The sequence below is a fragment of the Vicugna pacos genome, chromosome 11 (assembly GCF_048564905.1).
Source record: "Vicugna pacos chromosome 11, VicPac4, whole genome shotgun sequence".
In the NCBI taxonomy this organism is placed as follows: Eukaryota; Metazoa; Chordata; class Mammalia; order Artiodactyla; family Camelidae; genus Vicugna; species Vicugna pacos.
Window position 1 is genome coordinate 24313869 of NC_132997.1, and position 125108 is coordinate 24438976.

The 125108-nt window shown below is 42.9% G+C and overlaps 2 protein-coding genes and 1 pseudogene across 5 annotated transcripts; 2 read left to right on the forward strand and 1 right to left on the reverse strand.

Moving 5' to 3' along the window:
- Positions 1 to 10309: 10309 nt before the first annotated feature.
- Positions 10310 to 11858, forward strand: LOC140699710 (OTU domain-containing protein 5 pseudogene; annotated as a pseudogene).
- Positions 11859 to 38383: 26525 nt separating this feature from the next.
- TARBP1 (tRNA guanosine 2 -O-methyltransferase TARBP1) lies at positions 38384 to 98928 on the forward strand. 2 transcript variants are annotated; one of them, XM_072970943.1, is made up of 30 exons: positions 38384 to 39378; positions 42450 to 42547; positions 43960 to 44029; positions 46212 to 46360; positions 47372 to 47424; positions 49059 to 49156; positions 51598 to 51733; positions 52521 to 52617; positions 54008 to 54097; positions 57080 to 57221; positions 59419 to 59518; positions 60463 to 60635; positions 65730 to 65827; positions 69193 to 69354; positions 71460 to 71647; positions 72222 to 72483; positions 72589 to 72777; positions 74133 to 74323; positions 74500 to 74571; positions 75984 to 76104; positions 79129 to 79239; positions 79817 to 79966; positions 84967 to 85053; positions 90212 to 90408; positions 91764 to 91845; positions 93819 to 93990; positions 96934 to 97125; positions 97309 to 97433; positions 97983 to 98119; positions 98458 to 98928. In XM_072970943.1, the coding sequence occupies exons 1-30, from the start codon at positions 38445 to 38447 to the stop codon at positions 98642 to 98644; spliced, it is 4863 nt and encodes a 1620-aa protein (XP_072827044.1). In that variant the 5' UTR covers positions 38384 to 38444; the 3' UTR covers positions 98645 to 98928. The 2 variants fall into 2 exon arrangements, with proteins under 2 accessions (XP_072827044.1, XP_072827045.1); XM_072970944.1 differs by lacking the exon at positions 74500 to 74571.
- A 3372-nt stretch (positions 98929 to 102300) lies between these two features.
- On the reverse strand, positions 102301 to 110382 carry COA6 (cytochrome c oxidase assembly factor 6). 3 transcript variants are annotated; one of them, XM_015246219.3, is made up of 3 exons: positions 110334 to 110382; positions 109451 to 109610; positions 102301 to 102546 (listed from the first exon to the last, which is right to left on the reverse strand). In XM_015246219.3, exons 2-3 carry the CDS (start codon positions 109592 to 109594, stop codon positions 102451 to 102453), a joined length of 240 nt encoding a protein of 79 aa, XP_015101705.1. In that variant the 5' UTR covers positions 109595 to 109610; positions 110334 to 110382; the 3' UTR covers positions 102301 to 102450. The 3 variants fall into 3 exon arrangements, with proteins under 3 accessions (XP_015101705.1, XP_006212417.1, XP_015101703.1); XM_006212355.4 differs by lacking the exon at positions 110334 to 110382 and adding an exon at positions 110144 to 110327; XM_015246217.3 differs by lacking the exon at positions 110334 to 110382 and adding an exon at positions 109885 to 110022.
- Between the last annotated feature and the right edge of the window lie 14726 nt (positions 110383 to 125108).

A 125108-nucleotide genomic window follows, 5' to 3' on the forward strand; every position in this document is an offset into this window, starting at 1 on the left:
CATCACTAAAATAAACCCTTTCAGGTCAGATCCACCAGGAAGTGTTTAACAGACAAACCGTTCCATCTGCCGCCTTGAAGGTGAAGGTTCTTCCCCAGGGCTGATGTCACTTGCATCTCTGTGATATTTCCTGAGCACCTGCTGTTTTCCCCTACGTTCCTACTCATCCAGGCACTGTTTCAGGTACTGCCTCGAAGAGACTACGTGCTTAGGCACCTCTTGAAATCCCACTAATGTGGAGAAATCTTTCCCTGTGATTTGGCACAGAAGCTGATGCTTCCTCTCCAAGGTGACAGCTCGGCAGTGAGAGAAATTTCAGGTGCCTTCCTGGAACAGTTATCTGATGTTTCTGAGTGTGATCACCAATGTTCCTAATAGGACCTTCCTATAAGCAGTTGGTTGAGCAGCTGTGTGTATGAGACAGGGAGAGAAAGAGGGAGATAATATAGTTGTCACTATTGTTTCTAAATGACAAGACTGGTTTTATTACTGTGGTACAATTATTAGTGCTGCATATCACCTCTGTATTAAAAAATTTTTTTTAACAAATCTTAGATTTGTATAGACACTTGCTAAATTCTGTTGAGCTGTAGCTCCATCCTAGATCATAATTGTGTTTGTCTTTTATTGCTGTGTAACAAATGATCACCAGTTTAGCAGCTTAAAAGCACATACACTTATCATCTCTTCCACAAGTCAGCTGTGTCTCTGCCCAGGGCCTCACAAGACTGGAGCTGGAGCCTCAGCTAAGCTCAGGGTTCTCTGCCAGGCTCACAGGGCAGAATTTATTGCTTTGAAGCTATAGATCTCCTGAAATTTTACTCCTTCAAGGCCAGCAAAAGAGAGAAAGAGAGAGACATGCTGCATTGAGTCTCTGACCTCTAAACCTTCTTTTAAAGGGCTCATCTGATTAGGTCAGACCCACCCAGGATAATCTGTCTTTTGATTAACTTCAAGCAACTGATTAGAGGTCTTAATTACATCTGCAAAAATCCCTTCACCTTTGCCAACTAATGTAATGAAATCAATGGGATGATATCCTATCACTTTTGCTGGATTCCATTGGCTAGAAGCAAGTTAAGGCTCTGCTGACATTCAGGGGGAGGAGATAACACAAGAACATCTCAGAATCTATTTGCCACCCTAGGCTCCTGGAGAACAGGGAGGTTGCCTTAGCTATCTGTTGATCTGTCGTTACACTTAGCAGAGCAATAGGCATCCCGTAGAGAAATAATTCACACACCCTGAGAATTCAGTGATGGGAAATAAAGTAGTATTTTGAAGACACAAACTTTCTTTCAGAGCAGTCTCTGAAAACAGGGTTGTTTTTTCCTCCCTCAATAAGTGTTTGTGGGTTGGGGTGGAGGGAAATGTTGATTGGTAACCATCTGAAGAGTATGTGGGCTGAAAAAAAGGACACATGGGCTGGGAGATGTAGGTTCCACTTCCGTTCCTCCTCTAAATCTATGTGAGGTCTGGAAAAAGCCTTCCTTTGCAGGCTTGGTGAGCAGGCAAAATGAGGCGATGGCTGAGAGGGCTTTCAAAGAACAAACTGTGGATACAAAGGTTTGATTGTCCTGACACCAATGGCTGAGGAGCTGGTGATAAATAATACACTATCTCACAAGGAGGGTGTATGACCACAGAACTGGGAGGTTTTGTTTGTTTGTTTTTCCCAGTGATCAGCAGCGAGGCACTCTTGAGAGATGTCCCAAGCATCTCCTGTAAACCAGGCAATGCCCTCTGTGTGCACATGTTAGAGACAAAGAGCCCCTGCTGAACTTCCTTCAAAGTTTTTCCCGAAGTTGAATTCTAGGTCTGTGATCTCTTATGCAGAGAGCCTCCCAGCCCCCTGGGGGTCTCTGCGAGGCCCACTAAGGACATAGTGGGGAGTCTGGGGCCAGAACCGACGCAGATACAGTCCGGGCTGGGGAGACAGCTTTGCCGAGTGTTGGCTCGCTGAGCTGGCATCCCTCCTGCAAGGCAAGAGTCGGCTGATAACGTGTTAAGATCAGATTAATGTAGGAAATAAACATGCAGTAAATAACAGTGTGATAATAGGGGTTGTCATTGCAGTGGTTGTATCCATTGGAAATATGAGATCTGGAGTATGGATTTCTTAGGCTAAATTTGCCCTGGTTTTAAAAGAAACTGACAGATGTACTTCATAAAACTGAGGACAATTTTAAAAGAGTTGAAGTACACCAGCTCATTTTCCTTGTTCAAACATTGCTTTCTTTTTTCTTATTGAAGTCCAATTGATTTACGTCATATTAATTTCTGGTGTACAGCATAGTGATTCAGTTATGCATATATGCCATCACCTTATTCTTTTGACTGAGAAAGGACAAGTACGTTTGGTTTTGAAAGAACTGGTATTTAGATTCCACCCTCCCCGCCTCCCACCCTCTCCTCAGTCCCCCAGAAGCCAAGCATTACAGACCTCAAACTCTCCAGGAAAAAATATGACTTAAACCTCCACCCAGGGCTGTGGTCATTCACATGAAAAAAATAAAGACAAAAACCAAAAACCTCAGGCATCTGTAATGGTCTGGAAGCCAGCTCAGCGTTTTCAGTTAATGGTAACATCCCGACAGTCCTACCTGGGTGTGGCGGCCCTGACTGGTCAGAAAAAACACGGGATAACCCAGGCTGCGACCCCTTCTGTGTCCTTGCTTTTATCAGGATGGACACACGTTCTAGAACGTGCAGCAGTGTGAGTGAGCCACCTTGCTTCTGCGTCACGCACTTCAGATATTTTTGATTACGAGATGCTGAAAGCACAGCTGACACATGACACGGGGACAGATACGAACATGGCCAAGTCAGAAACAGGAAGCGAACTATCTCATCCTAACTGCCTGGTCTTGGGCTGTGGACTTTCTTGGAATTGTCAAGTGAGGAGATCTTGTCGCTTTTGAAAGCCGTGTTGACAAACCAATACTATATTTTTCGCATGACTTGAATGGAAAAACATGAAAGATACGTGAACAATATATTTCCAAATATGTCACATATTTATAAAACATCCTAAATGTGTAACAGATTGAGAAGGATCTGTGGGGGAAATGACAGCTGTGGTAGACCCGATTTCTTAGCAAATTCATACACAACAAATGACATTCGCATCCTGTGTTTTGTAAAATCTATTTTTCTAAGCATTTTAGAAAAGGAGGGAAGGAATGAAAGCAAAAGTTTGCAAAAGAAAAACCACACGATGGATGTAATTTAAGTGATGTGTCATGTAATTATCATGGATAAAACCAGCTCTGAGGAGGTCACCCAGTCGCCCCCAGCACGCCGCCTTTTGATGGAAATGATAGTAAATGAAGCATTTCGGATTGGTCTACATTTTAAGGTGGGCTAACATGTCACAGGTGAGGGAAAGTGTATAAGGAGTTCCAGAATATAAAACAACCACTTTGGGTGCCAGTGCGGTGAAGCTCTACTTGGATGGAGTAGAGCTGGTGTCAGAGATCACAGCTGGTGGCACCAAAGACAAGATTGGGTTCTGGATCAGGAGAAGTCTGACCAGGGACACACGGATTTGAATAATGGGTCAAAAGGGCCCAGGGCAATTTCTAAAGCGCGGAATTAGCATCAGGAGCAGTGTGGGTTTTTGGAGGGGAGCGGGGGTTGGTTTGTTTTATTTTTTGTCTTGTTTATTTTTTTGGAGTAGGGTAGGTAATTAGGCTTATTTATTTACTTTTTAATGGAGGGGCTGGGATTGAACCCAGGACCTCGTGTTTGCTAAGCATGCGCTCTACGGCTGGGCTACCCCCTCCCCCGGAAGCAGTCTTGTTAAGCGGATAGTTTTGGCAGCTGTGCTTTCAAGGCTGGCAAAGCAGCCTCTCAGGGTAACAGTAGGAATTCCTTACAGTGATGCTGATACTGATCGACTGATCAATATTGATAAAATATACATAGATATTTGTGCTTCACAAAATGACTTTTCACATTTTCAAATCCATAACCTTATTTGAGCTGTGTAACACCTCTGGAAGATGTTCAGGAAAGATTTTATTATCCACATTTTCCTCCCAAAGAAGCCAAGAGTTTGTGACTTCAGGGTCATGGTTAGAAAGGGGAGGAGCTGCTCCTAACAGCCAGGGTATTTGTTCACTTAGGATCATATCTGGAGAGATGGGGTTACAGATATTTTTTTTCCTTCATCTTCTTTTTTTCCTTCCTCTGGTCCTTCCCTTGTAAGCAGTGCTGGAAAGGGGTGCTCCTGATGACGGACAGGCCACAGAAACTCACACAAGGGGCCGTCTGATCCCATGTCACAGTTAATAATAGACCAGGCTGCTTCACTGGCCTTGGGCAAGCCACTTAGCTGCTCAGTTTCCCACTTTCTCCACCTGTAAATAAATGGTCTCACTGGGCGGTGAGGGATGATTGAGATGGAATTTCTGAAGGATTTTTAACTCCTTAGAATTCACCAGTTTTTGTTTTTAATTGAAGTCTATTCAGTTTACAATGTTGCATCAATGACTGGTGTCCAGCATCATGTTTCAGTCATCCATATACATACATACATTCCTTTCCATATTCTTTTTCATTAGAGGTCACTATAGGGCATTGAACATGGTTCCCTGTGCTATACAGAAGAAACTTGTTATCTATTAGAATTCATCAGCTTTAACCTCTAAGGAGCTCTTGGACCTTTTTGAAAATCTAATGAAAGGTGGAAGCCCGTCTCCCAGAAAAATATGCACTTACCCCACATACCCACCATGTCTTCATATAAATTCATGTGGTTTATAGACACCCCAAAGCTTAAACTGCCTTTAAGCTGGGAAAAAAGCCCACTGCCTTAGCAGGAAAGTGTTATAAACATGTAAGAAAAGAATAATGTGTCATTTTTATCATGTCACTGCCATCCTTGTGGACTTTTTTAACTCATACGTCTAATGTGCTTTGTTATCCTCATTATCCTCATCTCATTAATATTAAATACAATTCTGCTGTCTCCACTGGTGTTCATTCTTCCCTCTCACCCCTCCACCCAATTATTTTTTTTTTTTGACTGTTGTCACTCTGAAGGTCTTGGAACAAAGGCTGTTGGTCTCCTGCATAAGACAGCATAGGTCCCTTCCAGCTCAGCACAATCTAGTAAAGAAAGGAGAACATGAAAAATTGAAGTGAGTTTTTAAAATGGGGTCTTCTTTATGGGCAGTTAAAACTGCCAGGACTGAGAGAGAAAATGCCAAGTGGCCCCTCAATACTTTAAGAGAGGACCCTCGACATAAGTGTTCAGTCCAAGATTGATTAAATTTGCATAATTCTTCTTATTATTTATTCTAAAATACCTGAAAAGCAGTCTTCTTGAAGATAGAAGTGTTAAAGAGAAGCAATATTTTATACACAGGTTGAAAAGGAATCAGCCCAGTTATTCGATAATGAAAAAAATCATTATTTTCCCCTCCCCACCTAATGTCTTCTGTTTCCTTCCATCCTCACTCAGCTCCACTGGGAATTAGGCATATTCCTTAGTCATGCTTTTGAAAAACAAAGCCTGCATCATGAAACAGCAGCGTCCCTTGCGGACACCAGGACTCCCTCCACAGAAAGACACCTGAGCATGTCTGGGCACCTCTCAGGCTTACAGGGGACCCTCCTGTCTTTTCCTTCCCCATTTTTGGCACAAGGTGTGGGTTTTCAGCACAGCAGAATCTGGACTCTCTCCCTGTCCCTGTGTACATATGTTTTCCTTTACTGTCTTCTATGAAAGGACCCTGCTACTGATTGCAGCTGACTGAGCCGCTCGAGTTGATGTCCCCGGAAGTCCTGTGTGCTTGGCTCAGTGCCTGGGTCGAAGCGGCAGGTACACCTCGGTCACTGCCTTTATCTTCCCGTATAGAACTTTTGGGGAGAATCCCGAGGCAGTGCAGAAGCGCAGACCTTTTGAGTTATCAGGTGGGCCTTCGTCGGCCATCAGTGTCTGGGCCTGGTGAGCAGGAAGGGCAGCAGGAGATGAGGAGACGGGGTGGTGGAAAGTAAACAGGTTACCTCCCCTTTGATGGAGCCGCAGATCAACATAAATCCCACATAAATGGTAGAGTTGGCTCGTCCCATATGGGGAGCCCCAAATTCTGCTTCCAGTGGCTTCCAAGCTCTAGCTGGAGGCACCTGGCTCCACCAGGCAGTCTAACCGTGGACAGGGCTGCAAGGAAAGGAGACCAAAGGAGCCCAAAAGTCAGATCGATACATGCTCATGGCGCACTGCAGTGTGGCCAGGGCTTGCCTGACCTCAGAGGAGTCGAGGAGGCGGTGTTTGTACTGTCCCCTTAGTCTGCTCCTGGCCAGGCTGAAGGACCTGCCTCAGGGTGAAGAGTGAGCAGCTGCTGAGAGGTAGGCCTGGCCTTGGCTCTCCATCCTCAAAGCATTCCTCCCTCACTGCACACACACTCACATGCAAGCAGAGTGCACATGCGGTGAGCAACCGCCGGGCGTGATCAGGCCAGGAGGACGCGGCGTCTGCACTAACTGTGGCCGCTCTGGGATCCACTGGCTCCAGCTCCCCAGGAGTCTTGAGTGTCCGGAGAGCTGACTGCAGAGGCGAGGTCTGGGCCTGCCACACGGAGCGTCAGAGAAACTGACCTCGTACCCAGAGCTGTCCTTTCCCCCAAAGGGACTGGGGCTGAGAGGCTGGGTCCAGGAGAAACTGGACCATCCTTCACTTTGTTCCCTGATGTCTCTCTGGCCATCCTGCCAAAGGACAGAGGGCTGATTCATCTCTTTCCATCAGAACCCGTCTTTCTCTCTCCAGCATTGGAATGAGTCACTTGGCAAATAGCTTCACGTGGAAATTACAAACTTCTCATATCACATATGGAAACCCTGGTCCTCAGAAACTGCAGTGAGGTTTCTGTTTGTTTTTGTTTGGTTTTTGCCGTTCTCCTCACTCCCACAGCAGGAGTGATGCGTGGGAGATCGCAGACCACGCACACACACGCGTGCACACACACGTGGTGCATCCAGTCCACAAGCAGAGGGACACGTCTTGTCCAGAGGGGCGGACCTTGCTGTCCTCTCTCCATGTTCTCTCCCAGCGTCTCTCCAGCCTTGTCTCCTGGGCCTCTGTCAATGCTTGGCCAGCCTTCCAGGATGAGCTGGGCTGCCCAGGGCTCAGAGGCACCTCTGCGCTTCCCGTGCGGCCAAGGGAAAGACTTCCCCTGGGAACCCTCGGAGCATGTTTTGAGGGGGAATGTTCCAGGTCTGGAGGGTTTCTTTCACTCTTTTGGGGCTAAAAATCATGACAGTAAAACCATAAAACTTTTCACACCCATGGTATCTATGCTCTTTTCATGGTTGATCCATTGACATTTGGGGGGAAGAACAAGAAATTAGCTCACGATTTTTAAACAGCAAACTTCTCTCCCCGTGGCTCCCACACATAGGAACGCAGTCACTCAGGAAGTGTTTTGTGAGTAACTTCTCCCTCCCAGGCACTGTTGAGGCTGCTGGGGACATAACTTTGTAACACGCAGATACACTTGTCTTCAGGAAGTTTATCTCCCAGTAAAGACTAAAAAGAAAAAAAAAACTGCATAGATATGCTGTAAACCAAAACCAGAATTAAGGTCCATACGTGAAGCCTCACTTGTTATTCATGTTTTTAAATACTGTTATCAAGTCATCTACCTGAATTTGAGGGTTTGGGCTGCATTTCTTTTCAGGAACCCTGAGTTCATCCTCCGACTTCACACACCTTTGCTCTGCACAGGTGTCTACCAGGCAGCTGGCAAACCGAGGCTGCGTCACAAAATCTATGGCTCTGAATTCTCCAATGGTGATTGCAAGACTCTGTCTATAGGGCTGGAAAGGCACCATCCAACCTATAAAAAAAATTAGGTTTAACTGAAGGTTTATCTTGGAAAAGGACTGATAAGTTAATATAATCAATGGTTCATTCATTTTTCTTCAGGGACATAGGAAACAACTATTTAAATAAACTGCTTACTGTGGGGAGGGTATAGCTCAGTGATGGAGCATGTGCTTAGCATGCACGAGGTCCAGGGTTCAATCCCCAGGACCTCTATTAAAAAATAAGTAAGTTAACCTAATTATCCCCCCAAATAAAATAGCTGCTTAGTAAACATTAAAAAAAGAAAAATATTTAAATAAATAAACTCAATTTGTAAGTCTGGCCTTTGCTGAGTTTAATTGGCAGCTCATCCATTTATTCATTTATCGAATGCCTGGCCCTGTGCACTGTGATAGAAATGCAAAGTTTAATAAGACGTGGTCCCTGCTCTCTGGAGCTTGTAATCCTGCAAGAGAAGTAGGCGTGGAGACAACCGGAGCGCCGTGGTGGGCGGTGAAGGCGGCGATGGGTTCCACCTGGCATGAGCGGCGGGGGGGGGGGGGGGGTCTTCAGAAGAAGACACCTGAACTGAGTCTTCAACACGAGTGGGAAGATACCTAAGTATCTCCTAAGAGCAGCGCCTTTCTTCCTCCTTTTTCTGACAGTTACCTACAGCCGCTGTCAGGAATTTGGCCGCTGGCAGTAATTTGACCACTGTATCCATCCACCAATAAACGACCACAGCCGCCCTCAATGGAAAAAGTGCTTAGTGTTCTACTTTGTGCAATCAGAGATTAGATTCCAAATTCATTGGCACAGAAGATCAAACAGCTAATCATATACAGTGATTGCATTTAAAATCCATGCCCTTGAATAACTGATGAACTCTTCTATTTTAAATGCTCCTGAAACTCGGCTGCAGAGAAGGGGCCTATCTTTTCAGTCATATACTGTGGGTAGAGGGTCACGCCTTTTCACCCATGTCCCTTCCTTGAATTCAGCCCATGCATTTGAAAGAATACTGCTGTCAGAAAAGAAGTAAAATTGTCTCTGCTTGCAGATGAGATGATAACTATATATAGAAAACCCTAAAGACTCCACCAAAAGTTGTTAGAAATAATAAATGAATTCAGTAAAGTTGCAGGAGACAAAATCAATATACAGAAATCAGTTGCATTTCTATACGATAACAACGATCTTTCAGAAAGAGAAACTGAGAAAACAATCCCACTTACAATAGCATCAGAAAGATAAAATCCATAGGGATACATTTAACCAAGGCAGTGAAAAAATCTGCATACTGAAACCCATCAAACAGTGATGAAAGAAACTGAGGAAGAGACAAATAAATGGACTAGAAGAATTAATATCGTTAAAATGTTCGTACCACTCAAGGGATCCACAGAGTCCATGCAATTCTTATCAAAATTCCAATGGCACTTTTCACATAAATAGAGCAAACAATCCTGAAATTTGCAAGGAATCACAAAACACCCCAAGGATCCAAAGCAGTATTTCGGGGGCGGGGCGGTAATTAGATGTACTTATTTATTTTAATGGAGAGGCTGGAGATTGAACCCAGGACCTCATGCACACGTACTCGGGCCACTGAGCTCTACCCTCCCCAGCCAAAACAATACTGAGAAAGAAGAACAAGAGTGGAGGCACCACACTTCCTGATTTCAAACTATAGGTGACTCGTGAACAACACACGGGATTAGGGGCCCTGACCCCTTACACGGTGGAAAATCTGCATGTAATTTTCCATGCAGGTGGTCCTCCTTTGTCTATATCCACAGTGCAGCGCCCTCAGATTGTGCAGCACTGCAACACACATCTGTGTTAAAAACCCGTGTACGTGGACCGATGCAGTTCAGACCTGTGTTGCTCAAGGGTCACCTGTATATTACAAAGCTACTGTGGGCGCCGGGTTTGCTGGGGGTTACTCGCTGCTGCTACAGTGACTATTCTCCCCCAAAGAAGCCGCCGCCACCGCCCGGGCCGCTGTCCCCAGCGCAGCTCTGCTGCGGGGATGTAGGCGTGGGCGGACGCTACCGCGACCATTACTCGGGCGCCGTGGGGGCCAGTCCCCGGGCCTCGCCACCGCCTCAGGGCCCGCTGCCGGGGCTGCTGCCCCGCTGGGCGCTGGCCGTGCCGTCCGGCCACAGCAGGCCTCTCCTCCCCCTGGCGGGGGCCCCGGCGGTCCCGGCGGCGGCCCGCGGGGGGGGTGGGGGGGGGGACGCGGTGGGTGCAGGGGCGGCGGGCGAGGGCGGCTGCTGCCGGGGCCTGGGCACAGCGGGCGGCGGCGGCGGCAAGCCCCTGGGGCGGGCGCAGCCGGCAGGGCAGTCCCGAGCATGAGGAGGCCGCCGCAGGTTCCCGCAGCGAGGACGGGTATGAAGCGGCTGCAGCGCGAGGCCACGGACCCCGCCCCCGGCGGAGCAGCAGGAGCACTGCTTTGAAAAGGCCCTGGGAGACAAGCAGGGCTTCATCATCAAGCAGATGAAGGAGGACGGCGCCTCTCTCTTCCTGGCCGTAGCCGACTAGGTTTATGGAGACCAGGACATGAACTGCGTGGACTCTCTGCTGAACAATGCTGACTCCTTCTCCAACTACGTCACAGAGGACTTCACCACCTACATCAACCGGAAGCTGAAGAACAACTGCCATGGCAACCACATTTAGATGCAGGCCACGGAAGAGATGTTCAGCCGGCCTGTGGAGGTGTACCAGTGCAGCCCAGAACTGATCAACACATTCCATGGCATCCAGCAAAATGCGGATGAACCCATCCGTGTCAGCTACCATGGGAATATCCACTACAACTCGGTGAATCCTAACAAGGCCACCGTTGGCATGGGACCGGGCCTGCCATCATTCAAACCAGGGTTTGCAGAGCAGTCCTTGATGAAGAATGCCATAAAAACATCGGAGGAGTCATGGATTGAACAGCAGATGCTGGAAGACAAGCAGCGGACCACAGACTGGGAGGCCACAAACGAGGCCATTGAGCAGCAGGTAGCTTGGGAGTCCTACCTGCAGTGGCTGAGGCATCAAGAGAAACAGGCCTGCCAAGTCCGTGGCCCCAGCCAGCCCCGGAAAACCAGTGCCACATGCAGTTCTGCCACCGCAGCAGCCTCCAGTGGCCTGGAGGAGTGACCCATCTGGTCCCCACGGCAGTGGAGTTCAGCCTCGTCTCCTGAGCACCCTGAGCTGATGCCGAGCTGGGCATCAGGCCCCTTCCCCGGGCACTGTCTTAGCTCTTGCCAAACCTCCTTCACCCTGTGCACCAGGTAGAAGCTGCCAGTTCTCAACAGAAGCCGACCGGGCTACTTCCCCCATCATGTCCCTCTACCCTGCTCTGGAGTTCCAGGCCCTCATTCAGCAGATGTCCCCTTCTGCCTACAGTCTGAGCGACTGGGTTGATGAGACCCTAGCTTCGGTGCTGGCAGTGTCCCAACGGGAATAACGTAGACAGTAGGAAGAGAAACAAAGTGCACAGAGACCCACCCCCAGACAAGAGTTGATGGAGACCCAGAGACTGGAGACTGTCTCCCAACCCCCACCACTCCTGCCCTCCAGTGCCACCCCACCTTCTTTGGCTTCCTTCCCCTTCGCCTTCTTCCTTGTTCCCTCTCTTCCCTCCTTTCCTTCCCTGCTTCCCTCTGGCTGGCCCACCCCCATGCACCCTTCATCGCTGCCACCACAACTACCACCTGTCTCTTCACCAGCTGATGTGCCCTCTTGCCCCCTGCACGGCACCATCCCTGCATTCCACAGGGGACTCAGGCAAGGGTGCTGAAGGTAGGTGAGAGGCACACAGAGACAAACCGACTGGCAGCCAGGCAGCCCCTGAGGAGAGACATTCAGGCAGAGGGAAGTTTCCCTGCCCTCAGTTCCTTCCAAGATCAGAAAACTGTCACCTCACCTCCACAGTGATGCCAGCGAGGTGGGAGGAAGAAGTGGGTATATCCCCTTCCCAGTACCCCCAAAAATGTCTGAGCCTTCAATGTTGAATTTTTCTTTATTAAAATGCACTTTTATCTTATAAAATCAACCAATCAAAAAGTGATGTAGACTATAACATTGGCTCTATGAAGGTGGCATCTCTTGGTTTGGGGGCATGAAGGCCATGGGGCACAGAGGGGGCACAAAGATGTGGTTGCTGTCCCTGGCCTCCAGCTCTGTGGAGGTGGGCAGGGTCTAGAGCATGAGCCAGGGACAGGGACAAGAGGGGGCAGGTGTCAAGTGGGCTTTTTGGACAATGAGACTGACCTCGCTGCATTCCTTATGGTTCCACCACCATCACTAGTCTTTTTGGGGTGGGGGCACCTTTAAGGATCATGGCCACCACCCAGGATTTGAGTGTGGGGAATGGAAGCAGCCTGAGCAGATGGGGCACTCGTGCCCTGCAGGTGTCAACAAAATCTGCCATCTGTAATGTCTTTGGCACAATAAAACCAAATGTCAGTTTCAAAAAACAAAGCTATTGTGATCAAAACAGTATGGTGTTGTCTGTTGACAGATGACTGGATAAAGAAGTTGTGGCATATATATATATACTTATTTATATATTTTTACATACATGCATATGCATGTATCAAATATATATATATATATATATATATATATATATATTTACAATGGAATACTACTCAGGCATAAAAAAGAATAAAATAATGCATTTGCAGCAACATGGATGGACCTAGATATCCTCATTCTAAGTGAAGTAAGCCAGAAAGAGAAAGAAAAATACCATATGATATCATTCATATGTCAAATCTTTTTTAAGAAGACACAAATGAACTTATTTACAAAAATACAGAAACAGAATCACAGACATAGCAAACAAACTCATGGTTACCAGGGGGAAATGGGGTGGGAAGGGATAAATTGGAAATTTGAAAATTGCACCTCTTGGGGAGTGATGGAACTGTTAGCTATCTCGATTGTGGTAATGGTTTCATTGGCATATACATCCATCAAAATTCATCAAAGTGTATATCTGAAATATGTGTAGTTTTCTGTATAGGAACCATACCACAATAAAGGTGTTAAAAAAAAGTATGGTATTGGCATTATAAACAGATATATAGATCAATGAAACAGAATAGAGTCCAGAAATAAACCCCTGCAAAGATGGCCAGTTAATTTTTGACAAAGGAGCCAAGAATCCACAGTGAGGAAAAGATAGCCTCTTCAATAAACAGTGCTGTGAAAACTGAATCTCCTAATGCAAAACATGGCACTGGACCCCTATTTTATACTGTATACAAAAACCAACTCAAAATGGATTAAAGGCTTGAATATAAGACCTGAAACCATAAAACTCCTAGAAGAAAATAAAGAATAAAAGCTCCTTGCTGTCAGTCTTGGCAATGATTTTTTTTTTATTTGACACCAAAAGCAAAGGCAATAAAGGCAAAAAAGAAATGAATGGGATGACATCAAACTAAAAACTTCTGCACAGCAAAGGAAACCACCAACAAAATGAAAAGATACATATAGAATGGGAGAAAATGTTTGCAAAACACATATCTAATAAGGGGCTAATGTCTAAAATATACAAGGAACTTACATAACTCAACAGCAAAAAACCCTCAAACCACCCAATTTTTAAAATGGGCAAAGGACCTGAATAGACATTTTCCAAAAGACATACAGGTGGCCAACAGGTACATGAAAAGATGCTCATCTCTAACCATCAGGGAAATGCAAGTCAGAACCACAATGAGATATCACCTCACACCTGTTAGGATATCCAGTATCAAAAATATAAGTGGTAACAAATGCTGATGAAGATGTGGAGCAAAGTGAACCCTTGTGCGCCTTTGGGGTAAACTGGTACAGCTGCTATCCAAAGCAGTATGGATATTCCACAGGAAATTAAAAATATAACTGCCAAATGGTCCAGTAATCCCACTCCTGGATATACATCCAAAAGAAACAAAATCATTATTTCAAAGAGAGATCTGTACACCTATATTCGTCACAGCATTATTCACAACAGCGAAGGCATGAAAACAACCTAAGTGTCCTTCGATGGGCAAATGGTTAAAGAAAATGTGGTGCGCACACACACACACACACACACACACACACACACACACACACAATGGAATATTATTCAGCCTTTAAAAAGAAGAAAATCCTGCCATTTGCAACAACATGGATGGACCTTGAAGGCATTATGCCAAGTGAAATCAACCAGACAGAGAAGACAAATACTGCATGGGATCACTGATATGTGGCATCTAAAGAAGAAAAAAATGTTGATTGCACAGAAGCAGACAGAGGAATGGTGGTCACCAGGGCTGGTGGGGGGGGGGAGGAAAATGGGGAGAAGATGGTCAAAGTGCACAGCCTTTCAATTTTAAGATGAGAAAGGTCTGAGGCACTAGTGTCGAATATTGTAACTATAGTCGATAATACTGTGTTGTATAATAGAAATTTGCTGAGAGGGTTCAAGTTAAGTTTTCTCACCAAAAAAAAAAAAAGAAGAAGAAGAGTAAAATATTTACGATGATGGATGAGTTAATCAACTCAATTGCAGAAATCCTTTCATAATGCATATACATGTATCAAATCATCACATTGTACATTTTAAATACGTTACTATTTTATTTGTACCTCAGGACCTCAGTAAAGCTGAAATAAAAAAAAACCCAGTTTTGTTACTGTCTCTCTCTGCCTCACAAATGTTCATGTGATTGAAGTCAATTAGAAAAAGTTACATATGGGTGGGGTGTGTATACGTATCTGTCAGGAAAGAAAGTTAGTGAGGCAAAGGAGAAAAATCACAGAAGAATTAGAAATAGTACGATAACCTTAATAATAAGATAGTGCCAGTATCTACAGTTAAGATAACCTGTAATATGTACCAAACATAGATTATAGTAAGATGACATGAATTGATAATAATTGTGTAATTACCTAATACCATGATAGCAAATTGTATTTATTTTTCAAGTTTCCTGTATAATAGTGGTTTATAATGTAAACATCTATAATTTATAGCATTTTAAATCTTTTAAATATATATTTAAGACTCTGCAGTATTTTAACTCATAGTCATTAAAGCGTATTCGGTCATGTATTAGAATTAAAATCCATCCTTCATTATAGACACCTGGGGAGGGCACAGGACACAGACTTTACCCAGTGCCTGTGCTTCGGGCAGGGCTTCTGCCGGGGGACTCAGTGCAGGATGTGGCTGTGTGTTTGGAGAACATTCAGTTTAGTTTCCTCTCAACTTTATTGTTTGTTGAGGCTTTTGGATTTGTTTCAGTTGGATAGAAAATGGAAGAAGTTATGTCAGATGAATCATTTCACTGTGTGTTGCTTTACAGAATCACTTCCCCTGAATAATTAATAAAAGATTGACAGGAAGAACTTCCCCGGAATAATTAGCAGGTAGTTTCAAAGTGGGAACTTTTCTTTTGCTTATTGTTCAGTCAAACTGAGCACCTAGTTTTTGCCCCTGGAGGATTCTGGACAGAGACGGAGGAAGCCTCAGAGCAACCGCAGAGCTGCTGAAAGTCAGAATAGGGCATGCGGATGCCCGGAGCAGCACCCCTGTACTCTTACCAGAGAGATCTCCTGAAATCAGCCGTGACCTTGGGAAGAGCCCTGCCTGCCCCTCAAGGCGACACCCCAGAATCGCCTGTCTCACACACTGCTTTCGGCATCTTGCGGCTCTGACTGGCATCTTTATAATGAGATGAAGTTTCTGGTTTCTAGGAAAAATAAGTCAGGCAGTGCACATTCAAGTGGCATAAGGGATCTTTTTTTTTCTGTTTTTATATAAGATGGTGCAAAAAATTTTCAGGGACTATACTAGGAATCCTGAGTCCTGTTTGGTCATGAAACACTCAGAGTTCACACTGCATCCAATTGCCCAGAACTCCACAAACGCATGGAGAACAAGAAATGCATTTGCTTTTCAGATCAAAGTGCTGACCTGACTGCAGCCCCTCTTTTGCCTTCCTGTGCCTTTTTAAATTTTGACTTTTAACCTGATTTTGTTCCTTCTGGGAGTTCCTCCTTCCATATCTGTTCTCCTTGAGCAGAATAATGTTTGCTGATTCAACTGTCATGCTGGCATCTGTTGCGACTTTATTAATCATCTTGATAATATGATTAATATTAAAAATACAACTTAGGCACTCCCTAGTTGCATGGCCTCATGCAAGTCACTTAACTGCTTTGACCTTCAGTTTTCCTGACTATAAAAGCTGGGGCTTAGGCTGGAATATTTCTAGTTCCTTTGGTATCCACACGCTATGATTCTGAAGGGCCTGGGGGGCTCGGGGCCGAACTGTTCAGTGTGATGGGGAGGTAACCCAGGGCTCCTTCAATACCACTCCGGAGATGCCGCCTCCACCTTTCTGTGCCCTCCTCTCTTGGCTCTCCCTGTAAACAATCTTTTTTTTTTTTTGGTCTTTCAGCCTGTGGTAGGGAGGGGAACAGTATGGGGGATGCTTTGGGGCACATGGGGTTTTTCATTTCTCCCAGGGCACCAGGTAAGAGGTTCAGACTTTTTGGATGGTCTGGACCACTCTGGGGGATTTGGACCCATCCCTGCTTGGGGCAGGTTTCTTCTTCAAACCTGGGACAAGGCGGGTATCCTGTTCGTATCCCCCACCCCCGCAGTGTTCATCCACTTTTTTCAGTGTTGTTGGAAATCTGGCTGTTTTGACAGCCAACAGAACTGTAACTTAGTGCTTCACAATTTCATGTACAGCTGATGGTTCTATCTCCTCTCTGTCGGGATTTTGTTTGTTTGGGGGAAGTGAGGGGCCCAGCCACCTCCTGCCAGGCCCCTGTGGGCTGCATGCTTGGTGTTTGCCCTCGGAGGGGACAGCATATGCCTCCAGGGCGGGAGCTGAGAGACTATCTCAGATGAAAGCCACTGTGCCTTAGCCAAACCCCATTACCCCTGAGCTGCTCATGAACAACTCAGTGCTAAAAAGGGACCCCCGCCTCCAGGGGGTGAGGGCCCCCTTGTAGTAGGGGGTAGGGAGGCAGGCCAGTCCTAAGTATTATTACAGTAATAGGAAGAGAGCCGCTGTTAGCGTTTTTAAGCCCCAGGGACACGTGAACATCAGAAGCTCACAGAGGTGCTGGTAACAGCAGCCCGAGGGCTGGGAGACTTGCTTATTTATGCACAATCCCCAGGCCACCTGCACTTAACTCCTCACTGCGCCAGTAATTTGGATGACATCAGTCTGAAAGGGGGCTGGGGATCTGGAAGGGATGGTAATTTTTAAAAAAAATCATTTTCTTCTGTGTTCATTTAATCAACACACATCAACTCAATGTCAAGATTTGCTCCTGGCAGGGGGCTGGGGACACCCTACTGCTCAGCCACTCCCCAGGGAGAGGGGAACAGTTCTGAGGTGGGTAGAGGTGATTCCCAAGTGACAGGATTCTGGGGCAGACAGATGGGCACAAGGGCTGGGGGCTCCCAGAGCCCTGGCACAGAGCCTGGTACCCTGGGGATGCCTCCCCCCCAAAATGATTGTGGAATAAATGGATACGTGAATTAAAGGAAACAACAGTCAGAAAACCCAGATCGGGGTGGGGGTGGGGTAATTCCAGTCACGTCAGAGGTGGCCAAGCCCAGAAGACATCACTGTGCGCCAGGCTGTGCGGCCTCAGAGGGACGGCACCATTGTGGCAACGGTCCCAGGCGCAGACCTGGGTTGATCACAAGAACCTAGGGTCGAAAAGGATGGGGAGACAAGCAGGTCCAGGTCCTGGGAAGTGAGCTGACCCAAGCAGCTCCTCTGAGCATCTGTGCGGAATCCTCTGGGCACCGGCCTTTACTCAGTCCACACACATGCCACACCCCAGAGCCCCACCTCCTCTCCTTGGGCTGGTGACTCCTAGCTTCCCCAGCAGCAGATTTGCTGACTCATCCTTCCATATCCATCCTTACTGTATATTTTTTCAATAATTTTTCATTTAATCCTTCCAGCCATGATTTGGTGCTTGGCATTGGCCCGGATTTTTAGAGGAGGAAGCTAGGCTCAGAGAGGTTAAGTAGCTTGTCCGAAGTCACACAGCCAGCCAAGGTGAGAGCTGGGAGTGGAAACCGGGCATAGGAACTGGATTTGTTCTCCTCACCAAGGCATTTCAGAGACTCAGAGTGTCTGCAAGCTGGGTGGGATCTCGGGGGTCACATAGAGGAATCCTCTGAATAATTAATTATTAATGCAGGAATCCTTTTCCAGCATTCTCCCTAAGTGGCTTATGCTCTTGCTTAGGGAAATTGCAAACAAAGATGAAAAGAAAGAGGAAGGGAAGGATGAAAGAAGGAAGAAATGAAACAAGGGAGGGAGAAAACAAAAGGTTAGCACCAGCGGACATATTTAGGATTTTATTGAGAAAAACCTTAGCCAGCAGCTATTTTAATTTCAGCATACCCGAGCATCTTTTATTTTAGGGTTAGTGTGGTTGCATCTGGAGACGTCCCCAGTGCCTTCTCTGGGTAGATAGTCTCTGAAAGTCTGGGCTGCTCAGCTGTGTCTGGGCCTCTTTCTCTAAGATGTGCCTTTCCGTCCCAGGCAAGACTTTGCCTGCTTTTGTCAAAGATCTCAATTTGTGGTACTTGTAAAGGAGCCTCCACTGCCACCTCCCCAAGTCTGACCCGATGTCAGTCTCCACCCAGGGGAGTACCCAGCCGGCCTGCCCAAGCTTCTGGAATGAGACTAAACTGCGGAGAAGGTAGGAAGCAGGCCGCAGGCACCCCGCCGGCTCAGGGAAGGGCTGGGGGCGCCGGGACCTCGGGAAGACAGAAACTCCTGGAGCAGAAACGAGCTGCAGGTAGGTGACCTGGTTACTTCCTGAGGTACATGGGGCAAGACAGCTCTCAGACCTAGAAGAGGAGCAAGTCTGTCTAAATCTCCTGGTTTATAGAAATACGGGCTTTCGTCCTGTTTACCCAGGAGCCTCTCTGAGGCTCCAGGTGAGTGGGGGACCACCTGCAGGCAGCACCTCTGCCTCCCGAATTGCTGACAAGGCTGTGACAGGTCAGGGCTGTCACCCAGCGCCACCTAGTGCCCGGAGGTGGGCTAAACAGCAGAGGGAATCTAAGACCCAGGGAGGCAGGCCCCCTGTCCACCCTCAGGATGATAAGAGTCTAGAGGAGGGTCCAGTTAGAGGAGAGTTCAGGGCTAAGCTATGTGCAAATAACTGCAAGGGTAAGAGGGGAGAGGCCAAGAGTTTTTTTTTTAAGGGGGTACTGGGGATTGAACCTAGGACCTCACCCATCCAGTGATCATGACTGTCCTGCAGGATTCGTCTCCTTACTCCCCCTTCTCAGGCCACTGAGGTCTCGGGAAAGGATGAGGCTCAAGGAAAAATTTGCCCCCCGTCATCAGCCAGTGAATAATTGAAACTTGACTCAAATTCATATCTGATTTCAAATTATAGGGGCTTCAACTGCCCCCCCAGGGCACCCCTCATTCTTTCAATCAGGCTGCTGTAACAAAGGGTCCACCCTGGGTGGCTTGGACCATGCAAACTTGTGTCTTGTGGTTCTGGAAGCTTGAAGCCTGGGATCCAGGTGTGGGTAGGGCTGGAGAGAGTCCTCGAGGTGTCTGCAGGGTTTCTTCTCCCTCTGTCCCGACCTGGCCTTCAGCCCTCTGTGTCTGTCTTGGGGGATCTTTCTTCTCCCCTTCTAAGGACACCAGTCCTACTGGATTAAAGGCACTTCTATAACCACATGACCACACTGTAACTTGATCACATCTGTGAAGACGCTTTCCAAATAAGGTCACATTCACAGGCACTGGGGATCGGGACCTCAACATATCCATCACCTTCAAGCTCTCCAGTGTCACTCTGGTCTCAAGAAAACAACATGACAACCAGAAAATGGCAAAGGAAAGTCTGAGAGAACATGGACTGTTAAGCTATCAGGGAGCAGAAAACCTGTATTTGGAGGAAGACCCCAGAAAGAGAAGGTGTGCAGTGCTACAACATTGCAGGTTGAGCACAAATCGTCAGCAATTAGGCACTTAAAACAAGACGTCTTCCCAGATCCCAGATTTTCTGTCCCTTTACATTTCTGACGCCAGTGCCCTCACCTCCTCGATCATCCTCCCGCGTGGCCCAGGGCTGCCCTGTGCCCCCTCCCCAGACCCCCCACCTGCTATACCTGGCATGTTCACAGCTCCCACCTTCCATCTGACCAGTGAGTACATAGGAGCTGATTTCAGTCCTGGCTGGTATGTTAGCGTGTTACACTTTCAGACATGTGACAGAACAGTTATCAATTTTCTCTTCCAATTTTGAGGACAGTAGGTATCCTTGTGAGTCTATGAGCATGTCTGGCATCACCCTTTCATGCCCCTCTCCCAGCTGACCCCTTGCATCAACCTATCCAAGCTCTGATCCCCAGACCTCGTCTCCTCTCTCTCATGACCTTAGTCCTAGGTGGGCTCAGGACCCAGAAGACAACCTCCTCTTTTCTCTAAACTTCTGCAACTTGCCACAGCCTCCAAAAGGGGCCCCTCTGAGGGCACAATGGTGCCACTTGTCTGGCCCCCTCTTTCCTCTTGAAACTACATGGACAGTGAGTGCCTGATCCAGGCCCCCGCCATGCTCCTGTGCCTCACTGGGTCCCTGCACTACAAGGTCTGTCCGTAGATGCTGGCAGCAGGTACCAACCCCAAGACATCAAGGGAGACGTCCACCTTTAGCCTCTCTCGCTGAATCCAGGTGCACCATCAATTAAAACCCAGGCCTGGGTAGTTCCTGTCCCGCAGGGAATGTACACACATACAGCCCCCAAGCCCTCTCGCCTGTGACCATAAGCATTGAAAGAGCATTTTAAAACTCTGAAAGGGGACAAATACGAGAAGAAGCTGAGCTTTTCAGTATTTTCTATAAGCAAGCTGCACCTTGAATGTTCAAAATACAGATCTCCCTGGACTTATGATGGGGTTACATCCCTAATAAACCCATCGTAAATTGAAAATATTCTAAGTAGAAAATGTATTTACACGTCTGACCTAGCGAACATCATAGCTTAGACCTACCCACCTTCAACGTGCTCAGAACACGTCCATTAGCCTACAGTTGGGCAAAATCATTTCGCACAAAGTCTGATTTATAAGAAAATGTTGACTATCTCATGTAATTTACTGAACACTGTACTGAAAGTGAAAAACAGAATGCTTGTCTGGGTCCAGAATGGTATGTGTATCGGTCGTTTCCCCCAGGATCACTGGGCTGACTGGGAGCCGAGGCTCACCGCCCAGCATCACAGCAGTGTCGAGGAAAGCACCCCATAGCGCTAGCCTGGGAGAAAAGACTGTAGTAGAGAACAAACCTGAGTCTATATTGGATCTGTTCCTTTAGTTTTAACCACTGTGCCGTGTTTTCCAGGCTCAGCCTTGCCAGCTCTGCCCCTTTTGTGAAACAACATTGCCTTTAGCCTGAAATAGACAGGAGAGCCTATACCTGGGGCTCTGACCTTTAACGATGTTAGCCCTTCTGCTTTTATGTGGAGATGGCAAGTTGCAAAATAGAGAAAACCTTTGTTTTGTTGGAAGTTTACAGGGACACCATGACCTGGCCCACGTGGACGGCTGCAAGAACAAAGAATGCCTGCAACAAGAAGTTTGCAACAACCAACCATACCCCCTCCCCATTTTTTTTTTTTTTGTATAAAAGAAGCCTATATTCTGCCTTTAGCAGGATGATTCTCCAAGACATTAGTTGGCCATCCTCTCGGTCTGCTGGCATTCCAAAAAAGTCGCTATTCCTTGCCCCAACACTTCATCTCCCAAGTTACTGGCCTGTCATGCAGCGAGCAGAATGAGTTTGGACTCGATAACAAGATCACAGTTCAGCATTGGAAGTACAGTTCCTACTGAATGCATATTGCTTTCAAACCATCACAAAGTCAAGAAACTGTTAAGTGGAACCATCGTAAGTGGGCACTGTTTCCTGCGCTCCTAGTCCCAGGACTAGGTATTGATCAAGACCTCCACCATCAAGGGAAGGAGAAAATTAGGAAACTACAGCCCATTTATTTTAAAGAGCTGCCCCTCACCAGAGCGCACATGTGAATAAGTAAGCCTCTCTCTAAAACAAAGATAATTTATATGACTATAAATTACATACACAAATTTATGCATATAACTGAATCACTTTGCTGTACACACGAAACTAACATCATAAATCAACTACACATCATTAAATTTTTTTACGTAAAAAATTTAAATATATTTTGGATCAAATAAAAAATCTATAATAGGTATCTTACATGTCTTATATACAATATATTTTATATATCATTTTATTTATAGATCTTAGATACAATTAAAATATAACATGTAAAAGTATGTATGTATTTTTACATATTACGATATATTTAATGTTTTAGGGGATATTAAGAGACAATTTTTCTCCTCTATTCCTTTTCCCCAGCCTCACGGATAATCAGGCCACCACTGCCAGCCAGCAAGGGGTGGGAGTTATTTCTATTTTACGTAATCATTTGAACTTGGATTCTTGCAAGATCTTTGGATGGTCTTTGAAGCTGGTTTCTTCAAAATTCCTCCAAGTCCCTTAATTAAACTGGATCATTTCAAGTTGATTGTACACAGCATCTCGATGGTTTACAACCAAGCCAAGCATCGCTACTTGGCCATGCCATTGCAAGGACATCTTCCTGTCCTCCCCCAGCAGCCCAGGGCAGGAGACGGCCCTTCTCTGGGGGCTGCACAGATGAGCCAGCCCAGCTGTCTGCTTGCAGGAGTTTCTAGTCAGTGGTTATGAAGTTCTAGAGAAACCCACATCATTTCTGAAAATGCTAAACCAAAAGACATTTCTCCAAAGGGCCTCAGTCCCGCCGGTATTTCACAGGAATTCCAACTCCAGCAGCTTCACACAGCCATTATCACTTAATTACCAATATAAATCTACCAGCAACTTCCATAACGTCGTTTGCAAATGAGTACGCACACCTCCTAAATCATCCCCTCCTTTTCTCTCTCTCCCTGACGGGGTGGGGGATACTCCACAGTGCTATGGCTGGTGGAGGCTCCTGGTGTCCCCATGTCATTCGAGGCCAGCGTGCACCTGGAACACGGTGACACTGAGCCTGCGGAATTGTACCTGGGGCCCGCTCAGACCCACAGATCCCTCCTGGCATCGCGGGGCAGGTGCCTGGCAGAAGCCGGCTCCACCTGCCTGGGAGGTTCACAGACTGCAGGGAACTTCTTAGTGACCTGAGGCCAAGTTTCCGGTACACGATGGAAACTGAAACCTGGGTTTGGGTTCCCTCACCAAATTCACACAGAGCTAGTCATGACCAGAGCCTGAATGTTTGGCTGCAAGGATGAGCAGCCCGGAGGCACAGCTCAGACACACAGGATTCAGTTCCATTTCCAGCTCTACCGCCAACTGGTCATGGGGCTGAGGCCGGTCACCCACCCTCACTCCACCTGGTCCACTGTCTCCGGTACTGAGAAAGGGCTTTCTACCAGAACTTATCTTTCCAGTCTGGGAAGGGGTTTTAAGGTAGTAGCATTCCTCTGAATCTCTTTTAATTACAGCACGCACACTGTATATATAAATAAATATATATTTCATTTTTAAATAAAATCAAAACAAAATCTATTACATTTATTTAGGCCCTCTGCCTTCATTCTGAATTCTTGTTCTTATTTCTTTCTAGGCCTTACATTTTGATTTCAGGCACATTTAGACTTACAACTTATGGAGAATGGTGGAAAAAAAGATTCCTGCATTATTTAGCGGGTTATTCTAAATGATCTCCCAGGTCTGTCCTAACATGGAAGTTCTGTGAGTCTAGAAAATGCCTTGGTGAAGGAGAACAAACCTAGGTTTTGAAGTCAGACATCCCTGGGCCCACCTCCTCACTTTCACACTTACCGGCTGTGTGACTTCAGGCAAACTGCTTAACCTCTCTGAGCTTAGACTGCTCAGCTGAAAATCTGGGCCAATGCCAACTGCTAAATTACTGTCAGGAGGGTTAAATAATAAAGGGCTTTTAAGAAATGGAGAAGAGTGCCTGGCAAGTAGTAGGTGCCAAAGTAGATATGAGAATTTGCTTTTCTTTATTCACACAAGTCTTCGATTGGGTCAAAAATGTAGGCCACAATATGCTGGAATATTGCTTCTGTCTTCCCTTCCAGGGCCCTACTTCAGACAGAGAAAGAAGGAAATGAACCGTAACTCTCCGAGGCCCTCTGAAAGCATCACCCGTCTATTGAAATGTTCTTTCCATTCAAAAACTAGCTTATTAATTATGGATTGCTATTGGAACTGAAAATCAGAACAGGGCTCACTGCTTAGGGCCCAGAGCTTGACAATTGTTGGATTGTGGTCATTTCCTGGTATCTACGTAATACATCCCAAATGTGAGGTCTGCAGTGTTGAGAGACCAGCAAACTTCAGATGAACGGCTGTGGGTAATATTTAGTACATGCCCTGAGATGGCTGCTCCCTTGACTTTCATTCCCACCCCAGGCAGTGCGTTTCTGGGGGATTATTTCACTTCACGGGTGGCCCGAGTCCCTTGGCCCTCGTCCCTCGTCCCTCAGCCTTCTGGCTCATTCCTCTGCTCCAGGTAAGCAATAACCACCCAAAAAGGTGGCCTTCTTCCCTGTGGCATGAGTAACATCATTAACTCCTCAGGGCTGAGGTTTGTGATTACGTAAAAATCTCACACCCCACTGCGTTCACTGTCAGAACGCCAGAGCAACAGGGTGTTTGCAGAGTCCGTGTTCTCTCCGGGAATGTGGTTGCCTGCCCGCATCAGCGAGCCTTGGGATGCTTTTTCCGAATGATGCTATTTCAGCAGGATTGTGGGTTTCAAGATGGAAGCTAAGTACTCCCGTCTTCCAGTTCCAGCGAGAGCAACTGTGCAAGAGACTGGGCTCTGAAACTCTTCAGACCCGGGGAAACGCTGCTGATGTGTGCCCCGGAGGGACGGAGGGACGGGACGGGAGGAGCACAGCTGTGCCGCATGGTGTTTCACATGCTCCTCTACACATGAGCTTTCTACAGTGCAAAAACGTTGCAGGGCCCTGGGCAGAGAAGACACGGTAACATATTTCCTCTCGGCCTCAGGCCAGCGCTAGGAGGAACCACAGGCTGGAGCTCCTGCACTGTGGGCTCCACGCGCCATCTGGTGACCTAGGGCTGACATTGCAAGCACCATGTTTTTTGTTTTTAAGATAAAATTCTAAATAATAAAACCAATGGATCATGCTTTGGAAACACTAGTGTGAGCAAAAAATGAAGCAGATATTCTAAGAATGTAAAGATGCCTGGGAGGCGAGCCTTGAGTAGTACAGAATTCAAATTTGTATCTTTTTTTAAAGTCACTTCCAGACAAATACAAATATCACTTACATGTGGAATCTTAAAGAAAAAAAAGACAAAATGAACTTATTTGCAAACCGGAAATAGACTCACAGACGTAGAAAACAAACTATGGTTACCAAAAGGGAAAAGTTGGGGAGGATAAATTAGGAGTTTGGGATTAACAGACACACATTACTTTATATAAAATAGATAAGCAACAAGGTCTTACTGTACACACAGGGAACTATATCAAATATCTGGTAATAATCTAAAATGCAAAAGCATATATATACACGTATATGTATAACTGAATCACTGCCGTACACCTGAAACGAACACCACATTGTAAATCAGCTACACTTCCATTAAAAAAAAAATTAAAAAAAAAAAGGTGCTCCAAGTATGGGAAACTCTGGATTACCCAAGTTAAAACAGACATCTCAAAAGTCTTGAATCCGAGGATGCTATTGAAGAAGGAGCTCTGGTTTGCTATAGTTCTAGACCTGTTTAACATCGAAATCTTTCTCCCGCCTCCACCTTCAAGCGCTTCTTGAGGACAGCGCATTTGGCAAAGTTCCTTTAGTAAGAAATTGGTCCATCCCACTCACTTGATCCATGATTAGATACTGTCTTTTCAAAAGGGAAAGACTTCAGTGGTAGTTGGTTTCAGCTGCCGATACCAAAGCACCGCACACTGGGGGCTTACACAACAGACATTTATTTTTCCACAATTTTTCTTCTGAGATTTCTTTCCTTGGCCTGTAGATAGCTGTCTCCTCCCGAGATGGTCACTTGGTCCTCTCCGTGTGTGGGTCTAGAGTCCAAATCTCCTTATCTTATAAGGACACCAGTCATGTTGGACTAGGGCCCTCCCTAATGGCCTCATTTTTTTAAGCACCTCTTCGAAGACTCTATATCCAAATACAGCCCATTCTGAGAGACTGGGTCTTAGGGCTACAATACAGGAATTTTGAAAGAGATGCAATTCAACTCATAAGAGAATCTTATTTTTGCATCTTTTGGAGAACATTTGTGCTTCCGTGGAAAACTACGCATTCTTTATAAAGTGGGGTCCGCAAACTACAGCCAGTAGTCTGGACATGGCCTGCCACCCAGGCTTATAAATAAAGTTTTATTGGCACAAGGCTACTCTCATTGCTTCACAGATTATCTATGGTATCTTTCTTATTGTTTGTTGTGACTATACTTCAATTTTTTAAAAAAGTAGACTTGAGTAGTTGTAACAGTGACTCTAACATGGCTGGCAAAACCTAAAATATTTACTCTCTGGCCCTTCATAGAAAAAGTTGGCCAACCCCTGGTCTAGAGCACAATTCCCCCTGGGTTACCTAGTTTTTCATTTTTTTAATTCTAATTTTTTAAAAAAAATTTTACACTTATCTTTTGGTGGGGGGTAATTAATGCTTTGTTTTTTTTTTAATGGAGGTACTGGGGATTGAACCCAGAACCTCGTGCATGCTGAGCACATGATCTACCACTGAGCTACCCCCTCCTCGCTGGGTTTTCTCATTCTGACTCTACAGGGCTCTGCACCTTCCGTTGCCTTTGAGCTATTGTACAGCCACCCAGTTGTAGGTGATGGCTAGTGATGCAGAATAATCCTTGCCCTGGGACATGAAGAACCCAGCCTGGCCTCCACTGGCTCCTTCCTTTCGAACCCAGCCTGGCCTCCACTGGCTCCTTCCTTTCAACCTTCCTCACTTACAAATGTGCCTGTTCTTTCTCTTCTGAACTGGTTGTGACATCTTAACAGGTCCCTCACTGATCACAACTTCAGTAAAACCTTAGACATGTGTTGACTTTATATTTGGATGAGTGTCATCATTTCACCTTTTTGAAAAGTTTTCTTTAACATTTCCATGTTATTCTCCTTGGGTGTGATGACAGCACTGGGCTGAGGAAGGACCGTGTCTTGGTCCTTAAAAGACACATAGTGAAGCATTTGGGATGAGGTAGTGATGCTTACACCTTATTTACAAATGGTTTGGCATATGTGTTTGTACATTCTAACACATATTATATGTACATACATGTGTGTATACATGAGAGAGAGAGAAAGAGAAAGCAGAGACAGTAAAATATTAATTAACCTGTGAATTTAGGTGACAGCTGTGCGATGTCCTTGAATGCTGCACCTCATTCCACTTTTCTGTAGGTCTGACAATCTTCAAAATTAGTGATTGGAGGGGTCAGCTTCTGCCATATTCCCAGCTCAGCCTGGAGCCAGCCCCTGTCCTCGACTTCTGGATGTTTCTCAGTACTTCTGAGAGTAGCCAGTTACAGACACTTGCCAGTCATCTGACTCTTCACGGTGGGTCCCACTAATATGAATGTGAGTCCTTGTTGTTTGTCTATTTTATATATAATATTTTTCAAAGATTTAATGGAGTGCCTGTTCTGGGCCAGATTTTATTCAAGTGCTTTATATTGGGTAATAAAACTAAGATCAGAAAAAGTGGAGCATAATTTTTTTTCCTGGAAAAATAAACACTGTCCTCAGACTATTTTTTAAGTTACAAGCAGTGAAATTCTATTTCACAATTACCATACAAATAATACTTCAGCTCCATGAAGTTAAAACCTTGGCAGTTAAAAAACTTAGGGCAGGGGGAGAAGAGAGAAGAAGTTATTAGAGACAGAGGCAAAGGGGGACTGCAGGAGAGAGGGGGGAAGAAAGAGAATATAGGAAAAGAGGAGAAACATGTTTAAAGGTGGGAGAAGGGAGAAAAGAAGAGAAAGAATCAAAAGGAGAAAACAGTGAAAAAACTGAAGAGCAAATACAAAGAGAAGATAAAGAAAACCCTAGCAAGATGATTTTTGCATCATGCTTTGCTATTCAGTTATGTTGTGCATGGACTTTAGGCCAAAATATCAAAGGATTACTTCCTTTTATGATGCTTAGTTAACTGTTGAATCATTGTTCACAGATCTGCAGTGTCTCTTATTATGTTTTTTTTAATTTTTTATATTTTTTTCTCCTTTTTCAGTTTTATTAGGTAGAATTATTACAGTTTGACTGCACATACACATTATATTGTATGTAAATACATATATACAATATACTGCACATTTTTAGTTTACATATATGTACTAATTATTGTTTCTAAGACCAGATTAGATCTTTAGCTTTTTAAACTTACATAGTTGTCAAAGGAATAAAGCCAACTACAAAATAAGAATCAACAGAATACAGTAATCCAATCATAAAGGACAGTCAAATGTGCTTACACATATTCAAGAAATCAAAATAATAATTAGTTCATTTGTGTTATTATTTGTTAGATTCCTCATATAAATGATGTCATATGGCATTATAGTAATCTGTATCTCTTCATCCCAAACTTCTAATCTATCCGTTCCTACCCCACTCCCCTCTGGTAACCACACTGTGTTAGACAAAGAACAAGGACCTATTGCACAGCACAAGGAACTATCTTCAGTTTCTTGTAATGAGCCTTAATGGAAAAGAAACTGAAAAAATATATGTGTATGTATGTATACATATAACTGAATCACTTCGCTGTACACCTGAAACTAACAGTGTAAATTGATGGCACATCAATAAAATATTAGAATTTAAAAAAAAAGAATAAGTAAGTGAAATGTCATATGGCTCAAAGTTTTTTTCTTTTAGCAGTCTTAATGGTACCAAGTGAACAACATAAAGTAGATTTTTTTAAACTAGATTTCTCATTCTCCTAAACAGTGTCATTTAGAAGAAATGAATCTTTTAAGATGTACCCAGTATCCTAGGACCACTTGGAGTACGTTCGTGTTCAAGCTTAGGGAGCTACTTTGAAGTTTGTATCAATCACTGCACAATCATTGCACAGCCTCCCCCCAGCTTGACACCACAGTCTTAATATAGTTTAGGGACCCCATGAATTGCAATTGTCTGCTGCTTGCGTTGGGACTGTTAAGATTGCGAGATTTTCACATCCTTCTATTACTGAGTCCAAGCTCATGCTGCTCACCACATGGCAGGCCAATAAATTGGGAGACGAGGTGTTGGGGCAAGGAATAGCGAATTTATTCGGAAAGAAAGCCGACCGAGAGGATGGCAGACTAATGTCTTGGAGAACCATCCTCCTCCAGTCAGAATACAGGCTCCTTTTATACGAAAAAACAGGAGAGGGGTTGTGTTTGGTTGTTGCAAACTTCTTGGTGCAGGAATTCTTTGTTCCTGCAGCCGTCCACGTGGGCCAGGTCATGGTGTCCCTGTAAACTTCCAACAAAACAAAGGTTATTCTCTCTTCTGCAACTTGTTACCTTTACGAGAGTGCAGAGCTAGCAAGACTAAGCCTAGGAAATAGGGCACAGCGGTCAAAGCCAAAGGAACTGACCTATTACAGAGTCTGATGTGTTCTCCTCTATTACACTTCAAGGGATGAATGGCAAGGAAATAATGAGGGAAAAGAGCAAGCCGGGCTCTCAGACACTGTGTCATTCAGGGTGAAGGTGTAGATTGAAATTTTCTTCCTGAAGGAAGCAGAAAAGATGAGGGTTTTTTTTTGCAGGATGCTGCTGTTTCTAAATCTAAAAGGCACACTAAAGATAGCTAAAGGGACGGAGCTGCCCAGAGGCTCCTCGAGGTGCCCAGTGGGGGTTCCTGCTTGGAGACTCTGCCCTTCAAAGCCGGGTTCCAAACAGCCCTGAGAAATGGTGCGCGCTCCTGGGCTGCCTTTCATCTGGTCCTGAGGAAGCAGGGGCTGGAGTAGATGGAGACGCTCCTTAATTGAAGGAAATCCCAGGGGAAGAGACTTTCTACCTCCCACAGAGGCCGATGGATCCTAAGAGAGAGGCCTCGTGTGGGTGGAGGCTAGCCACTCTGAGCTCAGCCGTGGACAAGTGGGCTTTGGCCACGACTGATGTGGCCTTTTTTCCATCCACACTGATACTGTGCTCGTGAAGGCCCTGTTTTTTTTCTTATCTAGGCTGATACCATAGCCTCCAACTTGGGCCCCCCATTTCCAGTCTTGCCCCCTTCAATTCACAGTACATATGGACTCCAGCATCATTTTTCTTTAGCTCAGTTCAGCTCTGGTTGTTCTATTTTTAATTTAATTTGACTTTTAACAAATAAAACAACCAATTAACCAAGAAGGTAAAAAAGCCCCCAAATCTGTCAGTGATGTTCTACCTTTTCTTGAATTAACTCAAACCCCTTAAACCAGTCCTGTCTTTCTAACTACGTCAGCCACCTCCCATTTACCTACCCCACCAACACTGCAGACAGAGGAGAGGTATTGTCTTGTCAACACTGGGATGGCCAAGACTGTGTCATATTCATTTTTTTAACCCTCATAGTATTTAGTGTAGTGTCATTCCTGAAAAGGGGGTTCAAGAAATGCCTCTGACGGTATATACTCAAAAGAATGAAAGCAGGGACTCAAAGAGCCGTTTGCACATCCATGTTCATAGCAGCGTTATTCACAGTAGCCAAGGGGTGGAAGCTACCCAGGTGTCCATCAATGAACACTTTTATTCTGTCCACACAAAGGAATATTATTCAGCCTTAAAAAGGAAGGAAATCCTGACATACTTTACAATATGGATGCAACGTGAGGACACTCTGCAAAGTGAAACGAGCCAGTCAGAGAAGGACAAGCACTGTATGATCCCTAGAGAGGTCAAGTTCACAGGGACAGAAAGGAGAATGCTGGTTCCCAGGGGTGGGGGACCAGCACCGCCTCCTTGGGCAGAAGCAGCAGAGGGAAAAATTCTGACAGCAACAGAAAGCTTAAGAATTCTGATTTTTGCCTCAGAAACAGACTGGATGAGTGGACTGAGTCCTGCCCCCTCCCCGCCTGCCAAACTCTTAAGGATCTGACTCGGGACCTTGGAACACAGACCCAGGATCCAGGTACGTCGTGGGTGGATCATGCCACCATTACTGTGCCAGGGACGCGCCCTCAGGCAGGACCCCTTTTGTTTGCAGAAAAACCGAGAAGGACAAGAAAGGAGCTAGTGGTGGGAGTAAGGATGATTGGTTTTTTTCTTTTTAAAAACTCTTAGGTTGTGTTTAAAAGATAAGCATGGCTGGGATGTTATGCTGTGGATCAAAAGTTAACACATTATAATGGACTAGACTTCAATTTTAAAAAGAAGCACGTAGAAATTAGATAAAAATAAAACAGTAAACATTTTTTAAAAAGATAAGCTGTGCCTCAATTTTTAAAATTAAAAAAAAAAAGATAGGCTGGTAGAAAATTGGCTGGTGTTCACGGTTTCCTTGGGGTCTCAGGAGAGACACGCACCCAGTTTCCGAGACTGTCCCTCCTGGGGATGGGAGGGATGGGGGTCCCACCCTTTCCCTCCCCGTAATACCTCTCCTTCTGTGCATCTTCCAAAGAGCAAGGCCACCCCAAGTGGAGATGACGGTATCTGTCTACAATTGGTTGATTTGCTGAGTACTGAAAGGATGGCTCGTCCCCAGATATGTAAGCTTTGTTCATCCCTTCCTCCCCGAATTTCTGTGCATGTCTACCACGAGAGCAATGACAGCAGTTCCCAAGCCTCTTGTGGAGTTTCTGAAAAAATACAGATGCTCGTGCCCTGCACTCAGAGTTTCTGGTTTCACTGGCCCAGGGTGAGGCCCAGACATTCTCCGTGAACATTCTGCTCCCAGGATTAAAGATTCCTGGTGATTCTACTCAGCAGAGATGAGAACCACTCGATTAGGCTGACATGACTAAAGATCTCATTTCCTGGAAGGGCAGCACTCACATGTGCGTATCCATGCAATGCTAATGACAGTATCTAAACACTTTACCTTGCCGGTCACTTGAGTAGAAGTTGAAGAAAAGGGACTGGGGACGTGGATGCCAGGGACAGTTGTGTGTTCTGCTCTTTTTGTATTGGGCCCTCCAGGACCAGCAGGGCTTGGCCCAGTGAATGTGTTGAGGCAGGAATGATGGTGGTAAGTGGTCAGAAAGTGGCCCCCAAGCTTGGAAAGAGTAAGATGCTCACACTGGGTTGAGCAAATACTATTACATAGAATACACCTGGGGAGGAGTTCTCATCCAGCAGGAATAGGTGGCCGCAAGTACAGAAAACTCTGCAAAAGATGCTTCAGCCAACAGGGGCCGATGTTCCTCCTAGAACCGTGAGCCCAGACACAGATTCTTGCGAGTGTTGGCTGAGCAGCTCCAAGGACCAGGCTGCTGCCCAGCCTTCTTCCCTGTTCCCTTTAATGAAGAGTTTGTCCTCTCCTGGGTTCAAGATGTTGAGCGCACTGTGTGTGGGGCAGTGAGGCCCTCTCCTTTCATCAGAAAGCAAACGCTTTCCCAGACATACCCCAGCTGACTTCTGCTTAAGTCCATTGTCCAGGACGGAGACACAAACCCGGCCCGCATTCCCTAACTAGAAGGAAGGCTGAAAAGTTGGGAACAGCATGGTCCTGCTGGCTGCCTGAGCGGGAGACGTTGCCCCAGGGGTCAACTTACTGCCAGCCTGGAGAAACCCAGGGTTTTGTGAGCCAGCGAGAAGGGAGGCTAGGTATTGGGTTAATAACCTGGGGTCTGACACAGGTCCCCACCGGGAATTTGACTTTTCTAGATGTCGTCCTCCACATAAACCGATTACTAATACTGTGACAGCAGTCATCACCGTGGAGATTCTCTGAGGACTTGTGTGGGAGACATCGCAAGGCCAGAATCTCAGATGGAGCCCTATCAGGCAGCTCCCCCCAGTTCTCAGACCCTCAGAGGTAACCTGCAGACTCCAGCTGAAATCTTGCTTTGTCACTGCTCCCCCCACCGACCCGACACTAAGTGGAAAGGCTGGAAAAAGCACACTGCGTTGACAACAGCACCATCTTCTGTCCAGCGAAACGTCAGCTTCTAAACAGAGCAGGGTGTTGGGCCACGCCACGGCCCACTCCTTCCACAGCATGAATGCATGTGAGACGCATGGAGAACTTCTCCCGTGGGATTTGAGCCCTGGGTGCCTGTCTCATGTCTGTGTGTCCATCATCAGCTGTTTTCTATGGATACCTCCTAGCCCTGCAGCACTCACACGGTGGTGACGCTCCGGTCCACTGCTTCCCTGGCAGTGCCGTGGAGACCGAGCCAAACGCCTGCAGGGCGCCTGGACAGCTGCGGACAGTGGGTTTATGCAAACACTCCTGTAGGAAGGAGACATGAGAGAGTGTTTCCTTGGACCACTTTCCCTCGCTCACACTTCCTCTTCCCCATTCACTCCTCTCCTCTCCCCTTCCTGAGCCCAAAGCAGAGTCCATTTTAAATTAGGAACATAAGGAGAGGCAGGATGAAAATTCAAAAGTGTTTCCCAGACACCGCATTTACGGGCGAAGGGAATCCAGGCTGCCCTCCTTTAGCGATCTCGTGGAAGGATGGAAGGTATACAGCATGGACAACTCACACCCAGACATCTGAGTTCTTCGTAGGTTGGAACCGGCACTGTGAGGGTCCAAGCAGGTGAGACGGTCGGCCAGCTGTGGGAGCCAGAGGTGAAGGAGTGAGCACACCCCTGGAAGGGGGTCCTCAGAGGCCACCGCTGGACATTCCCATCCACGAGACAAAGCACAGGCAGGGTTTCTTTCTCAGCACCACACGTGTGTTGCCTAGGAAACAGCATGGGGCCGGCGCTGGGGGTCAGGGGTGGCAGAGAGAATATATGAGCTAAAATAAAGTGGCTAAACAGAAGGTAGGAACAGCTCTAACAGTTGTCTACGATGACCTTTCTGGGGGGAGGGTGGGGAGGTAACTAGGTTTATTTATTTATTTTTAACGGAGGTACTGGGGATTGAACCTAGGACCTTGTGCATGCTAAGCACACGTTGTACCACTGAGCTGTATCTTCCCCACACCCCTACCCCTGGCAGCTGTTTTTGATGTTAGAGTAACAACTAGGCATAAACTTTAATTCGTGGATGGATGATACAGAAAAAATTGCAAGGAGTAGGGGGAGCAAGCCCTTCTCAACCCTCTTCACATACCCCTTGCAAAACCAGCCCTCATCTCCATGAGGATGAAGAGGGGTAGCTGGTTGTTCTCACACTGGGCCTCCTCGGTCCCTCAAAGCAGCAAACATGTTGACAAGGACTTGGAGCTTTCAAAGGCTCACGTTTCAAGACTAGTTATGTCACTGGAAATTCTCCAATTGATCCATTTATAACAGGCTCACTATACAATATTGAATTCATTTTCATCCAGTTTGAAATATTTATTGAGTAACTACCATGTTTCTGGTACGATGTTTGGTGTGGAGGAGACAAGGAATGAAAAGCAACATCCTATTTCTCAAGGAACTCATAAGCTGTGGCAGAAACACACATACTCTTTCATTCATACAGCAGTGATTTATTGAGGGCCTACTGTGTGCACTGGGAGTGCAGATTATGTAGGCAGGAAGCCTGACCTATTAATTGCATACTTTCCTTTCTCAGTGTTTTGGAGATAAAGCAGCAGAGGGCACAGCTGTGTGAGTGGGACAGCTCTGCGGCTTTCTTGTTGTGTGATGCTGAGGCAGGTTACCCTCTCCCATTCCCAACTTCCTCATCTGTAAAGTGAGAAAAATAACCACACCTCATTTATGAGTTGTTTCGAGGATTAAATGCAATAATATATATAGAGAGAGATCACTGTGTCTTATTTATAAGTATGATAAGTAACTGTAAACCATTATCGTTCCCACAATTGAAAGTTTGGGGAAGGCAGAAGAAGTATGATTAGGGCCATTGTGCGGAGCTTCTCAGAGATACCTGGTAATCTGGGTCTTCAGAGAGGAGAAGGAGGTAAGCATTTCTCGGGCATGCTATAGCTAGAGATGGCGGCCCTGGGATTAGTGTGATGAAAGACGTAACTCCATAAACCCTGCTCAGCCCTCAGACTGCCCATGGGAGGGGAGGGGTGGGGGCAGAGAAGTAAACCTGCAATTACAACACAGCCATGTTAGGGATATGCTAAGATGTTTGCGGAATCTGGGAGAGGGTGACCTCACTTCAGTAGGGTGGGTGGTGGTGAGAGGTGTAAGGTATTTAGAAATGACTTTCTGTAGAGATAATATTTGAACTGTGTCCTGAAAGGAAAAGAACCAGTCAGGTGGAGTGGAGGTAAGGGCTTTCCAGAAGATGGAAGGGCTCTTGAAAAAAACAAGTGAGAGCACATGGCATGTTATAGGGACTTCAGAATCCAGATGTATGAGCATGAGGAGAATGCGGCAGGAGAAGTCGGCAGGGCCACCTCAAGAGGCATCTCAGATGTTATGATAAGAAATTCAAACACTGTTCTGAGGGCTCTGGGCAGCCGTGGTTTAATTTTAGGAAGGCCATCCTGGTAGCAACATGGCACGGGTGTTGCAGGAGAGAGTGAATCAGGCAGGGGGTGACTGCCGTTATCCTAGCAAGAAATGAGGAGAGTCTAATACTAAGGTGTTATTGGGGGGCAGAGAGGTGGGGACGCTAAGAGGTTTAGAAAGTTTCTTGGATGGATTTGAGGAGCCACTGTAGGTGGGAATCACGGAAGAAAGTGGGAAGTCTGTTGGCTCCCAGGCTGTTTGACTTGGGCTCCTTAGCCATTGCCCTAAACAGGAAATACCTGGGAAGAAGTATAATCTCAGGGGGTGGGGGGTAATGATGATGGAGGTGAAGATAATGAGGTTACACTGGTAGAAGTGAAGATTGGGAATGAAGTAATATTCAGATGGAGATGTCTCTCAAATGGAGGCAGTAGGTACGTAGGTTGGGAGCTCAGGAGAAAGATCTCTGCTGGAGATACAGATTTCTTGCATCCTTAGCATGTAAATGGTAGCTGAATCTATAGTTTTAATGAAGTTTTTCAGGGAAAATTTATAGAGTTGAGAAGAACGGGGATCTGAAGATGTAACTCTGGAAACATCAATATGAACGGGTCAGGGAGAGAAAGAGGAGTCTTCCCGAAGAGACGGAGAAGAAACAGCTGGGGAATTAGGCAGAAGGAAAAGCAGGAAGAAGCTGTCTGATGAAAACCGGAGGAAGACAGGGTTTCAAGACGAGGACATTCTCAACAGTCAAGTGTGATGAAGACAAAAGAGGGCAGCTTTGCATTTAGGTGAGCACTGCCCAGCTTGGTGAGCCAGGAGAGGGTGTGGGAAATATTCAGGCAGAGAAAGTGACCAGTGCAAACATGTGGTGAGAAAAGAGTTCCATGTGGCTGGGACACAGGGCAGAGTAGGGGGAACTGGGTTATGAGGCTGGCTGGCTTTCACCAGATCCTGAAAAGCCTTCAGTGCACGCTCTACAGTGGGCTTTATCTTGTAGGTAACTGGGAACAAATGCGTAAGCCATAAGCCAACTTACTCTTTTTCACTGTCAATTTAAAAAAAAAATTAAGGTGAAACTTACACACCATGAAATGCATAGGTCTTAAGTGTTCCTTCAATTCAAGTTTTAACAAATGTGAAACCTGGCTAACCAGTACCTTAATCGAGATAAAATATTTCCATCACTTCTGAAAGTTCCCTTGTGCCATGTTTTGATCAGTCTCCACTCCCCATAGGCAACCACTGTTCTCATTTCTATCCATCAAATCACTTTTGTCCATTCTTGAATTTCACATAAATGGAATCATGCAGCGTGTTAACTTTGTGACTCTGGCTTCTTTTTTTCAACACAATGTTTTTGAGATTTATCCATATTGTTGTATGGATTAGTAATTCATTCTCTTATTGGTGAATAGTATCAATATATTAATAGATCACAATTTGCTTCTCCATTCGTCTATTGATGGACATTTAGGTTGTAACACACTTTTGGTTATGACTAATGTTGCCAAAAATATTCTGGTGCAAGCATTTTTGTTGTAATATGTTTATGTTTATTTTAGGCAAATATATAGAAGTGGAATTGCTGAATCATAAAGTAGATACATTTTAACTTTACTAAAAACAATCTTACAAAGTGATCATGCCAGTTACACACCCCCCAGTAACATAAGGAGTTTCAGTAGTTCCACCTCCTTGATCTTTGCCATTTCATATTTTCAATCATTTAAATTTTAGCTGTTCCAGTGGACATGAAGCAGTATCTCTTTGAGGGTTTAATTTGCATTTCTCCAATGACTAATGATACTGAACACCTTTTCAGATGCTTCTATTTTCATATCTTCATTTGTTAAGCGTCTGTTCAAGACTTTTACTCATTTTTGTTTGATAGATATGTGAAGGATATAAGTTGAAGGAAACAAATTTACTGGCACATTGCATGTTGAAGGCAATGGATGTTTACTGACACATCCTGAATGGGTTTACAGTTGAACTCTTTAATGCATTCTGTCAATGGAAATCTGAACGACTCTGAAATAGAAAAAAAAATCTTGCACATATGATGTCAAATAACTTTTAATTATATAAAATCAAACATACAAAATTTAAATAACTTTAAATTACATAAAATAACCTTAAATTTCAATAGATTTTAAACTACACTTTATCCATTATGATTACTACACAACCACTTTGAAGGTGCGATTATGACTTCTCCATTGACCAATGTAGAGATCTTTTTGGTTAGAAGGCAAAGAAAACTCACATCACTGATTCAGTTTGCCTAGGATTGAACCAGAAACCAAACCAGTGCCTTGTATGCTTAGGTGAGGTTTTCTGTTTCTGTGTTTAGCAGTAGATGCTGTCAGAAATACAGAAAATACAGACACGTGGACTATTTTGGGGACTGCACGTGGGAGCACAAGCATGTGTGTGAAGACCTGCGGCTAGAGTCACAGCTTGGGCATCTGACTGCAAGCGCTGGCGCGGGCATCCTGTTTTCAGCCCAACCCCTAGCTCATAGCTGCAGTACTTCCTATGGCCTCTAAATCATTTTTGGTTTCGCTATTTATTTTTTAGCAGATGTCGGGAACCCATTTCACACCCACTGTGTCAGTCTCTGTGGGTGGTGCCAGCCTGCACCTTTGTCAAAATGAGCTTCGAGGTGATCCTAAGCACAATTTACATACCTCCCTTTGGCCCATCCTCACAGGCACGCCTGATTTAGTGTCTTCTAGCAGGCCAACCGCCAATTAGGAATCGATGGAGTTAGTGTAGATTGTATATTAATTTAACGAGGGCCTCCTTTCTTCTTAAAAACGTAAGGAGCGGATCAGACTCCAGGTAGTGCTTGGTGGAATTTGTCAAAAGCGCGCAGAGGACCAAGACGGGAAGCCAAGCCCTCTACCTGCGGGCGCGCGCCCGGGCCAGCCGCGCACGCGCACGCACTCGCGCACGCCGGCTCCTTCCTTTGGGCGCCCGGCCTCGGCGGCGCGCGGGGCAAATGGAGTGGGTGCTCGCGGATGCGCTGCTCGCGCAGAGCCGGGACCCCCGGGCCCTGCTTGGGGCGCTGTGCCGCGGGGAGGCGTCCGCGGAGCGCGTGGAGACGCTGCGCTTTCTTCTGCAGCGACTCGAGGACCAGGAGGCGAGCGGGGGCGGCGGCGCGGGCGCGCTCCCGGAGGCGGCGCGCGAGGTCGCGGCCGGGTACCTGGTGCCGCTGCTGCGGAGCCTGCGCGGGCGCCCCGCGGGCGGCGCGGACCCCGGCTCCCCGGCCCGCCAGCGCCAACGCCTGCTGAGGGCGGCGGGCGCGGCCCTGCGCTCGTGCGCCCGCCTCGCCGGGGGCCCGCAGCTGGCGGCCGCGCTGGCCGAGGAGGCGCTGCGCGACTTAGTCGCCGTGGGGCCGGCGCCCGGCCTCGAGGGGGCCTCCGAGGCGGCCGTGGAGGTGCTGGCGGCCGTGGGGCCCTGCCTGCGGCCCCGCGAGGATGCGGCGCTGCTGGAGCGGGTGGCGCAGGCCGCCCTCGGCCTGGCGCTGGGCGGGGACGAGGCGGGGCCGGCCGAGGACGCGGCGGCGCTGGTGGCCGGGCGGCTGCTGCCGGCCCTGGGCCAGTGCGGCGGGGCGGCGCTGCGGGCCGTGTGGGGCGGGCTGGTCGCGCCCGGGGCGCCCTCGGGGCCGGGTCGCGTCGGGCCGCAGCTGCTGGTGCTCAGCGCCCTTGCCGAGAAGCTGCTGCCCGAGCCCGGCGTGGTGCGCGCCCTAGCCGCGCGCGAGGCCGGCCCGGACGCGCGGCGCTGCTGGCGCTTCTGGAGGACCGTGCAGGCTGGGCTGGCCCAGGCCGAGGACGCCCTGACGCGCAAGCGGGCGCGCTACCTGCTGCAGCGCGCGGTGGAGGTGTCGGCGGAGCTGGGGGCGGAGTGCGCGTGCGCCCCCCAGGAAGGAACTGGTACTTGCCCCTCCCCCCCACCCCAAGGGCCCATCCCTGCCTGACTTTCTGGGAGGGAGTTCCTCTGCTTCCGACAGTCAGCTCCAGGGGTCATCTCCGCGATCCATACAGAATTTGGTTATTCTCATGGTTCCCAGAAAGCCCGAAAAACCTGGGGAACCTCATCTCAATGTTGTTCTTTGAAGTGATAACAAATCACTGCAATAGTCTGCATTTCCTCACCTTTCTGACCCACAGCAGTGAGATACTGCATCAGTGGGGTAATATAGGAAGGGGACTGAGCCCCTGCAGGATTTTACAGACAAAATTGTTCCTATGTCGTGGTAGGTCCGTTCTAATGAAGGGCTAGAGCCCATCAGAGGGATAGGAAAACTATTTGCAAATACTGGTCGGTGAATTGACTCTTGAGTGTTAGAATTTTGTCCTGGAAACCATCACACTCTTGAAATTTCTCTTGGTAGTTCTCTAAACAGGATTTGTTCAGCATATGGGCCTTAAGTCGACCTTTTGAGGGTATTTTTGCAATTCATTGGAAAGAATGAAGTTTTAATTTTTTCTAACATTTTAAGCCTGTGTAGGAATAAATTCCCACCGCTTTATTGCAGAACAAGAGCAGATGAAATAGCAAGGCCTTTCAGTTTGGTTTGTTCGTTGAAATATGTGACAGTCATCTTAAGTTCATTTTGAGCTGTCAAAATCCAAAGTGGATTAAGTGATTCAAAACTGCCTCAGTAGACACAAAATTTCTACTTTTTCACCTGTAGCTGCCTACTTACTTATACTGGTAAAGGATTTTTGCTTGGCTGAAATTGTGAGATTAGATTTTTATGTAAGTTGAAAACATGAGATAGTAATATTTTAATGGTCCGTAAGTTGGTGATCATCCAATAAGAGTTGTCACTGGAAACATTTTTAAAATTACCAAAGTTAAACATGCGTTTATTTTAAAGAGTCAATCCTTCTGCAGATTTAAAGATAATGGTCTTTCCATGCTTGCCCCTCCCCCCTAGTTTCTTTCCTTTCAGAGAGATCAACCACTTTTACCTCTTTTAGCTGATTATTTTGGTATTTGCCCCTCTATCTTGAAATAATCTAGTTATATCATGAAATCCTTTGTCATACTTCTCATTTTGGTTAAGTGTGGGTTCAACATTTACAAAATTATGATCATGAAAATACTGTTCACAGGTGATGTATATAGTAAACTATGATGATTTTTTCCTTCCTGCAGGTTTTTCCTAGATTTGTGTCATTTTAAAATTTGTTTGGTTATCTCCATGCTTATCACTAATTCAGCCCCAAATTCTTAGTTGTCTAAATCTGCTGTACAAAGTCAGATCATCCGGCATTATAAGTTTTCCCAAAGTCTCTCCTAGTGTCCTCTTACAAGCTCAGCCTGGTGCACAGATGACATTCTTAGATCTGCCTTCACCATCATCCGGGGGATTCCCTTTACCTGAGTCCTGTGTTGGAGCTCTTGTTTCCTGGAGTTCATATCTTGTTTTTTGGTTTACTCATTTATTTTGTTGTACTTCATTTTCCATTAGTTTCCTAAGATAATTTTTTTCTGAGATAAAAAATTTTAAGACCTTGCATATCTGATAATTTTGTCAAAGGATCCTTAATTTCTGATGTTTTTATTTCTGCCCTTTCCATCTGACCCTTTTTTTTTTATAGTTTTCGTCTCCTGAAAGTCCCCATCTGTTCGTGCATGTTGTGTATCTTTTCTGCTAGATTCTTTAACGTACTAATAATCTTGATTATGTACAAGTTCTATACCTGGACCATCACTAAGCCTGGTATTGTTTTCTATTTTATCTCTTGGCATTAGGACCACTTGACCTTTGAAAACTTGTCAAAATTTTATTTGATTTCTTAACTGCTTTTTATTTTAGTGGCCATCGCTTCCTCTTCTGTTTGGCCAGAGGCAGAACAGTTTGTGTGTCCTGTCTATTCTTGGGAGGCGTCCTGCCCTTTGGAATTCACAACACCTGGTTGCACTGCAACCTCAGCTCTCTGACGGGCACCCCCAAAAGCTTAGGCTTCTGTAGATTATCCAGCCTTTTCTCTTCGTTGGTATGGCAGTCCTGTTCTCGTGTGGCTTTTTATGTCCCAAGTCGGGGCCAAGACCAAGCATGTCTAGAGCCTTTGTTTTGCTCTCACATTTGATCATTTGATCGAAGGCTTGATTGGGGTAGAGTTCTAGCTTGGAAAACATTTCTGTTCGAGATTTTAAAGGTGTTGATCTGTTGTCTTAGAAGCTAGAGCTTCAGATGTTACTGGGTAGAAGTCTGGAACCATCCTGAATCGTGTTTGTTTAGATGTGATGTTTTCTCAGTGGAGGCTGTGTCCCTGGGATTCCGCTGTTCCAGTTTTGGCATGGGCCTGTGTACATCCTTGTGCTGGGCACTTGGTGGACCTCTTTGATCTGGAAATCATGTCCTTTGGTTCTGGGAACTTTTCCCAAGTGACTTTGCTTTCCTTCCTCCCTGTTCACTTTCTGTTCTCTTTTTGAATATTGGACCACCTGGACTGGTCTTCAAGGCATCTTTTCTCTCCGATTTTCTATGGTTCTGTCGTTTTGCTCCACTTCCTGGGTGATTGCCTCAACTTTATTTCCAGTCCTTTCTTTTGAGTTTCTTGTTTTTGCTATCAGTTTGTGTTCTCATGTGATCTTTTTCATTCTTGGATTCTCCTCTTTTTAATAGTGTCTTTTCTTATGTCATAACTGCACTGTTTTCTCTTACCTCTCCTTAAAATATTCGTGAAAGTTTTTTTCTTGTTTAGGTTTTCTTTTTCCTGCATAGTTTTGTTTTTTCTGGATTTCCTTGTTTGTTTGTTTTAGTCTCAATCTTTGGAGGCTTCTCTGGATGTCTGGTGACCCTTAGATACTTGCTCATATTTAAGAATGTAGAACCAAAAGTCATGTTTAAAGCTCTCCATTGTTAGAGAATGCAGTATTTGGTAATAGTGGTGTAATTTTAAGAACTACTGTCATTTAGAAACTTAATGAAGTTTTCTACTTTAGGAACTAAGTCTTGGAACTAATATTCTTTTTTAAACCATATTAGGCCCAAGTCTGTTTTGGTGGTCTGAGAAGAAAAAAGATGAGCTGCTAAAGTTTTGGGAAAACTATATTTTAATTATGGAAACTCTTGAAGGAAATCAGGTAAGTGTTTTCCTATATTAACAATCTTATGTAGATGCGGGTTTTTTATTTTGTTTTCTTCAAACATTCTGTAAAATTAAATAAGACAAAAAGACCAGTCTGGATATAGCATAATAGAATACAAGTGTACTTTGTTTCCTCATAGATACAATTTGAAATTGAATATAAGCTCAGGAAATTAAAGAATACTTTCAGTTGACTAAAATTATTATTCAGAGAATTTGGTGTATTCAATCTTCTCTGACATTTACTTCTTAAGTGTTTGTTAGTTTTTAGTTTCTTGATGTTATGAGTAATCAACAAAAGAAATACACACTTAGGAAAATATTACTTAAAGTCAAAGGTAAATTATTATTAAGTAATTATTAGTCCTTTGAGTTTGTTTTTGCTTTTCTTTTCTTTTTAGTTTTTTTAGTTTCTTTTTGTCTTTGCATACGTGGTCCTGAGAATGGGAAGTTGAAAAATCACTTTGAGTTGACTTTGAGTTCGTGTTTTTAGCATCATGGAATTTTTTAATTGAGAGGAATCTCTTAAGATTACCTAATGCAGTGCGGTGGTTCTCAAACAGTAACAGTCCTTAAAGTCTCCCAGGTGGCTTAAGTATAAATTGCTGGGTCTGGTACCCCAAGTTTCTGATTCAGTAGGTCTGGGACGGGACCTGAGAACTTGAATATTTTACATGTTCCCTGGTGTAGGGGTTCCCAGTCTGTAAGCTGCAGGCCACACGGGGGCAGCCGTCTGTCGAGTCGTTACCAGGCGTCAGTGCAAACGCACACTGAGCGCAGTGTGGCCTGAAATGAGGAATTACTCACACGTGCTAAATATATATGCAGATGCTTGGATGAGGAGTAGGGAAAGCATTTCTAAAGTCATAGAGAATTTTATGGTTTTCCTTAATCCGTAGATCTGTTAAGATCTCACTGTTCAGAAATTCTGATTTACCTTTAGTTGGAAGGACGTAGAAATTGGCCTCTGGCATCTACAGCGCAGTCTAAGAGTAAGGAGCACTGAACTCTGACTGGCTCTGCTTCTAAATGTGTGACCCTGAATGACTTGAGTGACTTAATTGTTTCAGTATTTTTCCTCCTTGTGTAGTGGTATTATCAGCCCTGCCTGTTTCCTGGGACGGTTGAGGATCACGCGATGTCCTTTATGCTCAGGCCCTAATTGTGACGTGACTGTAACTGTGTTCTGGGTCATATTTGTTAGCTTTGCCACGCTCCGTCTCACAGCCCTGAATTCATACAGTTGAAAAACTGGGCGATCAGGCACCTTCTGCGTATTTCTTGTGCATAGTGGGGAGGTGGGGGGCGGGGAACAGAAGAGCTACTGTTATATAAATAGATGAAAAATTCTTTTAAGTTTTTAAAGGTGAATTTTCATTTCATATGGCTTTTTGCTTTTGTTTTCAGATACATGTGATAAAGCCAGTTTTACCAAAGCTAAACAATCTGTTTGAATATGCAGTGTCAGAGGAAAATGGTAATACTTCCATTTTGATTTTTTATAACATTTCTAGTTTTTCCCCTTGATTTTATAACAAACGCTGTTCATTGTGGAGGATGTTTATGAATAAATGAATTTGCCGCCACCAAGAGCCAGCTGTTGACATTCCAGATACATACCTTGTGGGTTGATTGTAGTATTTTTTTCTCACTCAGCGGTGTATCCAAATGCATTTACCTATATCCTTAAATAGTCCTTGAGAATTTAATATCAAGTGGCTGCAGAGTTTTCTATAATTTAGAGGTATGGTAATGAAAAATTTCAGACATTTATAGAAAACGAGTTGATATGATGAACCCTCATCACCCAGCTTCCACAGTGAGCAGCTTGTGGCCAGCCTCTGCCTTACACGTAACTTGCCTCGAATGATTCTGAGGCACATTCCTAGACAGCACATCATTTCATCTGAAATTATTTCAGTATATAGCCTTAAGGGATAAGGACTCTTTGGTAATGTTTTAATGATGGCATATTATGCGTTTTTAATTTTATATTTTAACTGCTTTCCATTCTTATTCTCCATATCTCTGTTTCATTGTTCGAGTTGCTTTCTTGGGGTTTCAGTATTATTCTATAGGTTGGACTTCTTAGGAAACTGCTTTCCATTCTTATTCTCCATATCTCTGTTTCATTGTTCGAGTTGCTTTCTTGGGGTTTCAATATTGTTCTATAGGTTGGACTTCTTAGGAAGAGAACATTCCAAGGTATTGTTTTAAATTTGGTTTTAGGTCCTTAACCAGTACGGTATTATGTGAGCATTTTAGGAGAAATAAAATGAAGCCCGGAGAGCTTCCTTAAATTATTTTATGAAATTAGGTTTAGATCAGTGGAAAAGCTAAATGCAGGCTGATGGTGTCTTGTATTCACATGAATGATAAAGTGCTTCATGATCGTGTTTACACATGAGATTAACCTAGGTAAGTGGGTTGTAGGGCCTGCTTTAGGTAATTACAGCTTTAACGGTTTGAGCCCTTAGGGACTGAGCTCTACTAGCTGATTGCTGTACTTGTTTTCTGATACACTGGGGTTTTTCTCAGACCGTAAGAATCTACAGTCCCACCTGGGGCTAGAATTTAATTCAATCCTGTTGTGACTTCACTTACGCATTTACTATTAAAATGATTCTCTTATTACCATGTTTTGCCCTCAACTCTTGGCAAACCAAATCAAATAGCAGTGACAGATTTTGAAAAATTAACCATTGCCAAAGAACTGAACAGGCATCTTGCTGTAAGTTACACACACACAAATGGATTGATTTATTTATAGAATGCGAGAGCTGAAAAAAATGCTGTATTTTCAAAAATAGAACTAGGATATTTCAAAAGAGTTAAAGTATCTCTAAAGTGCATATAGATTTCATTTTTTATTTCTCACTCATTTATATATTTGCTTAATAGATGTTTACTTTAGTGTCCAGAGCATCCTAAACACTGGGCTAAAGTGGTGAGACAGATGTGCTGTTCTGCACTGGATTTTTGTCTGTTTTCCATGAACCAATAGTTCTGATTATAAGTCCCATACAAGAGGCTGAAATGGACTGTCCAGGGAGCGAGGCCATGCCCTGGAGAGGGCAAGCAGGAAGGGCCTGCCTGAGGAATGACGTGGAAGTTGAGGAGGGGGCTCTGGGTGCAGGAGCCCTGAGACGGGACCAGAGGAGCAGAACAGGGAGGCACAGGATAGTGGTGTGGGGTGGGGGGTGTAAGGCTGGGACAATTGTCAGGGTCAGTTCCTGCCTTGTTCTGATTCTGTTACGAGGTTTGAGAAGCCACTCAAGGGTGTTCAGCAGAGGGGAGAGAGTTTCAGGTTTCCGTATGAGAAACAAATGAAAGTAAGGTGAGAGAAAAGTGGACTGAAACCACCCCAGAGCTAAGGTTCCAACCCGCGTGCATGGGGTAACATTTAACTTTTGTACCCTGTAGCTGCCATAGCATTTGCTTGCGGTCTTTCTAAATAAAACTATCTGAAAATGGAATACTGAAGTTATTTTGGCCCCTTAGTAATTAGATACTCTTGGATGTGATTAAAAAGAAACTCAAGTTCGTAGCGGTGTGGGGAAATTAATGTTTGTATGTGTGATTGTTTATGAATATATCGTCCACTGTGGAGGGACACTGTGTGAGAATCAAATGTCAATGCTGCGTGTTTATTTCCACAGGATGCTGGCTCTTCCACCCATCCTGGCATCTGTGTATTTATAAAAGAATGTTTGAAAGTGAAAACAAAATCCTGACCAAAGAAGGTGTTACTCATTTTTTGGAGCTGTGTGAAACAAGGGTTCTCCCATTTTCACCAGAATTTTCTGAGGTAATGACAGCGATGCCTTCCACGCGTTGCCTCTGTCAAAGGACGAAAGGCGAAGGCATCCGTTGTAGCAGATGAGATCTTCAGAATAAATACTAGGGCTCTAACATTATGAGTAACATTTTACAGATTTGAGTACATCAAATCCTATTTCTCTAAACTCAGCTATTGTACTTGAAAAGACTTCCTGTAATGTAGTTTGTCGACAGGCTACCGGCCTCATGACCAGTGTGAAAAAGCAGCTCTTTGGTGTCAGTGTTCTGAGCAGAAGTCAGCAGGGTGAAAACTGGGCCAGAAGCTTGTCGGTGGTCCTGTTCCACGGTCCTGAGTCTCTGAAGTCTTGCTGCCTGTCTAGTGATGCCGCTCCCCCAGTTCTGAGTCAGTGAATTGTTATCCACTGTATTGAGCATACGTGGTCTTTTGAGCTGTGGTATTAGCGTCTACACTTCCATTTGTCAGACAGCACCCAAAGCAAAGAGATTGTGACGATCACAGCTGTGCTTTCACGTTTTATATTATGGTGCCTGTGAGCCATACGATCACTGACTTGGGGATGGTAATTGAGCCCCCCTTTAGAGGGAGCCTCAGTAAACATCCCTCATTGTCCCACTGCATGGACAGTGCTGAACTAGGCATCGTTCCCTCCGTTCCCCACCTCTTGCTCTCCTGTGAGCTTGCTTTTGTCTAGTGATAGTTTTGAGGATAGACTTCCACATTTTCCACCATGTGTTCCTCCTTTGGATTCCTTCCTTCCTTCTTAATGTGTATTGTCTTCTCAGCGTTCCGTAGGTTTTTATCAGGTGGGGAAATTCAGTATTTTGTCATTCTGGTGGAATTTAGGTGTCCTCCAAGGCCGTCACAAGCTAACCTCCAGCAGAAGAGATGAGCTTTGCTTATAACGGCTCTTCTGTAGCCTGTGTAGGATGTGTGGGTGGGGCAGGCTGAGTTTTCAAAATTACAGTTACAGCTTAACACCAAATACTGTTTTCCCTTTTTTTTTCTCTCTTTTTTTAGTTTATTGTTGGACCGTTGATGGACGCACTTTCAGAGAGCTCTCTGTATAGCAGGTAAACACGCATTGTTACCAAGCAGCTGTGCAGTGATACGTGCTTCATAGACAAGGGTAACGTGAGTGTGACAGGGACCAGGCTGTTTAATGCGTTTGGTGCATAAGTACATGTTGCCTCACAGACATTCAGCTCTTTCCTGCCATGTCGTCCCTTCTGCGTTTGTTACTTCTTTTGCCTTTCTTTTAGTTACGTCAGGTGTTCCTCTTTTTCTTTTCTCTCCTACTTGGGCCCTTCCATTCCTGGGCTTCCAGAAAGGGCATCTCACAGAGCTTCCTTCCTTTCCCTCACTCCTGCCTGGTTTCCGCCCTCCTGAAAATCATAGTGGTTTTGGCTGACCAATGCTTGACACTTTATTTTCTCCTCCTTCTTTTGATTTCAACTCATAGAAAAGTTGTGAGAATAATATAAAGATGCTCATTTACCTTTTACACACTTCACTACCTGATAATGTTTTATCACATTTGTTTAATCATCACCTCTCTCCCTCTGTGCGTGTGTGTGTGTGTTCATCTGTTCCTTAGTTCTGTCTGCCGAGCAGTCTGTCCATCGTTCATCCATCCATCCGAAATCCATCTGTTAATGCACCCACTTCCAGAGCAGCACCATGGGGCCCATTCTGACTTCCCCATTTCCATATCTGATGGGGTGGCCATTCTCCAGAATACATTATTTATTTCCCACCTTTACCCTTTGTCAAAGTTGATAATGAGAAGAGTTTGTCTGTGTTGTGCCCTCATTTTCTGAGCATCATCTGTACCCTTGAATTACATCTTCAAAAATGTCCCTCGCTTTTGAAATTGTTACCTTTCTAACTCTGATAATTAAATTTGTATTTGCAAGTCTTTTTTTCTGGTATACCTGTAACAGAAAAAACGCTCACCACCAACTTCTTTAAAATTTTTAGATTAGTCTAAGTTATATTAATATTTAGTTCTATTTAATAAATATTGAAAGAGCAGAGCAATGGTTGATTTGAAAATTATTTTTAGTTTTCAGATACTTTGTTACTATTGAATCATTTTCTGAAGCAGTTAGACAGCTGGAGAGCAGTAACACCAGCTTGGTGCTTTCTGAAGGCACGGACAGACGTGTTCATTATGTAGCACCTTCAGTTTCTGGGCACACTTATTTGTTCAAGTAACAGGTGATGTTCCTGGCAAAAGTGGATAGCAGGCAGGAAAGAAATACAGCTTTAGTAGATGTTAACAATTAAATGCTCTTTCAGAAGTGATTTATTACCAACCTACGTCTTTCTATGAATGTTATTTCTTTAAAATTATTGGATTATGGGTTGGAAACAGTAAAATATAATTTTAAATTGTCACTTTTAGACTTTTTTTAAATGATACTATTTGGCAAGATTCACATATAGGTGTCAGAGAAAGTACCATAAAAAGGAAGTCCGTGCCTGCTCAGATAGAGCACACCACTCACTTCCGTTTTCCTGGGAGATCTGGATGTTTTTGTGACCAGGAGGAGCCTCAAGATCTTTCTGAAAAATAAAATGAAATTCAGGAAAAGAATATAGTTTTATTGTTGAAACACACTTGGGCCATATTGCATTTAGTTTCAGTATACTTATTTGTAAATAGATTTCAGTTTTTTTTTTTTTTTTCTCCATTTGTCTATAGGTCCCCAGGCCAGCTAATAGGAAGTGGTTCACCATTGGGACTGAAGTTACAGAAGTTTTTAGTTGCTTACATTTCTCTTCTTCCAGAAGAAATAAAAAGTATGTGTCTGCAAAGAGTTTCTTTTTAATTTATTAGCTTAAGTTTTTAAAATTTTTAATTTGTTGATTATGAGCACTATCCTATGACTATTACCATCAGTATTGTCAAGATAGTTCCGTTTTCCAGGATTTGGAGATTTTGTCAGAATTGAACAGGCGTCCGTGGACTTTGAGTACACCCTTTACCTCATTGGTGTGCCATGGAAGCGGTGTTTTAATGTGTGCTACAGTTTGCCATTCTTTCTAATTGTCTCTATTCAGTTTCAAAAATCAGCAAAATAGTTTGGAGAAAGAAAGAACCTGGGCTTAGGAAAAAGTTGTAAACAGAATATCCATTGTGGCAGACTTGCCCCTTTGTAGGTACTGACTCGGAAAGATAAGGAAAAATTACTGCTTTTTGTAAGACCTTGTGTCCCAGAAATATCCCACTTCTTCAGGCTGGAGACGTGTTATTCTTGCTGATGAAATATGTTGGTAAACAAAGCACAAAACCCGTGTTATTTTGCTTGCTGGTCCACAGGATTTACTCTGCTTCCTAAATCTTTATTTCATTATGGGCTTTGTGAGCCTTGCTATGAAATATATGTATTTTTTTCTTTGGTATTTAATGTGCAAACAGGGTGAACCTGGTTATTTTATTATTACCAATAGTAATATCTATTCAAAAGTCAGGAAAGGGAAAAGATGGTCATCTGTGTAATAACGGCTTTAGGTTTACAGAATATTGATTGTTTTAATTAAAAAAAAAATTAAAGTGGAGACAATACCTGTCAGAGCTACTCTGTAGCTTGGTAAGTTTGGAAGTTTACAGTCTGGGGATGAATTTGCTGATCCCATTGCCCGTAGCACAGTGAGTGAGAGGATAGTGGTCAGCGCCCCTTAGAGCCTCGGGGCCTGGTGTCTGTGGTGGTGCCAGGCACTTGGTAGACCCTTGTCCAAGTGAAGACTGTGAAATGGAAGCTTGGCTGTTACCACGTTCCTCGTGTCATGAGTTGGGTGTTAGTCCACCAGAAGGGAGGGCAAGTGAGACGTCTACTTACACTTTATACTTTGTAGTTTGATTTTCAGTCAACAATTTCCAGTGTTGTGCTAGACACTTTGGGAGATATAAAATACAGGTAGCACCCTTCCAGGAGCTCCCAAGGATTTCCTAAAAATCATTCTACAGTGATGATCTGAGGAAGCAGTCAGATTTTCATTAACTACATGGCATGAAGGTCCTTAAGGTATCACACATCAGCAGAGAATGCACAATAAAGCACCACCCCTTTGTTATCTCAAAATGGTTTAATTATAGTGATTAGATCCAGGGGAGGTAAGAAATAGCCTGTGAGAAAGATCTGATACTATTGTTTGCAGATACCAGAGGCCAGTTACCCTTGGTATTTATCCTGTTTTTGTTTTGTTTTTTTTTTAATATTTATAACAGAAGAATGGCTTGCAACAGTAAAAAATGTATCTTTTACCTTAACTTTAAAAATATATATAACTTCATGGTTACTAGAATCTCTATAATATACTAGAATACTTACCTTACTATAAGGAATTAAATGGAAATAATGTTGATTTTTTTTCCAACAGCCTTTTTGAGGTATAATTCACATACTACAAAATTTATTCTTTTAAATTGTTCAGTTCAGTGGTTTTTAGTATATTTACAAAGTTGTACACCCATCATCACTAATTCCAGAGTATTTTCATCATCTGGGAAGGAAACTCTGTGCCCATAAACAGTCACATCTCATTCTCCATGTCCCCAGCTCCTGTCAGCTAATTTACTTTGTCTGTATTCTAAATTTTTCATATATTCTAAATTTTTCATATAAAAAACTTCGTGTGTTTTTGTATTCTAAACATTTCATATAAAAGAAATCATATAATATGTGGCCCTATATTTTATGCCTGGCTTCTTTCACATAGTATAATGTGTTTAAGATTCATCTGTATTGTAACATGTATTCATATTTTATTCCTTTTTGTGGCTGAATAATCATTGCAGAGATACTTCACATTCTATTTATCCACTCATCGGTTGGTAGATGTTTGGATTGTTTCTGCTTTTAACTGTTATGAATAACTCCTTTGAATATTCACAGAACAAGTTTTTGTATGAACATAGTCTTTCACTTCTCTTAGTTATATACTTAAGAGTGGAATTACTGGGTTGTATGGTAACTCTGTGTTTAGCTTTTAGAGGAGCTGCCTGTTTTCCACAGTAGCTGCCCCATTTTGCATTCCCACCGGCAGTGAATGAGTTTAGTTTCTCCATGTTCTTGTGAACAGTGGTTACTATCTGTCCTTTGGATTAGCACCGCCCTAGTGGCTGTGCAGTTACATCCTTACAGGTTTGATTTCCATTTCCCTGCGTGATGTCTAACGGTGTTAAGCACCTTTTCATGTGTTTATTGGCAACAGTGATTCCTTAAAACTTTTTCTTTCAGGTAGTTTCCTGTTAAAGTTTATTCAGAGGATGACAAGTAGACATTGGTGTGCTGTCCCCATTCTGTTTCTGTCTAAGGCTTTGGCAAACATCCCAAGATGTAAAGCCCTGGGTATAGAAGGCCTTCTCGCCCTCAGGTAATTTACTGTGTGTGTGTTCACATATGCTTATTTGTCAAAACTTTCCATTAGTAAATTTTGTTCTCCCTTCTGCTTTAACCCATAGTGAGTGGTTTTAGTTAATACTGGCATTGGCATTTTTTTAGCTGTTAATTGTATACAAGAAAAAAGTAAATTAAAAAAACTATTATTTATATAGTTGAACTTGTTTTATGAATTACTAATTTAAATATATGCCTAATTTGTACATATATATACTAATATATATTAATGTATGATATATAATATAAAGCTATATATAAAAAATAAAGCTAATATATAATATGTATACTAATATATGCTAATTTAAAGATATCAATTTAAATATATTTATATAAATGTAATGTATTTAAATACTAATTTAAATATATAAATAAGAATTTAGATATATTATATTTATATAAATACATACTGTTGGATTTTGATCACTTTAAAATAAGGACAGTAAGTTGTTTTTATTATATTGGTATGTAGGAAACTAGAGAGAAAATATCCAATGGCAATATTAATTACAAAGTATTGGAAAAAAATGTAAAATTCTTATTTTGAAGGTATCTTCATTTATAGTCTTACTTTTAAAAGAGATTTGTTTCCTATTAAAATTGAGCTCTGTTCGAGGCCTCAGTGGAAAACAGCAGCTTTGAGACACTCCTGGCGGTGACCTTCTGCATTAGAAATGTAGACGGTACCAGCCCAGGTGTCAGTGCTCACAAGTGCTCAGAGCGGTCTTTGGGGCCATGACGTGCATGCGTTTTTCCGGTGTCAGGGACGTCCTCCAGGGCACCATGATCACACATCAGATCCTGCTGAGAGGGGCGGCGCAGTGCTATCTCCTTCAGACGGCCATGAATCTGGTAGATGTGGTGAGTTTGTGTTTTCACTTGTGTTAACTTCAGTTTACAAGTGTTCCTCAGTGGGTGGGTGTTCATGAAATAGCTTGACAGGCCTGTGCTGCTGTCCTTGGAAAGCCCGGGTTGTCGGGCTGGCCCTGGGTGGTACCGGGACCTGGGACTCTGGGGGGGCTCCCGCTGCCCAGCCCACTGCAGAGCGGCGCCCTGTGCCCGAAGAGCTCGTGCAAACAGTGTGGTTTATACTGAAGTGGTGTCCCTCCTGGCCGCCTGGGACCCTGGTACGTGCTATATAGAGGGCGTCTGCCCCCAAAACCCCCGGGCGCTGGGTCTCTGAGCTCCCCTGGTGGACACTGTGCGAGCTGGTGGGGTAACTAGGGGATACGCTGGGGGAGGGCTCTGGGCGGCTTTCACCTGGTTTCCTCGGTGTTTTTCTCCATATCTTCCAGTAAATTGACATTCAAGGAATACATACTATATTCTGCATTTTTTACAGAGCCCACTATTGCTGAGAACAGGGGTCAGCAAACTTTCTTTTGTGAAGAACTGGACTAGCATTCATTTCAGGCTTTTCGAGTCATTCTGTCTTTGTCACAATGACTCAAAAGCAGCCGTAGACCGATTATAAATAAATGCGCATAGCTGTGTCCCAGTAAAACTTTATTGACATGATAGGCTGTGAGTGGCTTTGCCAACACCAGCCCCTGGCTTACAGCCAGGTATCTTAACTGTAGATGTGCAATCTTAGGGGAATGAAAAGGTGTAGGTGGGTTTCTTAAGGCAGGGGTCATTTTTGTGGCTTTGAAAAGTAGGGTTCACTTTTTAAAATTTTTTTATTTATTTATTTTTATTGAAGTACAGTCATTTACAATGTGTCAGTTTCTGGTGTACAGCGCAATGTCCCAGTCATGCATGTATATGCATATATTCATTTTCATATTCTTTTTCATTAAAGGTTAATTATAGGATATTGAATATAGTTCCCTGTGATACATAGAAAAAAATTTTTTTAATCTGTTTTTGTATATAGTGGCTAACATTTGCAAATCTTAAACTCCCAAATTTATCCCTTCCCACAAATTCACTTGATTTAAGGGTAAGTAATTTCTTATAGGATGCTTTTGTTTTTGCTTTTAGATTATGATCATCTTGTCTCTAAGATGGTAACCTTGATTTTAAGGAAAACAGGTTGACAAAGTCATCTTTCGTTTTATATAATGGTTGTTTTTAATCAGTATCTTCACTGTAAAAGTTGGGTAATATTTTCTTTTTAAAAAATAGCTTTTGAGTTAGCTAATGGTGTTCTACTTTAAATAGTATGCTAGATTCCTTTTACACTGATTTCTTACACAGTTAAGAATTTAAATGACTGATTTTTTCAAACTGCACTGTCCCCTGCCCCCAGGAGAAAGTGTCGCTTTCGGATGTCTCAACTTTTCTCATGTCTGTGAGGCAAGAGGAGTGCTTGGGACGACAAACTTCATTGTGGACAGAGGTGAGATTGCAATACGATTTTTGAAAACTTTGTGAGAAACTGTTCCTAGTAGAATTCATTTTATATAAAATATAGTGATGCTTTGTTACTTATCAACAGAGATTTTTAAAAATTGAGTGGACCTAACTAATAATGCTGCTAAGATTCTGGTGGACCAGTGGGAGACAGGAACTGTCTGGGACAGAGGGAGCCCTGTTTAGAGGAGAAGGTGGTGTCAGTGCTCAGATCTCACTTCTGGGTGAGGTCTGCATTAGGAGTAGTGGTGGCATTAGACTCAGAAACAGTGAGAAATGCAGACTCGTCTTTCTCTTTTTCCGTTCGTTCACTGCACTTTCATCTGCTCAGGGCCCCAAGCCTGACGTTTGACCAATTCACGATTCTTCCTGACTGTTTGCATCGAATTCACCGTGAAACCCTCAGTCTCTTTCCCCGTTTGCAGCCATTGCTCTAGTGGAGACCCTCCCCTGGTGCCACCTCGGCTGTGGGGGCTTCTTCCTCCCCGAGAGCCTCCTCTGCTCCCACCGCGGGGCAGGGCCTCCAAGTCCCCTTCCTCCTTCTCCACTTCGTTTTTGAACAGAGGATGGGGGACTCAATTCATGCTACTGATGTTAGCACTTCTCTGTTACAGACTCGGCTGAATTCTAATCTGTGTCCTCTATAGGTTATATACTTTTTGAAGACAGGAACCTTTTTTTTTTTTTTTAATTTTGTATTTCTCCAGTGCCTAAGAGACCACTGAGACTCGGGATGTGATTATTTCCTTTAGAAAGCACCTCTGGCTTCGGGTGCACAGAGAGAAACGAGAAATCAGGTTGAACTACGTTAACACAATTCAGGCACAAAATAATGAGGGTGTAGAGTTAGGGTAATGGCAGAGGGAGTGAGGAAGGGGCTACCTGGGGCCTTTAAAAGTTTGAATTTCACTTTATTTTTTTGATCATAGTACATCTAATTAGGTGGAATCTGAAAAATTAGGAACTGTGGAAAGCAAGTAAAAATCACCTGTAATGCCAGCCATCAAATCCATATTTTTTAGTTTAATTCTTAATTTTTTGAATGTGTGTATTCTCACTCTTGCTTATTTTGAATGATATTTTAATACATAGCATATTTCTAAGCAAATTAAGGTTATACTGTTTTGAATTTTATTTTTCATCTTCACATACATTTGAGTATTTTGCAGCATGTTGCTAAAGAATTCTCCAGTATGTGATATTTAAACATTCAGTTGGTGGAGGGGTGAGGTATAGCTCAGTTGTAGAGCACATGCTTAGCATGAACAGGGTCCTGGGTTCAATCCTCAGTACCTCCATTAAAAAAATAAATAAAATAAAAATTCAATTGATTAACTATTTTAGAATTTATTTAATCAGTTCCATTTGTTGGACTTTTGCTTCAAATCTTATTTCATCTAGAAATGTGTACACCTAAACGATAAGGATTTTAAAGGATCTAAGAAACAGACCCTTCTCACACCTAAAAATGTTAATTCGTTTATTGATGTCAAATATTCAGTGTTTAAATTTCTCCAGATGTTCAGTAAATGTGTTTTTCTGTTTTTTGCATTTTGTTTCTTCAGATATTGTTATTAACCAACATCCATAGTTTACATTAGGGCTCACCCTTTGTGTTATACATTCTGTGGGCTTTGATATGTACCCATCATTATAGTGTCACACAGAATAGTTTTACTGCCCAAAATATCCCACGTCCACCCATTCACTCCTCTCTTCTCTTTCTGCCCCAAACCTCTGGCAGCCACTGATACTCCTCTGCCTCTGTAGTTTTGCCTTTTCCAGAAAGTCATTTAGTGGGAATCATACATTATGAAGCCTTTGCAGATTAGCTTCCTTCACTAAGTAACATGCCTTTAAGATTCTTCCATGTTTTTTGGGGGGAGGGTATAGCTCAACTGGTAGAGCAAATGCTTAGCATACATGAGGTCCTGGGTTCAATCCCCGCTACTTCCTCCAAGAATAAATAAATACTAAATAAACCTACTTACCTCCCCCAACCAAAAATAAATAAATATTTTTTTAAAACCTAAAAAAAAAAAAAAAGACTCTTCCATGTCTTTTCATGGCTTGATAGCTCGTTTCTTTTTATCACTGAATAATATTCCATTGTCTGGATGGACCATTGTTTATCTGTTCACCAACCAAAGGACATCATGGATGCTTTTAAGTCCTGGCAATTATGAATAAAGTTGTTATAAACATTTATGTACATACAGTTGTGAAGACATAACTTTTCATTTGGGTAAATACCAAGGAGCATAGTATTTGGATGGTAAGAGTGTGTTTAGTTTTTTTAAGAAGGTGCCTTCCATCTCCACGGTGCCTCGTGTCTGTGGTTCCTCCACATCCGAGGACTCATACAACCACGGGTCGTGTTGTACCATAGCCTGTGCTGTGCAAGAATATCCCTGTATAAGTGGACATGTGCAGTGCAAACCCACGGTCAGCAGTCAGCTGTGCTTTAAAAAGCACATGTGATCGAAAGTAAACTTGCAAGAAGGGCGGGAACTTTAATTATAACTTATATTTCAAATTCTACATTCTCTCAAAAACAAACATATCCTTGTTTGAGTATATGAAGCTGGAATGAATTTTAATTTAAGGTTGTAATTTGCTTTGCATGATGTTGTTTTTCACAGAGGGATGTTCTTTAGAACACCTTCCCAAAAGATGCATTTTATATTAGGTGCTTTAAAAATTCTTTCCTGTTAAGAACTTTATGAATTCTTTGAGGAGATTAGAAAACACACACACACGTATGTCTATGTACATATACACAGACATACTTTTTCTTGTCTGCACTATCTTGGGAACTCAGTGATGATAATAAACATTCTGTTACTTTGTTATGTTTGGTCATTTAAATTCAGTTAATTGTGGAAGAAAGAAAACTGACTTAGAGATACGAGAAACCCTTTGTTCAGTGAGTCTTTTAAAATAAAGTAGTAACTGTTTTCTTTTCCAGCTCTGTGATTGGTTGCGTGTTAATGAAAGCTGTTTTAGACGAGCCTCAATTGGTAGTTCTACTGGACTCCACGAGACGTCGACTTTAAATGCTTACGTCAAGAGCCTCGTCCAAGAGTATATCAAGTCACCTGCCTGGGACCGTAAGTCTGAAATCGTCTTATGGATTGATGTAACTGAATATTTTCAAAGAACTTTTTACTAGTTTTTCAGATTGAGATACAGGCTTCACCAAATGCATGCTGACTTACTGATTGCAGACCTGTATTGCAGAGAAATAATGTGAATAACAGAGGGTGAAAATACTCTTTCCTAACTTGTACTTTATCTGTTCTTGGACTTGAAGTTTTAAGGTTTTCTAAATGTTTTAAGAAACTAATAAGTCGCCAGAGTAGGAACTGATACCAAGTCAATTTATTAATTTATTCTACAATTACTGAATCTTTCAGCGAGATCTTGCAAATGTGTTTTTGGAGCCTCTGTAGTGGAAATATTTGTTGACAAATCTATTCCTCTTTTGTTTGTTTTTAAGCATGACATTTAGTGTGAACTGATTGTGAAAAGTAATTCAGAGAAAAATTAGGTTTGAAAGGATGGTTATAGTTTTTATTCATACCGAACACTTAGCAAAGATCAGTTTTGCATCTTCTTTGGGGAAATGTGTAAGACTTCATGAGGGAAGAACCATTAGCAGATTCATTACTTAGGATTCTTTTTACATTTCCACTGCTTCCTCGTCATTAAAGTCATTAGTGATAATTTGGGTAAGTTACGTCTTTAAATTTAACGTGTCTTGTATTTCTTAGCTTTGTCTCAGACCAAGTCATTTTCATCTTCTGATTTCTCTAATCTGATCATGGAATAGGTTGTAAATGATCAGGTAATTATCCTTCCAAAATACATGAGTTTATCTGTTCGTCCTTCTTAGAATAACATTTCTCTTTTGTGTTTTATTTTCTCTATGGTCTAATAAATTTTCCTTGCGGTAACTTGGAAGATTCTTTTGCTAGGCCTGTAAAAGTAAATAAATTTTAGTTCCTACTAGAGGAAACATAGATTAAACTCTCTAAAATATCTATGGAACTTCTTAATTCAGAGTATACAACAGCATCAGATCTGATTAAATATTCAAAAGTGGATAAAAGTTTTAGAGTTTCTTCCTTAACTTTTCTAGGACTTAAAATACACTGTTTAATACAATGTACTTTTTTAAGTTTTTAAAAAACTGGCCTCAAATGCAAATGAGATGTTTGCATGTGTGTGTGTATAATATTTTTGTTTTGACTCTTAACGCCTTTGGCTATGTGCCTTTATAAAATTTTAGTTTAGTTATCAATTACTGGGCAGTTTTCAGAATAAGTTAATACAGTCCGAAGAAAACATTATTTAGCTTGAGTTTTGGGGCATAAAATACATGTAGTATTCAAATTTTTTAAAATACAAAGACTCATCAGTCCAAATGTTTTCAATATACATGTAAAGTAGCTTTTTTCTTTGGGTTGGACATGGTCGGTACAGATAGAATGTACACTATTTATTCCGCAAACATGTATCAAGGGTTTTCTAAGTGCCAGACATTGGAATTACAGAGGTAGAAGATATGTCCCCTATCCTCAGAGAGAGCATTGTCTAGCAAAGGAGTTGACAAGTAAGCAGATAATCTTAGTGCAGTGCCTTGAAAGACATAAGCACTGGGGTGGGGATCCTAAGCGAGCTGTCTCCATCCAGGGCAGGTAGACCTGCAGTGGTTGGGAGAGGTCTCCGATGGGATGACACGTAGTGAGTGAATAGAAATGAAATAGAAAGTGGGTAGGAATATCCCTCAAGGCTGGGGTGAGCTTAGACCCAGGGAACTGAAAGTAGGTAGGCATCTCGCTGTGTCTGTCTGTCGGAATGGCTGGAGTGGTGAAGAGGTCAGGATGAATATGAGTTAGGTAGATACATACGTGTATGCTGTATCATTTATATGATGTACAACAAAACAAAGCAGCGACAACAGGACCACACAAAACCAGAATCATCAACAAACAGAAATGTTGGAGAGCTTTCAGAACAGGCTTTTTGAGTTAGAGAAAGTGAGACATGGTTTGGAAACAGCAGTAAGAAGAGCTTTCAGAGCTTGGAAAATGTCGTGTAGTCGCCCTGCAGCAATATGTTGCTATTCATACCTATGTGTGTAAAAATGAGCCATCCTGTAGGGTGTTCTGCCACATTTCATCTCAGCTGAATTTCTCTAATCTAATTTTGATGAAACACAGACATTTAGCTGTTTTATTTTTGAAACAGTGTCTTGGAAGGATTTTGTTAATGCTTTGCAAACATTAACTGTTGTTATTTAAGGAGGAGAAAAGTGCTGCATGCCTGACTGGTTTGAAGCGAAGCTTGTTGCTCTGATGGTCTTGCTGGCCGTAGATGTGGAAGGAATGAGGAGTCAATATAGGTAAGTGTTTCTAAATTTGAAAAGAAAGCTTTTTTTTTTAAATTTAAAGGTCAATTGAATTTATGGTACATAGACTTCTCAACGACTGGTACGGAATTGATCACAGTGCATTAACAGAGGGAACTAGAACATTGGCAATATACTAAAGAAATGTTGAATATTAACAATAAATTAATAGGACTAGAGGTTTAAACTAGAGAAGGTCAAAAAAAAAAAACCCAACTATATACATGAATCTTTGCTTTAAGAATGGGTTGTAAGATCTTAGCATAAGATTAGGTTAAGACATTTACTGGATTTTACCCCTTTGTGATATGTGTAGTTTTTTTTTTAAAGATAATAAAGACTCATTTATATTTTGAGAAATAGGAGCAGATTAATTCTCACTAAATTATAAATGTTGCAAAAAGGAGCTTCATTAGGTAGGATATATGCATGATAATGTAGTTAATTGGATTAATATCAGATCTCTTCTAGACAAAGTTTTAGTACTAAAGTTGGTTAACAGTTTTTCACAAATCTTTAATTCTTTGTATTTTTTTGGTTAATGTGTCTCATTTCTTTGACTAGCATATATTTTTGGTTTTTTGGTTTTGTTGTTTTTTTTTTTTTGAATTATGGAAGCAGGGTCTCAGCATTTTAATTTGCAGATAAATTGGGTATAGGATTTTCCTCATACTGGTGCCTAGAGTCGAGGAGGTATGTGTGCCCTGTGCTTCCTTGTCTGGTGAATCACTGCCCTCACTGAGAAAGCACAAACTGAAAGTTCAGTGAGAAGATGGGAGTGAAGGACCAGCCCCAGTAGGATCTAAGTGTTTGGATCATCCGTAAGAGAAATTCTGTCTAATGGAAGTGTTAACTAACCAGTTCCACAAACTGTAGCTGGAAAGTAATTCCTTTATGCTTTTGAAATGCTTGATTTGGGCATGTCTTTTAATGTCTAGTGAAAAGCGGAGAACGCAGAATGTATTAAGGATATTCTTAGACCCTCTCCTGGATGCCCTTGTGAAGTTTGGCACAAATGCCTACATGCCCTTGCTGAGAACTGACAGATGCCTGCAGTTGCTGTTGAAGTTACTGCACACTTGCTTGTTGAAAGGTTCCAGTTCCCAAGATGGTGAGGATAAGTAGTTTCTGTCGGTGTCTTGCTTGGTCTGTCGTCGGTACTTGGAACGAGAGGGAACTCCTGCCGTTTTAACATCATGCGTTCAGCAGATACTCACCGCGCATCTCCTGGTGGTGCTGGGGTTGTGGAGGTAAAGGAGCAAACAGCCCTCAGGACGCTGACATTTTAGTGTCTGCATTTGTTGATTACTGTTGATTTTAGAATGTGATTTCGTTTGCTTTTAGTATTTTTTTAAAAATTTATGTGCTCTCATTAATTTACAGACTGTCAAAAATGATCATTGTTCTTTCATGTATGTTTTTAAGAAAGATGCATTTCTAATTGCCACTATGCTAGATGTTGCAGAAAGGAAGCTAAACCATGAGAATGGCCATAATTTTATGATTACTTATTTTTATTTATTTTTAAATATGTTCATCCCCAAGCACCTCTAGGTGGGAAATACTTCCCACAGGAAGTAGAGTGGTGTCAGGCAGACGTGTTGAGACGTTTCTCCCTCCTCCCTAAACTAAGATTTATGTAAAACAGTAGCTGAAGATCCACGGACCTTAGAGATGAGAATAGCAATGGGTAAGCCTTGATTCCCAATCTTTCTGACCAATTTCATTTGAAATTTTAGAATTTTTCTCTCTAAAAAAGAATATTCCAGGGAGGGAGGGGATAGATCAGTGGTAGAGTGCATGCCTAGCATTCACAAGGTCATGGGTTCAATCCCCAGTACCTCCATTAAAGATAAACAAATAAAAACCTAGTTACACCCCCCAAAAATTAAAAATAAAAAATTTCTAGAGAAGCATTAGTGTTAGGTTAAACCTGAGGATAATATTGAAAGGTTAGATTTTAGTATAGGCTTATGAAATATTAAAGCTAGTTTCCAAGTTCTGATATTTTTGAAAATGGTAGCAGAACCAAATGCCTACACATAACCATTACTTTTTATAAGACTTTGAACTCCTCTCAGGGCGTAAATTTGGTTTCATTCGAAATGTCTTAACTGTTGAAAATGCTCAGATCCATGCTCTCAGGTTCAGGACTGGGTCACAGGTGCTTTTGGAAAATTGTTGTGATACTTGGTACAGAACAAAAATATGTGGTGTTTATATGTAAATTATGATACAGAATAATTAAATACCCATGAACTCACCTCCCAACCTGAGAACGAATTTACCCATTACTCCTCAATCCCTGCGTTTTTCTCCTTATTTTGACTTACCTTTATCGCTTCTGTGCACTTAAAAAATGGTTTTGCTTCATACATAGCTATTCCTCAACAGTAGTCTCATTTTCCTGCTTTAGGGAAGTGTTACTTTTCTCTAAGAAGTCTCCTGTCACTTTTTTCACTTGGCATGTTTCCAAGGCTCATCCCTGTCTTTTCTTACACATCATTGTTTCGCCTGCCGCGTTATCTTCCATTGTATGGTGACAGCAGAGTTACCGGTTCTCCTGCTGCTGGACATCGGATGGTGTTTAGTTTATTACTCTTATGTACAGCGCTGCCTTGAACACTTGTCCACGTGCGTCTTCTGGGTCTGTTTGTTTCTGCAGTATATGTACCCCCAGGACCAAAATTACTGGTTCCTAGGGCACACGCGTTTTCAGCTTTTAAGATAAGGTGAAATTGTTTTTCTAAGTAGCCATGTATGCATTTTACGTTCTCACCTGCAGAATGTAAGCATGCCCATTGCTCCTCAAGCATTTCTCCTTTTATACCACAAGTAAGAGCCAAAGAAATCTCTGGTTAATTTTGATAGCAGTGGACCTCTAGGTAACTGGTAAACCAACCGTATGAAGTTTCATTACCTTTAAATGGACCTAAATCCTGAAAGGATTTCTTTGATGGGCGAAGAGGAAAATAGTTATCTCCAGTTTATAAATGAGTAAATACTCTATGAATTACTAGCACAGAGGTCAACAAACACGTAATGGTAAAATAAAAAATAACTTGGTACCGTCAGCCCTGCATGCTTCTGGATTCAGACAACCATTAACTGAGAATATTTGGGGAGAGAAACCCCAGAAAGTTCCAAAAAAGCAAAACATGAATTTGCTGCACTCTGGCAGCCAGTTACATTGTATTTACAACTATTTGCATTAGGCATTATAAGTATTCTAGAGATGATTTAAAGTATATGGGCGAGTGTGTGCAGGTTATGTGCAAGTACTACTCATTAAAGTTGTTTAAAAATAGTTAATTGACCATATCTGTGTGAATCTATTTCTAGACTCTGTTCCATTGATCTATATATTTATCCCTTGGCCAACACCACACTGTTTTGGTTACTGTAGCTTTATAAAAAGCTGTTAGATAGTTTGATTCTTTAAAATTTATTTTCCTTTGTCAAAAATATTTCTAGCTATTTAGTTCCTTTGCCTTTTAATATAAACTTTATAATCAGCTTGTCTGTATTTACCAAAAGAAAAAAAGTCTTGCTGGAGTTAATTAGAATTTTGTTAAATCTACAGATTAATTTTTTGAGAATTACTCTTTATATATTGAGACTTTTAATTCAAGGATGTGATATGTCTCCTGATTTATTTAAGCTGTCTTTATTTTCTTTCATCAGAGTATTTTAGTTTTCAGCATATAGATCCCGTGCAGGTTTTGTTAGATTTATACCTTTTGTGGGAAGATTATTGTAAATGGTATATTTAAAAGATTTTTGGTTTTCAGTTGTGCATTGCTAGTGTACAGAAATAGGACTGATTTTTCTGTGTTGACCTTATATCCTCTAACCTTGCTGAAGCACTTATTAGTTGCAGAAGTTTTTTTAATAGATTCCTTGGGATTTTTTTGTAGACAATGATGTCATTTGTGAATGCGGCAGTTATATTTTTAGTTGTCTGTCGTGTTCCCTTATCCTTTTAATGCCTGCAGAATCTGGGGTCTGAAGGAATTCTTTTTTTATTCTTGGTAATGGTAGTGGTAATTTGTGTCCTCTTTCTCTGTCTGTCTCTCTAAGACTGGCTAGTGGTTGATACTTTATTGATCTTTTCAAAGAACCAGCTTTTGGTTTCATTGATTTTTCTCTTTTCAGTCTCATTGATTTCTTTTTTTGTTTGTTTGTTTGCTTCTTTCTGCTTGCTTTTGGTTTATTTTGCCTTTTTATTGAAGTTAAGGTAGAAGCTTAGATTATTGTTTTTAGATCTTTTTAAAAATGACATCTAACACAGTGAATTTTCTTAGCTGCATCCCACAAATTTTGATATGTTGTATTTTCAGTTCAAAACACTTTCTAACTTTTTTGAGACTTTCTCTTTTATCCATGAATTATTTAGAAATGTATTTGGAGATTTTCCTGTTACCTTTCTGTTAGTGCTTTTTAATTTAGTTCTATTCTAGTCGGAGAGCATACTTTGTACAATTTCAGCTTCAAAAAACTTGTCAAGGTTTGTTTCATGACCTAGGGTGTGCTTTACCTTGGTGAACGGTCCATGCACACTTGGAAAGAATGTGTGTTCTGCTGTCGGGTGGAATGTTCTGCAAATGTCCATTGTATCCAAGAGCTTCGTGGTGTTTTCAGCTTTATGTTCTTGCTGATTTTAAGAGTGTTGAAGTCCAACTACAATTTTGGATTTGTCCCTTTCTCCTTTGTCTACTGTTAGCTTCGTGTCATGTATTTTCAAGGTCTGTTAGGAGAATCTATATTTAGGATTGTGTTTTTTTCTTGGTAAGTGGTGAAGAATATTTTTGTTGGCTCTAACATTCTAGTTTTATAGGTCTTTTCTTCCAGCAATTGAAAGATATCCCGTGAACTCTGGGCCTCCGCGGGTTCTCATTAGAAGTCGGTAGTGATTCACATCATTCTCCTCCTTGGTCATAAGCCTTTCTTCGTGCTTTCAAGATTGTTTCTTTGTTTGCAGTTGTCAGCAGTTTGGTTATGCCGCGTCACGTTGCATGTTTTACTGATCTGTGTTCAAGTTCACGGGTTCTTTCCTCTTGCCTCTCCTTTCTGTTACTGATCCCATCCAGTGAGTTTCTGAAACGTGTTATTGTACTTTCAATTACAGAATTTCTGTTTGGTTTTTGCTTAAATCTGCTATTTCTTTGCCGAGACTTCATTTTCTGTTTCAAGAGTGTGTGTGGATTGACTGCGGGAGCATTTTTTAGTAGCTGCTTTCAAGTCTTTGATGATTCTAGCCTCACCATCATCTTGGTGTTGTCTTTTGTGTGTTCTTCTCCCACGTGAGCTAGGAATTTCCTCTTGCTTCGGACACCCAGTTATTTTGGATTGTACCCTAGGTATTTGGAATATCATGTTATGAGACACTGTGTCTTGTTGAACTCCTGTGGACAGCGTTGACATTTTTGTTTAGCAGACGGTCAGCCTCGCTTGGTTTCAGCCTCTGTTCCTGACGCTCAGGCTTCCTTGGGGGCCGGCTCCACTGTCAGTTTTATTTTCAATTCCTCTGCGGTGCTGTCTTGACCTGCGCCCCAGGTGTTCCATCCAGTGGCCAGGCTGGGACCTGCATGGTTGTCTCTGTGAGGTCAGGTCCCAAAGTCTGTGATGTGCTGAGCCTTGTATACCAGCAGAGCAGCTCGGGTGAGCCCAGCACTTCATAAACCACTTGCTGGGACTGCTTTCCTGAGCACCTCTGTCTCTGGCATCTTCTAAGGACTCACTGTCTGGTTCTCTGGGATTTTCCTTTTTCATTCCCTGACCAGAAAGTTGGGGCCCATCCTGCTGCACGCTTTCTTGACTGCTCTGACTTCTGGTTCCAGTTTGCAGGAGGACCAGCGAAAACTCACTGCTCTTCCCAGTTACATCTGCCTGAATCCATCTGCTGCTTTTTGCCTTTCAGAGTCTTCAAATGGCTGTTTCAAATATTCTGCCCAGGTTTTGTATCTGTGTTCAGTGAGAGAGGGTGGCATGTCCCTGTTTCATCAGACCCAGAACTAAAACTCCTAAATGATTTTTAAGGTTAGTTATAGATTTCCCCATATTAGTGGCCAATACTAGAATTCATTTTTGGTAAGTTATGCACACATATGCTTAACGCAGTTGAACTTTTACTAGAATATCTGGTCTAGTTTGTACCAAATAACTTCTATCATTTTAGTTGCATGCTTTTTTTTCCCCCATACAGATGAGGTGTTTACCCTTCTTCAGAACTTTATCTTGTCCACCTCAGAGAGCATTTCTGAATTTATTCTCAGAAGACTTACTATGAATGAACTAAATAGTGTAAGTATTTATTGGAGTAACTTTCAGTCTTTTCATCGGTATTTGAGTGATTATTGACTGGCAGACACTGTATTAAATTAAAAATTACTTTAGTGTAATAGTTTCTTGAAAAGTGGCCTTAGGGAGCAGAAAAGTTTTAAGCTTTGAAGTGTCCTAGTTCCAATAACTGTGACCTCGGTAAAGCTGTGTGGCTTTTCGGAGCCTCAGTTTCCTCATCTGTAAAGTGGAGATAATACATCTGCTTCCCAGGGCTTAGGGAGTTTCAGATGGTGTAAGATATTTGAAATACTTAGCATATTCAGTGCTCATTGGTCCCAGGGTCCAGAAGTTCTAATTTGGCAGGTTTGGGGGATGGGACCGGGGTTTCAGCACACATACGGTATAAGCCCTGTGTGTGATTCCGAAATGCAGTTAGAGCTGAGAACAACCGGTCTGAGGCAAAGAAGATGCTCTGTGAAGGTAGCTGTCTTCTCTGTCTCTGCTCCACTTCATGTGTTCTTTCTAGGACATCTGAAAAAATTAATAAAGTTTTCTCCTTTCAAGAATATTTTGAAAATACGAATTTTTACAAATGCCTATTACTCTTAATTTGTTTGGGGGGAAGTTGAAATCTCTAGAGACAAATGTTAAGACAGTTAGAATCATCAGATTGTCAACAGAGTGAGACAATATATTTACTTCAAGAGCTTTTATTAGACTATCCAGTTAAGAACATTTGTTTGATAGCTGATAAGCAGGTGTGAAAATATAAAAAGACAAGTTTTATAGTAAAAGACTTGAGATACTCTGATAGGAAGGCAAGAGAAACCTCCTGGACTGGGGGGGGGGTTTAGCATTTTCCTTATTAAACAATGGTTTCGTGTTTGTTTTTTTTAATGGAGTTACTGAGTAAACAATGGTTAACAGTAGTTTTGCTATCCCTGAATTTCCAAGAAAGGATTTAATAAAGAAATAAATTTTTTTGTTTTGCTCCAATATCACTTATTATTATCAGTATTGCTTTACCTTTTTATTATGGAAATTTTCAGACATACACAGAAGAAATATAATGAACTTCCGTGTACCCATTATATGACATAAATGTTTCTGTTTGTTTCGAATTTGAAGCTAAAAATAGCTTTAAAAAGGGAAATGTTAATGTGATTTTATCTTTTAGATGCAAAGATTTTATTTTAGTATTATTTTTTATTGAATTACAGTCAATTACAATATATCAGTTTCTGGTGTACAGCACAATATCCCAATCTTGCATATACATAGATATATTCATTTTCATATTTTTTTTCCATTAAAGGTTATTACAGGATATTGAGCATAGTTCCCTGTGCTATACAGAAGAAATTTTTTAAAATCTATTTTTATATATAGTGGCTAGTATTTGCAAATCTCAAACTCCCAAGAGTGATAGCATATGGTATTTTCCTTTCTCATTCTGGCTTATTTCACTTAGAATGACAATCTCTAGGTCCATCCATGTTGCTGCAAATGACATTATTTTATTCTTTTTTATGGCAGAGTAGTATTCCATTGTATAACTATACCACAGCTTCTTTATCCAGTCATCTGTCTGTGGACATTTAGGTTGCTTCCATGTCTTGGCTATTGTATATAGTGCTGCTATGAACACTGGGATGCATGTATCTTTTCGCATTAAGAGTTCCCCCCAGATTTATACACAGAGGTGGGATTGCTGGGTCATATGGCAAGTCTGTTTTTAGTTTTTTGAGGAATCTCCATACTGTTCTCCATAGTGGCTGCACCAAACTACATTCTCACCAGCAGTGTAGGAGGGTACCCTTTTCCTCACACCCTCTCCAGCATTTATCATTTGTAGACTTTTGAATGATGGCCATTCTGACTGGTGTGAGTTGATACTTCATTGTAGTTTTGATTTGCATTTCTCTGATAATTAGTGACATTGGGCATTTTTTCATATGTCTATTGGCCATTTGTATGTCTTCATTGGAGAAATGCTTGTTTGTCTTCTAGATGCAAAGATTTCAAAAAGTAAAAGCAGTATATGACAGTTTAAAATTATTTTGAAAAATTCACTCTTTAGTGAGTTGCTAGAACTCCCAATTAAGTACATTTCTTCGGTAGCTTATTAGAGTTAAATAAAAGTCTCTTCCCTAACCTCACATTCAGTTTGCCTCACCTCAGCAGCATGATGGTCAGTATTTGTCAGCTGGCTCTCAGGTCGGGGAAAGCCCTGATTTGTAGTGTTTATCCATTTCCGTGGCTGATTTCAAGCCACCACTGTGAGGCCATGCATTGGGGCGAGATGCACCGTCCCCTGCAGCGCAGGCTGCCTCAGCCCTTTACTCACAGAGGAGACCGCAGCCGTGGCTGAGTCATTTGTTTCATACTGTCCAGTGCCTGCACACCTGTCCGCACCTGCATCCACCTTGCCTCCCTTTGTCTCTGCAGGGGAAGGCAGTCTGGCTTCCGTCCTCTTCCATTTTCCTGAGGACTTTACCCCACTGGCCATCCTCTTTTTCTGGTGTTTTTAACCTCTCTTTCCTCCTGGACTCCTTTCATGAGCATTGAAACTGCTCTAAGAGCACCTCGTCTCACAGGAACCCTCTTGCAGTTCCTCCTGGCACCCTGTGTCCTTCTCTTTGTGAACTAATCTGTAGACAGGCCCCTCAGCTCCATTCAGAAATGGTTGACTCTGAAGTTGTCGGGGGCTCCTTTGTCTTACAGCTGCCCGAGACTTTTCAGACTCCGTCTTTCTTGATCCCTCAGCCCCAGTGGGCACATTGGACGCTTGTCCTGGACATGCCAGCGACTGTGACATCATCGCCTCCTGCCGTTGCCCAGCTCTCTGGCCGTTACTGCCGGGACCCGTCCATTCTCTCCTCTGTAGCCCGGGGAGTCAGAGTTTTTCCGGCGTGGCCCTGGTCGTTCCCTTCCCCTTCTCTCCTGTATAGGGCATCTCACCTGCGCCCGGCACGCTCTCACTTAATTCTTCCAAAAACCCTGTGTTGGGGATACTGCCCTCCCCGTTTTACAGATGAGGAATCTGAGGCCCAAAGATGTTAGGTAACTTGCACCAGTCCCAGAGCTGGTGAGCGGTGGAGCTGGGCGGAACCCATTCCCGCCAGGTAAAGGCCTGTGTTTCATTCTGCCCCTCTCGCTTACTAGCTCTGAGGTGCTGAACACAGACGCACCGTGTGAGCGCAGAGGAGGACGTGCTCAGCTCCACCTGGGGAGGTGATGGAAGGCTTCTTAGAGGAGATGACTTTTCCTCTTGTCCATGTCTTCGCTGGGTACTTTTAATAAACTGATTTATTTCCTTCCTGAACTTTCCTAGTTTTGTGAAAACCATGGACCCTGCTTACTAAGCATTTTATTTTGTGTCTTAGATTTCAGATCTGGACCGTTGCCGTTTATACCTGATGGTATTAACTGAACTCATAAATCTCCATCTGAAGGTTGGCTGGAAAAGAGGTAACCCTATTTGGAGAGTTATTTCTCCTTTGAAAAACGCATCCATGCTGCATCTTCAGGAGATGGACAGTGGACAGGTAATCTTCTCCACTTCAGGGCTTGCACTTAGGTTGAATGAGGCGCGCATGGAATACATATTTGACCAATAAACCATATTTTGATAACAAAGGGTACCTACTGAAATTCAATTTTTGAAATAATATCCTTTGTTCATAATATTGGATGACGACTGGGACTCCTATTAGGTGTGATGACCTCAACCTTAAAATCATTTAGATACAGTTAGTGGAGTTTCACTAGGTGTTTGGCCCGGATGCCAGGAAGGGACGTTTCAATGTGTCCACATTCACCAGTCTGGTGTCCAGAGCCCTCTGTCCTTGGCTTTCACCCACCCTCCCCAAGTCCAGTCATCCCTGGCCTTTCCTCTGCCTTCCCACAGAGCCCCCTGGGCTGCGGTCACTCTCGGCCCCAATGTGGGGCTTCAAGATCACAGGCACATGCCATGTCCTCCCTCATCTGGGCTTCTGTCCCGTCCAGTCCTTCCACGAGCGTTCTCTCAGTGCACAAGTGTTGGTGTCTGGTCCGTCCTCTACCTCCCATCCCAAATTACATTTTCTCTTGAAGGTCTCCTGGGATCAGTGCCTCATTCTTTCCTTCATTTATCTATTGCTCTTTATGTGTCCCTTTTTGCATTTATTTTCATCTTGTTTTTGGAATAATTTATGTATATGTGTCTTCTCCACTAGATTTTAGTACCTAAAAGTGTTTCTTAAACATGATATAATAAGGTGTAGTGGTTATGAGCACAGGCTTTGGAGTTAGACTTCCTGATGTGAATCCTGGCTTTATCCTTGCTAGCTGTGTGACCTTGGGGAAATTAATCAGCCCCTCTGTGCCTCATGGACTGCACCTGCAAAATGAGGGTTAGAGGGCTGATAGAATTAAAGCAAGCTCAAGTATGTCAAAACTTTAGGACAATCCCTGGCACGTAGAAAGTCTTCAGTAAATGTTAGCTGTCTTCACTTAACATATGTTAAGAGTTTTAAAAAGTTGAGCTGAATCATACTCTAGTCCAGGCTGCTAATTTAAATAGTGACTTGGTTGCCTTAATAATCTGATTTTTTTAAAGTAGTTTTCAGGAAATGTCCTAAAAGAAAATTATAAGGAAGACTGATGAACATTCCAGCATCCTGTCTACTGCATGTTAGTGTTACATCAGTGCTAGGGCAGGACATTGTGATTTTCAAATGCGGACCAGAATCGTGAACCACACCACAGTGATTCTTAAGCTTGCTTTATTTAGTGATTCACTGAGTTACATTAGGTTAATAGGAACCATACTGGCTCAAAAGTAACACTGAATTTTATTTCCTGTGTTGATGGCATTGCTAAGTAAAATTCGTCTTGCAGAGATGCCTGGTTTACTTTGGTGGGGTGAGGGAAGCTACAGGGAAGTAATAAAAGGCTCCCCTCCATGGAGACACACTGGTTGGCAGTATTTGGAAAAAGGGCTTTGGTCTCCCGGGCAAGCTGTTTCCTCCATCTGGGTTCTTGCCTGCACTCCTGGCCCCTTGGTTGGAGATGATTGATCTAAGCGCGAAGCCAGGCTGTCCCCTTTTCTTCCTTTGTGCTCCTTCTTGTAGAGCTACCAGTGCTGTACGTGAAATAACCCACTTATCTAACCCTCACAGTCATCCTGTGAAGTGGGTTCTATTACTGTCTCCCATTTTGCAGATGAGAAAACTAAGTGTAGTGTGTCCACAGTCGGACCGCTGGAAAGTGCAGAGGCAGGATTCAGCCCTGGGCCCTGCGGTTCGTGGGCCCAGCGATGTCACATCTCCAGAAGCAGCACAGGCTGACTGAAGGAGGTGTCTGTGGGTATACCAGGAGTCCCTTTTTTGAAAAATACTTCAGCCAAACAGTTAAAATAAGACTCACTCATAGGAAAGTTGTATCCAAATTGTCTTCAGTCTGAATTGCTCGAAGTCATTGCCACTCTTAAGTTTGTTTGCCACCAACCTGTACAGAAACAGTAAAACTAAACGGCGTGTGTCAAATTTCCTTCTCCTCCACCTGGTGGTGTAGCAGGCTGGAGGAGGGAGAGGAGGGTGTGAGGTTCCCGCAGACGGGGACTCAGGCCCTTCCTGGTGAGGACCTGACACATCGTCCGTTTCCTCCTCAGGAGCCGACGCTTGGCAGGCAGATTCAGGGAGTCGTCAGTATGGCCTCCTTGGCCATGGTCTGTGAGGCCACTGACCAGAAGCCAGAACTACAGCTGGACTCTCTGGATGCTGGACCCATGGGGAGGCTTCTCTGCTCTCTTCCGCTCAATCAGACTCTGCAGAAGCCCCGCACTGATGGAGAGAGCAGGTGTGTTCACCAGCCAGTGGAGGAGGGGGCATATGTACGCAAAAGGCGACTTTTTGCTAATGTTTAAAAATGTACTTTGCAGGGTGGGTACAGCTCAGTGGTAGAGCATGTGCTTAGCATATACAAGGTCCTGGGTTCAGTCCCCAATACCTCCATTAAATAAATAAACAGACCTAATTATGTACCCCCTCCAAGAAAAAAGATGTGTTTTTGTTTGAGTCATTGGAAGAGTTAGTGAATGCCCGGCTCACTTAGAGGGGCGTGGAAGCTTAGAGGTGAGGCTGAGTTTGGGAAGATAATGTATTATCGCATTCCTCATCTCTGTCACTGGGAACCCATTCGCTTTTCTGCATTTAGTTGTCAGCGAATCACTTAAAATGAGTGAAAAATAGCTACTTTCAGGGTAGTTAGAGATTGGAGGTTTATGTGGTTTCCTTGTGTTTTGGGAGACAACATTTAATAATGACTTTAATTTCTCCCCTTATAAGGATAGTTTACTACATACAAAAGACACTGAAACAGACTTAAGGAAGGATGGAGTAGTGACTTTATTTGACTTTATTTTTTGTCTCAGTTTTTCTGAAGAATCATCATCTTCTCAAGGATGGGGGAAAATAGTTGCACAATATATTCATGATCGGTGGGTCTGCCTCTCCTTCTTGTTGAAAAAATATCACACCCTTATACCAACCTCAGAGGGTGAAATTCTGGAACCCATTCTGCCTGCTGTTCAGATGCCAGAAAGGACTTTGCAGTCTGCACTGGAAGCCCTCACAATTCTTCCTTCTGATCAAGTTTTACCTGTGTTCCATTGCATGAAAATTTTGGTTCCGAAGGTAAGAAAGACACAGGGAGACATGAATTGAAGAATAACCATAGGAACAGACATCTGTTTCTGAAATTGTGGTAATTATGTATTTCTTTCTTTTTTTTTCTACCAGCTTCTGACCTCCTGTGAATCACTCTGCATAGAGTCTTTTGACCTGGCTTGGAAAATCATATCTTCTTTAAGCAACACTCAGCTGATATTCTGGTCTAATTTGAAAGCTTTTGTTCAGTTCGTTTTTGATACCAAAGTTCTTACCATTGCTGCAAAAATCAAGGGCCAAGCATATTTCAAAATAAAAGAGGTAACTTTTTAAAAAATTGGAATTAAAAAGCACATAATGTAAGATTTAGCATCTTAACCATTTTTAGGAGAGCTGTTCAGTCCTGTTAACTATATTCACATTGTTGTGATCTCCAGAGCCTTTTCATCTTTGTGGAACTGAAACTCTGTATCCATTAAATGAGTCCCCTTTTTCCCCACCCCCAGCCCCTGGTAAATATGTCCTTTCTGTTTTTATGCATTTGGTTACTTTAGAAAAAGAGATAACTTTTTGTTTGTATTTTAATTTGTGTGACCTGTATTGCATGAAGAAGAACAGAGCTATATGTGTGACTACGTATTTGATTTGTTGTAATTTATTTATTCAGTCAGTAAATATTCCGAACCTTCTTCAGTGTCATAAGTAAGGACAAGAAAATCTGTTAGATGTGAAAGAGTAGGTGCGAAATGGTAGCCCATGAACCACACCTGCCTTACAAACATATTCAGTTCATATAATCAAAAACTTTTGCATTAGTTGCCTGCTTTTGAGAATTGGGAAATTTGAATGAAAATCTGTATTTCCCCTTCTCGTGGGAAACTTGATAATCTGGTAGCCCTGGTCATTCCTCCGTGACAGCGGTGGCCCGGCGTCAACCAGGCACTGGCCCATCCAGGGGGGCACACACTTTCTACTGCTCCTTCCACCCCAGACCAAACTGTGGCACGATACCTTCGGTACCCTGGACACAAACGCCAGGGGCGCTTGTCAGTGCATTTGTGCTGCTGCTTTTCTTGTACAAAGAACTATTTCTCTGTATACAACTGTATCAAGGTCTTTCTGGTTTCTGGGGGCATTTGCCTTTATAATCACTGATGCGTAGTAGAGAACATGACATGATGTTACATCATGCCTCAGGACTCGCGTACACTCCTTCCAAGGGGGAAGATGGAAAACAAACCCATTTATTTCCCGGCTGCCCCTGCATCACCCCTGTTTCCTTTCCTGCTGCACGGTCCACTCTTGGAGACTGGTCTCTGCTGACTCGGGAAAGGGAGGCCACTGGCAATTGCAAAGAAAACTGCAAATGGAAAGGGCGAGGGTTTTTTCTCCCTTTCATTCTATTTAGGCAGTTGTTTCTCTGGGAGAGTTCTGGGTGAATATCACTATGAGTAAAATTTTATGTATTTTTATTATGAAGAAGTGAAAATTAGCATTCAGTGATTGTTTATCATCTTGCAAAATTCTAAAGATAAAGAATTTTTCATCTTTTAGACTATGGTTACATTGAAACTATCATTCACAGCCATTCAAATAACATTTTTTAGCAACATGAATTTTTTTTTGAAAAAGCTAAATTAGTCAAAGGAGAAGATAACTATTGTGTTTCATTCCAGATTATGTATAAGATAATTGAAATGTCTGCTATAAAAACTGGAGTCTTCAATATACTGATAACTTACTGCTGCAAATCTTGGATAGTTTCTGCTTCAAATGTGTCCCAAGGGTCTTTATCAAGTGCTAAAAATTACAGCGAACTTGTCCTCGAGGCGTGTATGTTTGGAACAGTGTTCCGGCGTGATCAGAGGTAAAGGATGCCATTACTTCAGCCTCTCAAGACTTGAACTTATGTATCTGCTTGGGCAGAATTCTCTTTATTTTAAGGCTTTCCATTAGAAGAATATTAGTTAACTTTTAATTTGAGGCTTTAATTTTTTTCTGTCTGAAACTTACTGTTCTTTGTCACATTTTTTTTATGGAAAGACTTATTCAGGACGTACAGACCTTCGTAGAAAATCTTGGACACAATTGTGCAGCAAACATTGTTATTGAAAAGTAAGTCTGGTGGGTCTCCCCTGCCTTGGTATCACTGGAATATTCAAAATACAACATCATATGAGAGACATTCTGTATGAGATATTGAATGAGACTTCAAAAGTGTGTTAGAAATTTTATCCCCTCGCCAATACATTTTCTTCAGACCTGTCACTATTTACCAACATTCGATAAAAGTTAAAAAAAAAAAAGTGTAGTGCAAAATCCAGCATAAATAAGGAAATAACAGTGGGGGACATAAAATCCCTATCCTTCTTCTTTTTGGGGGCGGAGGGGTGATCATCAGCACATATTTTATTTTTTGGCTAAAATTCACAAGTCACTATGCTTGCACAAAAGTTAGATTATTGTTGTAACGGGCCCTGGAGTTTTGGTTCCTGGGATAAGCCTATTCTTCTCCAAGTGTTGAATTAATTTTTTTGTAGCTTTTTAAAAAGCTTTATTTTCTCACATAATTTTCAGGAACTTGTGTGTGTAGGTGTTTATGAAGAAGTTAATAGTGTTGCCATGATTCACTTTGATTTTAGAGTTTAGGACAAGAAATGATCATTGTGTCTAGCTATCATAAAGTGTTTATTATCCTAAGAGTCATAGCTATGTTTTAAATCATCTCCCTCTCTTCATTAAATATATACTGTTATCATTGTTAATTGTTTTAATTGATTTTTTATTTTCTTGGCTGGCTTAGTGTAGCAGTAAGTGAGATTTCTTAGTTGACAGTTCCAAAATATTTTGGTTTCTACTAGACAGATGTTTTATTGTGAAATTCAAATAACATTTATTCACATTATAACAATTGTAATGAACTTTGGAAATGCTTATGAAGAATTTCACTTAATTGATCTGTCCACATTTGGGTACTGGAAATGCTAGGATGCTCAGTGCACACAGTGCTCCCTGAGTCTGCCCCTCACTTAGAAAATGTGTGTTTGAGCTCGTCCCGAGCAAATAGGTGTCTGTGGTCCTCTTCCAGGAGCAGTTTCATATGATCTGTCTTGTCCACAGATATTACCAACCCAGTATCAGTAGTCTGCATCGTTTTCCCAGGTGTCTGGTTGAATTTGTGCTCATTCAGAGTTTCTGCACAGGTTCTCCATTTTTTTTTTTTTTTGAGAGGGTAGGTGATTAGGTTTATTTATTTACTTACTGGAGGTACTGGGGATTGAACCCAGGACCTGGTACGTGCTAAGCAGGCACTCTACCAATTGAGCTATACCCTACCTTGCTGCTAGGCTCTCCTTTTGATAATATTTGTTGTCTTTCCCTGTCTATCCTGAATTAAAAAGCATTGTCATTATGAAGCTACTTATTTTTAGAAAACTTTGGAAAGTTTTGATATTTTGAAACTAATATTTAACGTACATTTTATTTTGAAAATGTATTAATGTAATCTGTCATTTTATATTTTTCAGTACTAAAAGAGAGGACCATTATGTGAGAATTTGTGCCATCAAATTCCTGTGTTTATTAGATGGCTCAAATATGTCTCATAAGTTGTTTATGGAAGATCTTGCAATCAAGCTATTAGATAAAGTAAATATGCTTTATCTTACTTTAAAGTATCTTGGTTTTTGTGTAGTTAACAAGTTAAAATCTAGCAGTTACTCCCTCTGTTGACACAATGTGTATTTCTAAGTATTTTCCATCAAGAAAGAAATGGGGTTTATGTTCCATGTTTTCAGTTAACTCTTGGTTAGTAATTGTCCAACTTGTTTGGTTTTAGAGAACAGTGTTTTCTCTACGCTAGCTAAACTTCACCCTGTATATTTTCCCATACCAGTTAGAACCAATTATATTTCGTGTGATATATCCATACATCCTTTTCTGTAAGAAATGGAATGAAAAGGTCAACAATTAGGAAGTGGCGTAATGGGAAGAATGGATTTTGTTGAGCCTGCGAAAGCGTTTGTAAGTGAACGTCACACTGTCTGAAGAATATGTTCCTAAATCAAGGCGGGGAGAAAAGGGCACGGTCGAATATAGTGCTATTCTGAATTAGAAGCCAAGGTAGATGTGTTGCTTGATCTGCTTTCTAAACTCTGGGGTGGGCCCTGGGATGGAGCTGATGACCACGGAACCCACTGAAGTCACTGTGTTGAAAGAGCAGTGTTTATGGTACATTTGTTTCTGAAGGTAGCAGATCAGCTCATTATAGGAAACCTAGGGCCTTTTTTTTTTTTAAATGCAAAAACTCCCTCCTTTGCACTGTTGGAATCAGGGGAGACATCTCAGAGGTAACAGTGTTTTACTGGTTTCCTGAAGGGTAAGTAGGATTTAAAGCAGTGGGATACTCCATCGGGTAAAACACGAATGCATGTTATCTTGTGTGTTGCTGTGTAGTATAAACTGGAGGAGTATTCGGAAGAAAAGTAAAACAGAATAAGGAGGGAGGGGTAACTGTTTAGATAGAGGGTCAGAGAGGGCCTCCCACGTACTTGACATTGGCTGATCTCTGGGTGAACTGTCAGTGAGGCGGGAGGGTACCAGAGAGGATGGTGTCCCGGGGCCAGATGAGGAGGGTGCTGCCTGGAATGGTTGTCCAGCACAGTAATTCCTGAAGCGTGTCCTATGGACCAGCAGCAGCAGCATCACCAGGGAACTCGGAAATGCAGATTCCTAGGCCCTGTCCCAGTCTACTGAATTGGATGCGGGGTGGGGCCCAGCCCTCTGTGTTCTGACCAGCCTTCAGGGGGACCCTGAGGCGCTCTGGCTGCAGGGAGGGCTCCACGAAAGCTGGAATGCGTGTTAGTGACATCAGCTGGGGCAACTTGAAAGTAGGGCCAGAGAAATAGATGAGCACGTTTATACTGTACAGCACAGAGAACTACAGTCAATATCTTATAGTAGCCTAACAATGAAAAATAATATGAAAACGATTATATGTAAATTCATGAATGACAAGCATTGTGCTGTACACTAGAAATTGAGACAACATTGTAAACTGACTATACTTCAATAAAAAAAAGAAAGTAGAGGCAGAGAATCTAAGACTACTGGGTTCATACAAAAGTGGGGAATTTGCAAATGGTTTGAGGTTGTAGTGAGAAGAATTGAATGTGCTCTTGAAGATCTTGTGGAGATTATTTTGGGGTCCAGGTTGGGCAGGAGGCACGTGAAAAACTAGAGAATACTGCTAGACTGGTAAAGGGACAGAAGATTTTGAGCTGAAAGGGGAATTTCAGCACGTCCCAGTTAGGACAGTGACTCCAGTGAGGCCCTGATGGCAGGTTTACTGGAGTCAAGGTGCCGCACCTGAGTGCAGATGGGATCTGCCCTCGCGATTCTGGTTTTAGCTGCATTGAGGCGAAGCAGTGCGTGAACCCTAAGACAACCTTTATCAAAAGAAACTTCCCAAAAGAAAGGTTGGTAGTAGAGGAAGTTACGAGAGTTCCACCATCAAGAGTCCTTAAAATCTTTCTTAACTTAGCTGTCATAAAATTTCATATGCATTCAGATGTACAATTCGGGATGACGGAAGAAGAAAGATCACAGAATTTACAAAGTAGATGAGAATTATCTGCATTAGATGAAAATTCATTGGGAGGTGGTGGATGAAGTTTTCATCGAGCCCATTTGAAAATGTTAATTCTCTCTTTAGTGTGGTCTTAACTTAGCAGCTAAAGCACTAGCAGCCATGTGACAGAAGTAAATCTGGCATTTGGGTGAATTTGAACAGCGCAGACCAGGAAAGCAAGGGAGAGCCCTGCTCACGTGGGAACTCAGTGCTGCCGCCTCTGGTGTCTGGTGTTGGCAGTGCGCCATCCGCTTGCCGGGTGCTCCTGTCTTAACGGTATTGACATCAAATTTCAGGGGCCTCATCCCAGACTTACAGAAATAGGCACGTGGAAGGAGCAGGGCCTTAGGGCGCACCGTGATGTATGTGAACTGTGCCCTCTCCCCCTGTGACCCTCATCCCCCCCTCAGCCGGGCACAGGAAGCAGAAGTGTGTTTCCAAGGACTGTTTGTACTCAGTACAGCTTTATGGTTCCTTTTCTAATTTTAAAAGCAGATAAATTAAACAAAAGCAGCTAAATCATTGTTTTGAAAGGAAACCAAAGAAAGTATCATCAAACTTATTTACGAAATAGAAACAGACTCACAGACACAAAACAAACTTAGGTTACCAGAGGAGAAGAGGCGGGGAGAGGGCTAAATAGGGCTTTCAGGATTAACAGACGCACACTACTGCTGTGTGTATGAAGTAGGTAAGCAACGAGGTCCCATTGTACAGCACAGGGAGCTTATATTCATACCTTGTAATAACCTATAATGAAAAAATATGAAAGAGAATAATATATACACATACACACACACACACACACACACACAGTAACTTTGCTGTACACCAGAAACTAACCTAATATTGTAAACTGACTATACTTCAATTAAAAAAGAATGAAGTATCATCAGAAAGTGTCTTTCTTACTCTTCTGCCTCCTGGAGGGTAGCAGGCTCCTATGCCCTGTTCAAACCTTTTAAATTTGAAGTTGTCGTTGGTTTTGTTTTCATTAATCACAAAATCAGAAGGTAATTTAATATTGGTCTCACTGCCCCCAGGATGAGTTGGTGTCCAAATCTAGAACTCGATACTATGTGAATTCTCAGCAACACAGAGTGAAAAACCGGATATGGCAGACCCTGCTTGTACTTTTCCCCAGATTTGACCAGGTATAGTATTTACTATGTTTGTACCTTTAAGCACGATGTTTTCACATGAGTAAACTGTTTAGTAGAAACTGTCATGGGCTACTTTAAAACTGAGGAAGTAATCTGCTTAAAATTTATACTTCCGTTCTTAAAATTGAAGTTATCCAGAAGTTTTTGTTTCTAACAGAAAAAAGACTAAGGCAATTAGGTTCTGTAGAAGTAAGCTGGAAACTGATTTACATGGCCCCAGGTAATATTTTTCCTTCAATATTTTATTGTAATATTTTTTAAAAGTCTGTATACCACAGTAAAGCTTTGTTCTGCTTTTAATAGTGACTATTAAAATTAATAACCATTTTCAAAGTTGCTAAGAGACTAGATTTTAATTGTTCCCACCACAAAAAAGAAACGATTATATGATGTGATACTGGTGTTAGCTAATGCTGCTGAAGTGGTAGTCATACTGTAATATATAAATGCACCAAATCAATGTGTACCTTGAAGTTACACATTATATGTTAAATTTATCTCAATAAAAATTAAAATAAAAAAATTTAATAACCATAACAGTTTAATTTGTGAACTTTATTTTTCTCAGAATTTCTTGAATAGAATTATCGACAGGATTTTCCAGGCTGGCTTCGTCAATAATCAAGCATCTATAAAATATTTTATAGAATGGATTATTATACTGATTCTTCATAAATTCCCTCAGTTTCTTCTGAAGTTCTGGGACTGTTTTTCTTATGTAAGTAAAGGAGATTTTTCTTTCTTTTTTTCTTTTTTGTAAGTAAGAAAAGATTTTGGCTATGTTGGGGGATTGTTCACTTTAATAGTTGTTTTTTGACTGTCAATTGCCCTGCCCATAAGGTACTGACATACTAAATTGTGTTTTGCAGGATTTGAATTAATTTAGGAGACAGAAATCCCTGGCATTTGTCTTGAGTGTAGCATAATTTTGATTTGAGAGCTCTTCTGTTCCAACAAAACAAAGATGAAAAAGGCTTCTGTTTTTAAGAAGTAAGGAAAATAGGTGCCTTCTATAGTCTTATTTACCAGGCAGTGTCTTTGTTTGATCTTAGAAAGAAGAATGATGAGAAATTAAAGCTTTCCTTACATTTTAAAGAATTTCTTCATAGGGAAATTTCAAATATACCCAAAGCAGAGAGAGTAGAAGGGTGCCCCCATCACCCAGCTGAAAGCAAATACCAGTTCACTTGCACTCTTACTTCATCTGTGCCCCCACTCACACCTCTGGCTCCCTACTGCCCAAAGCTCCTTATATCTTGAAAATCATTTCTAAGAAATCGGCACTAAGATTAGTGGTAGAGTTTACAGTTACAGGCTTCCTGTTGGAGACACCACCCGCAAACTGTCTCTTTATGTTTCTTCCTTCCTGTTCCAGGGGAAAAATTGTGTTCTTGTTTTCACATCCACATCTGCGTCCTTGTTTGTATTTCCTTCTGGGACTTCACCCTGTAAAGTAAAGTTCTTCACTCTTATCCTCTTGGCTTGTCCTCCGTCTGGCCATCATCCTAGAGTCTTTTCTTTCCTACTAAACTTCCAGAGGGAGCATCTTTGCCTTTCCCTCTTGCTCTCCTTGAGCCACGGTGGCCCGCTGCATCTCCGGAAATCGTGCACTGGGGATTTCTTGTGCAGCTGCAGACAGCCTTTTCTTTCTCTTCATCTTTCTTACCAGCACCCAGCCTTTCACGTTGACAGACACCTAGCAGCCCCCTGTCCTTCTCTCTCTGCACTCTCTGCCTTGTCAGCCCCTTCTCCGCTGGTTCCCTGCACCTCCAGCCACCTCCCTGGCGCTCTCTCTCATTATCACGTCCAAGTTCAACGTCTGGAACACGAAATCGATGCCAGTATCTCCCCCTAAAATTGGCTCCCCCGTGTTGTCCTTCATCGTCCCTGGCTCCTCGGCTGAAACTTGGAGTCACAGTGAGCATAGCCACGTCATCCTCACGGTCGTCCTGAAAGACAGGGTGGGGTTTGCATTCTACTTCGTGGAAGAACTGAAGTTCAGAGAGATAAGTGGCCTCCAAGAAATGACAAAGCTCTGCTTCAGTGTCTGTTTAATGTCAAATGCCACGTTCTTTCCACTGTTTCAAGGTTCCTCTCCTGGCCCTTCCTTTTCCTCTTCATGTCTGTGTGATTATGAAAAACAGTTGTCATTTTTCCTTGAATTGCTTCTCAGATCTGCTGCTTTATTAATCTAGCTTGTTTTGTCTGCTCCCAGGAATTCCCACGAAATGCAGCTTGGCCCAGGTGGAGGTCCACGCCTTCCTGGCTCATGTGTCCCCAGGAACACCAGCACTTCTGTCAGGTGTTTCCCCTTAGCTCAGTCTCTCAGTTTTCATAAAGACCTTGCAGATCTGGTCTCCTTTTTCACTGTGAGCAAGTAAAACACACACTGATTGAATCAGACGGGATTTAAAACAACAGTGGAGAAGGAGGAAGTTAGGTAACTTACACAATGCCTGGAAAACTGCAGGATCCGGCTTGGAAAACAGGCAGGAACAAGGTGGGGCTTCCAGACCTGCAGCCACAGGTGGGCTATGGAGCCAGGCCACCAGGGACCGAGCTCTGTCCCTCTGCCACGTGCGTGGAGGGAGGTTCTCTGCGGGCTCTGCCTCCCCAGGTTACGAGTTCTCAGCCCAGCAACCGGGGTGGGTGTCTCTGGGTCACGGTGCCTTCTCTTTAGCTGCAGGGAGGCTGGGAAAATAAATACATGGCCTTTCCAGCCTCTCACTAGACCTGTAAGGTGGAAGAACTCCCTGATCTTGGAAGGGGATTCAGAATAGATCTCCCCCAAAAGGGCAATCAGTGTCCACTACACCCTTTTCCTCCTTTATTCGAAGCAGATGACCTTAACTTTTGTTTTAGAGAAAACAGAAGTCACCACATAGGAGCACCTGTACTTTCTCAGGAGCAGTCATACAGCACACAGACCTGCCTGTGGCTGGCCAGGCCTGCCTCCCTCCCACCGTCCGGGACCTGAACCTGCTGCTCAGGCCACCCGTCCTCTTGCTCTCTGGCTCCTGTCCCCCCGTCTTCTCAGGGCCCTTCAGCTGTCAGTCTCTCCTGCACTCAGTGTCTTCCCTGGAACTCGGTGGTTTCCGCTGACTTTGAAACCCGTCTCATCCTTGTTATGGGTGTCACGTCCCCTCCTGTAATCGCCTACCTCACTGCGGTGTCTTCCTGGAGGAGGTGTCTGTAGTCCACAGTTTGGTGGGGTTTTTTTCATATTCTCCCCGCCCGCCATTCAGTCCAGTAGACCGGCTTGCAGCCCAGTCACTGCCCGGAAGACCCTGTTGGCGGGTCATCCTCTCCACCCGTCCACGCTGCTGACGCCTTGCGTGTTCCCTGTTCTTCCTCCCCCTCTGTTCCCTCTGTTCTGTTCCTTTCCAGGCTTTTCCTTCCCTACCCAGCTATTCAGTGTTAGTGCTTCTCAAGGCTGGGCTGCTTTCTTTCCTTAGTTTATCCTTGTTCTATAGTCAGTGTAATCTCGGTCATGGATTCACGTATTATCTGAGGTGAACGACCCACTAATTTATATTTCTGTTCCAGACACCTTCAGCTAAGTGCTCAGTCAGGGCGGGCTAGCTCCAGCCAAGCTGGGCCTGGCTGGGTTTTACGGGGACACAGCAGCCATGCCCATCATGTCCGTGTCATCTGTGGCTGAGTTGGTGCCCAAGTGACAGTGGACAGAGCCGTGGACCTCACAGCTACACTTTTATTTAGTGCTTGGTCCTTGACAGAAAAGCTTTGCTGACCTCTGCTCTAGACATCTTTCTTGAATGCTTGTAAATCATCTTAAAACTTGGATGTCAAACACTACATGCCTTATTTTTTCCTTTAAACTTGATCCTTTTCCTCCTCTGGCAAACAGCACCACCACCTACACGGTTGCACAAACCAGAAAACGGGACTTTTCATGCTGCGCGTCTGATTCGCGACCAGGTCTTGAATGTTTCTCGCTACCTGTCGTCTGTCGCCACATTGTGCCTTGGTCCAAGCCGCAGTGATGCCTGCTCTCTTCCCTCACTGGACCACCTGATCCACGTTTGCCCCCCTTTCAGTCTCGTGTCCACATGGCACAACCAGAGCAGACTCTTCCCCATGGACCTTGGATGAGGTTACCCACCTGCTCAAGACATCGCTCTCAGAACAAGGACCGAAAGTCTTGAGACTGGCCCGCGGGCCTTACATGGTCTCCTGCCTCCTCCCTCCTGAGTCCCGTGTGCACCCCCCACACCCACACTTCAGTCACGCGGATTGTCTCGGTTTTCTGTTACTAGAACACTCCAAAGGCCGGCAGTGTCCACAATGAAGTCTTACTGCTTTTCCTGATTGTGGGCTGACGGGCCAGGCTGAGCAGGTCTGCATGTGGTCTCTGCTGGGCTGGGACTTGGGGGTGACTTCTGCACTCCCCCCGGTGTTTGTCACCTCCGCGGCAGCAGTGGGGACAGCCGTGGTGGCCAGGCATTGCTGTCTCTGCGTGTGTCCAGCAGGGGAGCTGGACCTCTCTCTCTGGTGGCGCAGGGCTCTGAGAATGAGCGTCCCAGGAGGCTGAGTCTTGCTGTGCTGGTACTGACCCAGCCTCTCAGTGCAGCCTGCAGGCTCGTGGCTCATCCCGGCAGCCCCCCATGGGGAGGGGCCTGATGACCATGAAGGAAGCTTGTTTCACGGGGACCACCCAGGTGACTGAGCCCCACTCTCCCCTTTCCCGACCCCTCCTCCTTTTGCTCTCAGGCCATTCCTGCTGTGCCCTCTGCCTGCAGCGCTCTTCTTTCTCCTCTTTGTCTGCACGGTGGCTCCTTCACGTGTCATTTGTGTCCTTTCTTGGAGGAACTTCCCTCCCTGAGTAGTTCGGACCCCTTAGGGTGGCTTTTTGCAGCACATCAGCAGTGCTTTGATAATAGGAATTCTCATTTATTGTCTGGTTTGGTGTCTTTCCTTCCCACTAGACTGAGCTCCACGAAGGCAGGAGCCTTGCCTGTTTCTTTTTCCCCTCTTTCTGCCACAGTAACTGGCACATGGAAGACATTCAGTCACTACTCGTTAAGTGAAGGAGTTCAGTCTGTTTACCCTTTGGAGCGGTTTCTGCCCTGGAGTGTCTGGAGCCCTTTTCCGGTCTACCTGACGTCTGCCAGCTTTTCATGATTAAAATAACGTGTAATTTCAAATCGCTGTTGTCGGGGAGGTTTCTGAATTCCCGTTTGACGCTCTAAGCAGCTTTTCATCATGGCTTCTGAAGGCGTCTCCAAGGTCCCACCTAAAATTTGAGCCTTGTCTCTGCCGCCCCCTCCACACGCCTGCCTTTGCCTCCATTTTCGGCGTCTCTGTTCGTCTTGCTTATTTTCACCTGTTCCCCGCCTCCCGCCCCCGCCCTGTCCTTTCCTCCGCACGCCGCCCTGCCTTTCCAGCCGGGCCTCCCCGTCCTGAAGGCCCCGCCTCGGCCGCCCCGCCCGCACCCTGGCTCCTCCGCTTCCTCGGTGGCTGAGCCGTCAGCCCCTCGTGGTGTCTGCTGAGTGTTGTGTGAGCTGGCATTTGGCTCTCAGACCTTACTTTCTCCTCTTTGCTTTTGCTCCGGCCTCCCCGCCCAGGTCACAGCTGCGTCAGAAAGGGACGGCCTCACGACCGGGGGCCCACAGCGTCCAGCACAGGGCCCTCAACGTGCACGGGCTCACAGTGAGACTTGAGTGACGCTTCTGTTTATCTGTTTTTTTTTTTTTCCAGGGGGAAGAAAACCTGAAAACAAGCATTTGTACGTTTTTATCAGTTTTGTCACATTTGGACATCATTACTGAAAACATTCCAGAAAAGGTGAGTTTCAGTTGTTTGTAAGAAGAGTTCAAACTTGACTGTCAAAATGGAATTTATATATGTACTAATTTTTTTTTCCTGGAGTATTCCTGATGTGCTTTGCAACTGCCCCCTTCCCTTCCACGCTCCTCCTTAGGCCCCACCGCACAGTAAGGTATCCCTCACGTGCACACACACACTGAGGCATGCCTGAGCACATATTAAATCTTTAGATAAATTAATGGGCAATTTTTAGTGGTAGATTCTTAATTTTATGCAAGTATTTATGTGAGATTATTTAAATAGGACTTCCCTTGTTGCATCTAACTGTTCCCTGGCCGGCAGAGTTACTTAGCAGATGCTTGTTCAAAGAAATTTCTGGGCAGGGTACTAACGGCTGTCGTGTCATTGACTGTCATTATGTGGAGTGTGAAGGCCAGTCCTTCCATCTGTCTCAGGTTTAGCACATCTTCCCTAGTGGTTTACCATGCAGATAAGTAGAGATCTTAGTTAATTCTGGTTGATCACTATGGCAACGAGAGGAATTTAGGAAAACCTGTCAGTAAGATTTAGAGCAAGTTTCTATTTTATTGCATCTACAGAGAATGTACTGACAGTGTTGCAAACTCAAGGAGAAACTTAATATAGTGACCCTCGCTCAGTGCCGAAGTTAGGGGCAGTGGCCCTCCGTGCAGTGGCAAATCCACGTGTAACTGTGCATTGCACGTGTACTCCACGTGTAACGTGAGGCTCGCAGTCAGTCAGCCGTGGACCACGGAACCTTGTCGTACATGTCCAGTGACAGAATTCCTCCTATAAGTGGACTTGGGCAGTTTAAACCCCTGTTGTTCAGCGGTCACTTGTATGAAATAAGAAATGTCATTTAGTCTTGAAAGTGAAATAAAAATATTGAGGGAGTAGGTTTCTTAGAATTTTCAAAGGGTTCTTGTCTTTAATCATGATAACAATCAAGGTTTGTTGTTAATCTGTTTCATCAATCCTAAGACAGACCTTTCTCCCCACCCCATTTTAACCTCAAAAACCATGCTATTTTTAAATTGATGGTGTGGTGCAGTGTCTGTCAGCCTGATGGCAGTGTGTTAGTTACAGTCAGGTGAGAACTCGTGCTAACACCTTCTGCTAGGAGTAAGGAAGCTCTGGCTCAGAAAACGTCAGATGTTATCTTTCTATTAAGCACGTGCGATTTATTGAGAGACATAAGATAGACAAGAAACTGTACTATTGCAGGGTAGAAATAGCTCAAGAATAGTTAAAAAAAGTTCTGAAAATGAATTCAGTGTAGAATGTGTTCACGTTAGATCTGGTGTAGATAACATAACTAATGTGTTATTTTTCCATTAAGCTCTTTTTATACTTACTGTGTATTACATATTTTAGGTTTATTTCTTTATTTTCTGGACATCCAAAAAGAGAATGCTGACATCTTCTGGGAAAACAAAAAAAAAAAAAACTAAACTACACTGAGATACCTAAGGTCTAACTACTTTAGTTAGTCTCTCCATTTCTCATTTATGAAGTCTGTTGGTATTTGATAAGTGTGTTTTTGTTTGACGACTTCTTTGAAACAGTCACTTAAGACTTTCTGTTTCAGTTTTTTCCCCGAAGTGTGTAACTTACCCTGTATATGGAACCCGCAGGTGTGATGAAAACGCCTCTTCACCTCTCTGGTCTCCCTCCCAGACACCAGAACCTGGTCTTATCATCAGAAAAACAGCCCCTGAGCCCCAGACCAGGGACGCCCTACAAAACGCCTGGCAGAGGCATCAGAAACGGCCACAGCCAAGGGGAGGCTGAGGGGCCACGTGGCGTCCTGGGCGGGGTCCTGGAACAGACAAAGGGCATTAGTAAAAACTAAGGAAATTTGAATGAAGCGTGGACTGAGGATGAAGGTTACAGGAGAGTGGTGAGAAATCTGAAGGGGAAGGCCGGGCCCTGCAGCCCAGGGAAAGACGTACGGAATTTATTCCTTCCACTTTCCTGTCACGTAGAGTGGACTTAATACTTCCCAGCTTAGAGGCTTACTGTGAGGATCAGATAGCATGGAAGTGCCCTGTACTCGGTGAGTGCTAGTTTCTCTCCTCTCAGATCTCCTCAGGCCTGCTTTATACCTGCCAGGGCTTGGGATCCAGGCTTCATGCCACTCATTCATTCCAGTGCTGTCAGTGCGTGTCCTTACTAAGCCCCTTACCAGACGGCGGAGACGCGGCGTGAGCGCCCAGAGCCTGTGCGGACCGCAGTGTGCCGTGTGCCGTGTCCCGCACTGGGGTCAGGGTCGCGCAGGACGCCGGGGGCTTAACCCGTGCTGTTGTGTAACCAGGAGGCCAAGGCTTTGATGAATCCCACCGCAGAGATGGTGAGGAGAAGGGGTGAGGAGGAAAGGTGGGGGGACCAGGAGGTAGGGGGTAGACAGCTGCCCTGTGTCAGAAATGGGATCACCTGATTTTAAGATTTTAGAAAAGAACAGTTACAGTTTTAGAACAGGGTCTGGGGTGTGGCTGTGGGCAGGGAACGGGGAGCCGTGGGTTTTACACGGTGCTGGAGAAGTAAGGTCTGGGCGTCACCCTGAGGGCTGGAAGTGGGCAGACCCTCCTCTAACATAGGCAGGTGAGAGGAAGGCGAGGGAGGGGCTAATGCACCCACCGGGGGAGGGTCCTGAAGGGTGGGTCAGAGGGAGCATCTGTTCTTTGGGAGAAGACACTTTGGGAGCAGAGAGAACGGTGGGGTTTACATTTGGATAATAAGCAGAGAACGCGCAGTTGGGATGTGTGGTGAATTTCATTGGCCACAGGCCCCAGCTTCTTTGGAAGAAGTCGTTGATTTTTTTGCCCCCTTCCTTCTCCTCCCAGCCTCATATTTACCCTGTGCCTTTTAGGTGTCTCTCTGTGTTATCCTTGGCCCTAGCGATTCTGCAGGGAACCAAACAAAGTCTGCGTTCATTCTGGTGGGGGAGGGAGACAATAAAGAAACAGTACACTGTCAGGTAGTGGCATGAGCTTTGAAGAGAAAGAAAGCAGAATAAGGGTGGAAATTGGGTGCCTGGGCGGGACGGCTGTTTCAGAAAGTGGCTTCAGGGGAGACCTTTCCATGGAGATGATTCCAAACAAGCACCTAAATGCAGGAGGGTGAGCAAGCCCGGCGGGGTCCGGGGACTTTCCACCCAGGGCTAGAGGATGGCAGGTGCCGGCCGCAGTGAGAAGGGCCTCGTCACGGCCAAGGTCAGAACCACTGGCGCGGAGTGCTGGGGTCAGCGCAGGAGGAGGTGAGGACCCGCGCAGGAGGTGGGAAGAAATCAGGGGCCTGTTTTGGACGTGTCTCATTGGGATGACTGTCCTCCTAACTACCACCGTGCAGGTTTGCCTCCCCTTCGCGTTAGTTATCTAACATCTAATTCGGGGATGATAAAATCTACGTGGGGAAGTCGTGCTTATGAAGAACACGGTGCATAAAATGCCGCGCCTGGCACTTGAGGTGCAGAACTCATGCTAGAGGGAGTGTGTGTGTTTAGATGTTGTCACATGCGTGCTTCATAAAGTTGTAAAGGACTGTAAAACACCAGCAGTTAATTAACAACATTCCTCCTTTTTCCTCTTTGTTAGTTTTTAAATTATCTTTTATCGATATTTCGGTTGTCTTGGTTAACCTGCCTTGGTTTTCAACATCCCAACTAAAGCTAGTTGATACTTCATCCGGTGTCACTGAGAAGTTGCTGTTTCCCAGACTGCCCGTCCTGTCTCTCTGGCCTCCCCTCTGGCCGAGTAAATACATTTTCCCTTCACTGCACTTTGCCTGCTGGCTTTCTCAGATTTGCCGCAGCCGTCTTTGTCCCTCTGGCCGAGAACTGTTCTTGCTGGGGCCTGTCTGACTCGCCACTCTCCCTCGCCCTGCTCCACTTACAGGTGATTAAAGTTGTGTATCACGTGGGGTGGCTGTCTGTATGCTGTGGTCGTGTGTGTGTGTGTGTTTATGTGTCTCCCCACAGTGTCCTGCCACGCTGGACGTACAGTGACCCCCGATCAACGCTGATGCTGTGTTGAATAAAGGAGTGGAGTAAGGAGGATCATTTATATCATCATTCTGTCCTCAGAGACACTTCGGGAAATTGAAGTGTGATATCTCAGTTAACTCTTTTGTGAGTGTGGTTACTTTTACTCAGTCAGTAGAAACTAACAGTAAGACTCTTAGCAAGGTGCAGCCTGTGACATTTACAGGGCCCATTTGGTAGGAGTATTAAGGTAGCTCCTGCTACTTTATTAGAAGTTTGAGTCCATCTGGTTTCCACAGCGATAGATGTCACTTCCTTTGCCTTTCAATATCTGTGGAACTCTGGTTTTGGAAATCAGGGACTGTCATCGCATAAAATCTCCAGGCTGTGAAGATGGAAAAATCTGTGGGTTCAGATTTTATTTGTCTGTGCCTTTTAGGTGTGTGTGTGCATTACGATAGGCAGGCCCTGTGTGGTTATTCCCTCCCCACTTCTACGTGGTCCTGCCTCCACTTGGTGCTGTGTGTGCCCGGGATCACCCTTAGGGGAAACAGCACTTTGTGAGATAGCTTGCTTTAGAAGCACCTTCAAGTTCACCAAAAGCAGGGCTCTTCAAGACTACTTCTAACTTTTTCAGCCCATGGTAAGGTAATCAGCGATGGAGGCTGTTTGTAAAACACTGTGGTTATACAATGGGTAGCATGAAAGTGCTCTGTTCAAGTTACCCCAGGAGCTGGAATACGGGGAAGATGTACCACAGCGTCGTAAACAAAAACTATAGAGCTGGGAGGGTATTTTCTTTTGGTGGGGCTAATTAGGTTGGTTTATTTATTTACCTTTCTTTCTTTCTTTTCTCCCTCCCCTCCCCTCCCCTTCCCTCATTTTTAATGGAGGTGCTGGGGATTGAACCCAGGACCTTGTGCGTGCCAAGCACACACTTTACCACTGAGCTGTACTCTCCCCTCCGGGAGGATATTTTCTCTCTTAAGGAAATCGCTCACGTCAGTGTGTCTCACCTGTCTGAGGAGGAAGAATGAGAAGGCCCGACAATGCAGAACCAGTGAAATAAGATGTACTGTTAGCATTCTTATCATCTGTAGACTTGGCTTTGATCATTCAGTCAGGGGTGAAATGGTCCATGTTTACACCTGAAGACCTGTTGTCCTCTCTTTTCAGAAACTGATTCTGAAGCAAGCCCTCATTATCGTACTGCACTGGTGTTTCAATCACAATTTTAGTATTCGGCTGTATGCCTTAATTGCTCTTAAGAAAATCTGGGGCATGTGTAAAGCGCTGCACGTTGAAGAACTTGATGCTTTGACTTCTGTTATTGAATCCAGTCTCAATCAAGTGGAAAACATGCAGGGAGCAGGGTAAGCAAACCTTGTCCCTGTCCCTCCCCGCCTGGTAGAGCACAAAGAGGATGCGGGGGCGCCAGCCTGTGAGCATCTCTAGTCCATCACACTGCAGTGCACAGCTTGGATTAGTTGGTGCTTAAGCAGGTCACTCTTCGATGTTTAGTTTAATTACAATACTAAGTGCTGGCAGCTCCGTCCTGACGTTTTTTCTTTTGCTTTCATATCTTTGACCCTTTATTTTATGTGCCTCTAGATGTTCCTCTTCAGCGTAGCCAAATGTTAGCACCCTCTGTTGTCTGAGAAGCGGCATGACCTGACTTTGTTTAAAGGCATGCTCTTAACCCCTCAGATGGACCAGTCAAAGCTGGTTCAAAAGCTGGAAGCTTTTTCCCTTTTCTTTTCTAAGAGAACTTCTCTATTTCCCAAACAAAATCCTACTCAGATGCTCAATATCAAACAGACAAAATACAGCTACAGTAGGGAGGGGTGCATGACTCAGCAAAATCCCAGGGGATGGGATCTCGGGCCCAGATTAAGGGGCTGTCTTTTGGCAAAGGAGACAGGTGTGGAAGGAGGTGGCCGGGAACCCTGGGGGTCCTTTAGCTCTTGGGTTGTTGATCATGAATGTAAACTGAAACCTGCCAGTGGTCATGTATAATTTTTATTTCTACCTCTTTTGCCTTTTAAAACTTGACAGATTTTTGTTTTTTGTTGTTTGTGTCTATTTGTTAAAGTTAAGAATTTGAAACCTCATATTACTTTTGTTTGGCTTGTGAAAGTTGGTACAGTTTGGCTGTGTGTTGTGTGAATCTTCAGAGTGAAAAAAATGACTCAGCTCACCGTCTCTCCTGGGGGGAAAAAGGTGTTTATGGCCAGAGAGAGACTTAAGGATCCAGGTCCAGATTTCTTATACAGCTCCCTTTTAGAATTCTTTTCTTCCCAGGTGTGTGAATTGTGCCTGTGGCAGGCTTCCTGTGTGGGATTTTCTCCTCCTTGTCCACTGAGGACCATCCCCACTGCCCTCACCTTCCGGGCAGCCCCGGCCTCTGCCCCCTCTGTAGGCTGATCCCCGCACTTGCGGTGTGGAGAGCTGGCTTCATGCTTGTTCAGTCATTGTTCGTTGTGTGACTGCGAGAGAGTCATTTAATTTCTTTGTCTTTGAATTTCATTTCAAAATGTCAAATTTAGGGTCAGTTTTTAACATATGTTTATCTTGGACATAAGGGTGTATAAATCTTGGGATAAAATTCACAAGACTGTCTGTTCATTCTAAGTTCTGCAGTACCTCTTTGAGATCTACGTGATGTCCCCCCTTACCGGAGTTGGTTCACTCATGAGTTGGTTCACCTTATGCATATTTTCATCCCTAGGAACGCCAAGAAGAATTGGCAACGCATCCAAGAACATTTCTTTTTTGCAGCATTTCACCCACTTAAGGATTACTGTCTGGAGGTGAGCTGAGATTAATACCATTTGCAAATTCTCTACTGTGTCTCTGGGCCTCATGCTTCCTTTCTGCCACGGTTGTTGAAGGGTGTTCACGAGGCTGACTTCCCTCCAGCACCACCTTCACGTCATAAAGCTCTCAGTTTACTTTTGTCACTTCATGCAGGTGGCTTGCTTGTGTCTCACTCTTCAGCGGTGAAACTCGGCTTGTCATTTTCACTTTGTTTCTCAGGCAGTGTCTGACTTGTAAACACTGGAAGGGGGAATATTTAACTCTAAACAGAAATCTGTTCTGACATTAAAAAGGAAATGAGTGAGAACATTTGTGCAGGTGAGATGTTGTAATGAAGCCCGTTGTTAAAAAAGAACAAAAAGATCTCCTCTTTTGTTTAACTGCACATTTTAGGTTCTGGGTGACTGAGATTGTGTAGCAAATGATACTGCACGTCACTGATGGTAGCAGATTGTGCTTAAATAATTTTGAGAACCATAAACTTGTTTATTACAGTTAGCATATGCATTGATTAACTCAATACATAGATTATTAAAATTTCTATAAGATGTATTACCTTCTCCCTTTTGCAGCTGTAATTATAATGTTCTGCCTTTGAATTTAAAATATGTAACTTAAGACTTTTCCTCTAAAGAACTTGGAAGTATCAGTAACTTGAGCTACTGTGTGTAAGCGATTTTTTTTTCTTGTTGGGTGTGTGTGTGTGTGTGTGTGTGTGTGTGTGTGGATTACTAATAAGCTAGCCTTTTAAAAAAAACAGATCTGTATACTGTGAGATATTCATCATAGAACATTACTGTGTACTTTCCATTGCTTCATTGCAAAAAATTATTTAGGCTTTTTTAACTATTCTAACATGGTCTGTTCTGTGTCCTTTAGCGCCCAGAATGCTCTGTTTGACATCTTTCTGAAGGACCCTTAATAACTCTCTAGTGCTAAGTCAGCCTTTCCTAGTCAGTTGTCGATCAGGAGTAAGTCCCTTGCCTTCCCTTGACTTTGACTGCCTCACCCTGATAGATTTATATACTTTGTTTCCCATTAATTATATGAACCCTAACCGTGTAGATAAAATAATGGCTTGCAGCATGTGTATTACATTGATCCCCATGTAAGGAACATTTAGCTGCATTCATGATGCCTGCTTAAATTTGCACAAATGTTGCTAACAAAAAGAAAACCACGTTCATTCCAAAAACTGTTGTGAAGACTTGTGCCTTGTTACAAGGTTATTATTTCATTTTTAAATTGCTTATTGTACTTCTGCTTCTTACGTGCTTTCCACCTTTGAGGATGACCTGGATCTCAGTTTTGGTGGTAGGTAAGAAAAGAAAGGAGGATTGCTACGGAATGACTGAGTAACCACTACTCATGGGGGTGTCAGGCTGGGCGGCTGGCAGATCACTGTCCTGTGCTGTTTTAACGTGATCGTGTGCTACTTAACCAGTGAGGAAGTTGAAGCTGAGAAATTGAGAAAGGTTAATGGCTTGTCCAGTGTCCACAGCTAAGATACACTGGAGGCAGAATTTAGATTCTCAATTTCTACGGTAGCAGCGAGAGCAGAGATTTGGCATCATGAGAGCTTGAGCTTGGCTGCTTATGGACACGTCTGGTTATCGATAAGTAGCATTTATCCAGGCGTTGTCCGACGTTAGTACTGATGAATTCCAAAATACCTGCTGCTTTTAGCAACAGTGTGGTATCTGTGACATACAGTGAGAAATACTGCCCTCAAAGATCTGTTTACTCTCAGGGATTTCCTAAATCAATCCCCTAATTCTTAGAGAAGATAAGAAATACAGATGGACAGTTGTTACAAGATACAAATGAGCATATGTAATTTGATCAGAGGTGATAGTTTGGGAGAACACATCAGTAATAATACATAACTTGTGCTTTAAACATGTTATCATGTATCTCATTATTAGTTTTAAGGGAAGAAATTTAGATTTTACAATTCTCCTTTCAGACCATATTTTACATCCTTCCTCGCCTTTCCGGCCTCGTTGAAGACGAGTGGATCTCCATTGGTAAATTTACCAAGTTTACCGACATTCCTCTCGATGCGGGATTTCAGTGGTACCGTTCTCCAACTCACCTTTGTGAACTGAAGCCAGGTGACTGGGCTCAGCAGGACATAGGTAAAAAGAACTTTTGGTTTATTTTCTCCCCGGGTTGCCTGGCTCAGGCTTGTTGACGTCCGTCACTGAGAACAGAGAGTTGACGGTATCACTTTTCCGCTGACGTGGTGAACTCTGCTCCTCCTCCGAGAGTAAAGACAGAGCACGTGGTGTCACTTTGGCACCTTTAGTTGACGTTCGCTTTGCTCTTAAAAGCCAGAGGGAGCCTGATCTCCTTGACTCTGTAAAGCCAGAGGCTTCTGTCTTCTTTGAAATATCGTTAACTAATAGTCATTGCTTTTCCACTATGTACTTCTGAAAACAGAGATTTTTTAGCGGGCCAGATTAAGAAATCTCTCTTCTTGTCCCACTTATAAAGCAGGGCTCCCGATCCTCATCCTGCTGGGTCTGGTTGGACATCACTCACCTGTTGCCCATCCTCCTCCTCCGTCTCCCCCCTCCTTCCCTTCAGCTATCTCTAGGACCCCCCCCTTTCCCTCGTTTGCGCCCTCCACCTCCTCCTCCCCTTCACAGTCAAGCTGCCCCCCAAAAACTAGGGGTCAAGCCCCCCACGCATTTTTAAAGTCACAACTAACCTTAGGAAATGTGCAGTAGTGGTCTTTGTTCTCATCAGTCTGTCAGTCACTCATACTTGTCCTCGTCCTGGCTTCCCTGACCCATAAGCATCACTGAAATTCCTTTCAGAAAGTCAGAAATTGTCTTTGTCTCCTTTACAGAATCTAAACAATCACCTTTCTCTCACCACGCCTGACCTTTAGGTAGCTCGCTACCCTGATGTTCCTCCGCAGTCTGACTTTGCTTACTCTCCTCTTAGATCCACCCCTCACCCCCCGACCGTCCCTTGTATTTATAGTTCTCTAAATTTTAATGTTTTTAAGAATCCCTTGAACAGCGTGTTACAGTGCAGATTCTTGGGTCCCACCCTTAGATTTTAACTTGGTATGTCTGGAGGAGAGTTCTAGGAAAGTGCATTTTTCTATCAAACATTCTAGATGGTTCACGAATGCATTTTAAGATGTATCTCCTTATATTTATTTACTTCGCCAACAAAGATTTATTGACTGCCTCCTGTGTGTTGGACAGGAGGCAAGGGCCCTGCCCTTACGGAGGTTATATTCCTGGAACAAATAAACACGATTTCAGGTAGCAGAGTAAAGAGATGGTGTGACAGAGTTAAAAAGACCTTTGTAAGGAGTTGACATTGAGCAGAGACCTGCGTGAAGGGAGAGCAAGTTAGGCAAAGTCTGGGAGAAGAGCTTTCCCAAAAGAGAGATGAGCCAGTGTGAAGATTCGGGGGCAAGAGCAGTGTCAGTGGGGAGAGGACAGAGGAGCCACACGTGAGGACACCTGAGTCGGTTCTGCCGTGGAGTGGGGCAGAGAGGTGAGGAGTTACTGGATGGGGAACAGGCCCAAGGGGTTTGTTTCTCTGTGCGTTGTTTTTGGTGGAGAGAGGGATATTGCATCTGGTTCTGCTGAGACGTAAGTGTTGTATCCCCTGAACTCTGTCATTGGCTTGGTTTTCCGCCACTCTGAGTGTTCTCCCTGAGCGTTTTTATCCCTTTCTGCATCTGGAAACGGCCTGCCGTGTAACTGCAACCTTCAGGTGTTTATCTCTGCCCCACCTCTTTCCTGAGCTTGTTGGCAGCACTCTTCCATAAGCCCTTTAAACTCAGTATATCCAATGTGACTTTGCCTTTCTGCTCAGACTCCCCTCCCCTCCCTCTACCCTTGCTGTTAATGGTGTCATCCAGGCACATGGAAGCCACACGTTTCCTTTTTTCTCTCTTGCCACATGCATCCATCCAGATCCGGGCCGTTCTGCATGTCCTCTTCAGCTCCTCTTGCATGGACTTAACTTAGACTGTTCTGTCTTTGCCTGGACCAGGGCAAAAGCCCCACGGTGGTTTTCCAGCCCCAACTTATCCTGCACGTTGCTTTTAAGAGGGATTTTCCTAGAACACAAAACCAGTATCGTTCTCCCCCCTTTTTAAAGCCCTGTCATGGCTCCTGTCTGTAGAATAAAGTACAAAGTCCTTGTGATCTAGGCGGAGTCACGCCCCTACGTCCCTCCATCCTTCACACGCTGTGAGCGCTGTGAGCGAGGCCGAGGGACCGCCGCTGCCGGGCCGTCTTCCTCCCGCGTCCGGTGCGCATGCGCACACGCCGTGTCCACAGTGCGCTGCGCTTCCCACGCGCTGTGCTCTGCAGACCATCGCGTCCCTTCCCTGGTCCCTCCTGGGTCTTGCTCTCTGCCTCTCCCTCCCCCAGATACTAGTCCCTCCTCTCTGTGAGCCGCCCGCCCTCCGTGTATGGCACCGCGGCATAGTTCTGTGCTTCTCTCTTCCACCCCCAGCAAGCTCAGCACCCCCCCGCCCCGCAGTGGGACGGGGTTGGGGAGGAGCCTGGGGCGGTCTCCGTCCCGAACGAGAACTCAAAACGCAGTCAGACAGATCAGTGACGTCGTGTACTCACCGGGTTAGTCGAGAGAGAATTGCTCCAGAGAACAGTCCTCATGTTAGCAAAAGTCCCCAAGTACTTGTCAAATAATTTAAGATAAAGACTATTTATGTTGTTTTCAGGAATATAGTATTTCTACAGAAAATTCCAATCTAATACACTGTTGTTTGTAACATACACCATTATTTTATGTACCCCCTAAGAAAAAATGCTACCAAACTATGCTACCCTTACGGATTCTAAGATGCTTCCCAGTTTGGGGAGTGCTAAAATGTAAAAAATGTGCACGTTTTATTTTCATGAAATGCTGTAGAATATTGGTTAGTAGAGCTGAATTTGAAAACTTTAAATTATTATTGAAAATGGCCGTTATATCTGAACCCAAGTAAAGTTCTTTAATGAATCTCATTCTAAATTATCATTTTAAGCTCTTAATTTTTATGTATGTAAATAGAGGGAAATTGATATTTTCTTTTTCCTTCCCAGGTTCTAACTCGGGCGAAGCAGATAACCAGTCGGAGTGGACTGATGTTCAGAAGAAGATTATCCCGTGGAAAAATAACGTTCCAGACTTAGACCTGGAGCTAGTTTTTCAGGATCGCGCTGCTAAGCTGGGAAAGTCAATCAGTAGACTGATTGTGGTGGCCTCACTCATTGACAAACCCACCAATTTAGGAGGTAAAATTACAGTTTTCCAGGAGGCTTGCTGGATCTTTTGCTCCTGAACGTTTTTAATCTGTCCAGTGCCCTTTTGGCTCTGTTCCACATTTAACCCTCTCCGCGAGCTGCAGAGCACTGTCTGGGACGTGGTGAACCTGGCATTCGTTAGACTGGCGGCAGTAACCGGCGTGTTCTGTGCAGGGCTGTGCCGGACCTGCGAGGTGTTTGGGGCCTCGGCGCTCGCCGTTGGCAATCTTCAGTGCATCCGAGACAGACAGTTTCAGCACCTCAGTGTTTCCGCAGAACAGTGGCTTCCGCTGGTGGAGGTGGGTGGAAAGCGATTTACTGTTAAAATTCTTATGTGCTAAAATCTTTTGTTGAACTCTTGTCTTCATGTATCAACCCTTTTGCAAGTAGTCCAGCCTTTAACAGTTTAAAAACAATACTGAAAAGTAAAATACATCCCACTCTGTTCTCTTTATTTTTTTGGGGGGGGGGGTAATTAGGTTTGTTTGTTTGTTTATTTATTATCTTTAATGGAGGGACTGGGGATTGAACCCAGGACCTTGTGCATGCTAAGCACATGCTCTACCGCTGAGCTATACCCTCCCCTCTCCTTTTATGTTTCACATGGTTGTATTTTGAGAAATCCTCAATAATGTAGAATTCTTTTCAGTAATATGTGTCCTGTTGCAACTCTCTCTTGTTTTATAAATGTATGTGATATTGGGGAGTTCTTTTTTATAGAGTGTAATTCTGTCCTTTTCCATTTAACGAATTTCAGTTTCATAAAATTTTTTTTTTAATTCTGATTTTACTCCCAGCAGGAGTAAATGAATGATTTAATATTCTACTCTTTTTAAACTAATATTAAGGTCAGACCACCTCAGCTAATTGATTATCTGCAGCAGAAAAAAGCAGAAGGTTATACCATCGTTGGTGTGGAACAAACCGTCAAAAGTGTAGACCTTACGCAGTATTGCTTTCCTGAGAAGTCTCTACTCTTGTTGGGGTAAGGACATTCTCTTGAGTCCCTGTCTAGAAAATGTTTCAGAGGATTTACAGTGTGCTTGGATTCCTGATACTACACGTGCCCCTGACTTCTGACAAGGTTTATGGAAAGCGCCCCTAGTTTTTGTTTTATTTCACCTATTTGGTATGGACAGGTGAACCCAGAATTGAACCATAAACGTTTTTGTTACTCTCTTTTATGTTCCTGGTACTACGGTGCCAGGTACTATGGACTTGTTTCATTTAGTAACCTGCCTCTTCCAGTAACATCCAGAGTATCTGAGAAAAAACTTTATTATAAGAAAGCTAACTTTCTTCTCCCGTTTTTTTCTTCATCAGAAATGAACATGAGGGGATTCCCGCAAATCTGATCCAGCAGTTGGATGTGTGTGTGGAAATTCCTCAGCAGGGTATCATCCGCTCCCTCAACGTCCACGTGAGCGGTGCCCTTCTGATCTGGGAGTACACCAGACAGCAGCTGCTCAGGCATGGGGTCCCCGCGGCCCGGAGCTCGGGCCTTATCTGAGATGACCGACCAGTGCTGCTGAAACATTGCCTTAAAACTATTTGGTATGAAAACAAATACATGTATGTATATGCATGACTGGGACATTGTGCTGTATGCCAGAGACTGACACATTGTAACTGTCTGTAGTTCAATTTAAAAAAAAACTATTTGGACTGATGGATTCTGAAATCTACTGGTACAATTTGAGTTTTTTCCTTGCAATTTAATGCCAAAACTTTTTCATGTGCCTTAAATACATGACTATACGTTATAATAAACTCTTAATAAACATTTTTAGCTAAGTTGCATCACTTCTTTAATAAAATGTTTTAAGGAATTGTGGAAATAAAGCAACATATTTTAAAAAGATCATTTCTTTCCTAGAAACTAGCCTTGTCAGAAATGTGGATTATGGTAGGAGTCAGGCAGGAATAGAGCAGCTCTCATTATCAGTGCCATACCCTTGTCCAGGGGGTGGGGGGTGTGGAAGCAAAGGTCCCGTGTTAAGAAGAGTCACTGGCCTCTTTCTGCTGCTCCATTATCACTTACTCCCAGGGAGGAAGCAGACTTGGCAAGATGCTGCCAGCTTTCCTGTAAAGTTCCTAATGCCAGGTAGTAAGATTTCATTTATTTTTAAATCCATGAACTAGGCCATAATCATTGATACAAAGTTTTAAGGAAATTTGCATATGCCATCTTTGCTCTGAGTTCAAATAGGGATTACAAATAGTCTACACTCTGACAGTTTTCAGCCTGGCTCCAGAGGAGGTGAATTACTCTTGTACATCATGCTTAGTGGTGAGAGTGGAACCCATGAGGGTTGACTTACTGTTTCTGTTCTTCTGCGGTTTTGTGTGGTGCTGGGATTACTTTATTATTTAATGGTTACTGTCAGCATCCAGCAATGAACTTCAATCATGTCTGGGTCCTTTTTAGTACTATTTAAATTTCAGAGTCCATTACCTGTATATGTTTTTTTCTCCTGTAACTTTATTAAAATAATTTTTTGTCTTGCAGAAGAGCTGCAAAGACTCTACGTTTCCATATATCCTTCACCCAGATGCTTCTCATAGGATCTTACTTAACCACAGACATTTGTCGAAACTAAGAAATTAACGGTGGTGCTGGTGCTGTTCACTAGACAGACTACGAATCAGATCTATATTCAGATTTCCCGTTTTCCCACTAATAACGCTTTTTTTGTTCTAGTGCCACTGGCTTTGGCACCGAGGACACGATGTTGCATTCAGGCCTGCACCTTAGTCTCCTCCAGTCTCTGACAGGTTTTCGGTCTTTCATGACCTTGACACTTTGAAGTCAGGTAGTTTGCAAATGTCTCAAAATTTGGGTTTGTCTGGCGTTCTCTCCTGTCAGACTGAGGCCATGGGTTGGAAGGAAGGTTCTGCAGTGATGCAGTGCTTCTCATCACATCTAAGCATGACTTATACCCTGATTTTTGCTTGAAGCAGTGTTTGCCATGTTCTCTGCAAACTTACCACTTCTCACTTTGCAGTCTGGTTTTCAGACCAAGCCACTAAGCCGAGCCTACACTCAAGGGCAGAGAAAAAGAGCTTCCCCCCTTGGAGGGAGGAGTGTCAGATGTTTTGGAGGCAACTGTTAAAACTACCACAGTATTTAATGTTTTGGGAGAGAGACTTGGAGGCTCTGCTAATAAGCTTTTTCTCTTGAACTTTTTGCCCCCTGATTTTATCATTCACCAGGGGTATCATTTATTACTTGGAATTCTTCTGTAAGGAAGATGTGTCCCTCAGTCAGTCCTGTTGAGATCTGTGTGTGTATGGTGGGCTCCCATGTCCTTTAATATGCTCTTGTTTTTCTTTTTAAAGCACGTCCTTACGCCCTTGTGCTACAGAGTGTTCCAGGCGCATCTTTAATTTTCTCTCTCCTAGTTCTAGAATCACACGTTTCAGCAAGGATCACTGGTTCCATTTATGGGAAAACAGTACAGAAACCAAGCGTGGGGTTTCGGTACATGTGCTTGTTACTCCTGGAGCATCACTGCAGCCCCTCTCAGGGGACAGAGCTAGGGGACCTAGATGTCTGCCAACCCACATGTGTGCAAACATATTGTCTAGACAGGGTCACATAAACACGAATTCTTACTGATACCTGACACCAATCCGACATCAGAAGACTCATTGTAACAGTCAAACGAATCGCTCCAGGGTCCTGGTTGACTTATTTTCATGGGCACAGTGTCGCTCTCTGCAGTGTATGGTTCTCTGGGCTTTGGCCGGTGTATACCTGGATCCACCACCATGTGCCGCAGGAGACAGGTTCAACACCTCAGGTCCTCTGTGGAACGCCTTCAGTCAGCACCTTTCCCCGTTCACAACCACCGATCTGTTCTCTGTACTGATTTTGCCTTTTCCAGGATCACGTAAATGGAAGCGCATCAGGACCCAGCCTTGGGGTAAGGCAGCTTTCACGTAGCAGAACACAGCTAAGGCTCATCCATGTTGCTGAAAGACTCACAAGTTCGACTTCTTACTGCTCAGGTGTTCCACTGTGCCCCAATTTTTTTTTTTAAATCCATTCCTTTGTTGTGGGCGTCCGGGTTGCTCCCAGTTTGGGGCAATCATGAATGCAGCTGCTATAAATATTCATATATAGGTTTGGTTTAATAAGCCTTGAAATCATATAATGCAAGTCTTCCAGTTTTGTTCTTTTCAGAATGTTTTGGCTATCTTAGACCTTCTGCTTTTCCATACAAATTTTAGAATCATCTTGTCAATATCTACCAAAACTTGTTGAGGTTTTGACTGGGGTTGTTTTGAACCCATAGAACAAACTGGAAAGAATTTAACAGTGTTTTAACAACACTGAGTCTTCTAATACATGAACACAATCTCTCTCTCCGATTAAGTTGACCTCTGATTTCAAGTGTTGTGTAGTTCTCAGGTTACAGGTCCTGCACGTACTGTTAGATTTATATCTAAGTATTCCTTCTATTTTTAATTTTTTTTAGTGCTGTTATAAATGGTTTTAAATTTTACTTTAAATCCCAGTTGTTCATTGGTGTGCACAAGTGTGATCTTTTGTATACTGACCCTGTTTCCTGCCGCCTTTCTAAGATTCACTTACTAATTCTAGGTGTTTTTTTTCTTGATTCTTTGGGATTTTCTACAGAGATAATCTTATCATCCATGAATAGAAAAGATTTTATTTCTTCCTTCCCAATTTGTATGCTTTTTTTCTTTTTTGTCTTACTGAAGTACTAGGAACCCAGGATAGTGTTCAACAGAAGTGAGGACATCCTTCCTCGTTACTAATTTTACAAAAAAAGTATTCATTGTCCTATCATTAACAATCTTAGCTGAAGGTTTTTCCTAGATGGTCTTTATTATTTTACCTGCATATTTTAAATTCAAGCTCTCCCCCACTTTTTTGTGCCTGTATTAAAATGCTGACTCCCAGGACAATGGCAGACCTACTTTTTCTAGTGTATATCTGTATCTATAATAGTATTTGCCTACTACCCGTCCTCCAACAAAAAGATACAGGTGTTTTTATAATAAGCTTTAATTTTATTTTTTTCTTAAAATATATTTTCTTTTACTAAATTAAGCGTATTTCATATCATTTGATGTCAATTCTTCAGTTGAATTGTTGAATTAAGTTGAATTCAGTTGAATTAAGTTGAATAAATGGAATCCTGTTACTTGATCATTTTAATTAAGAGTTGTACATATGGACCATGTATTCATGTTTAGCATCATTCAAGCTACTACTGTCCCATAGTCAGCATTTTCAAATGTCCAGAAAAAAAGAACTTCAATCATTCTGAAATGTTCAGGAATAGCCTAGGACTTTGCGGTGGTTTTTGGAGGCTGGATCTCTCCGGCTTCAAACTTTTCTTTGAATTTTAAGTAGTCTCTTCTTTTATCAAAATATTTTATCTGTTGAGAAAAAAAGGTCTGAAATAAGAGCAAGCTTGAACGAAAGCACAGACTTAAATGTAATTCAATATAAACTGTGTAAGTGGCATAAGTAATTTATATTCTAGAACCATTTTGAATCAGTGCATTTGATGGATATGAGTCTCCAAAGAGACCATAGACCAGTGAGTCCTAACCCTTTTTGGGTCACAGACCCTGCTGAGAATTTGAGGACCCTGTGAACCTTCTCAAGAAGCGTGCCTGTGCTTAGACGTGCGGGACTTGCCCTGCAAGTTCAGAGTTCATACAGCTCTCAGGTCATAGGCTTCATGATTTAAAGACACTGTACATGCATTTCCTATCAACTGTAACTTCAGTAAATCTTGTAATTCATTAGCCATGATACTTTTATTAAGCTTATCATGTCCAGAAATATAATTCAAGGAGACAGACACATAGTTAAAAATTATTTATGAACTGTGAATAAGTAAGTTGATGGTGAAACTTAAATAAATTAAAGATCCTATTTTATTATTTTTGATTTACATCCTCCTCTTGCCATAAGGAATCCGGAGTATCTTAAAGCCCCATATCCTGAAACAGTAAATCCCAGAAGTAGAAAATCAAGGCCAACACAGAATCATCAGTGTCTCTATCTGAGCTGCTTTGCAGACAAGGCAAAGGCAGGACACACACATTTTTCACTGTCAGAACAGAAAAGTTTTTCTTAGGATTTAATTCTTACATATTTCAGTGGAGCCTGAGCTGAGACTGAGAATGTAGAAACCTGTCCTGTCCGAAGCTGGGTAAGAGGCTCCGATAAAGCCAGCTACAAAGGTACAAAGGTAACGTTTCTCTGGAGGACACACTGCAGGTCACAGAGTGTACTAACAGACCCCTTTGAGTGACTGATGCTTTCTTATTCACCAAGAAACTTTGTTCTCTACAATCATAAACTGTCAGAAATTTGCTCTTTGAAGTTATTTTGGTAAGAAAGAAACACCCACTTCGGCCTGAAGGATCTGATAGGCACTTGGACACAAAGAAGCAGTCTTGATTTCCAAGTCAGGTGCAAGGCTTCAAATAAGGGGTTTCTGAGCATGATGACATTCAGCATTTATCTTTGCAGAAAACAGGACCCTGGGTCCACTTCTCAGTCCAGAGCTGATGACGACCCACTTATATGCAGCCCTGCTTTGCTCTACTACTTCATTTCAGTTTCATCTAAACTCCACCATTCCCCCAAACCCAGTGATAACTCCTTTCCTTTGCTGGTGAGATGCCCACAGCAGCCCTGGTGCGTGGGCTCCCTGCTTACGGCACACGAATAAATCTCACGGTCAAAACTACACACCCCTGTGAGTTGTACTCCATTACATATATATATGCTGCATCTTCCTTATCCATTCATCTGTTGATGTGCACTTAGGATGCTTCCGCATCTTGGCAATTATAAATAATGTTGCTATTAATAGCAGGGTGTATGTATCTTTTTGACTTAATTCTTATTTTGTGGTTGGCTTTATTCCTTTGATAACTATGTAAGCTTAAAAAGCTAAAGCTCTAAATGTCCTTAGAAATAATGAAAAGTACATATATGTAAATTTTAAAAATATGTGCAGTATATTGTGTATATGTATTTACATGCAATGTATTATATATGTGCAGTCAAACTATAACAATTCTACCTAATAAAACTGAAAAAAAAAACCCAACAAGGTAGATCTGAGGATTTAGTGGGTAGAATTAAGGACAATCATGTTAAACTAGTGCCAATCTAAAATTCAAGATTCAAATTCCTGGGACACAAAGTCTATTTGTTACAGTGTGGGTCATGTCCACTACTGTGGTCAAAAGAGTGAGGTCCCAGATTGGTAGATCTTTAGAACTGTATGGGAGAAATTGTCCCAAAAAAGTGGGTTTGGGAAAGAAAGAAGTAAACTAAATGTTTTAACACTTTGTTAACCAGAATTTTAATAAATCAAAATGGTCTATGTAATGTGGAAAAAAAAAAAAAAAGACTACATACCCCTGGTGGTCTTGGGCTGCCTGGGCTGGGCTGGGTGTTGCATGTAACAGATCCCAGATGAACAAATGGACAACGTCCTTAACACTCCTGTGGCGAATCAACAGATCTTTGCATCTCCTGTCACATCTCAACTACCTAATGGACCGTTCCACGAGTAGCCCTCCTCACATTTCAGTTCACAGCTCCTCCCCTCTCAGCCGTTCCAATGACTGCATCACTCTCCACCTAAACACTCTGATCTCTCTCTTCCTTGATCGCCACAGGACAGGCCCTCCTCACTTCTCACCTGGGTTGATGTAACAGCTGTTTAACTGGTTTCTCTCCCCTCCTTAATCCATCTGTCACACCACTGCCAAGTATAATCTTTCTGAAATCCCAATTTGATCATGTCACTGCTTGTTTAGAGATCTTTCAAGGCATCCCTATTGCCTTCAAGGTCAGCATCCAAACTCCTCAGTGAGACATACAAGGTCATTCACGGCTCAGTCTCTGCCCATGTGTCTATCCTCCGAGTTTACCACCAGTCCGGAAATGCTGGCCACCCAGAGCTACCCCAGTTCCCAAACGTGCTTGTTCTTTGTTCATCCTGCTTCTGTGCCTCTGCATACACACCATACTCTCTCTGCTTGAAAAGCTCGTCTCCACAGTGCTTACCACCCGATTCAATTAACAGTGAGGACCTTTGACACGTGGCACCTCTAAAAGGCTAATGTCTGAAAGGCTAAAAGGCTAACACATCAACCAGCACTGACTGAGAAGCATCGTGCACACAGAAGGCTCGTGTTCTCTAAACCATTACATGAGAGGCAGGGCAGCAGCACGAATGCCAAAACACTGCCATTTCTGAGACATTTCAAAGGTTCCCAGGAAAAAGACAGCATCAGAAACTGACATCGGGATCAAACCTCTTGGCTGGCTGGTTGCTCTGCTTGCGGAACTGCGCTGCACGACGCTGGAATGACGCACCTGAGCCCTGCTCCTTCCTAAGTTATGAACCAAGAGGAGACTTTACACAGGACCATTACACAAGTCAGACTGATGAACAGAGAGAAAGTGGCAGAGACATTTGTTCTTGTGACAGTATATTAGTTGTACGGCATATTTACTATGTAACAAGTGTGTTTTTTAGTGTTTTACGACTGAAGTATTCATTGTAAATCGCTATTTGGTGGTTTTATCTCTGCCTTTATTCTTTGGCTGTGACTTGAGCTAAGGAAAAGTAAATACAAACTTTGGAATCGTAGAAACCTACATTCAAATCCCCTCTCTACTGGTTAGCTGATCTTCAACAAATTACTTCGTTTTTCTGAGCCTTAGTTCCTATTATGTAAAAGAGACACAATAGGACCTCACAAGACTGAATGAAAATTATAGCTAATGAGAACAAAATGTCTCACACAGAATGCATTCAAGGGATACTCCCATTACTTCCCCTCTGCCCCCCTCCCCACCTTCCCCCACGCATCTCTGGAAATATCTTTTGTTTTTATTCTATAGCCACTGGGTAAAATTTCAGCAAGGTTAAAACCGGAGTAGAGAGCACAGGTGACAGGGAGCAAAGGACTGAGGGAGCAGGTTGAGAGGGGAGCTCAGGTGCAGACTAAAAGCAGTCTGCAGAGGAAAACGGAGCGTGGCCACCACTGTGGGGTGAAGGGGAAGGGATTTGGGAATACTTTGCTCTACCACCCACTCCCCTGTTTTGCTGGAGTCATCTCTAACTTTGCAGGTTGCTGTCATTTCCTCTGACGATACTCATGTCATACTCTTGGGTGGTTCAGTATACAGGTGACTGATCCTTCCAACAGCCTGGCCTCTCAGCAACTTGCACCTCTTCACTGATCTTGTCCTCCAACTTAACCCACTCCCAGGAGCAAAGCCCAGATGTCATCTTCACCCACAAACACAGCCCTTCTGTAATCCCAGGTCCGAACATCCCACTCTCCAAACAGCCCCCCACCACTTCCCCTTTGAGACTCTAATGCCAACAGCCCCTTGATCCACCACTTTTTCACTGCCATCCCTCTCACACCCTCACTGGCCTCCTTACCCCCAACTCAGAGCTCTCCAGTGGCTCCCCGTATCACTCAGAGTAAAAGCCACCATCCCTGGCCTCCCATCATCCAGGGCCGTAACTTCTGTTCTCTCCTCGCTGTTCCTGAAATACACGGGACCTGTCCCCACAGCAGGGTCCACTGTCTATGTTCTCCTACTTCTCTCCTGGGAACAGTCCTGCAGTAATTCCCACAGGCACTGTGGGCTCGGGAACTCTGCTGATGCTGGTACCTTTCACTGAGGCTGGGAGTGTGAGAGGAGAGGCCTGCTGAATACAAGATGAGCAAGAATTCTTTCTTGTATCTGCAGAGGTGAAGGCTGGTCCTTGTGAACCTCCAAGCAGAAAGCTCAACAGGTGCTTCTGAAGTTGGAGAAAGGGCCAGGCTGGTGATGCGGATTTGGGCATCAACATGTAAGTGGTACTTCAAGCCCTGGCTGTAGGGAAGACCGGCTTGGGAAAGGGGTGGCCCAGTGGGGAACTCTGAAGTGCTCGGCAGTAAGACACGGAAAGCATTTCAAACAGCAACGGCTGCTGGAGATGAGGGGGGAAACTGGGGGAGTGAAATGTGAAGGGACCCAAGGCCGTGGCACTTTTCTATTAAATAGACTTGAATGATGATTAAGTCTCTAGAACAACATGAGACTTGTGCAGCCTAATTCACAGATCCTTTTCTGACATGACAGGCAAAGAAGTATGTGCATCGGGGAAGAGCATGGGGTCTGGACTCAGACCACTGGGCTCAATCCAGGCTCTGCACTGACAAGTGCCCTCATTGCTGTGTAAAAGGGTAACAGTCTTTGTGAGGAATAAATTATATAGATGGCACATTTGAAGTGCTTAGAGCTAATAAATGACTAATGTCAGCTGTGACCAGGATGCAGTGACCTGGAGAGAGGGCACTCGGCCTGTGTCTGGGTGGAAGAGACATACAATAAAGAAGCACCTGGCTGGCTGTAAAACAACAACAAAAAAACACCCTTTAAGATGCCAAGAACAGAAGCTGCCCAGAAACCAGGGAGATGGGAGTGTCTACTAGCCACAAGGCTGGAGGAAAAGCAGTTGTTTTGGTGGGGGGAGAGGATAAAAAACCAGGGCTGAAGCATAACTTCCCAGAGGGGCCAAGATGCTGATTCCCAACTGTGCTTATCCGCCAGAACCACCTGAGAGCCAGAGCCCTTTTAAAAAGAAGCTTCCAGAAATTCAGTAGATCTGAGGTGAGGCCTGGGACACAGCACTGCCCTCCCCCTCCTTTTTTTAAATTTCCACACAATTCTGACACACAACCTGAGTGGAAAACCATGGCTAGGCTGTCAAAAGACAGGCCTAATAGTGAAGAGGTTCTCCTGGGAAAATGTAGGGGTGGGGTGCAATCTGCTAACACTCTGGCCATGACTCACCTCAAAGGGCTTCATCACTCCCACCCCAGGGCCCCACGTCCGTCCCTGTGCCTCGGTGACCACAGGGCCAGACAGCAGAGAGTGAGAAGAGGACAGCACAGACCGCAGGAGTCTCCAGGTCTTACAGGAATCAAGTTTGATGTCAGCACAAACTCCCACATTTTCCACCTACTTCTTAAACCAGGAACCAACTCTCAATGCATCTCTAATGGGAAACCAGAGACATGTAACATTTTTTGCCTAAATCATCCTCTAGTCCAATCATAAAGCCCCTCCTTTATCAGCTTTCAGTTTATACGTCAAGTTAGACACTTATCTTCATGACAGTCCCATGCTGTCGCGTCATGCTGACTTTCCAGATGGAGAGCCCTTCTAAAGCAGCACCTACTCACTGCGCTCATCCTCACCCCCATCCCACCCTTCTGCGGTCTTCTTCCAGCCACAGCCTCCTCCTCTAAACATCTGAGGTGTGAGAGGGTGAAGATCCTAATCCACTCATCTCCAAAATGATCTGTTCTCCAAGCTACGTGACATACTCTGGAGTAGCATGAAATAGTGAAAAAGCACAGACTTGTCGAAGTTCACACCTCACATCAGCCAGCTGGGCCTGACTTAGATTTTCAGTTCTGCCATTTACCAATACTGAGCAAGTTATCTCCGTGCTCCTCTGGAAATTGAGAGCAGCAACGCCCATCTTAAGAGGTATTAATGAAGGCGCATCAAGTACTTACACAAGATCACTTACTGAGCCCAGTGATATTAGTTCCTTTTCCCAACCCCTCCATTCTAAGGACAGGCGATACAGAGAATGAGGCATTTGGGGCAGCTGGTGGCAGAAGCCACCATATGAACATTCTGTTTCTTTTACTTTCTAAACTCCTTTCTTTGTATTTTGGGCATATGACTATACACTATATGATTTTGGGTAGGCAACTGGGAATGCTTTACTGCAGATAGTAGCTCTTGGCCAATGAATTTGCTAACTCTTGCCCAAGATTAAGTACTATCACTTCAGAAGATCCTGGACAAGTCCACCAATTTTAGGGGGCTGGAATTTTTTGGTTATTGTTCGTATGTTTGTTTTGTTTTGCAATGATCTTTAGGGTATCAGGTGGCATCTTCCAAACTTCTGCCTGACATGTACATAAAACAAGCCTGGATTATCAGACACGGTTTTCTCTGCTCCCCAGTGAAAGTGCAGATTTGACATGTCTGAGACAGGGCTTCATTTCATAGCCCACCACTCACATGGTAAGCTCTTTTGTGTTTTCTTTGGGGGGATGGAGGGAGGTAATTAGGTTTAATTATTTATTTTTAGCGGAGATCCTAGGGATTGAACTCAGGACCTCGTGTATGCTAAGCATACGCTCTACCACTTGAGCTATACCCTCCCCGCTCCTCTTTGTGTTTTAACACCAAACAGAAACACGTCCAAGTGTGACTTACCCACTGCTGGGGACAACTTGATTCAAATGAGCTTCTTAACTTCTTGCATTGAGAAGCGTCCTCTGTGTTCTCATCTAAACACTTCCAGTACTCATCCCGGGCTCCCCAGCAAGCCTGCCTTTCTTTCATAGATGGGGCTGCCATTCCTAGCGGGCTCAAGCTGTCAACCAAAACGTGACATTAACAAGGAACTTGTAATTCGAGAGCAGACGAGGCAAAGAAAAAATACTGTCGCTCCCTCCAACCCCCTCTGTGTAAAGTCACGCCTCGGGATTTTAATGATGAGACTGAAACTCATGAGCTCTACGTTAACGGTATCATAGGGGTACTCGCTTCTGAAGCTCATCTCTCACAGCACGTAATTTGCTCCACTGCTGGGGTGGCAGCCCGGCCTCAGAAAGTCGGGGTTCGACTGCGGCTCTCACACAGCCTACCACTTAGAACACTTCAGTACTTCTCTCGAGCCGGCCTCCCCACCGGTCAAACGCGGGCAGCAGCGCCCATTTTACAAGGCTGCCGTTCGAAGCAAAGTGCCGTACAGATGTGCACAGATGAATGCACGCGGGCGAAATCACCAAGCAGGAAGAGGAGAGCTACTCCGCTTCGCCGAAGAGGGACCCGAGGCTCGCGGAGAGTCAGCGACCCCCGGGTCCGTTCCCACCGCGCCCCGCCCGGCCCCACCAGGAAGCCGACCTCTCAACCCGCCCACAGCCGGTGAGGGGAAAGGGTCACGCAGCGGAACAACCGGGGGAAAAAGGCGCGGTGACGAGTCCTGGCGCCGCAGGGTCGCCTCGCCCGCGTGGGCTCAGCGGCGTAGACACCCCGCCACCACCTCAAGAAAACATTCGCGCGGCGAATTCGTTGGCCTTGAAATGACCCTTACAGGCTGCCGTTAGGGGCTCCAGAAGGGCGGGACTTCCGGTTCCGTTTCCCGACCTGTGGGAGTGACTTCCGGGGCGGTCCCGGAGAGGGAGGCGGTGCTTGGGGACGCGGAGGTGGAGAGTGAGCCGGCAGGTAACTCCTCCCAGCGGCTTGGCCCTGTGAACGTCTTGGTATCTCTCTACCTGCAGTTTTTCGTAATTTTGACGGACTGTGCTCCTTTCGTGAATTTCAGTTTTCCTGTGTATCTCGCTAAGCGCCGCCCGGAATGCTTAATGTGCCTGCGCTGGCGGACGAGGCGGCTTTGTGTGAAAGTTTGCTCCTGCGAGATGAGAGCTGGACGGAGCGTTAAAGAGCCCTGAGGGCTTAACTCCTGGCTTCTTGAATTAACAGAAAAAGAAAAGAAAGAGACGGCCGCAGAGGGAGGCGAGTGACGGCCCAGGACACTTGGCAAATGAGTGACTAAGCTGAGAACTCTGGGCACCAAGCTCCCAGTTATCTGGTTGAGGTTTCATCCTCTCACGTCTCCTAACATCATCACCTTTTCCTTGCTTGAACCCTTGCGGCTTTCTTCTGTAGATGGAAAAGATCGTTTTAGTTGGTTTTTGGAGACATCTAGTGAAAAGAACGTGAAGGCAAAGTTCCAGTCGGCTGAGATGTGATAGTTCGTGAGGTTAAAATGCGAGCCTGATTAGCTTTTACAGCTAAGATCCTTGGACTTGGATCTGAAATTTGCCAAAGGTAATACAAATTGTTCAGGAGAGTGGGTAAAGTTAGTATTTGTATTATTGTTTTCATCTTGTGGCTTTTTTTTTTTTTTACTCCCTAAAGACCAAGGTGTTTTCAAAAGGACGAAAAGAGCTGCCCCAGATATTTTGAAAGGATGCTATTTTTAATATATGAGTTAATATCTCCCAACAGAATCTTTGTTTCAAAACATGTTTATGGATAAAGGTCAGCCAGTCATCAAGTTCTCTTACAGATTCCGTGTGCTCCATAGTCCTGTTGAAGGTCTAAGTGCTTATAAAAACTCATAAGCAATTTACAGCTCAGCACTCAGTGCCGCTGTTTGATTCTTTCCAAATTGAACACATGCAGATTTTCAGATTGGCTGTGTGAATCTAAGTACCACCAAACACATGTTAGGAGAGTTTATGGCTTATATTAGAAAAGAGGCTGAAAGGTCTTTAGCTAGACATCCCCTTTCAAGAAGTTAGAACAAGGAGAGAAAACTTAAAGAAAGTAGAAGGTGGAAATACATGCTAAGATACTTGAGTATGGGAAGTAGTTCTGTAATAGTTAATGGACTCTAATTAGTGGATTGCTTTAGCTTTACCAGAGCCATCATTTCTTTTTACACTGTGTCTATCAAGGGCAGTTTATATAGAGATAGTACCTTTTAAATATGACTAAGGATATATAAAAAGGATGAAAGGAAAGAGCCTTGGATGACTTATGAGTTGAAAAAAGAAATATATTAAAAATTTTGAGTTTATATGTACTTAAATATATATTAGCACAGGGAAATATACACAAAATGTTATGATAAATCACAGAGAAAAAAATGTGACAATGAGTGTGTATATGTCCATGAATGACTGAAAAATTGTGCTGAACACTGGAATTTGACACAACACTGTAAAATGATTATGAATCAATAAAAAATGTAAAAGAAAAAAAAAGAACTCAAAAAATATATATATATATAAAATATGTATTTGAAGCTTGACAAAATTATTAAGAAAAAACATGGCCGTATTGGGTGATTTTAATAAGCCTTTCCCAGTGATTATGATAAACAAAAGAACAGGGATGTAGAAAATTTGAATAACATGATGTACAAACTTGACCTAATGAATATACACAGAAAAACACAACCAAAATCAGAATGTATGTTTTTTTGGAAAGCAGACATGATATATTACCAAAATAAACCACAAACTCAGCTGTAAAGCAACTTCAACAAATTTTAAAGATTGAAATCATTCAGCATGTATTTTTTGAGTACAGTGCAGTTAAGCTAGAAATCAATAAAGAACTATAAAAACAAGTCCACATAACCCTTAGCCAAAGAGTCATAATGGTAATGAGGAAATATTTTGAGCTGAACGATGAAATACAATAGCAATACCTGTGGAATAAGATTAATGCAGAACTTAGAGGGAAATTATAGCCTTAAGTAAGTGTATTGGAAAAGAGGCTGATTGTAAGTGAAGTAAGCCAGAAAGAGAAAGAAAAATACCATATGAGATCGCTTATATGAAGAATCTTTTAAAAAAACAAAAACAAAAACAAAACAAAACATAAATACAAAACAGAAACAGACTCATAGACATAGAATACAAACTTGTGGATGCCAAGGGGGCAGGAGGTGGGAAGGGACAGACTGGGATTTTAAAATGCAGAATAGATAAGCAAGATTATACTGTATAGCACAGGGAAATATATACAAGATCTTGTGGTAGCTCATAGTGAAAAAAAATTTAACAACGAATATATGTTCATGTATGACTGAAAAATTGTGCTCTACACTAGAATTTGACACAACATTGTAAAATAACTATTACTCAATTAAAAAAATGTAAAACAATAAAAAAAAAGAAAAGAAGCTGAAAGGTCTTTAGCTAGACATCCTCTTTCAAGAAGTTAAAAAAAGGAGAGAAAACTTAAAGTAGAAGGAGGGAAATAATGCTAAGAGCAGAAATGAATGAAGTGGGAAACAAAAGCATTAGAGTGCTAGACACTGCCTGTACTGGCTCGGGAGAGCCAGCCCTGCACACCTCTTCCCAACTGCATGGTCAATAAAATCAAACTGGTTGCTTGAAATTGCCCCGCTGGGAATCTTCACACTGTGGAAATCAGCACACAAGATAGTGTTCTGTTTTGTCATGTTCAGAGCCAGCTCACTGGCATGCCATTGCATACAGTAGATTTTAAAAATCCAAAAGTTGATTTTGTTTGGAAAAGACTAATAAAATTGACAAATATTTGATAGTATTGAGTAATAAAAGGAGAGATGTTAATGGCCTGTATCAATAATGAAAACTACTTTAGAAATCAAGACAGAACATCTTATAAACAATTTAATGCAAATAAAATTTAGATAAATGTACAAACCTCAAGGAAAACAACTAGCTGACCCAAGAGTGGAAGCTATGAATAATCCTAAACCATTAAATAATTTGAATCAGTAGTAAAGAATGTTCATAGAAATTCCAGGTCCATGGCTCAACTGGTAAATTCCTCCAAACTTTGAAATAATTACATTTTTTTTGTATGAGGCTCCCATAAGTTTTGACTTAATTACAGAATCCCCAAGCCTCAGAACACCAAACTCTTTGGAACTCATTTGGAGAAAAATGTGACTTAGTGACATGATAGTCATTATATATCCCTTAGTTGACTATGTTTTGCTGTAGAAATATTGATGTGTTTGGTTATAGGTACTGTCCCAGTTATCGCTGAGAGTGTTACATAGTGTATGTTTTATGTTCCATGGTACCTTTCCAAGATCCAAGAAAGTCTATTCCAAAACACATCTACTTCCAGGGATTTTAGATAAATTATGTGGACGCGTATGGAAGAATAATTTTATGACTTTAGGGTTGGGAATAAATTGTTTTAGCCATAAAGAAAAAGATCAATAAGTTCAGTTACATTAAAATTAAGGACTTTTGTTTACCAAACAACACCGTAAAGTGAGTGGAAAAGACAAAACTACAACATGGGAGAAAAAGTTTGCAAAACATATAACAAAGAATTAGTACACCCAGAATATGTGAAGAACACCTACAAATCAGTTTTTTTAAACCAGAGAGATGACCTAATATTAAAAATGGGCAGAAGACTTAAATAGGCACAGCACCAAAGAGGAAATACAAATAGCCAATATAAGAAAGCATGCATGTCTTGTTAGTAACCACAGAAGTGCCCATGAAAACCACAGCGCCACCCGATTAGACACCCACCAGACCAATAAGTAAGTCTGACAGTAACAAGTTTCAAGAAGGATGAAGCAAGGAGAATCCTCAGACACTAATGATAGTATAAATTGATACAATCACTTCAGAAAACTGTGGCTTTATCTAGTAAAGTTGAAGACACACTTGCTTTGACTCAGCAGTTCTATTCCATAGAATCTCTTGTATATGTGCCTCTTTGTAATAGCTAAAACAGCACACAACCCAAATTTACATCAACTATAGATTGGATAAATTATGATATGGTTGTTTGGTGAAATATAATACACCAGTGAAAATGGAAGACTATAGGCATTTACAATAACATGATGGACCTCAAAATTGAGTGAAAGAAGCAAGTCAACCAAAAAATAGATACCATTTGTTTCCACATAGATAAGACTCAAAATGCAAAGCTCAACTATACTGTTAAGGATACGTACATTAAGTAGTGAAACTTTTAAAAGAAACGAGATGTGATCAGGGAGGGGTACATAGAGGCTTCTGAGGGGCTGACAATATTGTTTCTGAAACTTGAGTGTTGGTTTTATAATTTTCCTTTAAATAAACTGTGCAGTATATCTTATGTACTCTTCTGTGAATAAGAATGAATATGTCACATACATGAATGATATATGTCATACTTTTTAAATAGAGTAATTGGCCTGAGAAAGGTCATCTTTTGTACATTTGATTCACAGAACAGTAAAAAAATAATGGTCAGTCAGAATATTTGTCAGATGATTACTAAGGTTTTAATAGATTTAAGATCTTATGTGCTCTTCTAGTCGAAAGTCAGTAATGTCTAGTGCTAACTGCCACTTGGGCAGCTAAGCGGTTCCTCAGTGGTTGGCTAAGGCACAGACAAGGAGAGGGTTACAGAAGGATTCAGTGAATTGCAGTAATGCCCCTGCCCCTGCTTACTCTCAGGGAGCTCTGTGGTTCACCAGTTGAGAAACACTGGTCTAGCCAACAGGGCAAAAACAACTAGAAGAGAGAAGTTTTGAGGTGTTGATTTGGCAAAAAAAAAAAAAAATTAATAACAACAGCAGTAACTCAGAATAAAAATTGCAAAGGCCAAGTCCACCTTCCAAAATCTGGAAGACTGTGGGCAAACAAAAGAATGTGGGTGCCACGAGATGATTTCAGATGTGCAATTTTGACACAAAGCGGGTGTAATCTCCAGCCTATGTTTGGAGGAGAGAGGAGGCGAAGAGAAGGCAGTGTGAAGAGATGGAAGGCACATCGTGCTGGCTGCTGCCACGAGAGGGAACTTCGTGTGGGTGTTCTCCAGCCTGAACTCTAGATCCCAAACCAGTGGTGGGCAGGGCCAGACAGACCCAGGAGCACTGAAAGCGTGTGTGTTGTTTTTCTCTCACTGCCCACAGATTTTTATTTATAATCTGTACTGTTTTGCAAAGCAGTCATCACAGACACCTACTCGAGGACACAAACAGAAGAAAGACTCCTTTGACTTCAGTGTTGCTGCAGAGGTCCTCCTGAATTTCTTTTAGGTCTCTGTGCCGACTCCTTGTCTTTTTCCTCCCCTTAACTATAGGTTAACTATAGCTCCAAGGGGTTGTCTTTTTTCCTCTGTTTTTCTTTTCTTTGCATTCTGTCTTCCACTGGTGAGCTGATTCACTCTCATAGCATCAGTCAGCACTTCTGTCAAAAAGAATGGCAGGTCTGTTTTAGTCCTAAAAGAACCTTTGTACCAGTTTTCTCTTTCCAAGACCCCAGTGGATATCTCCACTTGTGTGTCCTTCCATCAGTCCAGTAAGTTCAAAACAGGATTCCTAGTGTTCTTTCTCCAGAGCAGCTTCTCCTTCTGGGCTGTTTCTTTTCATCAGTGCTACAAGTCCTTCGGGTGCCAGTTAGGAAACTTTGACTCTTCTTTCATTCTTCTTGCTCTAGACTTACATAGCCAATTTATTTCACAGACTTAAGCACCTGCACAGTGCCAGGCACTGTGATCGGCCTCGGGGATGTAAAGACAAGAAAGAAGTCCTGGCCCTTGAGAAGCTCAGTCTAATGGAGGATATAGGCCGCACTGTCCTCTGATAAAGGTGGTAAGAGCTATGACAGAAGCATGCACCAAGTACAGTGGGAGCCCAGAGGCATCAAGAAGGGACACACAGGTAGCATCGGAGGCAGCAAAGTGCAGTGGTTAAGAGTGTAGGTTCAGAACCAGACTGGGCTTGAATCTTACCCTGCCCTCGCCAGGCATGTCAGGCTGTGTGACCCTGGACAAGTTACTGAACTTTTATATACATTGGTTTCCTCAACTGAAAATGTGGATGATGGAAATACCGATTTAGGTTTCTTACGAAGATTAAATGGAATAAACCAAGCAAAGCACTTGGAACAGCACTTCCAAAGATTTCATTCATTCACTCAACAAATGTTTATTGAGAACTTACTATGTGCTAAGCACTGTTTTGGAGACTTGGGGAACATCATAGTACAACATAGATGAAAATTCTTGCTCTATAGAATGTACATTCTGGCAGGGAGACAATAAGCAGTAAACAAAAAAATAAATTCTATATATGGTATATTAGATAAGTTTTATAGGAAAAAGAAAAAGATAAATGTTGGCTATTAGTATGACTATATTTTTGAAGTCACTTGATCTTGGACTTAAAGGGAGAGAAGTCCTTTAAAGAGAATAATTCTATGTTTCATCAAATCTAAGATGCATTCATTGTAATTTGCACCATTATTTTACGTACCCCTAAGAAAGAAAAACATTGCCAATTGAATTGTAACACAAGGCTTTTTCATTACTTAAAATTCTTATCTTAACCTTGAGATTTTCAAATGTTAGCCACTATATATAAAAATAGTTAAAAAACAAATTTCTTCTGTATAGCACAAGGAACTGTATTCAATGTCTTGTAATAGTCTTTAATGAAAAGAATATGAAAATGAATATGTATGTGTATATATATATATATATATATATATATATATATATAAAAATGACTGGGACATTGTGCTGCACACCAGAAATTGACACATTGTTTAACTGTATTTCAATTAAAAAAAAAACCTACTGGCATATTTAGGCATGAAGTCTTAAAAAATCGTAGCACACTAATACATGCAGAAGAAGGAAAGTAACAGTAGAAATTGATTAAAGTGTTGTAAAACTTCTTTACAATTACACTTCTAGCCATCAGAATCGCTTTTTAATTCTATCACCAGGGTCTGTTTTTCCACCAGTCTTTTCATTTGTGCCATCAGGCAGTTTGAACAAGTGCCTGTCTTCTCCCCTCCCTCCTCTCGTCTTTTCACATCCACGAAAGAGCTAGAAGCCATTGGTGCTGAACCATTCAGCCACCTTGGTAATTAGGTACAAGGAGCCTACTCTTCGCTCCTATTTTAGGAATGTTGCTTAAATACATCAGAGTGACCCTCCACCACCCCTCCCCTTAACGTTTTGATTCCTAGAGATTGAGTGCCCCCTTCTGATCGCCTAGATTTTCCTCTACACCACTGACACTCCGCAAGTATGGATGCTGGTGCTTTTGATGTGCATGCACACACAGGCAGTGACAGCTATGTTATGACTGGGATCTGGCGACTGCTAGACCCCATCAACTGTAGGATGCATCCTAGTGTACAAGATGTGAAAAGGCAGGAACAGAGATGGAGGTGTTAGTGAGACAGTACACTAATAACTAGCCTACTTTCCTTCTTCTGAGTATTTGCTCTTTGTTAGGCACCAGGCTAAACAGTTTACACTTATGATCTCATTTAATCTTTCTACCCACTGAGGTAGGTGCTGTATTTTCCCCACTGTATAGAGCTGCATTATCCAGTAGAAATATAAGGCAAACCACATATGAAATTTTAAAATGTCCGTAGCCACATTAGTAAAGTAAAATAGAAACAGGTGAAATTAATTATAATAATGCATTTCCTTTAACCCAGGATATTTGAAATATTATCATTTTATCCTGTAACCCACCTTAAATGTAGATAAGATATTTTACTTTTTTGTCTTTCATACTAAGTCTCCTAAATCCAGCATGAAGTTTGACTTAAAACACAATCTTAACCTGGACTAGTCACATTTCAAGTGCTCAGTGGCCACATGTAGCTGGCAGCGACCATGTTAGACAACGTAGTTGTAAATGGCTCAGGTTGTCTGAGACACACATTAAATATGTGGCAGAGCTGGCTCTCTAACGCAGATCTTGACAAAAAGATATGCTTCTAGCTTGTACCCTATGAAAAGGAAGAATCTTCTAGGCAGAGCAAGCAGTGATAAAAATGTTCAGCGTTGGGGCAGAGCAGGTCTCTTAAAAACTGGACGGGGTTAATTCCAGAAGCACGTTGAAATGCCCACAAAAAAGCATCTCTCTAGGGCTGGCACACTGGGGTTCTGGTGCAGAGGAGAGAGCAGGCCTCTCTACCGCTCGTGTCTACAGTTCCTGGATTGAAAACAGCTCTCAACTCTTTCTCTTTCTCTTTTTCCTGACCCTTTAATTCACATCATTCAATACACATCTGTTCAGTGTGGGGCCAGTTAGTGATCCAGACACAGTCCTGGCCGCAAGTTGCTTCCAAGCCCCTCGCCACCTCAGGCTCCCTCTCACCTTGAAGCCTTTCTCCACCCTGCTCAGCAGTCAGACTGACTTACCCAACCAATATCCTTCCAGAAGCCTGCTGTGACACGAGACCAGCTGTTGTGTTTGTAAGCAGCACAGCACGCTTCTGTAATTAACCTGCCTGTTTATTTCACGTCTGTTTGGTCCCCTCAGCTCTACTTAGGATGGGGGTTGAAATTTTCCCATTTATTCCATAGTACAGAAAACCTTAGAACTGCACACGAAGACATTTAGGAGATACCTCCCTCTTGCATGAATGACAGGGAACAGTGCAAAGAGGAATTGCATTGCTCAACACAGACTAGCTCTCATTTGATCTGCAAATGCTTTCTCAGTGTCTTGAGACCCATACTGATGCTCTGGGAAGCAAAGCTAATTGAAACCCAGTCCTTGCCTGTAATAGGTTTATAGTCTGATGGGTGGCGGGGTCTGTCAGACATGGTAAGCAAAAGCCACAACATAATAAATACTAATACCAGCTATGGGCCAAGTGCTGTGAGCGCAGGGAACAGAGTAACACTCTTCTTGGGAGACCCAGAAGGTCCCTCACTAAGGAAGTGGATTTTGAACTCACATTAGAGGGAGGTACGAAGGGGAGAGGAGGCATTTCAAGCAGACAGACCCACATGTGCAAAGGCTTGGCACCTTCAAAGGGACCCATGGGCTGTCTTACTGTGCTTCAGGCTCACTAAGCACGTCCCACCTGAGAGCCTCTGTACTGCCTGGTCCTTGGGGTTTTCTCCCAAGCACCTCTTGTCCAAGTCACTGCTCACCACGTCCTACCCAAACCTTCCTATTAAACAGAAACCTACTCCCACCTCATTTAATTATCCTGATACCAGTTTTGAATATTCCGTTCTTTCCCCATTGATTTAAGATCATCAGATCCAACCGTAGGTACTTATAATATTTGTAGTCTCTCCTGGGTAAATCAATCAATCTATCTATATGTATCTATTCATATCCATCCATCCATCTATACAGTTAAGCTTATATGGTGTTATTCACTTAAAACTCATACATTTTTGTTATTTTTTAAAGGTTATCCTCTACTTATAATTATTATAAGATATTGGCTATATTCCCTGTGTTGTGCAATATATCCTTGTAACTTATTTTATACATATTAGTTGGTACCCCTGTATTGTCCCTTCCTGCTTCCCTCTCCCCACTGGTAACCACTAGTTTGTTCTCTGTATCTGTGAGTCTGCTTCTTTTTTGCTATATTTGTTATTTTGTTGTACCTTTTGGATACCACATATAAGTGTTATCATTACAGTATTTGTCTTTTTCTTTCTGGCTTATTCCACTTAGTATAATACCCTCCAAGTGCTGCAAATGACATTATTTCATTATATATATATAATGAAATATAATATATATATATATAGTATTTCATTTTATATATATATTTACCACATCTTTATGCAGTCATTTGCTGATGAGCGCTTAGGTTGCTTCCGTGTCTTTGCTATTGTAAATAATGCTGCTATGAACATTGAGGTACATATATCTTTTTTGTTATTTATTGATTATAGAGAGAGAAATATTAAAATATGTCACTATGATTATGTATCTGTTTCACTTTTAATATTTTTAACACTTATAATAGCTCACAGTTGTCTTGTTAGCTGTATAGAATTATCTATTCCATCAATATTAAGTCTCTATTTATTCATTACTGCTTCTGGCCATAAATTTTATTATATTATCTGATATTAACATTATCTCATGTACTTCCTTTTTTGTAGTATTCCTCATTACCATTTTTCAGTCCTTTATTTTCAACCTGTTTTCTTGTCATTTTGTTTTAGTTTACCTATTATACATAGCATATAGTGACATTTTAAAAATCTTATCTGAGAATCTCCATTTTTAAATGAGTGATTCTAACTTATTTTCATTTACAAGGATTATGAATATGTTTCAAATTATTCTAGCCTGCCCAGGTCTATTTCTAGTAATCTGGGGCAAAGGAGAGCCCATGTTCCATATGCCTAGTACTTTAGAGTTATTAATCAAGCTAAAAATAAAATGTTCTATCCTTTACCTTGAAGAATGTACTTTCATAATGGCAACATTTTAAAATGTTTAAAGGTATAATTTTTATATGACTAAAAGTCGTGAAAATATCAAAGATGGCTGAATTAGATTTTTATTACATATATCTAGGCGTCCTGTTGATGGATGTCTTAGTCTTTTAGGACTGCTTTAACAAAATACTACGGATAGGTAGCTTTAAACTACAGAATTTTTTTGACGTATAATTGATTTACAATATTATGTTAGTTTCAGATGTACAAGATAGCGATTTCAACGTTTTTGTAGATTATACTCCAAAGTTATAAAATAATGGCTCTATTTTCCTGTGCTGTACAATATATCCTCATTGCTTATTTATTTTATACACAGTAGTTAGTAGTTTGTACCTCTTAATCCCTTCCTTCTTGTCTTGCCCCTTTCCCCTTGCCTGTCCCTGCTGGTAACCACTTGTTTGCTCTCTATATCTGAGACTCTGTTTTTGTTTTGTTATATTTATTTGTTTTATTTTTTAGATTCCATATATAAGTGATAACATACAGCATTTGTCTTTCCCTGTCTGACTTATTTCACTCTATTCATGTTGTTGCAAATGGCAGGATTTCATTCTTTTTATGGCTGAGTAGTATTCCATTGCATATCTATACCCTATCTTCTTTATCCAGTCATCTGTTGATGGAGATTTAGGTTGCTTCCATATCTTGTTTGTTGTGACTAATGTTGCTATGAACATTGGATTGCATGTATCTTTTTTAATTAGTCTTTTCCAAACCTATACCTATATTAATCTTGTATCCTTCAACTTTACTGAATTCATTTATTCTAATAGGTTTTTGACGGAGACTTTAGGGTTTTCTATATATAGTATCATGTTATCTGCAGTAGTGACAGTTTTACTTCTGCCCTACCAAGTTGGATGCCTTTTATTTCTTTTTCTTGTCTGATGGCTGTGGCTAGGAGTTCCAATACCATGTTAAATTGAAATAGTGAAAGTGGGTGTTTTCAGGAAATAAACACATACAACTGCTAATATGCATAAAGCAGAATCATTGGCACATTTAAGAAAAAAATTAACAATAGGTACATAGAAATTCAGACTCTCAAAAAGGCCTAGTATCAAGCCTCAGTAAAAAAGAAAGAGAAAAAAGAAAAGAAATATGTAAGTAGTATATTACTTGGCTCAGCTGTGAACAAGGTTGCTATAACCACAATAATGGTAAATACTGACTATTCATTTAACCACAAATAATAATAAAATTAAGTTAGGGGAGTGAGAGGAATACAAGCTGGGATGGGGAGGGGTATACAGAGCTAACAGAATAAAGGCTTAGTGTGAAGTAGCCAAGTTGCCTTACTTCAAATCACAGCTCACTTCTTACTGGTTGAATAATATTAGGTAAGTTAGTCAACTTCTTGTTGCTGAGTTTCCTCATCTGCAAAGTGAGGGTAACAATACCACTTACCTCGGTTATTTTAAGGGTAAACTGAGTGTGGGTGTGTGAATATACTGTGAGTATATAAATTGCAATGGTAAAAACTGCTCTGCACAAGGTAGGGGTTTATTATATCATTCACAAGGTGGGAAGTCAATATATATTCTCTAAACTTGAATTAAAGATTAAAATGCCAGTATAAACATGCTATTTAAAATATGAGGATAAGGAAAATAAAAGAGGCAAGAGTACAGGATGGAGTGAAGGACTGTAGACTTCCATATAATCCTTTTAGATCTCTGATTTAGTAATAAGCTTTGCACACAGACCAATGTGATAAAAGTAAAACTTAATTCCAAACAAAGTGGACTTGTTCCCCAAAGCATCCTGCCTAATGAAAGGAAGTTGAGTGAGCCTTAATGAGTAGTTCCTGCTACCTCTGTGTAATGATATTCAGTCTACTTCACAACTCACTTCTCTACCCTTAAGCCTAGTTATCTTTGCTTACTCTAAGGCCTGTCACTTAAAGCCCAGCTAGTTTATGTTTTGGATTTGGTTTGTTAACATTTTTGTTGAGAATTTTTGCATCTATATTTGTTAAAGATATTGGCCTGTAATTTCGTTTTTTGGTAGTGTCTTTGTCTGGTTTTGGTATCAGGGTAATGGTGACTTCATAGAATGAGTTTGGGAGTGTTCCATCCTCTTCAGTCTTTTGGAAGAGTTTGAGAAGGATCAGTATAAGTTCTTTGTATATTTGGTAGAATTCCCCAGTGAAGCCATCCAGTCCTGGACTATTGTTTGCAGAGAGTTTTTTGGGTTTTTGTTTTATTTTGTTTTGTTTTTGGTACAGGAGGTAATTCGTTTTATTTATTTATTTATTTATTTATTTATTTATTTATTTATTTATTTATTTATTTATTTTTAGAGGAGGTCCTGGGAATTGAACCTGGGACCTCATTAAAGCTAAGCATGCGTTCTACCACTTGAGCTATACCTTTCCCCTCTGAGTTTTTTTTTCTTTCATTATAGATTCTATTTCAAAAGCCCAGCTAGTTTAGATAGCGAATTGAAGGCCAGACATGAGAGATAATACCTCTACCACGTCAAATGGCCTCTCCCCAGATTCTCACACAAACTAGTGTCTCCCATTTTCTGTAATAGACCTTAGGGGTTCAAACCTTGCATGTGCCATTTACTGACTGCATGATTCTTGGTGAGGCACTCTTCTCTCTATGTCTGTGAATTGCAGCAAGTTTGCAAGGACATCTGTACTTGATGCTCTGCCCCCATGTGACTTAGCCTGTATGGAATAGTCATCAGTGCAGTGTTAGACAGGCTTTCAGATAACAGATGTTCCCTGAATAGCCCCTGAACAGGGAGCAGAGCGCTCTAGGAACTCGTCTCTACGTGCAGAAAGCATACTCCGAAACAGACCCCAGTCCTTCCTTACACGCTTGGTCTCACGTACTTAGAAGAAAGATCATAGGATGACAGCCTGCCTATGGGCCCATTTACTGACCTCATTGGTAAGACACTGGGAAGAAAAGTTTTATACCTTAACTCATCATATTTAATGCAAAAGAATAACAAAATCAGGAAATAAACCTTTTCTACAGTAAAAGTCAAAACACATGTGGGGATTGAAACTCTGTGGTTTATAGAAGAAAGGAGACAGTATTAGCTGTTACAGCTATTTGCATATCGAAGGCTTGATTTTCTGGCATAATAACCACCACTGTTAACAAATATGAACATAAAAGTCTAACCATCACCACCAAGAACGGTTCAGGTAGCAATAACTATTTGGTATTTCTTAGATGATGCTCTTTCATCCCATTACAATTCAGAGCAGTTCTTTGATAAAGGCCAATGGGTTTCCATGGAAACCTGTTTTATTACCTAGGCAACTAAGGGCCTATGCTGGCACTGTAAGATTATTTTAAAATTTTCAGGAAATTCAGGTCTACTTAGATAAAAATTATGCTTCTTGGCTAAGTTGAGACTCTTATTTCATTATTTCTCTCTGCCAGATTTGAAACTTTCCAGTTAGCCTCAATAAACACAAACAAAAATGAAGTTTCCAGTTGATCTTGTGAATTCTACAACTCTTTATATTAATCAGATGGATATTAAAGAAGTTACAGTTGAGCAAACATTTTATGAAGGATCTATTTGGTAAAATCCATACTTTCTTTGGAGATTGATTGAAAACCAATCAATTCAAGGTTGAGATTCCAGTGTCTGGGACAGGAGAGACTTTGCAGTTTAAAGGAACACACAGTAAATTTCAATCACTTCGTCTCAGAGAGCTAGTGAAAGGTTTAAATAAGATAATGAGTATAAATCGTGTGTATTGAAGTGAGCAGTCAGTAATATCTGCTCTTATGTTGAGCACTGTGGACTGGATGCTGTTAATATGAGCATTACCTGGTTGGATAAGCATAGCCAAAGAATCTGAGTATCAACCTGGAGGGAAGTCGCTTTTACAGTTACGACTAGGGCTGTGGCTTTTACATGTTTTGTAGTCAAATTAGAGAAGCATAATCAAGGATGCTTACCAAACCTGCATGGAGTCTGGGGATGGAGGAGAAAGCTTATCGTTTAATGAAAGACTCAAGGATCTCAACAGACTGGAATGATGGACTGGAATAAACAAGATTTGATCATGCTGCTCTCCTGCGTAACCACTTCTAGTGGCTTCCTCTTGCCGATCAGCTGGCATCGAAGACCC

Coding starts and splice junctions, on each gene's coding strand:
- TARBP1 (XM_072970943.1), top strand. CDS start 38,445: ATGGAGTGGGTGCTCGCGGATGCGCTGCTCGCGCAGAGCCGGGACCCC. Junction 76,105..79,128: donor CAATCAAGCTATTAGATAAA/GTAAATATGCTT, acceptor CACTGCCCCCAG/GATGAGTTGGTGTCCAAATC. Junction 85,054..90,211: donor CTGAAAACATTCCAGAAAAG/GTGAGTTTCAGT, acceptor CTCTCTTTTCAG/AAACTGATTCTGAAGCAAGC.
- COA6 (XM_015246219.3), bottom strand. CDS start 109,594: ATGGCAGCCCCATCTATGAAAGAAAGGCAGGCTTGCTGGGGAGCCCGG. Junction 102,547..109,450: donor CAAGTTGTCCCCAGCAGTGG/GTAAGTCACACT, acceptor TTTTCTCAACAG/ATAAAATATTTTGATAAAAG.